Below are 144,179 nucleotides of genomic sequence, written 5' to 3' on the forward strand. Positions count from 1 at the left end.
GAGCGGCTCTGCCCCCGTCGGTCCGACCCCCAGCTACCGGGGAGCGCCCCCCGCTCAGCCCGACCCCCGAGCACATCCCGCCAGGCTGGCAGCAGCTCCGCGCCCGCTCCGGGACAAGGAGGAGCGTCCCCAAAGGGCCCCCGCACCCCGGGACTGCAGCCACTGGGGCTCGCACCCACGCATAGCCCCGGGCAGCCGCCCCCTCCTCCCACGAGCAACTTCCCGCTTAACGGGGAGCAACCAAAAGGCACCAACTTCTGGTCCGGCCGCAGCCCGGCGCCGAGCAACTGCGCGCCGGCGGGGCCCCCCGCGGATCGTAAGGGCTGCGTCTCTCCCCCGCGGCCAGCGCCCCGCTGCAGGCACCGGCTGGGGGCGGGGGCGAGGAGGCTCTTTCCACCCACCCCGCTGCGGTCGGTCCTCACACCCGCCGGGGCCGCTCGGTGCAGTCGCTCCCCCCACCCCCAGCAGCCCATTGTTCCCCGGGCGGCTCTCACCGTGCGCGGCGTTGGGGCTGCTCGGCTCCCGCTCGCTAGGCTCCCTCTGGCTGGCGCAGGAGGAGTCGGGCTGGGCCGCCGAAGGTCCGAGCCATTAAAGGCTCCGCGGGGAGGCGGCGGGGGCAGGGCAGCAGGGGGGCAGCTGAATCAGGGGCGCCATGTCCGCCTGGCTGGCTCGGCGCTGAGAGGGCGAGGGCGGCGGCGGCGGCCGGGCGCGGGGGAGAGGGAGGGACCGGAGCTCCGCTGCCTCCTACGGACCGGGGGAAGCGGGAACTAGACGCCGCTCGCTGCTGCCGCTACCCCTCCCCTAAACCTGCCCCCTCCCGGAGGGGGAAGTGGAGAGAGGGAGCCGCCAGCTGGAGGAGGAGGCGGCCGAGAGCCCCCTCCAGCGTTCAGCAGCAGCACGCCCTGCCTGCCACCGCCGCTCCTCTCCGCCCCTGGCGCGGCAGCCCGGAGCCCTCAGCGCCCGGTGGCAGGGAGGGGGCAGTTACCTCTTGCCGCCCAGAGAGGCGGCGGCGCCTGCCGGCTATTGGCGGGCTCAGCTGGTTCCTGAGCAGCTGGACGCTCTAAGGTCCAAAGTGTCCGTCTCCTCTCAGCCCTCCCCGGGCATCCAAGGGGGTGGGGAAGGCTCCCGGCTCCGTGCCAACGTTGGCTCTGTGCCCCCACCTGCCCTGGAGAAGAAGGTAGCGGAGAAGAGGTTAAATGGGGATTAACTCCAGGGCCGCGGTAACAAAGAGCCCGTCGCACGGGAGAGGCGGTGTGAATGGAAGGGCTGGGGCGGGTAACAAAGCAGGTTTCCAAGCCATCCCCTGCCTGCAAGGAAAGCACTTTTTGAGGGAGACAGGGGTTGGTCCGTGAGTAAGGGCACGGGGGTTGATTGTCAATGAGCCATCTCTGAACATATTTAGCTCCTTTAGAAGAATATCTATTTAGGTACCTGCGGGTTTGAGCGTTTGCCTTTTCAGATTGTTGACCTAGACTAGCTCCAAAAGTCGGGGCACCAATATGTAAGGGCTAGTGCTCGAAGTAGGAGATCCAGAGTTTAGACCCCAGGCCCATCTGCTCAGAAGAGGGGTTGAGGGTTGCTAAGTCAGAAGTTGCCCGTTGCATGGAGTGGGGCGGGGCAGGGGAACTATCCTCCAGAGCAAACCCTACAGCCTGTTAAAAATAGATACTCCAATTCCTGGTGACTCCCCAAATACATTGTTTCAATAGATCCATGCAAATCTAGGAACCCATTAAAAGCACTAGCTTTTAACACTAAAAGAAGGCCACACACTTCAATGCATGAACAGATAAATGCCAAATTTATCAAGAGGCATGGCCCCACTCCATCATTCCCTAAATGCCTGTCCGGATTAGTCAGAGGCTTCAAAGAAACAGAAGAGGATGGATGTAGGGGTAATATACTCACATTTTCCATTTGCTGGTAAGTAACCTACTTTTTCTCCCTCATTAAATAACTTAAACAGATCACTAATTCTATAGACCTAACAAGTAGTAACAATCTAGACTTAAAAGGGGACTAAGAGCGCTCCCAAAGAGGCCCCCAGTCTAGCTACTGACTTGTGAGGGGAATGTTAGTACAAGTATGTGTAACTATTATGCATATTTTAGAAAGGGAGTAAATACACAAAAGATTCCTATCCCTGGCAGAAAGGGCTGTTAAGGCTAGCTGCCTGCAAATAGTAGTTCTTAATATAGAGAACACAATCCATTTAGATGGCCTCTGCCCTGAGGTGGATTTCATAGATTCCAAGGCCGGAAGTCTGACCTCTTATCTACCACCGGCCATTTACTTTCCCAAAATAATTCCTAGAGCATGTATTTTAGAGAAAAATCCAACCTTGATTTAAAAATTGTCAATGATGGAGAATCCATCATGACCTTTGGTAAATTGTTCCAATGGTTAATTAATCTCATCCTTAGATTGCTCTTATCAGTGACCTGTCCTCTTCATTATTTACCACTCCCCCAGTTTGTGTGCAATCTGCAAACTTTTATCAGGGATCATTTTATCTTTTCTTCTAAATCAGCGTTTCTCAAACTGGGATCCGTGAGGGTACTCCAGGGGATCTGAGAGTCATGTCTGAGGCCGCCGGCCCCGCTGATCGACTCCTCCTCTTCCCTCCCAGCACCTCCTGCACACTGCTGAACAGCTGTTCTGCGGTGTGCAGGAGGCACTGGGAGGGAGGAGGAGGAGCGGGGATGGGGCATGCACAGGGGAGGGGTGGAAAGAGGTGGGATGGGGGTGGGTCAGGGGCATAGCCTGGGTGAGCCATGGCCAACCCACTTAGCATCCAGGCCCAGCCCTGCTCTGGCCCTGGTGCTTGCTCCACTCCACCCACCTGTCCGGCACTCCTGCCAGGGAGTGGGGTCGGGGCATGCTCCGCTCTGCCTTGCCTGACGCTCCTTCTGGGGCCGGGCAGGAGCAGCGGGGCAAGCCCCCGTGTCCTGACCCCACTCCCACGGTGGAGCGCTGGTGGGTGGAGTGGAGCAAGCCCCTACACCCCAGCTGGAGCACCAGGCAGGAGGGCGGAATGGGGCAAGCTCCTGCATCCTGACCCCACTCCCAGGCTGGAGCGCTGGTGGGGTGGGTGGAACGGACCAAGCCCCCATGCTCCCACCCCACACCCCAGGAGGAGCGCTGGGCGGAGAGGGTGGGGGCACAGGCACACCCATTTTTCCTGGGCCCTGAGTTGCCCCAGTGGCTAATCTGTCACTGGGAGAAGGGCAGCCAGCGGCAGTAGAGGAGGTCTTCAAAAAAGGTGGGCCCAGCGCCTGGGGCACCTGGGCCTGGCCTGGGGCGGTGGGACCTGGAAGGGAGCCGTGCGCGCTGGAGAGTAGCATCTCCTCCTGGAGCTAGGTGCGTGCCCAGGGAGACAGGGAGCCCCTGGCTAAACGTCCATCCATCACCCCCCGCAAGGCCGGCTGCAGGGGATGGGGGCCCCCCAGCCCCCCATAATTGCCTGCCCACCAGAAGTCAGGGCCCACCCAATATCCCATGCTGGCTGTGCCATTGGGATGGGGCCTTAGAGGAGTGGGAGGAGGGCCTGGGGCTAAGCAGGGGACTTGGGGGTCCATAAAATTTTTTAAATCAAAATGGGGGTCCTTGGCTTGCTAAAGTTTGAGAACCGCTGTTCTAAATCATTAATGTAAATGTCCTTGGAACCTCTCATTGTTCCACCCATAGACTCCATTTCCACATGTCAGACTTGCAGCTGCTCCAGCGATAACAGTCTGAATCATAGCCCCAAGATCTAACAGTTAGGGACAGAAGGCTGGGTGAAAGCTGGGTACAACTCACTATCTGTCAAGCCTAGGATGGCCATCATATAATTAGAGCACCATTTAGATTTCATTCAGTGCTTTTTAGGCTATTCTGCCGTCCCTGGAAGATGCAGAGGAGTCAGCAGGGAGACATTGCAGTTAGGCTCAAGGAAGTTCTAACACCCCTCTAAAAAACTGGCCACGAGGAAGATGGAGCTGAGAGGGAGATCACTGCTCACGACTCCTCAAATTTTGACCAGAAAAAAGCCCCTCAGGCAGATGTGAAGGCAAGAGCTGTAAAACCCACTGACCGCACACTGCTGCAGAGACAGAGAAACTAGAAGCCAGCAGGAGCTGAGGGGGTGTGGCCAGACTCTGCAGTTCCAAAATTCAAATCCACCTCCATGAGCTGCAGAAAGAGGAGAGCATCAAGACATCAAACCTAGACATCAAGAATTGTGGGAAACTGTGTGCAAAAAGCATCATGTCAGACAAGTGGGTCCACACCACAGTAATGGAGAGATTTATCCAAATCACTTTCTTCCCTTTTCCCCATCCTTCTTCAGGGACCCATCTCATGAGACCATATTATTTCAAGAAGTACAGTCTCTTGTGGAAGTGGGAGCATGTGACAGTTTTTACCCCTATGTTCAACCCCTTTTAGAGGATTATGATGAAACTTGTACAAAATATGCCTTGTGAGGTGTCATGTGAAAACTCATGATTTGCTGATAATTATTTTCTTGGTAAAATGTGTGACAACATTGTATGTAATAAAATTATAAACATTCCACTGTGTGATATTACTGAGACATGTTCCAACATGTCCTGGTGAGCAGTCACAAACCAGTTCCCCGGAGACAAAAAGCTAGCCAACGCCTCAGCCAGGTGTCAATGAGATCAAATGGACCATCACCTGATTAAGTGGATACACTCCAGCAGGAGAAAAGGTGTGAGCAAAAAACCAAAAATCTACATTTTGACAGAAGTAACTTGAGATTCCTGTTCACCCAGACTTCATTTCCTGAACCTCAACTGGAAATGATTCTTGTGCAAGAGAAATGACTGTAAGGGGACAGAGCAGATGTCCCAAACAATCTCTCCCTTTCTCTATACCAATGGCATTAACACCACCTGAAGAAGAAAGGAAGCAGCATTGAACTGGAGGAAGACCCTGACAAAGAGTCAGCCAGTAAGACTGTTGGAAATTGTGGTGAGACAGCCTTTTGCTTTGAATTCACTTATGTATTAATTGTGTTTTGCCTTTTATTTCTTTGTAACCAAGTGTGACTTTTATGCCCATTACTTGTAATCAATTAAAATCTATCTTTCTATAGTTAATACATTTGTTTTATCTAAACCAACATGTTTGGATTGAAATGTTTGGGGAACTCCACTTGGGGCCTCCCTTTTTCCAGTCCCTCTGGAAGGCTCACAATTCTCCAATTGTTTCTCCTTGATCTTTCCTCAAGATTAACAACTTTCTCCTGCAGTGCTTCAATAATCCTTTCCTGTTGCTCTGAGATTATATTATTTTCTCAAGACTAAACATGCCTAGTTTTTTTAGCCTTTCCTCATAGGTAAAGTTTTCTAAACCTTTTATCATTTTTGTTGCTCTCCAATTTGTCCCCATCTTTTCTAAAGTATGGCACCTAGAAATAGACATAGTACTCCATCTGAGGCCTCACCAGTGCCGAGTAGAGCAGGACAATTACCGCCCCTGTTAAAACACCCCAGAATGATATTAGCCTTTTTGCAACTGTATCGCATTGTTGACTCATTGAATTTGCAGTTCAATATCCACCTTAGATCTTTTTCAGTAGTACTACCTCCTAGGCACTTATTCACATTTTGTAGTTGTACATTTGATTTTTCCTTCCTAAGTAAAATACTTTGCTTTTGTCTTTATGAAATTTCATCTTGTTGATTTTGACCAATTCTTCAAATTGTCAATGTTTTTGAATTCTCTGAATTCTAATCCTGTCCTTCACAGTGCTTGCAACCCCTCCAAGCTTGGTGTCAACTGGAAATTTTATAAACATCCTCTCCACTTCAAGTCATTGTGAAAATATTGAATAGTACCAGACCCAGGACTGACCCTTGTGGGACCCCATTAGATAAGCCTTCTCAGTTTGACAGCAAAGAAATGGTGGTCCTTCAAGATGTGATGCAGATGTGTATTCCAAGTAGGTGTGTGCATGCACCAGAAATTTTTACCTAGCAGTGCCCATAGCCACTTCCTGGCTATATAAGGTGGGGCCACTCTGATCCCCCTCAGTTCTTTCACACCAAACATCCAGAGGAAGGCTCCGACACACAGGATAGAGGGTGGGTCATAAACTACACGTCTGCATCACATCTCAAAGAATCAGTTACAGTAGGTAACCATTTATTCTTCGAGTAGATGTAGATGTGTATTCCAAGTAGGTTACTACCGAGCAGTACCCCTATCTAGAGGCGGAGCTCAGAGTCTACCTGAGTAAGGATCGCACACCACTCTTGCAACATTAGCATCTGCTCTGGAAGAAGCAGTGATTGTGTAATGGTCCATAAATGCATGTACGGATGACCACGTGGCTTCCCTACAAGATGTCCAATATGGAAATATCAGTGAGGAATGCCACCAAGATAGCCTGTGCTGTTGTCAAATGTGGCCGTATCTGCTGAGGAGACTTAGCCAACCCTATCATATGCAGCCTTAATTCAAGACATTATCCATCTAGAGATGTTCTGCGCAAAGACTGCTTGACCCTTCATGCAGTCCACATGAGATATGAACAGGAGAGGTGAAGCACAAAACTATTCAGTCCTGTTCAGATAGAAGGCCAGACAGCATCTAATCTCTAGCATATGGAGGTGTTGCTCCTCCAGGTAGGAATGCAGCTTGGGAAAAAATAAAGGCAAATATACTGCCTGGTTCAAATGAAACAGAGACCACCTTGGGTACAAACTTTGGGTGTGGCAACAGGAAAGGACTATTAAAGGCTGTCCAACAGATCCTACATAACGGTAGGAAGCCTTCCACTAGAATGGCCTACTTGGCTAAGTGGAAAAGGTTTTCCATATAGTCCTTGGCCCCATGGGACCCATTCAGCGGAGGCTTCCATCCAGGAAGCCTTGGAGTATCTGTTACAACTTCAGGAATCAGGATTAGCATTTAGTTCCCTGAGAGTGCACTTGGCAGTAATATTGGCGTTTCATCCACCTTTCCAAGGAAAATTGGTTTCTGCAATGCCATGGTGACAAGATTTCTGAAAGGACTTCTCTGCCTGCATCCTCCAGTCCAAGAGCCATGTACAGTAGAACCTTAGAGTTACAGACACCTCGGGAATGGAGGTTGTTCATAACTCTGAACAAGCCGTTATAGGATGCTTCTCAAGGCGGACTGCTTGGAGCGGGGCCTCAGAGCTCTTCAGTGGCTGACCAGCTAATGGGGGTGGGGACAGGCAGCTGGTTCTAGCCCCTTGGCTGCAAGAGTGATGACTGAGGCACCCTGGGACACCACAGTATCAGTGGGCACACAGTGCAGGCTGTGGCCCTTTAAAACTGAGCTGCTGCTCCAGAGCGCAGTGTGCAGGCAGGAGCTCGGGGTCCGAGTCCAGGAGCTTACACTCCAGGCTAGGTTTCAGTAGCATCTCGGGAAGTTTCTTTCCCCGGGCTCTGAGCTTGCAAGCTTGTTCACCTCCCAGCCAGGGGGGAGGGAGGAGGAAAACAGCATTCACCGACCTCCTACTGTAAATGACTGTCCCGCGCTGTGGCAAGTGGAGGGAAGGGGTGGGGACAGGCAACCCAGAAGCGCCAACTTTAAGATGCAATACAGGCACAGTACTTGCTGGTTTGTTTGTTTTTGTCTCCGCTGCTGCCTGATAGCTTACTTCCAGTTCCCATGGTGTCTGAGTGTCACTTTCAGTACAGTAGAACCTCAAAGATATGAGCATCAGAGTTACGGACTGACTGGTCAGTCTCCTACTATGAAGTAAAGATATTTCCTGTGACTCAGTAGAATGGCCACGTGGAAGTAGGTGTCTTGAAGGTCCAGACACAGTCCAGTCATTCTGAGACAAAACAAGGTGGAAAGCAGATAAGAATGACCATGCAGAACCTCACGTATTCAATGAACTCCTTGAGTCTGCAGAAGTAGAGTATGGGCCTCATCCCACCCTTGGATTTCGATATCAGGAAATACCAGGAGTAGAACGCATGAACTCAGTGTTTTTGCAGAATCTCCACCACCACTCCCATCACGAGCAGAGAGCTGACCTGCTCGATAAGAAATATCTCGTGAGAGAGATCTGTGAAGAGGGACAGGAAGGGGGAGTAGAAAGGGGCGTGGAGAGGAACTGGATGATATAGCCCAATCTGACAGTGTCTAGGACCCAGCTGTTAGACGATATCAAGACCCAGGCATTTGTAAAAGCCTGTCCCTGAAAGAACAGGGGGATGACAAGGGAGGAAGGAGGACAACTGGAAAAGTGCTCTGGACCGAGTCAAAATGGGCACTCAGTGGATGCCAAAGGAGTGCAGTGTGACTGGGCCCTGAGCTCGAGTGCTTCCTCTTGTGAGACTTATCCCTCTTCCTAGGGTAGTCTCGGTGTCTTGGGGGAAAGGGTTGCACAAAGGGGTCTGTGACCTGTATGGCTGCTGTTGCTATAGTCTGTAATGGCATTTCTGCGTAGGTGGAGTATACACCCCCCCGAGACCTTAAAATAGCCCTCAAGTCCTTAAAGGAACACAGGGTTTCAGCATTCTTGTCCGAAAGCAAGGTTTGGCCACTGAACAGCAAGTCCTCAATGGCTTACTAGACCTCCAGCACGATTCCCGAGTTCTGGAGCCAGGAAGCCCTCATAGTAAATTGCCGAGGCCATGGCTCTGGCTGAAGTGACCGCTGCAACAAGGGCAGATGGCAGAGATGTTTTAGCCACTAAGCAACCCTCTGCAACCAATGCCTGAAACTCATCCCGGGAAGCCTTGGGCAACTGTTCCTCAAATTTGGCCATAGTGGACTAATTCAGGAAGTCATATTTGGCCAGCAGGCATGGTCAGCATGTGAAACCCCCGTTCAGGGAGGCTAGACCCCTGCTCTGACTCTTCTGCCCGAGGTCCTGCCTGCTGGAGCCAGAGGAAGCCCAATTGGCCTAACCAAGCTGCCCTGGCCAGCCCCAGCCCCAGCCCCACCCAAGCTGCCTGGGGCCACCCACCCTAGGCCCTGCCCCAAGCCTGCCTGCCCCAAGCCTCGGGGCCACCTGTCCAAGCCACCCACCCAAGGCGCCCTGAGCCCCAGCCCACGCCACCTCAAGCTGTAGCACGCGCCACCCCGATCCCCTGCCGGCTTTGGGGGAGAGATGGAGTGATGGTGGGAAGAGGAGCAGCGTGGGTCACGGGGGAAGAGCAGGATGCGGGAGCGGGGCCTTGGGGTGGAGCATGGGCAGGGTCATGGCATGGGTTTTGGGAGGCTTAGCCTCCCCTGGCCTGTTATACCTGCCACCCATGCGAGCAGGACTTGCTGGTTCACAATTATCATCTGTAGCGATGATGTGTATATCTTTCTGCCTAGAAGGTCCAGGCACTTCCAATCTCGGTCCTTGGAGGAGGACTTGAACCTGCCCTGATGGGCCCTGTCATTTACCACTGTGACCACTAGGGAGTTGAGGGCTGGGTGGGAATAAAATCCTTCATATCCCAGTACAGGCACAAAATAGCGTTTCCTCAAGTGCTTGGCCACCGGCAGTACCAAAGTACTCAAGGAGCAACTCATTAATCAGGAGGGCCGCTGGCCCAGGGACAAAGGGCTGGAGAATGTCCATGAGTTTATGAGTATTCTCCTGGAGAAACTCTGCCTGAATACCCAGGAATGAGGCCACCAGACATAAAAGGTCTTGATATGCCTTGAAGTCTCTGGGACGAACTAGGCAACACCACATCGTCTGGGGATGAGGACAAGGCTGTTGGTTGAGGCAGCATCTCCAGCTAGGGAAACTCTGGTGACTCCACAGGAAGGGGAACTGCAGGCACCTGGACTTGTGGCTGGTCCACAGCCACCAATGCCGCATGAGCAGTCAATCTCGCACTTGACTTGGACGACGAGCGAGACCTCCAGGAACAAGCGGCTTCCCAATGAAAGCAAGGCAGCCACCGGTATGGATAAGGCATTGGTGGCCAGTAGGGTCAACCACCAGGCCAGGGACCTCCATCCCAGCCTCAGGGTGCATATGCCAACTTTGGTAGCAGTGTTGGTACACTGGTGGCCTCCAGATGCCCTAAGGTGAAGTGGAGTGGGAGGACAAGGAGCTCAACTCTGAAGCAGGAGTCCTGGGACCTTGGAGACATGTGAGGGGCAACTCCAGAGGTAACCAACAGGCAATCTGACTCATCCCGAGCCCAGAATGAGATCAGGATCGGCACCCCCAATGTCATCAGCACTACCAGTACTGAAAAGATTGGTGCCACAGGCAAGGTCGGTCCTGGTGCAAATGAGGGTACTGGAGCACCCATGTGCTTCAACATGGAGGGCGGTTTCAACCTCCATGGAACCATCTGCAGCCGAGGAAGGGCCTTGTACCAAAGAACTTTGTCCTGTCTCAGGAACCATGTCCATACTAACCCAGGAAGGGGTGTTTCATGGTGCGGTGCCAAGACTTTGGCAATACACTCCAACTGAGGGGTCATCACAAGGCGCCAGCCTCACAAAGTCTTGGACCAGTGGTGAGGATGGAACCGAAAGGCAGAGTAGGTCCGCTGAAGCCTGGTACGCTGACGCCACTGACACTGTCAGTACTGGCATTGCTTCCATTGATACCGGATGCCTGGAGGCTGGAACCAGAGTCGACGGTATGGGGTGTCTGCCCTCCCTATCCTGTACCAAGGGAAGGTCAGAGGCACCCATGCCAGTCCACGCTCTTCATAGGGGAGACAGAAGAGTTGCCCCGGGACCTGGAGCACTCCTTATTGGTCTTATATGACCTCTTCTTTGGCACCGATGATGTAGAATGACTCCCGCACCTTTTCAGAGAGGCCCCTGCCCTGGAACTGAAGCTTAGCACTCTCTGAGCCAGATAGCGATCTGTGGCCTGAAGAAAGCCTCCGTACCAGGTCAGGCTTCATGACCTACTGAAGCAGGTGTTGCTTAAGGCGAAAGTCCCGTGCCACCTGAGTCCTCTTCTTGAATGATCTACAAATCGAACAGCTCTCCTTAAAGTGGGCTTTGCGAAGGCAGAGCAAGCACCGCATGTGGGGGTCATTGTTAGGAATTAGCACTCCACACGAAGGGCAATGCTTGAACTCTGGTGGGGGCATCACCGGGGAGCACAACCACTGACACTATACTATATACTATAACTTTTAACTAATACTACTGACTAACTATTAACTATGTACAATAAAAACCTAGGCTAAGAGATAAATTGCAAGGTTGTGAAGCAGCAATCACACAGAGCTCCGACTCCAGCAGACAGGCGTTGAGAAGGAACTGAGAGTACTTGGGGTGGTGCCACCTCATATAGCCAAGAGCGGGGCTACAGGCATGAGGTGCGAGCACCACCCCTCTACAGGTACTGCTTGGCAAAAGTCTTCAGCTCTGGCATGCGGAGAGTGCACATACCTACTTGGAATACACATCTGCATCAACTCCAAGAACCACCCTTAGATTTTCTTCCCTTTGGACCTTACTCTGAGTTTGTAAAATCTGCTTTTTTTAAGTCCCTTATCCTTATTCTGCTGGTTTTACTCCTTCCTTTCCATAGTATCATGAAATGTATCATTTAATGAACACTTTCACCCAAATTGCCTTCCAACTTCAGATCTGCTACCAATTCTTTCCTGTTGGTCAGAATCAAGTCTAAAATTAACCGTCCCCTCATTATTTCCTCTACCTTCTGAAACAAAAAGTTTTCCAATACATTTTAAGAACTTATTGGAAATGTTGTGTTTTGACATTTTCCAACAGATGTGTGGGTAGTTAAACTCCCCCTTACTACCAGGTCTTCTGTTTTGGATATTTCTGTTATTTGTTCTAGAAATGGCTGATCCATCTCCTTTTCCTGGTTTTATGATCTATAGTAGACCCCCTACTATGACATCACCCCTATTTTTTTTAACCCCTTATCTTTGCCCAGAGACTTTCAACTGAGTATGCATTATTCATAGTTTAATAAAATTCGCAATGTGCTAGGCACTGTTTACAAGGGAGGATTAATTTGAATAACCAATTTTAAAATCACGATTTAAATCAAGCAGGAAATCTTGATTTAAAAATCAGATTTTAATCATGTTTTGCAATTGTACTTTAGGTATTTTCCTAAAGACATGTAGATTTGTATTAGTTGGTAACCATTAAACATGTTGCTTTGCAACTAAATGTAGCCTTTAAATGAAATTTGGTGCTTCTTTGTGGTAAACAGGATATACTACATCTATATACATTTCTTTAAGCAATTATATAGCTTAACATACAAATGTAAAAATTAAGAATCCGAATAAATGTATGATCTTAGAAAATAATGAATGATGAATTTCTTATTTACTAGATTAATTTTTACAAGTATTTTAGTGATTTAAATTTTACAAGTGATTTCCATTCTAGTTTAATGGAAATTTGAATTCAATCAAAAATGCACAAAACCAGCATTTTTATTAGTTAAATAAAACTACCTTAAATGTGCTGGATACCCAAGAAAAAAAAAATGTAGCAAAACATTTTGCATTTAAAATTGAACTGATTTATTGAACAGAGAAAGTATTATCTCTAGTTAGTGAAGTGAATTGATTGTTCCAGGTCACCATGTCCTTCAAGATACTAGAATTACATCCTCTTACACCTAGTTTTGTTCTTATGTTGGAAGAGAAAAACAAGCTCTCGAAGGCCTTGTCTACACTATGCGGCTAAATTGGCGCAGCTGCTATCAATGCCGCAGTGTCAATTTAGCGGGTCTGGTGAAGAAGCGATAAGTTGATGGGAGAGCGCTCTCTGGTCAACTTACTTAATCCACCTCAATGAGAGGTGGAAGGTATGTTGACGGGAGAGCATCTCTCATCAACATAGAGAGGTGTAACTACCGCTTTAAGTCAATGCACGTTACGTCAACTTAAATTATGTAACTTACGTAACTTAACTAGTGGAACTTACATCCACTTGTAGCATTTGTATAGACTAGACATTAGTCTACTCCTAATTGCTTTCTTAACTTAGAATGAACTAGTCATTGCACTGAACTACTTGAACGAACAAACAGACTTCCAGAGGAGGCTAACTGCTGTCAAAAGCTGGCTTAGCACTTCAACAAACTCTGGTTCCAGGTACTTCGGCAGTGACTCCCCCAAGTTCAGTAGTTGGACTTTCTTTAAAAAAAAAGAACCCTTTGGCGGCAAGCATGTACTGCTTAATATTGATTTTTTATTTAATCTAAATGATTTTAATAGATTATAGTAAATTTAGGCCTTAACACACATTGTCAATTTCAAATTTAATTTTAAATAGGTTTATTTTTAAAAGTAAACCTGTATTTAAATAAAATCTGATTGCAATCAAGAAATCCAATTTAAATTACAAAATTGTTTGTATTTGGAAAAAACGGACTTTTACCCACTTTGCTATCAACACACAAATGTTTTCTCCTGTAGCCAGTTGCTCTCTCAAACATATGCCATGAAAACTAGTGAAATGACAAGATGCACATCAGGGGGTACTGTACTACAAATAATTTCACATAACACTAAATCAGGATCAGGGCCATACTGTGCTAGGCACTGTACAAACAGTAAGAGACAGTCCATGCTCAAAAGAGTTTACAATCTAGACAAGACAGATAAAGGGTGGAGGTTGGAAAGATTTAACAGAAGCAGAATCATTAGGATAATATGTGAAAGATACCATGTTAGTTCCTTGATGCCTTTAAGATTATAGGTCAGGCTGCCTGCCCTGGCCCCATGCAGCTCCTGGAAGCGGCTGGCACCACATCCTTGCTGCCCCTGGAGAAGAGGGGGGCAGAGGGCTCCACCGCGCGCTGCCCTCGCCTGCAGGCATCGCCCCCCCCCCCCCGCAGCTCCCATTGGCCGGGAATGCAGAACCGCGGCCAACGGGAGCTTCGGGGGTGGTACCCGCAGGCGAGGACAGCGAGTGGTGGAGCCACCTGCCCCACCCCACCCCCAGGAGCCACTGCCGGACATGCTTGCAACTTCCAGGAGCGGCGTGCGTCCAGAACAGGCAGGGAGCCTACCTTAGCCCCGCTGCACACTGCTGCCACCCCAGAAACACTCAAGGTAAGTGGCGCCAGGCCGGAGCCCGCACCCCGAATCCCTCCTGCACCCCAACCCCCTGCCCTGAGCCCCCACTGCACCCTGCACCCCAACCACCTGCTCTGAGCCCCTTCCTGCACACCACACCCCCTCCCACACCCCAACCCCGTGCCCCAGTCCTACATTCATGGTCCTGCATACAATTTCCCCACCCAGATGTGGCCCTCGGGCCAAAAAATTTGCCCACCCCTGCCTTAAAACCTCTCTCCAAGTTCATACCCACCACTAAGGTGCACATCCTTAACTTCCTCCCTCATTCGGAGGAAGATGGGAGTCCACATGAGCATTGACAACAGCATGGAGCGTAGGAATCATAGAAGATTGGGGTTGGAAAAGACCTCAGGAGGTCATCTAGTCCAACCCCCTGCTCAAAGCAGGACCAACCCCAACTAAATCATCCCAGCCAGGGCTTTGTCAAGACAAAAACCTCTAAGGATGGAGATTCCACTACTTCCCTAGGTAACCAATTCCAGTGTTTTACTATCCTTCTAGTAAAATAGTTTTCCCTAATATCCAACCTAGACCTCCCTCACTGCAACTTGAGAACATTGCTTCTTGTTTTGTCATCTGCCACCACTGAGAACAGCCGAGCTCCATCCTCTTTGGAACCCCCCTTCAGGTAGTTGAAGGCTGCTATCAAATCCCACCTTGCTCTTCTCTTCTGCAGACTAAATAAGCCCAGTTCCCTCAGCCTCTCCTCATAAGTCATGTGCACCAGCCCCCTAATTTTCATTGCCCTTCGCTGGACTCTCTCCAATTTGTCCACATCCTTTCTGTAGTGGGGGGCCCTAAACTGGACACAATACTACAGATGTGGCCTCACCAATGCCGAATAGAGGGGAATAATCACTTTCCTTGATCTGCTGGCAGTGCTCCTACTAATGCAACCCAATATACCATTAACCTTCTTGGCAACAAGGACACACTGCTGACTCATATCCAGATTCTCGTCCATTGTAATCCCCAGGTCCTTTTCCGCAGAACTGCCGCTTAGCCAGTCAGTCCCCGGCCTGTAGCAGTGCATGGGATTCTTCCGTCCTAAGTGTAGGACTCTGCACTTGTCCTTGTTGAACCCTAGCAGATTTCTTTTAGCCCAATCCTCCAATTTGTCTAGGTCACTTTGGACCCTGTCCCTACCTTCCAGCGTAGCTACCTCTCCTCCCAGCTTAGTGTCATCCACAAAGTTGCTGAAGGTGCAGTCTATGCTATCACCCAGATCATTAAGGAAGATGTTGAACAAAACTGGCCCCAGGACCGACCCCTGGGGCACTCAGCTTGATACCGGCTGCCAACTAGACATTGAGCCGTTGATCACTACCCGTTGAGTATAGCCAGCTTTCTATCCACCTTATAGTCCATTCATCCAATCCATACTTCTTTAACTTGCTGGCAAGAATACTGTGGGAGACCATATCAAAAGCTTTGCTAACATGATATATCATGTCCACCGCTTTCCCCATATCCACAGAGCCAGTTCTCTCATCATAGAAGGCAATCAGGTTGGTCAAGCATGACTTGCCCTTGGTGAATCCATGTTGATTGTTCCTGATCACCTTCCTCTCCTCCAAGTGCTTCAAAATGGATTCCTTGAGGAACTGCTCTATGATTTTTCCAAGGACTGAGGTGAGGCTGACCGGTCTGTAGTGCCCTGGATTCTCCTTCTTCCCTTTTTTAAAGATGGGCATATTTGCCTTTTTCCAATCATCCAGGACCTCCCCCAATCACCACGAGTTTTCAGAGATAATGGCCAATGGCTCTGCAATCAAAACAGCCAACTCCCTCAGCACCCTCGGATGCATTAGATCTGAACCCATGGACTTGTGCATGTCCATCTTTAATAAATAGTCCTTAACCTAGGAGCTGGTCCCCATAGAAGTGGTTACTTCACTTACTCCTCAGACTAGCTGTTGAGCAGAAAATCCAAAATGACAATTCCTTTTTTATCCAATAGATAACAAACGAGTCAGTACTTAAAACTAGATGGCACTCCAGCTAGGATGGTGGAATTTGGAATTCATGCAAGGCAATTTGAGGCGGTTTCCCAAGGAGCTTCATTAGTATCTTCTCTTCTTGGCCCCTTGGGCTTTGTCTAGACTAGGAAAAGAGGACAAGCTTTGGTTGGGCTAAAATAGATATAAAATAGGCTACTTCTCCTAGTGTAGTTGCAGGGTACTCCATTTAGTTTGATTCAACAATTTAACTTGGCCTACTAAAAAAGTTGAGCTAAAGGTATTAGGAAACCCTGATCTAAACTTGGCCTTTTCCCTAGTCAAGATAAGGCCTTTATGAGGCTGATCTGTACCAAGCAGTCTGTACCTTGATAGAAGCAGAGAGTAAATCCAATATTATAGCAGATGCATTAATTCAGGTCACAAATTGTTACTTGCAGAATTTACACTTGTTCTTTTTGTGCCTATGTCTAATCAATACAACCCATTTTTCTGCTACTTTTCTGTAATAATTCTCCTTGTGCTTTTCTGTAAGTATCCTTTGAAAGATGTTCACTACCCTGCACAGGCACCTCTGAAGCAGACAAAAGCTAACTTAGCCCTGGTGTAAAAAAGGTTTCTCATAGGCAGTTTCGGAAAATGGGACAAATGTTTCCTTCATTCAGACTTCTACCTTTTCCATTCTGAATGGAGACAAGCCAGGACTGAACTAGCAAGCTTTTTAAATACAAGTGACAAGTCTAATGTTCAATTGTATTATCTCCATCTACTGGCCAGAAGGAACTATACTTGTCTAGCAGAGAAGTAAAATGTAACCATCTGAAACTTTCCAGAATATCCATGCTCTGTCTTGGAACGAGCATTGCTAGTTTAATCTTGACTAAGGCAAGTTTATTATTTTGCTTATTTCAGAGATATTAGCTTCCCAACAGGTGGTTTTGCATTTTAATTATTTTTAAGAACTTCATTGCCATTTCAAAAAAGATAAAACATTGATATGGGATATTTGGTTCACAATGAACTTGTGAAAATGGATGGTTTTAATTATGGTAATTCAGACAAGTGTCGATACTGCTGAAATATTCCCCATTTGAAGTTTTTAATACTCATGTGTATCACTTTTATTCAAAGTTTTGTTGAGAATTTCATAAAGAAAGTTTTAAAATTGGTATACGAACTGAATAGTGAACTGTTATGTTAACTCTATTACAGCATGTAACATCACACAGCATACTGGCTTTAGGTGAAATTTTGTGAAGAATGCACTAAGGTGGCCAGTATTAAAACATTTCAGTCACTGGTTAGAAAAAGTACATATTTTAAAAAGGGACATTAAAGAGAAGGGATTTAGTACTTTCCACCCCCCCCCCCCTCTTGTCTGCAAAGGAATCTGGTCATTGCATTAGACAAGCAGCTAGATTGCAGGTACACCAGATCAGCATGAGGTGGCACTTCATAGCTGAACTAGCCCGTCGCCAATTACAGTAGCCTCAGGGCAGCTTTGATTTGTACCAGTGGATAGGGATTCCCCAAGGAGCCACTCTTCCAGCTGGCATCATACTCACCTACGCCAGAGGAGCCAAGAGGGGCTTCCGCAAAGGAAATCAATCCTCAGCTGCGGCCTCAAGGCACCTTTGAGCACCCTTGCACTGGTGGGTGCCACACAAACAGGATTTTAGATGGGCCAGAGATCTGGCCCAAGCAGTGTGTCAACTGAGTATTGTTAAATTTCAGCATCAAATGTTAAACAAAATAAGCTAAACTATTATATAAAATAGTCACAAACATCCACATTCACCAGATGCCTAAATGTTTTTAAGTTAAGTATGTTACCAATGCTGAACTGGAAAGTTACTTTGATTAGTGCTAAGATTTGGTGATGAGGAAATAGATTTGGAATTCCGATAAATCCAAAAGTTCAGACAAATGGATGTAAGTGAAAGATGGGGGTGGGGTGGGGAAAAAACCTTGGGGAAAAAACTGTTTGGCCATCTTTAATTTTAGTATTTGTGGTGGTTTTCTTAATCCAAAGGTAATTTCAAAACATCAGTAATCAGGGCTTTGGAGCGGAGCCCGGAGCTGGAGCGCGGAGCAGGTCGGGAGCAGTGGAGCTGCAGGTTTTTGCCTGGAGCTGGAGTGGAACCGGAGCACAGCTCCAAAGCCCTGGAAAAATGACTGACATTAGTAAATCCTAACATTACAAATTAGTGAAGCACAGCAGATCCAGAAGATTACTTTTCCTTGGAAATACAGCTACCTTACAAAATGTTACATGCTGTTTAACAATAGTAAGCTACTTGTAATGCCTTTACATGTTGTCATTTTATGTCCCTATATTTATCACTTTGCAATAAGAACTTTAATTTTTATATACTAAAATATAACAATACTTTGTCAGTATTCTTCCATTTTTTACATTTGTAGCCAAGCTTTCTGCCTTATCTGTCCATACAAAAAGAAATTGTCAGATTAGTGTAAGTACATATGGCTCTAAATTTTGTAGACTAAAAGTTCACATTCACTTATCTAGATCAATGTGTTACATTTTAGAGATTTGACACTACCACTAATGGGAGTTACAAGAATGCCTTTACAGGTGTACATTTACTGAATGAATCAAACCTCTTATCTAATAAAATGGAGAATGTTACCTCAGTCTTTCTGATCTACCCCCACCCTCAAACTTTGGGGCTGCACCTCTTCCAGTATATACAGAAGGTAGCTCAGTTTTGCTCATGTTGCATCTGCCTGGTGTGTGCTTCCAAAGCTGTATACAAACACTGGATGAGTAGTAACCAAATAGACAATAGGAAGGGAGCGGGTAGGCTTTCAACATCTAAGTTCTGACGAAGTGACACACAAGCATTGGCAGCATGGGAGATAAAAATTCCACAGGCCTCCTTTTTCCAGCCCCTCTGGGAGACCCACAATTCTCAGACTGTTTCTTCTTCATTTTCCATCAAGATTATTATTCGTTATTTAATTATACACCTCTACCTCGATATAACGCTGTCCTCGGGAGCCAAAAAATCTTACCGCGTTATAGGTGAAACCGCGTTATATTGAACTTGCTTTGATCCACCGGAGTGCGCAGCCCCGCCTCCCCGGAGCACTGTTTTACCGCATTACCGTATATAGATTCTGAAGACAAATGTATTGAGTGGGACAGACAAGAGAAGTCAGTCTCAGAAAGGAAACTGACTTTTTTCCATTGTTGATTGTGAAACATTCCCAAATCTGAAACATAGCAAGCAATAAAGAGAGATTAGTAGAGTTATCCAAAAATGCTACTGCTGGGGATTAGCAGTCAAGCCTCTGGTGTTTATTTTTAAAATTATTGCATGATCAAATGGCAGGTACTGTAGATTTTCTTGGTAGTAGCTGATGTCCTTTCTGCTCAAGAGTCTGCTCTGGAATTTTTTTTCTTCCCCCAGCTCTTTAGGCTTTGGGTAAAACAAAGCAATTATTTTCAAGTAGAAGGAAAAGCTGGCCATGGTAATAAGTGTCTCTGGAGTATGAAGTACCACCTTAGTCAGTAAGGTACAAACAGTGATTTCAGAGCCTCATCTTGCTTATTGTGATTGGGCTCAGGAAGAATATTTTATGGAGAAGAAATACAGGGAAATTGATTCTATCTATGCAAATTGGATGGATCGTGAGAGTTTGTAGCAATGTAGGCAAGTTTCATGTTCACTGTTAGTTTGGACTAATTTTTCCCTAAGGAACCTTGATATCACTAGCTGATTTTCCAAATATTTGGAAGAGGCTGTATTTGATATTGGTTAGCATCAAAACTGAGATGCAAGAGTGGGAATCCTTCGGCCTAGCCCCAGCTGTAAGAAATCCAGAAGAGCAGGACTGCCTCTCTCCTTAGGGCGGACCTTTTTATTTTGACATCAGCAGGAGAATCTTGTCCATACTCTTACATAGGCCAAAAGGGTAGAATGCCTGTGGGAGGCTACATACTGCTTTGGAAAAGTATGCCAACTTGGTTAGGGCTTACTGCTCAATAGCTGTGAGGTTCAGCTAACTTGAGTAGGGATCCTGCAGGCAAAGATGGATTTAGTCTGTGGCAGCCCTATAGGTCTGATTATCACCATGCTCTTGAGCAATTTGGGTGACCTGAATGATGGAAGGATTTTTGATAAGCAATTTAGTCATCTGTGAAGCAGAATCTGTTCCCAGTGATCTGTCTTCCCTAGTGAGCTTTCACTGGATACAAATAGGCCAAGCTGAGGTAGCCTAGCTCACAGGATATTAATGGAAAACTTGGTTCAAGAGCCACTATGCATTGTCTTTTGATACTCAGCCACTCCTGTTTGTGATCAGTCTCTTATGTGGATCATCTGATGGAGGCCGGATAAGCTGCTGCTTTTTGTATTCCCTTGCTGGTTTATGTATGCCACAGTTGTTCTGTTGTGACTGGATAAGGAAGTGCTCCTTCCTCAGGAGATTCTGGAAGTCAGAAAGGCAAGACTGACTGCTCTTATCTCTAGCATGTTGCTCTGGACCTTGACCATGTCCACTACATATTGTGGAGCTCAAGTACAACTCGCCATCCTGAAAAACTGGAATTCACAGTCAGTACCTTGGTGTCCAGACCCTGTCATTACATGGGCTTCCTGCTTCTGCCACTTAAGGGTCTGAAATAATTTTAGATGACTTGACTTCACTTCCCTTGTATTTTGCACTGGGAATAATTCCAGGTGTACAAAAAAAGTCTTATTTATCTGTGGTCTCCATGCATTACATCACAAGAACAAGATTTGCAGGGGGGAAATGGATGAATTATACTTGGTAACTGACATTTGTTACGTTTCCTGCTTTGGGAATACTGAGCTTGGAGAAGACAATTTTTGGGGGGGTTCTAGGATTCTCAAATTCCAGGACTGAACTGAATTTTTTCCACTTTGAGAGTTTCCTGCTCCTCCCTAAAGACTTCACCCAAGGAATAGGAAGGAATATTAAGGAGATAGTTACCAAGACAAAATTTAAGTATATGGGAGGAGAATGAGCAGCTTTTCACTTCTGAAGTGATATGGGAAAAGGGTTGCAGGGATTTTGATGTCCTTGTGGCCAAATCAAGCTGATGTCAGGTGGATGTGGCAGCTACCACATGTTTTCTAGCCTAATCCCCTGGCCCTGACAAAATGAGGGTCAACAACCTGAAAGCAATTGCAGCAGAGCTCCCCTTGTGTGACTTCTGAGGTCTTTTTACTCTGCTTGGCCTGCTCTGCTATCATAGGGAGGGGGAAAGGAAAGAAAGAAAGGAGCGCGGGAGTAAACATTCCCCGACACTCAAAATTTGGTCCCTTATTTATGGGTAAAAAAGGTTTTATTCACTCCTGCTTGAAAAGTCAGCTTTAAAGTTAGTATGGCAATAGCCTGGGAACAAGTACTTAACCACTGCTTTTTGCACTTCCAGAAAAAGAATGTAGCTTGAGGACAAAAGGGTTATGTTCCAAACCTGGACTCTCACGGACAACGGTGAAATGCATCCAATATTTGACAAGAGATTTAGCTCAAATGTCTGAGATTGTGGGAAGAGGTGAGAATCTAGAAATGAATAAATGCTGAACACACACCAAAGACCAAACCGACATAACCAAAGAGACTATTTTTGTAGCCAGATATTTGTACTTTTGAGACAAATAATCAGATTTACTAAGAGAGACAAGGCGAGCGAGATAATATTTTATCGGACCAACTTCTCATGGAGAGAGAGAGAGAGAGAGACGCTTTTGAGCCACACAGAGCTTTTATTCAGATCTCAGTGTGACTTGAAAGCTCATCTCTCTCACCAACAGAAGTTGGTGCAATAAAAGAGATTACCTCACCTACCTTGCCTCTCTAACATCCTGGGACTGACATGGCTACAACTACACTGGATACAGATTTACTGAAATACTTTCCACAGCAATGGGTGCAAATCCCCACATGTCCATTTTCCAGTGTGGACTCCTTGAAAATAACTGGAGCTGTACTCAAATGAAAAAAATTTAATGAGGAAAATTGGGATCACCACAAACTATATACTCAACAGAAAAATAGAATAGGATTCTGATAAAATTACTGGTTACAAACTACATATTCTATCTGTCCTTAGGCAGATCTGCACACTTAGCAGTACCATAGTTATTCATTTGTATTTTCAAAAAAATCATTGACTTCTCAGTCAGGATTGAAATGACAAACTTTGCCATGAAAATAGAGCTACTTTAAACATTGATTTTGGGTAGAATTTTCTTACACAGGTACAACAGGTTATATTTTGATGTATAGTTGTGTTTTAACAGTTTGAGGGCTTATTCAGAATAGAAATTGATTTTATAATTAAGGTTAAGATTTTGGCACAAGGATTTTTATTAAAATTCCTGGGCAGGACACTGGCAACAAACAATAAATCATGGAAGCCGGAGCCCTGCCGCTGCGGGGGACTGACTGCCCGAGCCAGAGCTGAAGCTGAAAGTCATGGAAGTCTGTTAAAGTCTCAAAATCTGTGACAAAATCGTATCCTTATTTATAATATATAGGACAGCTTTTTTCCTCTCTCGTTAAGCATCAAACTTGTACTCTTCCATTTCACTTAATGAATTTACACAGTACGTTGTAAGAGACTTAGTGAAAAGTCTTTAATTCTTAGCTTAGCTTTCTGGTCTAAGCAGAAGTTTAATATTTATATAAAAATGTTAGTACAAACTGCAAAGTGTTCACATTGAAGTTTAAATTAGAAATAAGATTTTAGAAAAACTGTATATCTGAAACAGTAAGCCATGTATTGCTAGTATGAGATGAATCAATAAAACATTCATACACGAATTTTCTCCTTTCAGGATAGGCTACCAATTATATCTCCACAAATGTAACTGCATGTATTTAATTTAATATTACTGAAAGTTTGCTTGGCTATCACAGACCTGTTGTACATCCGCAACTGGAACAATATTAGCCAACTTTTCATAAATTACAAATATGCAATTGGATCTGAAAATGAAACAGCTTATGGTAAAGATATGTAAACTCACTGTACCCAAGGCTCATGTCACTAAATTTGAATTCTACACAGTATGTAGTTCTTTGAATCAGAAAAAAGTTGAATGGTTAAAATCCAAGAAACAAGAAAGCATGAAGTGTGAGTTTGAAATTTTCTGTACAATTTGTCTAACATCTTAAAATTATGACTTGTAACATTTGTTCTTGTATCTTTTCATAGGAGGAAATTGAATGAATAAGAACCACACAGCACTGAACTTTTACACAAGCTTCTTATTGTATTTGAATGTCATTTATTGAGGAGTGAATGAGATACTGCCAGACATGCCAAAGACACTTCACATTCAAGGGCTGGAAGCTGAACAGCTTTTCTCATTGAGTCACTAAACAAGCCTTTTTTGGAAAACAGTGACATCAATGAGGTCTTCATGCTTGATATTAGTCTTCAATTTTTCATCTTTTGATCTAGTGGTTTGCTGGGTAGAAGGGCACTTTCTACCCTAAAAAAGACTCACTCCAATTAATACAATTAACACTAGATGTATAGAAATGTTATCTGCTATAATGTACATTACTGCGGAATAACTGGTCTTAAAGCTGTTTTTTAATTCTTTATATCTAATGAGAAAATTCAACTTGTCTCCTTTTCACCATCATACAGGTGGCTTATACCATTAGAAAAATACTCTTCAGTGCTATTGTAGGGTTTACAGGGAGCTTCTTCAGTGTTGTGGGAGAGAAATTGATTTAAACACCACTCTGAAAGAGTGCTTCTTCGTGCTGCCACTGCCTGTAGATTGCAAAAGAATGGCCTACACGCTCTACAGTTCTTTTTTGCTCAAAAACAAAACAAAGAAACCTAAACAATAGGGTAAATGTTTATTTGGAGTTAGTTTTCTTGCAGATGATAATTAAGGCCCTTCAAGCAGAGTTCAGGAGCTCCTGTATAGCTGCCTGTTGGTCTGCATTGAGCTGTGATATGCATTCTGTCCATAGTCCTCCAGAGGTCTGGAAAACAAATGAAAAATAAAGGTATCTTTACTGAATATAGACTTAGAAATTATACGTCAGCCATTTATTTTCATTAGTCTTTCAAAGTCAACATCCATTGAGCCTATATACTTTAGGAGAGGGATGGGCAACTTACAGGTAAATAGTAGAGGAGCCACAAAAAGCACAAAAACCCTTTGGTAAGTGAGAGGTGTGTGGGGGGAGGGGGGGAGAAGATGTAGATGTAGGGTCTCTACCGCCAGGGGTAGTGGGAGGCCCTAGAGGGAGTTTGGGAGGGAGCCTGGCCTGCACTCACCCTGCCATGACTACTTCTGTCTCACTGTGCTGGATCTGGCTCCCCACTTGGCCCCAATGGCTCTCGCTGCAGCATCACAGGACACGTGTACTGTCCCACCCCACCTCCTTCCTGCCCCAAGCTGGACTGTGGCAGGCAAAATAAAATGATCTGGCAGGCTGGATGTGACCCCCCTCCGCCCCCAATTGCCCATCCCTGCTCTAGGTTATGCCAAAGAGAACAGACAAAGTCCTTGCCCACACTCAAACTTGCATCAGCTTAACAAAAGCTTTTTAAAAAAATGATTTAGTTAAACTGGTGCAAGTCTGCATGTAGACAAGGCCTAAGTAATTGGTTTGAAATTCCTAGCGACTCCCTAGAATTAAAAAAGTACAAATCACAGCAGGCTAGATGCAGCCCTTCATTTTTCTAAAGGTAAGTAGCATGACAATTTGTTCTCTTTTGAATAGGGCTATAAACAGGTTATTACTCTGCCTGACCATGGATAAATCACATGGTACTTTCAGAAGAGCAACAGTATCCTTAGCCATAATTTTTCATCTCCACACTGGTGTGTAGCACACTATTTTGCTTGTCACCACGAAGGTGATTTATTTTAATGGTACCAAATATATTTTGAAGGTATTATAATCCTTCCAAATAAAGGCACTCAAATAAGCGGGAAATATTTATTCAGCACAGCAGTCAGAGGTTTTGGAGCAGGGACTAAACTTGTCTCAGTATGGCAAAGGAGGTCAAGCTGATATTTATTGCAGATAACTGGTTTACATCTCTACAGCGACTTTTGATATTTATTTAAAATCTCATTTAATGTGCTTAAACAAGCTGTCAAAGTTAACAGATTTACATTTGATATATTTTAACATCAGTTCTACATTGAAGGTCTTAATTTAGTCTTTTCACACCATATTTAAAAAAAAAAGGATCCATTGGGTCCAATGACAAAGAAATGTAAAGACATGGTTTACTGTGAGATTCAGTGTTCTAAAGACAATCTAACAAATAAATACAGGCCTTTATTTTATTAGTTTTGGTACAATATTAGGTATTTTCCATAGGCAATGAGATTCTGACATTTAAGTTCTGCAGTACTCCCAGATAAAGGGGAAGTTTTTAATTTTAACATTGCCATTCTCAATCAGATATCGTTGCCTCAAGCAGCCTACATGTCCCTCTTACTCCTGGGAGAATTCTGCGCCACTGCACAATGCGAAAGTTGCACAGAATTAATGTTCTGCACACAATTTCCTTTTTCCCCCCCCTCACAGAATTGGTGTTGCAGAGCTGCCGGCTGCCACTAGGGGCCACTGGACCCAGCAGAGCCCAGCTCACAAATAGAATACACTGCTGGGGGAAGAGGGACGGAGATGAAGAGTTCCCAGCAGCTGCAGTTCCTGGCATACCCAGAAGGAAGGAGGCAGTGTGCAGGAAATTCCATAAAAGCCCAGGACCCAGCATCAGGCTGTTTTCTCCCTCTGGATCCCTGGGCTCTGGGTGTGTGTGTGTGTGTGTGGGCTGCTGGGGGGGAGGGTGGGGCAAGTGACTGGGCTCTGTGGGGGGACAGGTGCAGGTATCTGGCCCTGCAGCTAGGCTCTTGGGAGAGAGGGGCTGTGGGGTGTCTAGGTCATGGGGGCCCTGTGACTGGGCTCTGGAGGCATGTGAATGTCTGGCCCTGTGGCTGGTCTCTGGGGGATGAGGGTGTCTGGCCTGGCAGCTGGGCTCTGGAGGGCAAGGGGGGGTGGGTGTCTGGCCTCACAGCTGGGCTCAGGTGCAGGGAAGGGGCAGAGACTGAGGAACTGGGTTGTTGTAGGAGTTTCTTTAACTCTACTCCTGTGGGAATTTTCTTTATCATCTGTATTGTTACAGGAATACTTCCTGACAGGTATTTTGAAATAAATTACCAAAATAATTGAAAGTGGCATGAATATATAGTGTTATTTTGACAAATAAAATATGCAAAACGTTAAAATATTGTGCACAGAATTTTTTTTTTTTTTGGGATGCAGAATTCCCCTGGGAGTAACCAAGGTTCATGCTGTTCATTGCTCCTCCACCAGTTTCCACAGGGGGGTAGCTAGCAACTTTGCAAGTTTACTTAGAGATGCAATTTCTTGATAAAGTAGGGCCACTTTATTTCCCCATAATTCTGAAGGTGGAAGAACTGCCTTCCATTCAAAGCCTTGCTTCATCAATCAGTTGTATTATACTAAAAAGTTCATCTTTGCCATCTGAGGATGGGCTGGACCAGGCTATTGGCATAGAATAATTAAGATTTATGGCTGGGAGTGATGGCAGAGACTTAAGTAATTTAATGTGATTTTAATTTGAATTTTATATTTTGTACAGGTCAACCAGAGTTTGAAGGAGGTGCTTCTATTATCTAAAAAACCTAAATAAATACATTTCAGTACTGCCCTCCTATTACCCCCATCTGATAGCACTACTTAATTTGTAGGTTTTGCTTTTTTTTTTTTTTTTTTTTTTTTTTTTAAATGCCCTTACACAAGCAGTTTCCATTGAAACCCACAATGCAGTCAATGACATTGTATAGTAGAGGTAGCAGACAGCTCAGCTCAACTCAGTCTCCTCCAATATAGAATTTACAAGATTCTTCTTGAATGAGCCTGTGTACCCTTGTCCTGTAGCTGCCCAACTTCTGGGTCATTTTAATATATTTTGCATGAAATCCAAAAGTTTACATTTAGAAATTAAGAAGTGTAGTTCAAATCTGAGAAAAGGTAAAGGAAACTAAAGGGAATTATGTAAAAGGTAAACCATGCAATTGTTCCAAGTGTTTACATTTTTTGTGAACGCTTCAAAAAATTATATGGGTCATAAAAAGAGAGACACCCTCTAGTTCAAGTACCTTACATAGTGTTATCAAGATTAATCTGGATTGCTGCACTGAATTTGCATAATCTAATATATTAGGAATCCATTTGGAATATTTCTTCTTGGATGAACACTGGTTGCAGCATCATGTTTATTACAGAGAATAGATTCTGAACACTAGTTTTACAATTCCTGCATCTCACAGAGCAAACTAGAACGATTCCCTTTACAACAAAATAAATTTGCATTCACCTGCACTTGACGAACAACATTAGCCAACCGTTTAGTACATGGATCTTCATGTTTAATTGCTTCATGAATTTCACCATCCGCAATTATACTGAATATTCTGGGAAGATTAGAGTTGTTGTGACCAAGGACAATTGGGTTGTTACTGATGGAGATCAAAAAAGTATACATGTTACAAAATATGCCAGTGTTAGCATTCTAATTAAAAAGATAAATGTAGATTTGTGTATGTAAGTTAACTGCTTTTCAAGACATTCCTGATTTTTAGAACTGCACATTCATATCTGAAGTTATTCAGCATCATTAAATGCATCCTGTTCTAGAAGGAAATTCTATTTTTGTAATTTTAAGATCTGGCTAATTTGAACATTCCTTATTTATAAAGCTACACTTTATCAGAAAAGTTATGTGCCTTAGATAGGCTTCAGCAAAGCAAGCCAGCCCACTGTGTGTTGGAAGTTTAATACTGTTATGTTGGGAAAGTCCATACAGCAGGGACTGGAGCACTGTGGTAGTGAAGGCTTTGTATATTTTAAACAACTGATTTACTCCCTCCCTCCCAGAACTGATGTAAAGTGGTACTGACTGGCTCCAAAGGGAGAGCCAACCATTCCTCCTCTAGAGTGAGGAATGCCATAATACAAGGACTTTGAAATATGAAAAGGGTTAGTGCTAGTCAATCAAAGGAGTTGAGAAGATTAAAGGGAGTTATGTAAAAGTCAGGGAGAATAAGACAGACCCAAATGGTACTGAAGGCAGCTGACAGGTCTAACAGTATCAGCGTGGGCACCCAATTATCCATCACCAGGATATCTACCAATGCCACCAGTACCATTTCGGTTTCAAACCCTGGTTTATACGAAGCATCATGAGATTTGACCCTTGTAGATACTCCGTGAGTTCCCATCACAATCTGCTCTATGATTGTAAACCAAAAATGAAAGATCTAATCATAGGGCTGGAAGGGACCTCGAGTCCAGCCCCCTGCCTTGAGGAAGAACAAGCCCCCTACACTTAGGCAGGACCAAATAAGCCTAGGCCATCCCTGGCAGGTTTGTCCAACATGTTCTTAAAAACCTCCAATAACGGGGGTACTACAATCACCCTTGGAAGCCTTTTTCAGTGCTTAACTATCCTTTAGTTAGAAAGTTTTTCCTAATCTCCAACCTAAATTTCCATTGCTGCAGATTAAACCCGTAACTTCTTGTCCTACCTTCAGTGGATATGGAAAACAATTGATCACCATCCTCTTTATAACAGCCCTTAGCATATTTAAAGACTGTTCTCAGGGCCCCCCATAGTCTTCTTTTCTCAATACTATACATGCCCAGCCCTTTTCTTTTTAAAAACTTTTCCTTATAGGTCTGGTTTTCTAAACTTTTCATCATTTTTGTTGCTCTCCTCTGGACTCTCTCAAATTGTCCACATCTTTCCTAAAGTGTGACACCCAGAACTCAACACTCTACTCCAACTGAGGCCTCACCAGTGCCGAGTCAAGTGGGACAATTACCTCCACCATCTTACTTACAAACATACCTCTTAATAGACCCCAGAATATCAGCCTTTTTCACAACTGAATCACACTGTTGACTCGTATTAAATTTGTGATCCACTATAACCGATTCTTTTCAGCAGTACTACCACCTTGCCAGTTAATTCCCCATTTTGTAGTTGTGCATTTGATTTTTCCTTAAGTACAGTATTTTGCTCTTGTCTTTATTTAATTTCATCTTGTTGATTTCAGACCAATTCTTCAATTTATCAATGTTCTTTTGAATTCTAATCCTGTCCTCCAAAGTGCTTGCAATCCCTCCCAGCTTGGTGTCATCGGCAAATTTTATAAATATAACCTCCCCTTCAAGTCATTAATGAAAATATTGACTAGTACTGGACCCAGGACTGACCCCTGCAGGACCCCACTAGATATGCTCCCCTCCCCCCCCCCCCCCCCCCCCGGCAGTGTGATACCAAACCACTGATAATACTCTGAGTGCAGTCTTTCAATCAGTTATCTAGTAAATTCATCTAGAGTGCATTTCCCTAGTTTGCTTATGAGAATGTCACAATGGACTGTATTGAAAGCCTTACTAAAATTCAAGATACATCATGTCTACTGCTTCCCCACCCCCATCCTGTAGGCCAGTGTTTCTCAACCTTTTTGATACCAGGGACTGGCTTACTGCCTTCCTAGACTGTGCCAGGGAGACCTCAGGGACTAGCACTGGTCCATGGACCAGTCGTTGAGAAACACTGCTTCTAGGCCATTAACCTCGTAAAAGAATTAAGTGGATTTGGTATGGCTTATCCCCTAGATGCTTACAAACTGATTGTTGAATATTTGTTTCAGTATCTTTCTAGGTATTAAGTTAGGCTGACTGGTCTATAATTCTGTGGGTCCTCTTTGTTCCCCTTTTTTAAATTATAGGTACTATATATTTGCCCTTCTCCAATTCTCTGGGACTTAAACTGCCCTCTGGGACCTCACCCACCCTCCATGAGTTCTCAAAGATAACTGCTAACAGTTCTGAGATTGTTGCAGCTAGTTCCTTAAGTACCCTAAATGAATTTCATCAGCCCCTGCCAACTTGATTACATTGAATTTACCTAACTTATCTCTGCCATTCCAGAGATGCTAAATTAATTCTTTGCATCACTCCACTGCAGAGGAATGTAAGGGAGATTCCCACAACTAGGCCATTCTTTTTAAGTGACAAATTTGAGGAACTGTCCCAGACTGAGGTATCAATAGAGGTGATTTTGGAACAATTTGATAAGTTAAACAGTAATAAGTCAGCAGAACCAGATGGTATTCACCCAAGAGTTCTCAAGGATATCAAATATGAAATTGTAGAACTACTGACTATGGTATGTAACCTATCGCTTAAGGTCACCCTATGTACCAGATAACTGGAGGACAGATCATGTAACCAATTTTTATAAAAGACTCCAGAGGTGATCCTGGCAATTACAGGCTGGTAAGCCTGACTTCAGTATCAGGCAAACTGGCTGAAGCTATAGTAAAGGAAAGAATTATCAGGCACATAGATGAATACAACATGTTGGGGAAGAGTCAACATGGCTTTTGTAAAAGGAAGTCATGCCTCACCGATCTATTAGAATTCTCAGAATGTCAACAAGAGGTGGATAAAGGTGATTCAGTGCATATAGTGTACTTGGACTTTCTGAAAGCCTTTGACTAGGTCCCACACTAAAGGCTCTTAAGTAAAGTAAGCAGTCATGAGATAAGAGGTATGGTTCTCTCATGGATCAGTAATTAGTTAAAACATAAGAAACGAAAGGGCAGGAAAGAGGAAATAATGGAAATAAGGTAAATAGCAGGGGCCTCAAGAATCTGTACTGGGACCAGTACTGTTCAACATTCATAAGTGATCTGGAAAATGGAGTGAACAGTGAGGTGGCAAAATTTGAAAACTACACAAAATTCCTCAAGATAATTAAATCCAAAACTGACTGCAAAAAGCTACCAAGGGATTGCCTAAAACTAAAAAAATGGAGCAACAAAATTGCAGATGAAATTCAATGTTGATAAATTCAAAGTAACACACATTGGAAAACAATCCTGATGATACATTCAAAATGGAGTCTAAATTACCATATATACTCGTTCATAAGCAGAATATTTTTGGTAAAAAAGTGACGCATCAAAGAGCGGGGGTTGGCTTATAAACGGGTCTACACCAAAATTTGATGATTTTAAAAACTCTAGGGAATCACTGAATATCTAATACACTGTCGTTTTGTTTACCTGGAGCGTCTGCAGGCATGGAGCCCCTTGGCTCTCTGTGGCCGCGGTTCGCCGTTCCCAGCCAATAGGAGCTGCGGAAAGTGGCGCGCCATTGGCTGGGAACGGCAAACCACGGACACTGGGAGCTGAGGGGCTCCGTGCCTGTGAACGCTCCAGGTAAACAAAATGTCCAGGCCTGCTAGCGGCTTACCCTAACGGGCCAGGAGCCAAAGTTGGCCAACCCCTGAAATATAGGGTCGGCTTATGAAAGAGTCATACAGTTTTTGCTATTTTTACCATCTTGGGGGGTGTGGGGGTCGGCTTATAAATGAACAGGCTAATGAACGAGTATATATGGTAGTTATTTACCCTCAAGTTAGAGCTTGAAGTCACTGTGGATAGTTCTCTAAAAATATCTGTTCAATGTGCAGTGGCAGTCAAAAAAGCTAACAATTTTAGGAACTCTTAGGAAAGGGATAGACTATAACACAGGAAACAAAGCTGCTATATAAATCCATGGTATGTTCACATCTTGACTACTGCGTGCAGTTCCAGTTGTCCCATCTCAAAAACAATATATTAGAATCACAAAAAGTACAGAGAAGGCCAACAAAAATGATTAGGGGTATGGAACAGCTTCCATCTGAGGAGAGATGAAAAAGACTGGAACTGTTCAGCTTGGAAAAGAGATGACTAAGGGGGGATATGATAGAGGTCTATATAATCATGAATGGTGGGGAGAAAGTGAATAGGGAAGGGAGAAAAGGGAAGAGTTATATATCCCTTCACATAACATAAGAATCAAGCGTCACCCAATGAAATTAATAGGCAGCAGATTTAAAACAAACATAAGGAAGTACTTCTTCAAGTAACGCACAGTCAACTAGTTGAACTCATTACCAGAGGAGGTTGTGAAGGCCAAATGTGTAACTGGGTTCAAAAAAGAATTAGGTAAGTTTGTGGAGGATAAGTCCATCAATGCCTACTAGCCAAGATGGTCAGGGACAACCCCATGCTCCAGGTGTTCCTAAACCACTAACTGCCATAAGCGGAGACTGGACAACAGGGGATGGATCATGTGATAATTGCTCTGTTCTGTTCATTTCCTCTCAAGCACCTGGCACTGGCCACTGTTGGAAGACAGGATACCAAGCTAGATAGCCATTAGTCTGACCCACTATGTTCTTATGTTCTTAAATATTCTTTAACCCCTTCTTTCCCTATTTTGGCTTGTGTTCCTTCCATCTTAATATTAATTGTGTTGAGTATCTGGTCACTATTAACCTTTTTAGTGAAGAATGAAGCAAAACAGCATTAAACACATCAGCTTCCAGATGTCATCAGTTATTAGCTCTCCTTCCCTGCTATGCAGAGAACTACACTTTCCTTCATTCTTCTCTTGCTCCTAATGTATTTAAAGCATCTCTTCTTATTGCCTTTAAGGTGTAACTCATTGTATGCTTATCCTTTCTTTGTCCCTACATGCTTATGCTATTCTTTTGTTCTCCTCAGCAATTTGTCCATGCTTCCACTTTTTGTAGGATTCCATTTTGTTTTGATTAAGGTGGAGAATTCAGGTACCAAGTTTTTAACTATATCAGAAGTTGGGAGATTTATCAGTGATAGATGATAAACGATTTCTTGATTGCAAACCTTACACTGATCAGCATGAGGTTGAAGGTCTCTGTGTTTTCCCAGTTTTGTGACAGAATAAAGTAGTCAACAGCTGAATGCATGGATTGTGGGCTGCCTAGCGATCTTTGAAAAGAAGTCTACATATCACCCAATGGTCAAAACTTTCCAGAAGATTCTGGGCTTTCATACAGTTTATAAGCACTTCCAAGACTGGATATCTATATTGAGAACACTGGAAGGAGAGAGAACCTATTTAAGTAGTATTAAAATTCACTGTAGGACTTCACTGATTGCCAATACTTCAGAACTGCACTAAGGGAGACACCACCACTGTACTCTAAAACTGGACTATTTGCATTGTTTCACTGTTTACTTCTTACATAGCTGCTCCAGGAACACCTAAAAGATCCCGCAGCTGCCCAACCCCTTCCCATTTTATCATGGATATTTTTAGTAAAAGTCAGGGATAGGTCACCGGCTTCCATGAATTTTTCTTTATTGCCTGTGACCTGTCCGTGACTTTTACTAAAAATATCCATGACAAAAATCTTAGCCTTACTAATGGAATATGAAAGAATGACGTTAATTTTCATGTTCCAGATAAGGTGTATACATCTGCTAGAGAAATAAAAATGAGTATAAGTCCCACTATTAGAGAACGTGTACAAGAAAAATAAGCAGACTACAAGTATGCTTATTTTATGCATTATATCAAGGTACATTTTCACCTTACCTCTCAATTAGGTCACACAGGTAATTGAAAGTATGAACAGCTTCTTCTTTGTCTTCATGTAGTGGAAGCCATGATAACCAGTGTGGCAGGACTTCCTCAACATTTACACAATCAGGTTTGAACTTCATGATCTTCCCTACAGCTGAAATACAGTTCTCTGTTGCATTGACGTTCTCTTTGGTTTTGGCATCTGGTGACTGAATAACTCTCACCAGCAATGGAAGCGCCTCTGTAAAAATGCAAAATTAGGAAAAAACCTCATGTATAACCAAGTTAAATGCTTGCACTTGAGCAACAATAGTGTTTCACACTAGGGCACTAAACCTCTTGCAGACACACAACTTCAAATATGGGTAGTTTAAAAAAATGAGTCAAATGCAGTTTCAAATAATTCATCTGTTTAAGTCTCCCCGCTTCTTTTGTGGCTTTCCAATCTTTACATTTTAAAGAGGATTTCTTCCCCGCTGCCTTGTTGCTGTGTGAAAGGCATAAAAAAATGTACTGACTATGTAAAAAGCACACAATTGATTGACTATTCAAGGGAAGCAATGAAACTGTCAGCTGCCAAACATACGAAGTTAACCTGAACAGTAATAAAACATTGTCTATAGCCCTTCAGTTGTGGTAATGTTACTTGTAATGGGTAGAAATTTTTTAGCTATATGCATTTTTAAATTTACAGTCTCAAAATGGCTTAGTAAAAGTACACAAATGGCAAAGTTCGATTAGATCATCATTTCTCAAATGGGAGTCCTCGAGAGTACTCCAATAGGTCCGCGGGCCCTGCCGATTAACTCCTCCTCCACCCTCCCAGTGCCTCCTGCATGCCACTGAACAGCTGTTCCCAACATGCAGGAGGCACTGGCATGGGGCGAGCTCGGGGGAGGGGCGGAAAGAGGCAGGGAAGAGGAGGGACGTGAGTGGAGCGGAGCTGGGAAGAAGCGGGGTGGGGGTAAGGGCCTTGGTGGAAGAACTGGAGCGGGGGCTGAGCAGGGGGCTTGGAGGTCCCCGAAAAATTTTAAATCAAAATGGGGGTCCTCGGGTTGCTAAACTTTGAGAACCACTCAACTAGATTAAAAACCTGATGACTCAGAATACATACTGAGCAAGAGAATATATGTATTTGTTATGTGTATGCATATGCACATGTTACATATATGCACTTCCTAAAATAGGCAATAAAAAGAGTTCAGAAGGGCCAAATTATCCTGTCTGCTAAATCCATTTTACACCACTCAGATGACAAGCAGAAATAAACTCGCCTGAAAAGGCTAGAGAAGGTGGTTACTTACTTTGTACAGTAACTAGCATTCAAAATGTTTTGTCCCTATGGAGGCTCCATTTCAGGATGTGCATGTGCCCATGCATGCTTGATTGGAGATGTAATCAGCAGTGCCTGAGGGTCCGCACTTGTGTACTACACATCCTCATGCTCCAGTGTAAGGGTATATAGGGAAAAGCAGACCCACTGCAGCTCCAATTCCTTCTCAACTACGAAGTCCAAAAGAATGACTGAAGCAGAGGGCAAGGAGGGCAGACAGTAGTTTGTCCCTGTGGGTGCTCCACCTGAAGTCCAATTACTGTAATTACAACCTAATTAAACCTGTCCCTTGATCAGTTATCCCTGTGGTGCTCCACTGCAGGAGATTCTCGAGCAGTACATCAATTATGGAGGAGGCTGCTCAGGAGGTGGATTCAGTATGGAACATAGAACAGTCACCAAAAGTTACGCCGGCTCTGGAAGCATGCAAAACAGCATAGTGCTGGAAAAACATATGCATTGATGACCAGGTTGCAGCTTTGCAAATATCCAAGATGAACACCTTCTTCAGTAAGGCTACAGAGGTAGACTGGGCTTTGGTGGAATAAGCAATCACTAGGACAATGATGTACCTCTGAGGCATTGTAACAGGTTAATAAGCATCCCAACACCAACTTAAACAGCCTTTGGGAGGAGATTGGGTCCTCTTTCATTCATTCTGTGACAGTGATGAAAAGTCTAGGAGAAGCCCTGAAGGGCTTAGTCCTGTCAAGGTAAAAAGGTGGAGCTCTTCTTATGTCTAGTATATGGAGATTAGCTTCTTCTCTCAAAGAGTGAGGGCTGGGACAAGACACTGGTAGATGAGTGTCCTGATTAACATGGAACTCTGAAGATTACCTTAGGTAGGAAAGGAGGATAGGAATGTAATGTCACCATGTCATGATGAATACCATGTACAGTATGTCAGCCATAAGGGCCCACAGCTCTCCTAGCCAAGGTGATGGCTATAGGAAAGATCTCAAAAGATAAATGTGACTAGAATGGCCTCTTGTGGGATTCCACTTGCCCCAAGCTGTAAAGTCTTGAAAGTGGAATGGAACTCCCACACAGACTTTTTGTCCCCAACACCTGTTGAGAGAAGTTGAGGACCATCTGGGGTATTGATACCCAACTGGATAAACTGTTTACTCCATGTGTAAACTGCTCTTAACCAGGCTTGAAGACAATGGGAGTGCAGTCTTGCCAACAGTGTTACAACAGGGTACAGGCTGCTATGTGGCCCAGGAGTTGAAGGCAAGCCTTTTGCTGTGGTGTGCAGGCTCCGTTACATTGTAAAAACAAGACTGGACTTTGTAACGAACCTGCCTGGGGGAAAGCATGCTCTGGAGGTAATGGAGTCCAGAGTGGCCCCTATGAAGTCTATTTGTTTTGTGTGTTTCAGCGTAGACTCTTCTCCATCGAGGCAGAGACCCAAAGAGTGGAACAGTGATAGGGCCTTGCCGGTTGCTGACTGTACCTTCAGAAACAAGGGATCCTTCAGAAAGCCAGTCATCCAGACAGGAAAAGACAAATATCCCCATCTGATGGCAATGGGCTACAATAGCTAAGAGAACTTGGATAAAGGCCCTTAAGGTGGTGGAAAGGCCAAAAAGGTAGGACACAGTATTGGTAGTGGTCCCTGCCAAACTTAAAACAAAGGAAACACCTGCGTGAGGGGTACATATAGGAAAATAAGCATCCTGAAGATCAAGGGAGACAAATCAATCTCCCAGATCCAGAGGGAATTATTACTGAGAGTTACCATTCTGAAACGCTGCGAGAGGATGAAGGTTTTCAATGTCCTGTCTCCAACATCCATTCTTCTTGGGGACTAAGAAGTACTCCTTTTCTGATGAAGTCCAATGGAACAGGTTTGATCACCCCCATAGTTAGAAGGGATTGTATTGTCTGTTTTAGGACAGCCCCATAAGAAGCGTACCTGAAGTGGGATGGAAAGGGAGGATGGGGAAGAGGGAGTTGAACTGAATGGAACAGCCCACTGAAAACACCTCCAGGATCCATCTGTCAGAGGTGATAAGTTCTCAGGCAGGCAGGAAATGGGAAAGGAGCACCATAGGGGTGTTGAGGGGGGATTGGTATAGCATATGATCTGGAATGGGAGACAGGTCATGACTCTTGACCAACTGGTCAAAACAACTGTTTTGAGAAAGTCACTGACTTATGTAACTGGAGGATAGCCCTTTCTTAGAGAATCTGGGCTTCTTTCTGAGAGGTTCCACAAGTCTCATGGGCTATAGTGGACTGGGCAAGCCTGTGGAGCTGCCTTTCCAGCATACTGAATTTTCTTTTTGCTGCAGGTATGTAGACATTGAGGGATTGCAATGATGCCCAGCAGTCTTTTTGTGAATGGAGGGACCTGTCTGCAACATTAGTAAACAGCTTAAGACCCAGAAGGGAAGGTTCTCCAGTGTTTTGTACTTTTTGGAGTAGGTTGGAGGATTGGAACCAAAAACTCAACACATGACTATAGCAGTAGCTATATAGTGTGTAGCTGCATTGGCAGCATTGAGTGAGGCCTTGGCAATCTGGCTTTCTGTGATGGGGGTTTGAAACTACTCCTCCTAGTCCTGTGGCAGAAGTTCAATAAAATGCAAGAACTTAGAATATTTTGGGAAATCATATTTTGCCATCAGGGCTTGGTAGCTGGCTACTCTGAATTGCAAAGTAGCAGAGGAGTAACTCTTCCAGCTAAAAGGGTCTAGCCCTCTCAGCTCCTTGTCAGACGTCATTGATCTAGACAATGGTGTTGTATGTTCCTTTTGTTAACAGCATCAACAACCAAATAGTTGGGGGTTCAGTGGGAGAAAGTACTTTGAGCCCTCGGGGGTGAATATAGTATCTTTTCATCAGCCCTCTTACAAGTGGGTGGTATGGTAGCTGGAGTTTACCACACCACATGGGCTGGTGACATCAGTGTTGTTGATGGGCAAGGTGATTTTGCCTTGGAGAATGTCCTGAAAGAAATGCTGAAGTTCCTGTATCTCTTCTAGCAAGATTTGTAAGGCCTCTGCAATACTTTTAATAAATTCCTGGAAGGCCCTGAAATCATCTGCATTGGAAGGCAGTGGGAAGGGGAGATAATTGCATCTAGTGAGGAGAAGGATCTGTGGGAAGGAGGTGTTGGCCACTTCTGCACCTGGCTCCTGCTCCTCTGGAGAATCCCCCTGTGGGATAAGACCTGGTGTTGGTGGTTGCTGTTCCCTAATGTGCTCTCTTACATGAGAGTATCCTTTAAAACTGCTCACTTTAGGAGGCCCACAGTTTCCAATAAGTCCACTGTGGTTAGATGTAAGGAAAAGGGGGTAGTACTCCAAGATCGTTCCTGCCAGTGTTACCAAATGCATCTCCTGCTGGGAGCGTCTTCCTCAGGATATGCCCCAAAAGAGGAAAGGTAGAACTGGAAGTTGGAGGAACCCTGAAGCGATACCTAACAATCAGTGCAAGTACCATCAGAAGGGCAAGGTGTTGGTACCAGTGGTCGTGTTGGTACTGGGAGCCAGTGAGGGACCAATAACCTGAGAAGGGATTCAGACTCTTCCGAGAACCAAACATCTTCATGGGAGAGGAACCTAGATGGTACCATGGATCTGGATAGTGTTCCTCGGGAGTCAGCACATTGGGAGGTACCAGAGACTGTACTGAAGACTTGGGCACCTAGGTGTTAAAGAAGTTCTTGTGCTTCAGAGGCACTGAATCCAGTACCGATGATACTCCTGTTAGTTGCTGGCTGGCTGGTTTCTCGGTACTCAGAGAACTCTTTTGAACCTGTGCTGGGATCTCTGTACCAGAGGAGGATAGAAGATACAGTACTCATACCAGGATGTGAGGTATCTTTAGATGGAGTTTGAGAAGGTGACTTCCCCCTCCTTTTGTTTTTTGTTCTGGAGAATAGGGTCTTTTTTTGGTGGTCTGGAAGACTCTGAAGGGCCCCCATGGTCACTGTGGTGCTCTGAGTAGCTGAAACCGATGTACCAGGGAAGGATGGGGGGCGGGCGCACCTCAGATCCTGCCGATCTCAAAGAAGGTTTTATAAGGCGTTTTACTCTAGCCTCCTCAGCTTAAATCTGCCTTTGAATGCAGTGCAGATCTTACATTTGGAAGGGACATTGAGTCTCTCCAAGACAGCAGAGGCAGCTAGAATGCCTGTTGCTGCAGGAGAAAGACCTGTGGGCAAGTCTGACAGTGCTTGAAGCCTGGAGTCTTGGGCATAACTGGTTAGGAAAGGCTGCAGATGGAGGGCTATGCTGAATGAGTTTCCTAACAAGTTATGTTGAATGATAAGCCCAAGTTGTGGGAAAAAGGGAGAGAAGGGACACCCCCCACCCCAAGCACAAATTGTGCTTAATAAATAAGAAAATACTAAAGTAAAGAACAAATAAGAAAAAAATTAGCAAGTTACCCACATAGCTAAGTGGACACCCAACGCTCCATCTTGAGCCACAAGCAGTTGAGCAGGAATCGGGAGTGGCAGTGGGTCCACTTTTCCCTATATACCCTTCCTTCAGAGTACAAGAATGTGTAGGGTGAAGGAGCAGACCTATGGATGCTGCTGACAAAATCTCCCACAAAAGCACATGAGCAAATGCACGTCCTGAACTGGAGCACCCATAAGGACAATTAGTCGAAGAATGAACAGTCGTCTTCAGTAACTGTTCACATGAATTCCACTTCTGGTGCACATGCACCCCAAGCATATGACAAATTGTTTTTAGCTACCAGTGTCTGTTGGGACTGTGCCTGCATCTTGGATGTTTGCATGGCCCCCCACCACAGAGCATAAAAACGGAGCAGGCCCAACAATTCCTCAGTTCCATTGCCAGTAGTACAGCATACTGTAGCTATAGCATTCTGTAGAAGCAGGTAAGCAGGGTGAGTTGTGGAATCCATCTGGACAACACATCTTGAAGAGCCAGTTACTGAAGACCATCAAACGTTACTTCCAAGTGATTTTCAGCATGGATTCTTCTTCTGGTGACTAGCAAGCAGTTACCTCAGAATTATGAGGTGGGTCTGGGAGTCCTATTTAAACAAAAATTGTAGCACTGCTCTACCAAAAAGGACATCTGATCTTGAAGCATCAACTAAGAAACAGTGCTAGATAAAAGTGTGGACTGATCCTCTTTAGCCATCTTGCAAATTTCTGAAATAGGAATGCTTAAGGAGGTTGCCTGATCCCTGATGGAATAGGCTTTAACCTGCCTGGGTGGATTTAACTTAGCTACCACATTCTAAAACCAGTTAGATACTTACGTAGACAACCTTTGGGTGGAAAAAGCTTGACCCTTAATACTGTCTGCAAAGGCTACAGTCTGGGGGAGCTCCTGAAGAGTCTTGTGCTATCCAGATCATATGAAAGAGCCCAGACTACATCCATAGTGTGCAATTTAGCGTCCCCCCAAAGCAGGTCTTGGGAAAGAAAAATCAGTTGATTCATCTTCCAGTTAAGTGAAAATTGGAAACAATCTTAGGCTGCACCCCAAGTTCCTTCCAAAGAGTCACCTTAACTTTATGGAACACTGTAGAAGGTAGATCAGCCATAAGGCCCTGAATTTCCCCTATCCTATGAGCTGATGTTATTTGTAAGCTGTCATGGGATAAGAGGGAAGGTCCTCTCATGGATTGGTAACTGGTTAAAAGATAGCAAACAAAGGGTAGGAATAAATGGTCAGTTTTCAGAATGGAGAGGTAAATAGTGGTATCCCCCGGGGTCTATACTGGGACCAGTCCATTACAACGTATTCATAAATGATCTGGAAAAAGGGGTAAACAAAAGGGGCAAAATTTGCAGATATAAAACTACAAGATAGGTAAGGTCCAGGCAGACTGAAGAGCTACAAAAGGATCTCTGAAAACTGGGTGCCTGGGCAACAAAGTGGCAGATGAAATTCAATGTTGATAAATGAAAAGTAATCAACATTGAAAAACAATCCCAACTACACATATAAAATGATGGGGGTGTAAATTAGCGGTTACCACTCAAGAAAGATCTTGGGAGTCATTGTGGATAGTTCTCTGAAAACAATCACTCAATGTGCAACAGCAGTCAAAAAAAGCAAACAATGTTGGGAATCATTAAGAAAAGAATAGATAAAACAGAAAATATACCGCCTCTATACAAATCCATGGTACGCCCACATCTGGAATACTGCATGCAGACGTGGTCGCCCCATCTCAAAAAGATATATTGGAATTGGAAAAGGTTCAGAAAAGGGCAACAAAAATTAGTAGGGGTATGGAATGGCTTCTGTATGAGGAGAGATAAATAAGACTGGGACTTTTCAGCTTGGAAAAGAGACTTCTAGGGGGGGATATGATAGAGGTCTATAAAATCATGACTGGTATGGAGAAAGTAAATTATTTACTCCTCCTCATAACACAAGAACTAAGGGTCACCAAATGAAATTAATAAGCAGCAAGTTTAAACAAACTAAAGGAAGTATTTTTTCACTCAACGCAGTCAGTCTGTGGAACAGTTTGCCAGAGAATGTTGTGCAGGCCAAGACTATAAAAGGGTTCAAAAAAGAACTAAAGTTCATGGAGGATAGATCCATCAACGGCTATCAGCCAGGATGGGAAGGGATGGTGTCCCTAGCCTCTGCCAGAAGCTGGGAATGGGCGACAGGGGATGGATCACTTGATTACCTGTTCTGTTCATTCCCTCTGAGGCACCTGGCATTGGCCACTTTTGGAAGATGGGATCCTGGGCTAGATGGACCTTTGGTCTGACCCAATATGGCCGCTCTTATGATCATTTATACTAAAGATGCAGCATTCACAGACAGGAAGTAAAAAGGTAAAGCTGCTAAGGGCTCAAAAGGGGGTCCAAGCACAGCCCCAGACAATCTGCTAGCCAAAAAGAATGTGAGCTGACATGTATGGGATGCATGCACAAGAAGTAGAAGCCATGGGGACAATCACTCAAAGAACTTCACCAGCACAAATGAAGCCAACATAATTGTCTTCTGCGCCACATGCCCCATGCCTATTTCCCTTCCCAGCAGAGGAAGTATGGAAGAGGCAAGAAGGCGTAGCCAATTGGTTAGTTTTATCATCCATTTATCATTGTACTTAGTGTTATGGTCCACTCATATAGATTCATAGATTCTAGGACTGGAAGGGACCTCGAGAGGTCATCGAGTCCAGTCCCCTGCCCTTATGGCAGGACCAAATACTGTCTAGACCATCCCTGATAGACATTTATCTAACCTACTCTTAAATATCTCCAGAGATGGAGATTCCACAACCTCCCTAGGCAATTTATTCCAGTGTTTAACCACCCTGACAGTTAGGAACTTTTTCCTAATGTCCAACCTAAACCTCCCTTGCTGCAGTTTAAGCCCATTGCTTCTTGTTCTATCCTTAGAGGCCAAGATGAACAAGTTTTCTCCCTCCTCCTTATGACACCCTTTTAGATACCTGAAAACTGCTATCATGTCCCCTCTCAGTCTTCTCTTTTCCAAACTAAACAAACCCAATTCTTTCAGCCTTCCTTCATAGGTCATTTTCTCTAGACCTTTAATCATTCTTGTTGCTCTTCTCTGGACCCTCTCCAATTTCTCCACCTCTTTCTTGAAACACGATACCCAGAACTGGACACACTACTCCAGTTGAGGCCTAACCAGCGCAGAGTAGAGCGGAAGAATTACTTCTCGTGTCTTGCTCACAACACAACTGTTAATGCATCCCAGAATCATGTTTGGTTTTTTTGCAACAGCATCACACTGTTGACTCATACTTAGCTTGTGGTCCACTATAACCAGTGGTGAGCTGGAACCAATTCGCACCGGTTCGCACAAACTGGTTGTTAAATTTTGAAGCAGTTTTAGAACCCGCTTCCCTGCGAGGGGGCGCTGCGGCTTTGATGGGCTCCGGCCGGGAAGTGATGTAATTCCTCCTCCGGCTGCCAGGGGCGCTGTGCTGCAGAAGCCATGTGGGCTGCCACCTGGCCCTGTTGCTGCTGCTCCCCTGACCCCTGGGGCTCCCGCTGCTGCCTGGTGGGTCCCCAGCTGCTCTACTGGGCCTGGGCTGCGTCCTGCTGCTCGGGCTGCTCCGAGCCGCTCTCCCTGTGAGTACCCGCCACCCTGCCCGCAGCCAGCCTCTGCCCCGTCTCCAGCCAACCCCTGCCGCACCCCCCTGCCCGAAGCCAGCCAGCCCCACACACCCCCACCCTGCGGCCCTGCCCGAAGCCAGCCAGCCCCACACACCCCCACCCTGCCTGCAGCTAGCCCTTACCTCCAGCCAGCCCCGCACCCCCTGCCCTGCCCGCAGCCAGCCCCGCACCCCCTGCCCTGCCCGCAGCCAGCCCCGCACCCCCTGCCCTGCCCGCAGCCAGCCCCGCACCCCCTGCCCTGCCCGCAGCCAGCCCCGCACCCCCTGCCTCCAGCTAGCCCTGCCCCACGTCCCTGTCTGCAGCCAGCCCCATGTCCACTGATGCCCTGCAGTTCCCAGGACAGTAACCCTGCACACCTGCTTCAATGAGGGGGGCAGGGAGCAGCTGGGACCCACACATGTGCACACCCTAGGGTGACCAGACAGCAAGCGTGAAAAACCAGGACGGGGTGTGGGGTAACAGGAGCCTATATAAGAAAAAGACCCAAAAATCAGGACTGTCCCTATAAAATCGGGACATCTGGTCACCCTAGCACACCCCCAGGGAGTGGCAGGGACCCACACATGTGAAACGGAGCTCATTTCTAGTTCAGGCCCATCTTTTTAAAAAAGAACTTTAGGTAGGGTTAACATGCATCCGTATTTTCCTGGACATGTCAGGCTTTTTGGTTCTTAAATCACCGTCCGGGAGGACTTTTTTAAATTTAAAAATTCCTCCCAGGAAAATATGGACATATGGTAACCCTATTGGTACAAAAAAAAAAAAAAAAAAAAAAATACATACTGTGGCACATCCCTTAAAATCAGAACTTTTTATAGGGAACCGGTTGTTAAGATTTTGGCAGCTCATCACTGACTATAACCCCTAGATCCCTTTCTGCCATACTCCTTCCTAGACAGTCTCTTCCTATTCTGTATGTGTGAAACTGATTTTTTCTTCCTAAGTGGAGCATTTTGCATTTGTCTTTGTTAAACTTCATCCTGTTTACCTCAGACCATTTCTCCAATTTGTCCAGATCATTTTGAATTATGACCCTATCCTCCAAAGCAGTTGCAATCCCTCCCAGTTTGGTATCATCTGCAAACTTAATAAGCATACTTTCTATGCCAATATCTAAGTCGTTGATGAAGATGTTGAACAGAGTCGGTCCCAAAACAGACCCCTGTGGAACCCCACTTGTTTTACCTTTCCAGCAGGATTGGGAACCATTAATAACTACTCTCTGGGTACGGTTATCCAGCCAGTTATGCACCCACCTTATAGTAGCCCCATCTAAGTTGTATTTGCCTAATTTATTGATAAGAGTATCATGCGAGACCGTGTCAAATGCCTTACTAAAGTCTAGGTATACCGCATCCACCGCTTCTCCCTGATCCACAAGACTCGTTATCCTATCAAAGAAAGCTATCAGATTGGTTTGACATGATTTGTTCTTTACAAATCCATGCTGGCTATTCCCTATCACCTTACCACCTTCCAAGGTTTGCAGATGATTTCCTTAATTACTTGCTCCATTATCTTCCCTGGCACAGAAGTTAAACTAACCGGTCTGTAGTTTCCTGGGTTGTTTTTATTTCCCTTTTTATAGATGGGCACTATATTTGCCCCTTTTCCAGTCTTCTGGAATCTCTTCTGTCTCCCATAATTTTCCAAAGATAATAGCTAGAGGCTCAGATTCCTCCTCTATTAGTTCCTTGAGCATTCTAGCGTAGCTAAGGGGGGAGCGGGGCAGCGGCCGCTCTCCCACTGAGCGCAAGTGGCACCTTTTCAATTTCTTGGCGCCTTTTTAATTTTTACTCACCCGGCGGCGCTTTTACTGACGGGGTGGCGCTCTGGGTCTTCGGCGGCGGGTCCTTCACTCGCTCCGGGTGTGTTCGGCGGCACCAAAGGACTTGCCGCAGAAATGCTGCCAAAGACCTGAGGAGTGAGTGAAGGACCTGCCGCTGAACTGCCACCGAAGATCCGGAGCGCTGCCCCGTCAGTAAAAGCGCCACCGGAAGAGTAAAAGCACTGCAGTGGGTGGCGCCTTTTTTGGTGATCGCTCCCCCTGTTCGCTACAACTGGCTACGCCACTGATTCTAGGATGCATTTCATCAGGCCCAGGTGACTTGCAGGCATCTAACTTTTCTAAGTGATTTTTAACTTGTTCTTTTTTTATTTTATCTTCTAAACCTACCCCCCTCCCTTCCCATTAGCATTCACTATATTAGGCACTCCTTCAGACTTCTCGGTGAAGACCGAAACAAAGAAGTCATTAAGCATCTCTGCCATTTCCAAGTTTCCTGTTACTGTTTCTCCCTCCTCACTGAGCAGTGGGCCTACCCTGTCCTTGGTCTTCCTCTTGCTTCTAATGTATTGATAAAAAGTCTTCTTGTTTCCCTTTATTCCTGTAGCTAGTTTGAGCTCATTTTGTGCCTTTGCCTTTCTAATCTTGCCCCTGCATTCCTGTGTTGTTTGCCTAAATTCATCCTTTGTAATTTGTCCTAATTTCCATTTTTTATGACGACTCCTTTTTATTTTTAGGCCATGCAAGATCTCGTGGTTAAGCCAAGGTGGTCTTTTGCCACATTTTCTATCTTTCCTACCCAGTGGAACACCTTGCTTTTGGGCCCTTAATAGTGTCCCTTTGAAAAACTGCCAACTCTCCTCAGTTGTTTTTCCCCTCAGTCTTGATTCCCATGGGACCTTACCTATCAGCTCTCTGAGCTTACCGAAATCCGCCTTCCTGAAATCCATTGCTATTTCATATATAATCAATGTACGTAAAATAGATGCAAGAACAAGACTGACAAGTATTTAGGAATGATGATTGTGTATTAGGTATATAAGTACAGCACGGCTGGGATGCAAGGCCTAGAGTCTGAGGCCTGTAAGATTTTAGCTTAAGCCTATGGCCTGGTATGGCTAAGAATGCTTGACATGAGAGGGTGACCTAGGAATGACCCTATGCCAGTAAGGTTACAAGATTACTGTAAAAGATGTGCCAACAGGTGATGTTACAGAAAAATAGACTGCAATGGACAACAACTGTCCAAGACCACAAGATACCCGATCATCATGGAACATCCTGCTCTAACCTCAGGTTACTATGGACACATGTTGTGCATAGATGCGAATAAGAATAAGGGGAAACTAAGAAACAAACTATGAAAAACAGGCCATCCCAATATTCATGGGGTGGGGAAGTACAGATAAGGAAAAGAGCATATGCATAAGGTATTAGGTGTGGTCAGAACAACAATATAAGAGGTTTCCTGGTTGGGTAAAAGTAGGAAGACCCCAAGGGGAGGAATACCCATGGAAGACCTCATTGTTAGGACCACAGCAGGAACCACCTTTCTCTCAATGACCACCCCTTGAGATCCACCCAACTCTATGAAGTCTTTGGGTATTGAGACTGGATATGGCATTGGCCAGTGCATGGACACTCTCAGGAAATGTAAATGGGTATGCGACACCAACAAAATTTACTTATAACTGTGTTTGTGCTTACTGTCCTCATTCTTCGTGTGTTCCTAGAGCCTCCAAATCTCTAATTAATTAATTAATTAATTTTTAAATTTTTTTTTAATTAATTAATGGAGATATCCCATCTCCTAGAACTGGAAGGGACCTTGAAAGGTCATCGAGTCCAGCCCCCTGCCTTCACTAGCAGGACCAAGTACTGATTTTGCCCCAGATCCCCAAGTGGCCCCCTCAAGGATTGAACTCACAACCCTGGGTTTAGTAGGCCAATGCTCAAACCACTGAGCTATCCCTCCCCCCACTGAGCTATCCCTCCTCTACCCTATCTTTAAACTGTAGCAACAGGAGTTGGACTAACTAATTTACCACCGAACTATCAATTCATAATAAAGGCTACAGAGGTATGTATTGGAGTGGAAACCTGCTATGCCAAACATTCCACTAGTGTAAATGCAGAGTTTGAGGAATATCTTTAACTTACACCAGGGCTAGGTAGTACTGAATTAGGGCGATGCAACAGGTTCCTTACCCCCACCCACTGTGTCTGAACAGAGTTCCGATTGAGTGGAGAATCTAGCCCAATATGTATTTCAGAGCACTGTGGCTATCTGAAATGTGTGATGTTACTGGAAAATCTGAAGCCCAAAAAATTAACATTTGAGTTCTGAGAACAAAATAGTCTTAAATTTATGACTAGGGTAATTCAGGGGTCAGTAACCTCTAGCATGCGGCTCACCAGGGTAAGCCCCCTGGTGGGCCGGGCCAGTTTGTTTACCTGCCGCCTCCGCAGGTTCGGCCGCTCACGGCTCCCACTGGCCGCGGTTCGCCGCTCCAGGCCAATGGGGGCTGCGGGAAGTGGCGCGGGCCGAGGGTTGTGCCCGCCGTGGCTTCCCGCCGCCCCCATTAGTCTAGAGCGGCGAACCGCGGCCAGTGGGAGCCGCAATCGGCCGATCCTGCGGAGGCGGCAGGTAAACAAACTGGCCCGGCCCGCCAGGGGGCTTACCCTGGCGAGTTGCATGCCACAGGTTGCCGACCCCTGGGGTAATTCATATCTATAATTTTAGAGAAAAATAGCACCTTAAGCAATTAAATTAGAATATCTAAACTTCTACAAATCCCTCAGAAGTGCCCACACTTGCTTCTGGAATCAGTCCCTATTATAACAAAGCAGCTAGTGAAATCTGTGGACAATGGATACAAGATTCAATATTTAAAATCCTTAGAAACTAAATGGACAACCCTTTTAGCACTACAGGGACTAGCCTGCTGTTTGTTAGTGGTTCATGTTACATTATTACAGTTTGAATTAAAGCTTTGTGCCTACTCTAAATTGATCAGTTCTTCAGTCTAGAAATATTGCTCCCAATCAGTTGTGTATAAATAGTAATATAGGTCTAAATATAGCTTTCTAGCCAACTTCTTCAAATATTTGAAGGTACTAAATGTCACATGTTCATATTTGGGTCACAAATATTTAAGGGGAGGTGACACTTTTTAATCTCGTGTCCCATTTCTGTTCAATATCCCTAATGCACATGCCCAATAGTCACGAAGTGTCAGCTTTGTGTGGCCTTAGACTGGACATTAACCCTTCCTACCAATACTTTCCCCAGAGCCACAGTGTATTCCCCATTTATTTTATTCTAATAGTCACCAATAAAAATGGAATTTTTTGGACACATTGATCCTTACAAGTAGTTATCCCATAGGAGAATGAATGCATTTTTAGACGACAGGCAAATCTTAAATTCAGGAAAGGGTTTAGTGTTTGGCAATGAATATTAAAAAGTTAACTTTCTTTGGGCAGGCCCATATTTTTACCATTTATAGGAGTTATTAATTTAATGTAGAGTGGATGAACAGCACTGTTTGCATATATTCACTAAACCTAGAAAAGATTCTCACTTTGAATACCTCTCTTCAGTAAAGTCCACCTCAAACCAAGTTATACCCAGCAGTCATGGCTTCATCTTTAAGCCTGTTCACATTAGAATGTGAAATTAACATTCCATTAAAGTGCATGCAGAGGTTCAGCTCTCTCATGGTGCGACTGTTTCAATCTACTACCGCAGACTCTCCAAAACAGAACTACACTATTATGAAAAAGGCTGCGAGTTTGTCACAAAGGTCACGGATTCCATGACTTTCTGTGACTTTTGCAGTGGCTGGTGCACCTGGCTCAGGGACAGCTCAGGCAGCCCCTGCGCCAGGCACACCAGCCGCTGCAGTCTCGGGCCCCCACAGCAAAGTTTGGGTGCAGGAGGGGGTTGGGGCACCGAACAGGGTGAGGCAGGCAGGCTCTGGGCGACATACCTGGGGGCCTACCCGGAAGTGGCGACATCCCCTTCGCTCAGCTGCTAGGTGGAGAGTGCTGGCTTGGCAGCTCCCATTGGCTGGGAACTGCAGCCAATGGGAGCTGCAGGGGTAGTGCCTGCAGGAGGAGGCAGCGTGCAGAGCTACCTGCCCATGCCTCCACCTAGCAGCTGAGTGAGGGGGATGTTGCTGCTTCCGGGAAGCCCCCCAGGTAAGTGCCACCCAGAGCCTGCCTCACCTCATCCGGTGCCCCAACCCCTTCCCACATCCAAACTCTGTTGCTGCTGGGGGAGAGGCACGGAGCTAGGTAGGGAGCCTGCGGCCCTGCCAACCCCCACGCAGCACCAGCGGGGGTCCCAGGCCGCGTGTTGCCACCCACTCCCCACCCCCCCTGCCAAAGGAGCCAGGCCGCCCTCCCCCAGCACCCATGGGGCCCCCAGGTAGCCCCCTCCCCCCAAGTTTTATTCATTGGTATTTTTAGTAAAAGTCATGGACAGGTCACAGGCCATAAATTTTTGTTTACTGTCCATGACTTTTACTAAAATACCCGTGACTAAAAGGTAGCCTTATTTATGAACACGTGCTGATTTTAGAACCGAAACTCAGTGACCTATCTGGGCCACAGACTTACATACAGTGGTACCTTTTAAGAGTATATCATTCTGGCTTGCTTTGGGACTTGCTTCTCCCCTCACCATTTGTGACGAACTGGGACTGTTCGTAATGTGGTCTTTGAATGCTGAGTGGGGAGTGTTGGCTGGGAAGGCAGGGGAGCTTGGCTAGGACGGTCTGCATTGGGGGATGGGAGACTGGCCTTGAGGGAAGCTACCTGAGCATGTAACATGAGAACCCAGGAAGGGGTTAGAGGCCAGGTGACACCTTTGCCCGGGAAACTGAACAAAGGCTGTGGGAGGGGTGGCTGAAGGGAGAGTTTCAGGAGCTGGCTGGTGATATGGCTGGGAGGCAGACGGGGCTCTGACCTCCCAAGGGGGCTGGGGTGCCCTGGGACCCCAAGATGGACCTAACTGAGGGGGGTCCTGTTGTCTGTGCCTGCAAGACCTGCCTTGGACTGTATTCCTGTCATCTAAACAAACCTTCTGCTTTACTGGCTGGCTGAGAGTCATGGTGAATCGCAGGAAGCCGGGGGTGCAGGGCCTTGTGTCCCCCCACACTCCGTGACACCATTCTACAATCATTTTCAGTTGCTGATTTCATAGTTTGCCTCCAGATTTGTTCCCTGCAGCCTATTTTCCTTGTTCCCCTCCTACCCTATTCATCTTGGATTTCCAGTCCTTGAGTCTTTTTCCTCTCCATAACACAACCACCCTGCCATTTATCAGGGTCTCCCAGATTCCAATCTTTGGTCTACTCTTGGGCCCAAAATGTCCAAACCAAAACCAGGTGCTGCAGCTGCATAATCTGTTGTGGAGTCTGACAAATCTCTACATGCAATTCCAAAGCCACAACAGGAACAATGTCTGGACCAAACAGTAGAGAAATATTTATTACAAAGAGAAGAGCTGAAAACATGAATTTCTAAATACTATAGCAAAATCTATGGAAATACTAAATCCTTGGGAATCCACAGATTCTTATGCAAACAATTTTCATTATGCCTAGTTACAGAATGATTTTTCCATTGCAGCATACTTATTAATTTTAAAATTAATTGTATTTAATACATCTTGAAATACCTAACAATTAGTGTTTGTGAACCATACAGTAAAATCAAATGAAGTAAAAATAAAAAAAGAGCCAATCTACTCAAATATACTAGGCCAACTCAAACTGAAGGGAAAGCCAAATATCTGCAGGGGTGATGTGACTGATTGCCAAAAAGGATCAGTTTCCAAATACTGTACAAAGAACAAGGATAAAAGATTAATAAAAATTTAAAGTCCAAGATATGGAAATACTATTGATTTTCAGCAAGCATTATTCATTAAAGGCAGCCAAAAGGAACCTTTGGCAGAAAGTTCCAAAACTAAGGAACCAAACTAAGACCAAGGAGGTTCTGCGCCCAACTCACTCCTAACTGATTCTTGGATCACAACAAAGGTCATCTGACAGATTCACATTATATCTTTCTTCCACCTATAACAATTTTCTAATACTTGAAATTAGACAGAATGCAGTTTATAGGCACTTTATCATTACTACTTCTCCCTGAAGGCTATAGGATGGAGAATTTCATTAACAATGATGTAAATTATACAGTAATTGACAGTTGATAAGTGGAGTCTATATGCAAAATATCTTCTGGCCCATTCCTATTGAAATATTCAGAGCCAATTGTCATTTGGCCATACTACATTATTTTTGTTATCTAAACCAATGAATTATCAGATTTCATTTAAGTGTCTTGTCTAAGAACAGATATCTGAAGAAGCTGATGATATATGAAACACAAAACACACTATCCCTATACTACAGCACCACTTTCTCCATACTAGAGCACCTTAAAAATTAACCTAACTGGCTCTGGTGTGAAGAGCACCAGAAGCTAGTATTTATTGGTTATGATTGTTTCAGTTGTAGCTCAACCTTCTAAATTCAAAATGCAGCTAGAGTTAGAGAGTAGAAATTCAGAAAAAAGCACCTGTGATAAGTATAAATTATTAAAACTGCTCTAAGTCACAAATGTTAGATTCCTCTGCTTCACATATGAGGAAAGTGCAGGTTACTTCAATCATATTTAAGGCCCCCTCCTTATTACATGTTTCTGTACAATTTCTTCAGACATACAAAGCAGAGGGCTCAATCTTGCTTTTAGACATATGTAGTTGCATCCATCTTTTATAAAATCAGTTATTGTGTACAAGTCAGTTTTTTATTGAATACACACTTGTGCTTATTTAAGAGCAAAATGTTGCTTAGTGAATGCGTTCTTTTACACTTTTCAATACAAATGTGTGTTGCAAACAAAAATGTGACAAGCAGGATATGACCACAAATCTGGATAGCTTAGGTCACCTCTTCTCTCTCCTCCCGCCCTTTTTTTCTTAAATACTGGTCACCACCCTCCCCGAAACACTCACTGGCATTTTATTCCATTACCGGAGATAAGAGAATATGATCATTCATTAACATGGAGTTATTTCCTGGCAGAATCTCATGGTTAGCATAAGTATTACAATCTCTGGAGTTAGTTTTACAGGAATAGAAAGAAATGCATGAATATACATACCTGTGCAAAAAGGACGATAGCTCTCCCCACCAAACTGTGCCATAACTCCAACACCATAAGCAGCTGCTTGCCTAACCTCTGGGCTGTTGTCACATATTGACTGTAGCATTGGCCTCAGGAAGTATTCAGCATATTTGAATGAGGATGGGCTGCAGTGCTCTACGATGTCATCAAAAATGCATAACCCCCACTGTCTGTCTGGCCATGGCCTATGTGGACACTACATAAAAAAAAAAAATTTTCTAAGCCATCCCAGAATGTAACTGTTAATCAACTGCCATGATGCATACAAAAAGATGAATGATTATATCAAAATGAAATGTTCATAATTGCGGAATTTAAGCTCCATTTAAAGTGCTACATGGGTTGACCTGAATTTAATCTTTACAGAGGAATTTGTTCCTCTAATGACACGGATTGCAACACCACAAAGACAAAATCAAAAGGTAACTTTTGCTGTTTGAGGAGAGCAGTTAGACCAGTGGTCTCCAACCTTTTTATGCCCAAGATCACTTTTTGAATCGAAGGGCAACCCAGGATCTACCCCGCCCCTTCCCCAAAGCCCCGCCTCACACACTCCGCCCCACCCCCCCGTCGCTTGTTCTCCCCCACCCTCACTCACTTTCACAGGGGTGGGGTAGGAGGTTGGGGTTTGGGAGGGGGTGCTGGCTCTGGACTGGGGGGTTTTGCAGTGTGAGGGGGGCTCTGGGCTGAGCCTGGGGCAGGGGTGCAGGAAGGGGTGAGGGGTGCAAGCTCTAGGATGGAGTTTGGGTGCAGGAGTGGGCTCCAGGCTGGGGCACAGCGTTGGGGTGCTGGCTCTGGAAGGGGGCTTGGGGTGCAAGAGGGAGTTCAGGGTGCAGGAGGGGGCATGGGGTGCTGGCTCCAGGAGGGGGCTTAGGACTGGGACTTGGTGCAGCCTCCCTCGGGGCAGCACTTACCTCCGGCAGCTCCCGGTCGGTGGAGGGCACAGCTAGGCTAAGACAGGCTCCCTGCCTACCCCGGCAGCACACCACTCCCGGAAGGGGCCAACATGCAGGGAGGGGGGGGAAGAGGGCAGGGGCACATGGCTCACGCTCTGCCCCTTTCTGCAAGCACCGCCCCCGCAGCCAGGAGAGCTGCGGGGGCGGTGTTTGCAGGCAGGAGCAGCGTGCAGAGGGAGATCCCTGCCCCCAGCCTGCACTGGCTGCTTCCGGGAGCAGCATGGGGCCAGGGTAGGGAGTCGGCTTTAGTGGCAGCCACCGGAGATCATGATCGACTGGGAGATCCTCTAGGATTGACCAGTTGATCGCCATCAATCAGTTGTTGACCACTGAGTTAGACTAATAAATGAAATCAGAGGACTATATGTTGAATATAGAAATTTTATACCCCCTCATCTCATGCCTAACTATTCCCACTAACCCCCCTTCTCATCCTTTTTTGGGTCTTGTTCCATTAAAGTTCCTTCTACCTGGTGCACTTCCTCTTTCAAATCTCTCTCAAATACTTTTGTGAAGCCCATCAGCAATAATTTATGACAGAAGGGTTAGTAAAAAAGAAACAAATGCACTGCTGTGTGATAAAGCACCAGGTGACAAATTTGTTTGATTGTATTTGTCTAGACCGGGGTCGGCAACCTACGGCACGCGTGCCAAACATGGCACGCGAACCGATTTTGAATGGCACGCGGCTGCCTGCTGCGGTTCCGACCCCCAGCCGCACTCAGCCCCCCCACCCACCGCTCTCCCCTGCTGGGGCAGGAGGCAGAAGTTTCATCCTGCAGCAGCCAAGCTCCCCCGCTTCTTCCCCCAGCCGTGGTGCAGCCTGCTTTCCTGCCCCTCCTCCTCTCCTTCCCTGCGCCGGCCCTTGCAAAGGGAGTGGGGAGGAGTGGCAGCGTGCTCGCTGCTCCGCAAAAGCTCTGCGGCCCCGCTCTCCCGGCCGGAGCTTCAGCCGGCGCGCGGCAGCCCCGCAGCCCCTTGCTAAAGCTGGCCCTGGGTAAAGGAGGCAGAGAAGAGGTAGGGACGGGGCCTTGGGACAGGGGGTGGAACAGGACATATCCCTTTCAGCACCCTGCCATGAGACGCTCAGGGCAGAGGGCAGGGGGCTGGGAGCACCCCCACGAGCCGAGCACTCCAGCCTTCTGTCCTGCACCTCCACACACACCCCAGCCCTCTGCCCTGACCCACCGCACCCCCAGCCTTCTGCCCTGCACCCGCCCACACCCCCAGCCCTCTGCCCTGACCTCTGAAGCCCCCCAAACCCCCAGCCTTCTGCCCTGCACCCCCACACACCCCCAGCCCTCTGCCCTGACCTCTGAAGCCCCCGACACTGCCAGCCTTCTGCCCTGCACCTCCACACACCCCCAGCCCTCTGCCCTGACCTCAAGCCCCCACACCCACCCTTCTGGGGGTGTGGGGGGCTTCAGAGGTCAGGCCCCACTCAGCCCGCTGCCGGCCTAGGTGAACAGAACGCCAGGCTGGCAGCGAGCTGAGCAGGCTGGTGGCATAAGATCAGCATTTTAATTTAATTTTAAATGAAGCTTCTTAAATATTTTGAAAACCTTGTTTACTTTACATACAACAATAGTTTAGTTATATAATACATAGACTTATAGAGAGAGACCTTCTAAAAAACGTTAAAATGTATTACCGGCACGCAAAACCTTAAATTAAAGTAAATAAATGAAGACTCGGCACACCGCTTCTGAAAGGTTGCCTACCCCTGGTCTAGACTATAAATTTCTTGGGGGAGAGTATGCCTATGTTTTGTACAAGGCACTCAGTGCTCTAAAAATAATTTGCCATGCCAGCATGAGATCTTATCCATGTACCATAACAAATCAGATTTAAATGGAAAGAATCCAAGATACTTACAATTAAATTGACAATTAGTGGTAGTAGTTGTTCAAACCATAGCAACACTTTCTCCTGGTAGCTGCTGAATATTGAGTGCAAGATATCTGACACTTTAGTCAGAATATAAACATCACTGTCATCCTAAGAAGAAAAAATAGCAATATCATTAGTATCCTTTCTGATCAGCAATCTCTCAGAAGATAGAAACCATATGGGGATAGCTCCGTGGTTTGAGCATTGGCCTGCTAAACCCAGGGTTGTGAGTTCAATCCTTGAGGGGGCCACTTAGGGATCTGGGGCAAAATCAGTACTTGGTCCTGCTAGTGAAGGCAGGGGGCTGGACTCGACCTTTCAAGGTCCCTTCCAGTTCTAGGAGATAAATAAATAAATTAATGGAGATATCCTATTATTTATTTATATCAAATATTAAGACTTCTGAATTTTGAACCAAAGCAATTTAAATTAGACACTTTCTGATAACTAGACAAATAATTCAGAAAGATTTATACCACTATGCAGTGTCTATGCTGCAGGGCTACTTCACCTTAGTTCCCAACTATGTTACATCAGAAGGGTTTGTTTCAGAAGTGAGAGAGGAACAATGCACTATCAGAAGTGGAAAAATACAGAACATTTTACTATGACATCACTTCTGCACTGCCATGATGTAACCAAAGTCCAAAATAAACTTTGGTATGCACATTAACTCACCCATGTTACTTTAAAAAATATTATTTTTAAAATCACTGAAATAAAGGTACAACGGGAATTATAAGGAGAGGTTACTTACCTTGTACAGTAATTGAAGTTCTTGGAGATGTGCCCCACTAAGGAGGCTCTGCTTCAGGACATGTGTGTACCCATGAACTCTTGACTGGAATTTTTCTAGTGTTCATACATATTCTCTAGATATGCTTGTGCTCGGATATAAGGGGATGAGACCCTCAGCTGCTCCAGTTCCTTCTCAATCACGAAAGTCCAGTGAGAAGACTGATGTAGAAGGGAAGGAGGGCAGGTAGTGGAGGTCCCATAGGAACATCTCAAAGAACTCCACTTTCTGTACCATGTAAATTACCTCTCCAAGTAGTGTCTGTATGGATGTTCCACTTCAAGAGATTCCCAAGCAGTACCCTCAATTACAGAGGAGATGGATTCAGTATAAACCATAAAACAGCGTCACCAAAAGTTGTATCAGCTCTGGAAGCAGACATGAGAGCACAGTGCTGAGAAAACATGTGCACTGAAGACTAGAAGGACTGCCCTGCAGAGGTCTGAGATAGGTAGGTTTTTCAGAAAGGTCACAGGTAGGCTGAGCCCTGGTGGAGTGGGCAATCACGCTAGGAGGGGAAGAGGTTTCATAAATAGATTAAGAAGCATCCCAAAACCCATTCAGACAGTGTTTGGGTGGAGATTTGGTGCCCGATCATTAGTTCTGCGATTGAGAGAAAAAGCCATGGGGAAGTCCTGAAGCGCTTAGTTCTGTTGAGGTAAAAGATGACAGAGCTCTTCTTACATCTAGTGTATACAGGCTCAGTTCCCTCAAAGAGTGAGATTTGGGATAAAATACCAGGAAGTGAATCTCCTGATTAATGTGGAAACCTAAAGAAACTTAAGGTAGGAAGCGAGAGTGTGGACACCGCTTAGCAACAGAATACAGCGTGTGGTGGATCAACCATCAGGAATCCCAGCTCCTCTAACCCACCCGGCCGAGGTAGCTGCTGTAAAGAACACAGTTTGGAGGGCCAAATGGAGGAAATAGCTCCCCATAGGTTCAAATGGGGGTTTCCTCAGCACATTAAGGACTAAGTTGAGGTCCCATGGTGGAATAGATTTCTTAACAAGAGGAAAAGTGTAGAACAGGCCCCTAATGAACCTCGTTGTGGTTAGGTGGATAAAGAATAAAAATCCCTCAATGGGTGTGGGTGTGCGTGTGGGAGAGAGAGAAGCTGATAGCAACCACATGAACTTAAACTGAACTCAGCAATAATTGTGAGATTTTTAAATTTAGCAGGTAATTGCAAGTACATCAGACAAGATTCAAGAGGAGGTATAGATCAGGGGCTGCACCAAGCCTGACAGTTTCCACTTCTGTAGACAAATTTTCCTTTATAGTGGGTTTTCTATTATTAAGTACTCTTTGTATCTCTAGGGCGAAGTTTTGTTCTACACCAAAGAATCATCTAATAGCCATGTCTTGAGGTGAAGCACTGAGAGGTTGGGGCAGGAGATGGATCTTGACTCTTGAGTGAGAAGATCCACTGTCAGGAGAAGGGGATCCTCTGTCAAGACATATGAACCAACTCTGTGAACCATACCTGTATCTTGGCCATGATGATGTTAGAAGGATGGCTTCTGTTTCAACTTATTCAGGACCTTGAGCAGTAATGGCTTTGGGGGCAAGCGTATAGCAATACATGAGGCCAAAGGATGACTACAGTGTCACATCGAATTGGGGCTTTGCCTTCCCCTCAAACAGTCGTCTGCACATCGCTTGGGATGCTGATACAAAGAGATTTATCTCCAGATGACCCATGGACATCTTTCAGAATACCGCATTGTTTAGCTCCCACTTGTGATAGCGGTTGAAATGCCTGCTGAGGGAATCTGCCACTATTCTGAAGTCCTGGTAGCGAAACAGAGATCTGTAGGTGGTGTGATATGGATTCAGCACCGAAGGGCTGGAATCTTGCTCCTCCTTGACGACTGATATAATACACTACTGCTTTGCTATCCAGAATTATTCTGATCGGGTGCCCTTGATGTTGAGTAGAAGAGTAATGGACCTCTTTGAGCTCTAATATGTTGATATGCAGGATCACCTTCTGCAGGTTCCATTTGCAGAGCTGTGAAGTCATGAAGTGCATAACCCAGCCCAGCAGGAAGGCACCTGTAGTGATGATCCTTGTGGGTGGGAGGCTGTGAGAACATAACTCCCATGCATACTTTTGGGGGAATCTTTTCACCAATTAAGAGAATGAAGGACCTCTGAAGTATGGACACAGTCTTGAGTAGACTGCTTTTTTGGAGGGTGTCGATAGTTCTCAGCCAGGCTTGAAGACACAGAGTGTAGTCTTGCTAAGTGGCAGAGGTGGATTAAGGTTTCCTGGGGTCCTGGGCCAGAGCAAGTGTGTTTGGGGGTTGAGGGGGGTCGGTCCACCCCACCCCTTCCACCTTCAGTCCCATACCTGTTCTGCCCCTTCTCCGGGGCCCATACCTGTTGACCCACAGTCCCCCCCCTGTTGACCCACAGTCCCCCCGTTGTACGCCCCCCGCCACAGCAACTCTCCACAACCCATTTGCTCCTTTCCGCACCCTCCTCCCCCCACTGCAGCCCCAAGAACAGAGCAGGGAGTAAGAGCTCCTCCAGTCCCAAGACCGCAGCGAGGGTCCAGGTGCTGGGGCTTCCCCTGCGCTTCTGTGGGGGACCAGGTCGGAGCACTAGGGCTTCTCCTGCCCTGCCTGCCCCACTGCTTCTGCCAGGGAGCGCTGGGGGCTTCTGCTGCCCAGCAGCGGATTTTTCTCTGGGGCCCCTGGGCACAGGCCAGTGGCTAATCTGCCACTGCTAAGTGGATCACAAACGTACAGGCTGCCATATGGCCCAGCAATTGAAGGCAAGCCCTTGCTGTGGTTTGTGGGTTCTGTTGTACACCTCTACCCAGATATAATGCGACCTGATATAACACGAATTCGGATATAACTCGGTAAAGCAGTGCTCCGGGGGGATGGGGCTGCGCACTCCGGTGGATCAAAGCAAGTTCGATAGAATGCGGTTTCACTTATAACACGGTAAGATTTTTTGGCTCCCGAGGACAGCGTTATATCGAGGTAGAGCTGTATTGTCAAAATGAGGCTGGACATCATGGCGGCATTGAGTGAAGTTTTGAAAAACGCTTGTGACTGTCTGGCCTTCCATTAGGAGGGCTTGAAATTGTTCCCCCTGTAGCATGTGTTCAATAAAAGATGTACTCTTTGAATAACTTGTAAAATCATATTTTGCCATCAGGGCTTGGTAATTGGCTATTCTGAATTGCAAAGAGGCCAAGGAGTAGCTTTTACGATCCAGAATGTCCAGCCATTTTAGCTCGTCAGATAGTGTTGAACAGGACCAATTGTGCCTATTTTGTTCGTTAATGGCCTCAACCACCAGGGGGTTAGGTATAGGATGGGAGAAAAGAATTCTCCAAGCCTCTGGGCAGTATATAATGTGTGTCAGCTCATTTATACATGTGTGGCAAATTCTAGCTACCATGCCACCTCATACAGGCTGGGGCTAGCAGAGCATCATTGATGGGCAAAGTGATTTTGCTCCGAGATATATGTAGAATGTTCTTGTATCTCCTCAAACAGAATGTGTAAGTTCTTTGCTATTTGTTTTATAAGGTCTTGAAAGGCCTTGAAATTATCAGCATAAGATGGTGAGGGAGACATAACAGTCTCATCTAGTGAGGAAGAGGATTTGTGGGAAGGCGGTATTTCTGCTTCTCCAGCCAGCTCTTGCTCCTCTAAGTTCCTCCTATGGAGCAGGACCTGAGGATGTCAGTAGTTGTTCTTGGCATGCCCTCTTACAAGAAGGGACCCTGTAGAGCTGACCACCATAAGGGGCCCTTGGGTTCCAATAAGCCAACTCTCATGGGGCATAAGGAAAGAGGGCAAGACCCCAAAGTTGCTGAGTGTAATTTCTTCCTTGGGGTGCACCTTAAGGGAGGGAGGCTAGAACAGAAAGGTGGAGGAGCCTTGGACACCTCTGAATCAAATGAAGTGCCCGCCGCAGTGACCATCGGAGGGGCAAGTGGTACTGGTACCAGCAGTTTGTCAAGTCAGTACTGGGGACTGGAAAGGGTCTGGTTACTGCATCTGGAGGCCAAGACTCAATTGGGCAGCAAGACTGTATTGGAGGATAGGGGTACCAGCTGAAAGTCCCTCTCAGTACCCTCAAATTCTGTGAGGCCATTGACCGTGTTGGTACCAGAGGATGAGTTACTGTGAATGGCAGGACTGGAGGGTAAGTGGACTCCAGAAGATAAGTTGGTACCAGCGAGAACTCTTTCAGTATCCCTCAGTAAAAGCAATTTGAGTTCTTCCAGGATCTGAAGGTCCTCATGGAAAAGGAGCAAGGATGGCACCAGAGAATCTGGAGAATGACCCTTGGAACTCAGTATATATATAAGCTGATTCTGCTTGGCGATTTTAACGCAAGAGTCGGATGCGATGCCGCAGCCTGGGAAGGAGTCATCGGGAAAAATGGAGTGGGAAAGTGCAACAGCAATGGCCTGTTACTGCTGAAAACTTGTGCAGCACATGGCCTTCTGATCAGCAATACGGTCTTCCGCCTTCCTACCCGCAACAGGACTTCGTGGATGCATCCCCGTTCCAAGCACTGGCATTTGATCGATTATGTCATCATCAGGAGAAGGGACAGACAAGATGTCAGGGTTACAAAAGCGATGTGTGGCGCTGACTGTTGGACGGATCATAGGCTCATAGTATCCAAAATGAAGCTCCGTATCATGCCGAAGAGACGACCGCAAGGCTGTAAGACTCTCAAAAGGATCAATGTGTCAAAGCTGAAGAACAGCCGCATCACTGAAAATCTAGCGGAAGACCTAGAGAATGAGCTTGCTGATCTTCGTATTGAGGATGACGCTGAGAAAGACTGGGAGCGATTCCGCAACGCTGTCCATACAGCTGCATCGAAGGTATTGGGGCCCTCCACATGCAGGCGGCAAGACTGGTTTGATGAAAATGATGCAGAAATCCAGGCCTTACTTGCTGAGAAGCACCGCCTGCATCGTGCATATCAAAACGATCCATCCTCGGCGGCAAAGAAGACCGCCTTTATCAACGTTCGCAGAACAGTACAGAACCGATTGCGCAAAATGCGGGACTTGTGGCTGAGCGCCAAAGCAGATGAAATACAGGCATATGCAGACAGGAACGACTTTAAGCAGTTTTATGAAGCCCTTAACACACTCTATGGTCCACAGTCTTCTGGGAGCTTTCCCCTCCTGAACTCTGATGGTACTGTGCTCCTTACAGAGAAGACGCAGATTCTCCAGAGATGGGCTGAACACTTTGAAGCAATTCTCAATCGCCCCTCAGTCATCAATGATGAGGCCATTGACAAGATGCCCCAAGTTGCAGTCAATGACTCCATGGATGCTTCACCAGAAGAGGACGAAGTGAAGAAAGCTATCAATCAGCTGTCAAGTGGCAAAGCCCCAGGGTCAGATGCCATACCAGCAGAGGTGTACAAAGTCGGTGGACCCGTGCTGCTACGGAAATTCACTGAGCTGTTTCAGTCCTTCTGGGGGCAGGGAACCATTCCACAGGAATTTAGAGACGCATCCATCTTGCACCTCTATAAGAGAAAGGGCAATTGCCAGGTATGCGACAATCACCGTGGAATCTCGCTGCTTTCTACAGCGGGGAAAGTTCTTGCACGGGTTCTGTTGAACCGATTGATTACTCACCTGGAGAAGGGCTTACTGCCAGAATCACAGTGTGGCTTCCGCAAAGGTCGTGGGACTATTGACATGATCTTTGCTGTGCGTCAGCTACAGGAGAAATGTCAAGAGCAGAATCGTGAACTCTACACAACTTTTGTGGACCTCACGAAAGCATTTGACTCTGTCAGTCGCCAGGGCCTGTGGAGGATCATGTCGAAATTTGGCTGTCCAGACAGATTTATACGAATGGTACGTCAATTTCATCACGGTATGATGGCTCGTGTCCTGGATGACGGTGAAACATCTGAGGCCTTCCCAGTCACCAACGGCGTCAAGCAAGGGTGTGTTTTAGCACCCACTTTGTTCAGCAGGATATTCTCTGCCACTCTGACTGATGCCTTTCAACACTGCTCTGAAGGAGTAGGCCTGAAGTATAGAACTGATGGGAAATTATTCAATCTGAGGCGACTGCGTGCCATCACCAAGGTGAAGGAAACTGTACTTCGAGACTTTCTCTTTGCTGATGATTGTGCTCTGAATGCTAGTACTGAGCCAGAAATGCAAGCCAGTATGGACAAGTTTTCAACTGCATGCAATAACTTCGGTCTCACTATTAACATCAAGACGACTGAGGTCATGCACCAGCCAGCTCCCCACGCTCCGTACTCAGAACCGTCCATCACTGTAAATGGACAGAGACTTCAGACAGTGGACCACTTCACGCACCTGGGCAGTATTCTTTCCCGAGCAGTGTCAATCGATGATGAAGTAAACTGCAGAATTGCTAAAGCCAGCTCTGCATTTGGCCGATTGCGCTTCAATGTTTGGGAACGTCGAGGGATCAGCCTACCAACGAAGCTGAAGGTCTACCAAGCAGTGGTGCTTCCAACTCTGCTGTACGCCTGCGAGACGTGGACTGTCTATCAGAGTCATGCACGAAGGCTCAATCACTTCCACATTTCCTGTCTGCGAAAGCTTCTAAAAATCAGATGGCAGGACAAAGTACCCGATACTGATGTCCTTACTAGAGCCAGTCTGCCGTCAGTTCACACATTGCTGATGAGAGCCCAGACCAGGTGGGCCGGACATGTTGTGAGAATGTCAGATGAACGCATTCCTAAACAGCTCTTCTACGGAGAACTCACTCAGGGAAAGCGCTCCCATGGAGGTCAAAAGAAGCGATTCAAGGACACGCTGAAGACCTCCTTGAAGTCCTTCGAGATCAACACCGCCACATGGGAAACCTTCGCACTGAACCGTTCAGCATGGCACAGCCTCATTCACACAGGCAGTAATACCTCTGAGGCAAGGCGTATTGCTGAGGCTGAAAAAAAGCGTGAGCTGCGCAAGTCCAGAGCTGCTCATACATCATCGACAGTGCCATTACATGTTTGCCCGACGTGTGACAGGACGTTCCACGCCCGAATCGGACTGATCAGTCATCTTCGGACGCACAAAGCCTGGTCATCAAAAGAATGAGTTGTTGAGGTCTTCATCGATAACGATGGACGAACATCATATAGTGTGGTACAGGAGAGGGTACTGAAGTGCAATCCATATTCCCATCTCAGCTGGGTACATAAGACTGTATCAACAACAGTTTCAGCTCCGCTTTAAAATCCATTTGCTTTGAAGGTACGGAGTTCAGTGCTGACACCACTCTAGATTGTTTACCAATGGCTTCTCAGTATGCAATGTGGTCTTTTTAGCTGATGCTGCAGTCTTGTGACCAGAGTGGGTAAGAGCCTCACCAATTCCTGAGTCTGTCTTCATGTCCTGGCACAGATCAAGACTTTTCCTTGCTCTTATCCTGCTCTGTAAAATGGGGTCTTTTTTTTTTTTTTTTTTTTTGGAGTTTGGATGGTTCTGAAGGACCCCAGGGTTTGCTTACCATAGCAACTGTGATGCACCAGGCCGCTCTGAACAACCAAATCCAATGTATAAGGTGGTGGTTTGGACCCCAGGGTCTCAGAGAATGCTCCATCAACAGGAGTTTTAGTCTGATCTCCAACTTTTTTGATCCGCTTTTAACTCCTGAGTAGATCGTACATTTGGCGGGGACACGAGTCTCTCCCAGGCAGTGGAGACATATTGAATGCCTGTCACTGCAAGGAAAAGGCCTATGGCAGGCCTGGTAGAGTTTGAAGCCTGGGATCTTGGGCATAACTCAGGGGTTCTCAAACTGTGGGTCAGGAACCCATTTTAATGGGGTCACCAGGGCTGGTGTTAGACTTACTGGGGCCCAGGCCAAAGCCCAAGGGCTTCAGCCCTGGGCAGGCGGCCTAAAGTTACATGTCCCCTGCCCATGGCAGAAGCCCCTGAGCTTCAGCTCTGGCCCCCTAGCCCAGGGCAGTGGGGCTCGGGCTCCAGTCCCCGCTCCTGGAGTCATGTAGTAATTTTTGTTGTCAGAAGGTCATGATGCAATGAAGTTTGAGAACCGCTGGCATAACTCATTACTTGTGGCTGTGGATTGAGGGCTGAGAGAATGAAAATATCCCAGATTGGGCAAATAAAAGAAGGAAAGGTGGAATTCCACAAAAGCACAAAGCTGTGTTAAATAAACAAATTCAAAAAAATATATAAAATAAAAGAATGACAGAATGAACAAACAATAAGAGCAGCAAGTCACTGGCTAGCTACAGCTAACAGTGCACTGCTCTGTCTCAAGCCACAGGCAACTGAGAAACAACTGGAGCAGCGGCAGATCTGTCCCACCCATTCACCAGAGACCAAAGATATCTATGATGCAGGTGTGGACCCAGGGATCAAAAGCGTATGGGCACGCACACATCCTGAAGTGGAGTAACCATAGGGACACTATTCAAAGAAAAAGTTAATGCGCTTAGTAAGATTACTCTATTTAAGTCATTCCTCTCATGACAAGTTCATGGGAACAATTTTACGCCAGGTTATTTTTCTTGGTAAAAAGAAAAGTGTTCTATACATTTTGAAATGACAAGGTGTATAGCAGTAACTCTTAGTAAACGTAACTCACATTTGCTTTCCAATGAATTTCAGTAGCTATGAAAATATAGCAAGGCTGAATGTTAAAATATTTCCCTTACAGATTTCGTACATCACAGAATGATTATGTACAGTAACTGATTTTTCTCAAAATAACTATGTATGTCCATCCATATTCTTGGGAGAAATGCATCCCTGGCACAGGATTTTGGAAACTTCTATCAAGTACTGTCTAATGAGACCACTTGCATCCCATTGTTTAGTTGTGAGAATTTAAGAGAGGGCATGGACCCCAACCACTCTCAGTTCCTTCAATTAACTGAATAGCCCGAACAAGAGAGACTAGTTGGAATGGGCTGAGGTGTGTGGATCCATATGGACATTTTCCAAAAATCATTCGTTAGGGTAAGACACCACTTTTTCGCCTTCAAGAACTGCTCATATGGCTCCCCAGTTCTGGAAATTAACAAGCAGTTATGACCTTCCAGGTGGTGTGTGAGAAATTAGTAGCTGAAGTCACTGCAGGACTGCTCTCAAACTGGGCACAGATCTAGGAGGACAAATTGAGGAAATAAGGCTTTCATAAATGTGTCTGGAGCGCAAAGTAGGAATAATGCATTTTTTTAATATAGCCATTGTAAAGGCGCATTTTGGAAACATTTAAAACTGATGTGCCCCTAAGCTCAAAACAGTGGATCTATGAGCATTACTATGATTAATTAATTGGTCCTGTGGTAACATCTCTGATCCCCAATCCTGCACCAGGATCTTACTATGCTAGGCACTGTAGAAACAGAACAAAGACTATATTCATACACTGGAGGGAGAATGCAGAACAAGCTTTGTAACCACAAGATGAATTAAAATTCATGATCCACGCTTTGAAAAGGTGAAAAGCTGAACTGGCAGCTAAATGAACAGTGAACTCAATGAAAGTTTTGACTATTAAGTACTCAAAAATCAGAAAGGATGGAGGACCACATCTAGTCCATTCTTTTCTAAGAAAGTAGAATCTTTCCACGACTTCATTCAAAGAAAAGTTTGCCATGTAGAATGTTTCCTGCTTTCCAATATAATCTTTTGGACTCCTCTGCAGAGTTCCCAATCTAGTGCCCAAATAACCCAGAAGCTAAACCAGAGGCGGGCAAACTTTTTGGCCTGAAGGCTGCGTCAGGTTTCTAAAATTGTATGGAGGACCAGTTAGCGGAGGCTGTGCCTCCACAAACAGCCAGGCGTGGCCCGGCCCCTATCCAACCCCCCACTTTTCCCGCTCCACTGTCAGCGCCCGGAGCCCCCGCCCCTGACTGCCTCCCACCACCTCCTCCTCTCATTCCTGACTGCGCCCCCCCCCGGGACCCCGGGACCCCTGCCCCCATTCAACCCCTGTTCCCCCTGACCACCCTGACCCCTATCCACAATCCCGCCCCCCTGACCACCACCCCAAACTCTCCTACCCAACCCCCCCTGCTCCCTGCCCCCCTTACTGTGCTGCCTGGAGCACTGGTGGCTGGCAGCGCTACAGTCGTGCCATCCAGAGCACCAGGAGGGGCAGCCGCGCCGCCCGGCTGGAGCCAGCCACGCCACCGCGCAGCACTGAGCACCGGGTCAGGCCTGGGCTCTGCAGCTGCGCTGCTCGGCAAGAGCTTGCAGCCCCACCACCCAGAGCATTGCGCCGGTGGCGCAGCGAGCTGAGGCTGCGGGGGAGGGGGAACAGCAGGGGAGGGGCCGCGGCTAGCCTCCCAGGGCAGGAACTCAGGAGCCAGGCAGGAGGGTCCCACCGGCCGGATATGGCCCGCGGACGGTAGTTTTCCCACCTCTGAGCTAAACTGTTAGCTTGAAATGGAAATGCAGGTGGAAAATCTTACTCTGATAGCGAAGTGATCTGGTAGATTGGGATGCATAACTTGTGGTTCCAATATGTACCAATACACTTTTTCTGCTTCTTCATCCAGCTAGAGACCAATGTCCTGGTACTGAGAAAGTCCTAGTACTGAGAAACAGACAGTCAGGACTCTTAGCCCTGCTTATCAGGACTTGGCACTGGAGGGACTTTAGTACCGGAGGGACTTTAGTACCAACCTTCATGCTCTCCTTTGAACATGGAGAGTTTTGGGAATTACAGCACTGCCTCTGTCAGGCCTTAAGCAGCCATCTTCAGTGAGTAGGTCTAAGTCAAAGGCCCTTTAAAATGTCAACTGTTCTGGGTGTTAGATACAGGGCTTGGTTGACTAAACCCTAGGAGCTTCCTCCATCAGAAATAGTTAGAAGTTTCCTTCCCAGTACTTTCAGGTTCTACAGTCTCCACCCAGGGACTGATGACAGCTAACCATCATCAGCAACACATATGATGACACTGAAGGAGGCAAATGGCTTGCAGCCTGCCTGACCTTGAGTCATGCTGTTGCTTGGGTTAGCAACACCACACAGGCCCAAAAGGCACGAAGATGAAAAGGCAGGACAACTGGGCTGAACCTTTGACAATACTTGGAATAGAACAACGATTGAAAAAGTATTAAAAAGCAATCCTATTTAGAAGAGAAAAGCTCTTCAAAAGAGGAAATAAGTAAGGAAAAGCTCTGCTCTAAACCTGTTCCATCAGCAGTTAGGATATATCTTCAAGTTCCAGCACATGGTGTAGCACCAATGGACAATGCTTGTTAGATACTTCTGAGGAAACATATCAAAGATGCACTTCTCCAATACTGGGGATCCATATGGGCAAGTCTCAAAGGATTTGGTGTTGTTTATTTCAATTCAGCAGCATGTCACTGTGGTGTAATGTCTGTCTCCACATAGCTGCTGCTCTGTGGAATTTGAAAGTGTCTAAAAAAAAAATTTTTTTTTTTTTTTAAACAAACTCAAAAAAAGAAATAACTTACTTCATCTTGTAATGACTCTTCAACTTGTTCATCATAGTCTTCATCTTGTCTTTTCACTAAATTAAAAGGAATAAGTGCAAACTATAAGGTTTAGATGTTTTCTCTAGGACCCACTCCTGCAAAAGTGCAGGAACAGTTGATAAAAATGCTGTAATAGATAAAAGAGGACCCCAGAAACAGTTGCAGGGTGAAGCACTCAGGACCTTCTGTCAGAGTGCCTGAAGGAGACATTGGGAAAGTAAGGAAAATGCACTGAACAGGTTAGGAGTAAATATGTGAGGGAGCATGGGAGAAGGGCAACCTTGGCCTGGGAAAAGCGAATAGACCAGAAAAGCAGGGAAAAGGGATACCAAAAACAGTCATTGCTGTAGGATTGGGAGGTTGTCACAGATTTAAGACCAGAAGGGACAATTCTGATCTAGTCCAGTGTTTCTCAAACTGGGGTCACCACTTGTTCAGACAAAGCCCCTGGCGGGCCAGTTTGTTTACCTGCCCCGTAAACAAACCGGCCCGGCCCGCTAGGGACTTTCCCTACACAAGCGGCAACCCCAGTTTGAGAAACACTGATCTAGTCTGACTGTCTTAGAATTTCACCTAGTGATTTCTACATCAACTTCTGATTGAGCTACAACATTTTTTGGAAAAGATTTCAAATGGAGAATACATCCTTTGGTAAGGTGTTTCAAAGGTCAATAACTAGTTACAGTTTGCACCTCATTTCTAGTCTGAATGTATCTAGTTTCAGCTTACTGCTGCTGGATCTCAAGGTGAGGTAACTCAGGAGAGGATAACTGAACAAGCAGTCAATACGAGATGTTTAGAATCTTTGCTTTTGAGAGCTTTTAGTGCAAATTATAAAACTTATTCTAATACACAGAAGGTGGCACTAACTTACCCTGTCTTAACTCTTGATTTTTAAAGTGCTCTTCTAGTTTTCCTTTCAATATTCCTCCAAGTTCTTCAAAATGTTCATTGTTAAGGCATCCATCTCCCATTACCTCGATGCACTAGTGAAATACAGTATGTTCAAAATAGAAGTTTTTAACATTAAACACTACTCAAATAGTGGCAGTGAAATTTTAACATGTTGAAAACACTGACTAGAGCTATACTTCAGATTACCACTGACAAAATAGCAAACTTTTTTAAAAAGAATTTTCATATTAATTCTAGGCTTATAAAATTAAGGAACTGACATTTTACAGGTTAGATCCATATTATAAGTAAAATTGTTTAGTGTTTTTTCTAGACTTTTGTTTGATATTCAGTATTAATGTTTTTAAACAAATGTTATCTATGCAAGTGAAAAATTGTGTTCCCTAATCCAGAAAAAACTACATTTATAAGATTCAATAGACATTTTCAATAATTAGCTATGAAAATTAGTCACATTAAACTAAGCTAACAAAATATATAGTCAAATGATAGGTAACTGTTGGAAAAATCTCCTGTATTAGTAATTTAAACTTATGGCAAGCACTAAATTTCCTTGACACTAAAAACAAACATACAAGTTTTCAATAATAATGATAATGGTATAAACAGTTCTATGAAGAAAAAAGATCACCTTTGCAAATGAATGCATTATTTCTGAAAGTACATCTGAATCAGGTTCTGTCCCTATAGCTTTGATAAGCGCATCACACATGAAATGCCACATCTGTGTGAGATACTCTGGCCCACGAACTCTAGCACAGTCAAGAAGAAGAGGCATAGATTCTGCTGCTGCCACACGAACACGTTTGATTATTAAGGAAATACTGGATAATTGAGATCAAACTGAAGTACTTTTATGACATGAGCATCAGGAAACATACTACAAAAAAGGTACTAAATTCCCATCTTAAACTATGACCAGTCACCCCAAGCTGAAACATACTCATTTTCATAACTACCCAGACATTTAATCAAAGAGACTGGATGTAAAAAAGTTATGTTTGCTATATAAAAGTTTTAAAGATTTACAATGTAAACTAAGGTTGAAGAAGAGCTATCTAAGCATTTCCTTGGCTTCTTGATTCATGCTGCAACTAACATTTACATTTACTTATTTAATTTTCTTTTAAAGAACCAAAAAAGCCTTATTTGCCAAAGGAACTGGACTAGCTTAGCAAGATAGGCATAAAAAATATTTGTCATGTTAAGTGACTCTGCTGGTACCTGTACTATTTACCTGACAGGCACCAAAGTATTGGACAAATACATAAATTTAAATATAGCACATTTTTGCCAAAGCTAACAGCATCCTTTAATGGTGCAATTTGAATAAAGCTATGATCTAGAAGCACAACAACATATGCTAAATATTGAGGTTGTAAAAACTGTCCTTGCCCATTGTGGCAAGACTAGTAAACAGCTACCAAAATAATACTTCAGCGTTGTTTTGGACATTTCCCCACCCTATTTACTACTTCCTCACGCTCTGAGTTATGTTATGGAGGCTTTTAATCAGATAAGAGCTGAAGGCAGACATTTAGGGATAGTCAGTGCTGCTTTTTAGTTGGACGAACTAGATGCAGAGGCGAGTGCATACTGTAAGATTAGAAAGTTAAGACCCAAACTCTAATTTGCATATGCACTCAAACTAGACGCCCAAGCCAATGGACAAAGAATTTAAAGAATTGGTCAAAGTAGTATTTATTGCTGGACTGACACCTTGTTTGCAATGGATCAGGTTGGAGAAATTTAAACTCCCGATTTATACAATACTGAAAGTGAGGTTAGCTATAGACAGACACCTTCCCGATACTAGAATAAAACACTGTTGAACTTACTTTCTCCATATTCATGGAAAGATGACTAGCATAGCTGAAGTTTTGAGTTTTTCAGAAGTAAAACTGCTAGTTAATCTCTATTGTTTTTATATGAAAAAGGATATCATCATGGAAATAGAATTTCAACAAAGGAACCATCAGTTTTACAACTTGCTCTGTGTACTCCACAAATCCTTCTTTTAATTCCTTAGCATAGCAAACCTGAAACAAAAAAGGTAATTTTAACGTTATCAGCACTAGGTAAAAGCATTACTACTAAAATGTTTAAATTATGAAATGTTCAAGGAGGATAGTAGACAACCAGAGTAAGGTCAGAGTTAATGGAAAAGCCACGTTAGAATGCATTTATTTACCACTTTACCATATTATCTGGAAAGAGCCAGATGGCAGAGTATATTTTTTCACTAGTGGCTGAATATCTTAGACTAAATGTGTATACTTTATGATACATAAGACAGAAAATTCTTTTTATAGGGCTCCTTTTGCTGACATCTGAACATTTGTCCCAAGGCTTAATTTTTATAAAAGTTAACAGAACTTAAGACCAATAGAAAAAAGTTTCCGTATTTTTAAGTCATCTGCAGAGTCTGAAACCTAAACTGCAGCAATATGAACCTAAAAATGAAAACTACTTAAATTTGAATGCGAGCAGTAAGTTGAGGATGAATGAGTTATCTTTGGCCACAAAAAAGTTTGCCCAACCACACCCTAGTACTGCAAGAATAAAATACTTGTATATATGGGATTCAGATTTAATCATTATTGACTTTTAACTATTAATTTAATTCCATAGAAAACCTAGCAAGAAGTAGCTGACCAAGATTTCCCATTACTCACCAGCATCTGGCATGCAGTTGCTTTTTCTTCAAGGCCTGCAGTTTTAATTCCAAAACTTTGCTGGTCTCCTAGGTTTACAAATTCCCAACCATCATCATCACTCATATTCTCCATATCTTGGGCTGTTGTAGAAAAAAAAAAAAAAAAAAAAAAGTTCTACAAATGCTGCCAAATCTTTTATTTCAAAGATTTTTCAAAATAAAGTAATCGTTATAACCTACTGTCTAGTAGAGCAACTTCAGGCTTAATTGACGCAGTCTTCATTAAAGGCCCCATGACGACAGGAAGGTACTGCTGAAATTCTTTTCCAAGGATTTTGCACATTCTAGCCCATGCAGAGATCATGTAAGATATCTGTGAGAGCAGTTTTAAAACTCACATTAGCACACTCATCATTACCCTTTTCAATGTGTATTAAAACAAAACGGGAGGAAACGCACCGCAGTATATAACAAGTGGTTAAAAATGTATCGTGGTCAGATTATTGGATCACAATTACCGAGGATAGAGACAAAGACAAGGAAATACTATACATTTTGACCCTTCCCTCAAGGTGCTACAGTTGAACATCCATTGCCTAAGAGCCACAAAGCACTCTGTTTTTGAAAACATTGCCTCCTGCCACAACATTGATGTGATCTGCTGTTAGGAAACCCATGTTAATTCCTTTATTGCCAGTCAGCTATAATATCTGGTTTCAATCTCAAATTACAGCCTTCATGAAAAAACATGGTTGAGCCACTTATGTAGGACCCAACTTACCAATGTGTAGTCTACCATCTACATCTGACTACTATGACATCATAAGGCTCAACAACTTTAAAGTGGCTGTGTACCAACCCCCTAATAATTACGCCCTACTGTATCATCACTCTAGCATCCACCTATCTATGCTAGAGACTAAACAGCAACCACACAACTTGGAGCAATACAGAATCTGATCCAAGAGGGACAGACTTTACAAATTGGATCTCTCTCAATTAACTACATCTTCATAACCCTAACCAACCAGCCAAATTTTCACTCTACCTGCTGGAATGAAGGCTGCTCCCCCGACCTCAGTTACAGACTGCCCTCTACTAGCCACCTTCAGGGTCTTTAGAAATTCCCCCCACAGCTACATTGCCCCATCTTCATCCAAAGAGGGGTTACCATACCCATATTGACTATTTGTCCAAGGCTATGTTGGAACTAAAGAAAGGCAGACTGGAGTAATTACACTAAGCTCATTGACCAATATACAGTCTATCACGTATAACATCTCAATAGATCAAGCTTCCTCAAAGTTTACCAAAGCCATCTTTGAGGCTGCCTCCAAGACCATCCCACATGGCTGCCAAAAAGCCTATATAGCATGTCTGACAAAGAACGTGCAGACCTACTTAAACAGTTAACTGACCAATATCACTAGAGCAGACAAACAAAATTTGAGAGGTCAATAAAAGAAAAAAGTGGCACCACTACAAGGACTCTCCTCAGTTGAACCAAGACAAAAACTTCCAGACATTCTCTAGGAAAGAAATAAGAAAGGCACTAAAATAAATGAACACATGGAAAGCCTTCAGCTTTTGAAAATGTATCACCAGAACTACAACATGGGAAGAAAAGCCAACACTGCCTGTCCAGCTTCATGTCCCATGTCATATAGGAGAACGATACTTGAGATACGACAAAAAGCTACGGTGACAACTTTACCAAAGCCAGGTAAAGCCCACTCTTCAGCAGCCAGCTATCATCCAATATCACTCAAGCTGTAGCTATAAACTCTTGGAGTGGATGATGCTTTAGAGAATTATGCCTATGACAGAACAACTTTTGAGTGATGATTCCAACCAAATGGAAGCACTTGGACCAAATGCTAGCACTCACTATGTACAGTGAGAATGGATTTCAAGAGCAGAAAAGTGGAGCTGTCCTTTTTTACCTTACAGCAGCCTATGACACCATCTGGCACACTGGTTTGCTGTACAAAGTGTCAAGAGTGCTTCCTAGATGGGTTGTCATGGCAACTGAGCTGATGGCCTGAGGTAGACATTTTCAGGTAGCTCTGGGCCACAAAACCCAGCACCTGGAGATTACAGAAGAATGGACTCCCAAGAGGCTTGGTGCTGGCACCAACTTTATTTAATGTACCCATCAATGACCTACTAAATACCATCTCCAGGTGGTTTATGGGCATTGATCTTGATCATGGAAATGAAAACCAAGTACATCAAAGACCATGTTAACATGCTTCCATTTACGGCATGCTCAGAGCCAACCTGAGCTTAAACATCTTTTTGAATGGTCAGTGATTGGCATGTGATCCAAAGCCAGTGTATCTAGAGGTCACCCAAGATCTCACACACACACCCCAACCAAAGTAGCTCAAAACATCAAGAGCAAAAACTTAAACTGGTAGGGTCTATCTGGGGATCTAGTATGCTAACACTGCATAATTTGGGGCTCACTCCCTGCTATTCAGCTGGAGAACATTGTGCCCCAGTTTGGTTAAATTCTGCACACACTAAATTAACAGAAAAGAGCTTAATCGTTCCATGAGAATTGTTACAAGCACATTGAAGCCAACAAACATTTTGTATGTTACCAGTCCTAGTCAATATTTATCCTCCTGACAACCAGCATCAGAATGCAGCCAACAAACTGATCACCAAGGTACAGCAAATGCCACTTGACACTGTTCAGGAATATCTGGGATGCACCCTGCCACCAACTGTGCAACAGAAATCCTATCTGGACAGTGCTGCACACACTCCATTGAGATCAGCTCACTGAATCTGACAGAATGGAAGAAAGACTGTCACTACCAGGAACTCCCACATAACCATGCTGTATGAAGAGCTACCTGATTTTGGGCCTCCATACCACCTCTGGAGCCAAGCTTACAAGGGTCAGGTGTTGCATGGTTCACTGTGCCAAGAAAGCTTATGCTTGGGGCATCCAAGACAGTCCACTGTGCATCTGTGGAGGATGCTGTATAAATGCTGGATAGTTGCTTTTTTCATGTTGGATTCCAGGGAGGTCTTCCCAAGATGAACACTGACTCAAAGGCCAATGATTGGCTCAAGGACACAGCTATTTTGTTTGTTTTAAACCTGGTCTTGCCCATACACAATTGCTATGTTTTATCTATATATTGCCAAACTGCACAAAATGCAGCTCAAAGCAAAGAAAAATCAATTTTACCTTTAAGTGGTTCTATAAAGACATAGCTGTTATACATCACCACACATGAATCTGTACCCTCAGCAAAGCATTGACTAGGAAATCCTTTATCTTCAAGCTTCCAATCTGCTGGCTCTAGTACAGAGCAGTGCCCACAGAGTGGAACCACTTTGGCCCTCAGGGTCTCCAATATTAAGTTTCTTTCAAAGAAAATTATGTAATTTGCAAAGTTAAGATTTACTGAAGCGTCAACTCCAAAAAAGGTACATGAGTAGTGATCTACTGTATGTGTGTTTCAAGGGAACTAATTTTCAGATACACTTATGAAGAGACAAGATCCAGAAAAAAACAAAAAACAAAAAAACCGCGAAACACAGAACATGTAACTAGGTAATAGAGTGTAGCAGACCATAAAAAACAGAGGTACAGAATGACTCAAGGAAATTAATCAAGTTTTGCACTGAACAGTAGTGTTTTTATGATCTAGGAAGAACGAACAAGAGGGCATCTCAAATAGATGGGGTTTAAATATAACATTTTATTAATCCAATGTCTATGAGCTGCAAAAAACCCCCACCAAAAACAGCTTACCTTCAATATACTGCTGGAAAGTAAAAATAATCTTTTAACCCTCACTGACAAGTGAAGACAGATAGTTTACATGGGGGCACAGAGGTATACAAAAGCTATGATGGGACCCTTCTCTTCAACTGGCATGGCCTTTTAGGGAATATTTTGAAGAGCTGAACCTTTATCTTTGCTAGAACATCTGTGCAAATCCCCTGCCATCTCCTGTCTTGACTACTTTAACTTCCTCTTGTCCCTGTAATACCAATATTGCTCCGCTCTAATCCACCCTGAAATGATTCTTCTCAGCAAGGCACGCTTCCGAGGTGATAGAGACCGCTATAAAACAGCTAATAAGGTCAAACCAAAAAACTTGACCTGCCAGAGACTGTTTTGGACCCTTTTGCCCTCTTCAACTGTTTATCTAGTGTGGGTATACCAGTTTTGCTCATGCAAACTATTTTTTTTTAAAAGAGTAAAATTTTAGTTTGGATTTCTCTGTCCCAATGTTCAAAGAGAACTGACACTGCCAAACAGAAACGTATCCAGAAAAGTCTTAAACAGTATGGCAGGAAAGCAACGGACCCAACGAACTTACACAGAGTAAGGGTCCACAGACTGAAAGCAGCTGTGACAGAACTCTCCTTGTATCTCCCAAAGGTCTCTTCACAAATGGAGCCCCTCTGTTTGCTTCGATTGGCAAGCTCAGCCATAGGGAGAGGGGCAATAAATGGATGAAGTAGGTCAGAGGGTAGCCAAAAGGATAGGGTGGGGAAAAGATTTTGCTAGCTGCCGTCTCAAAATCATCCTTTAAAGCTAGGGCTACAATAGATAAGATAGGGTTGAACTGCTGCTCGCACTGCCATAGGCAGAAAATCTGGTACGAGGGTGAAAGAAATTAAGACCAGAACCTCATGGAGAATTCTGAACTGCCTCTAGTATTTTTGAGAAGAGGCACTGATACAACATATCTCGGCCTGGGAGGTCAGAAACCAGTACAGTAAATATGAAAATGTTATTTATTACAAATATCCTCAGACAGAGGGAGAAGATATTTTCTTCCTGACAAGTTTTAGTAATAATGGTGCTGTTGAAAAAATGCAGCACAATAGAGCTAAATTTTATTCTACCTTGTGCATCAACAAGTTAGTCTGCTATGGTCAAACTACAATATTACTGGTGTAGAAGTAATATGAAAAATGACCACTTGGGTTTTCAGATCTCAAGTAGAATTTGCAGTATTACCAGTTAGAAAAAAACAACAAATGATACAGGTTGAGCAATTTGATATGGAAGTTAAATACAAATCTTAATTCATTTGAGGTCATTTTCACAGTAAAACCACAATAAAATAGTAACTATTCACTATAAGAATATAGTTAATGGATCCAGTGCTAAAGAGACTATCCATTACAGAGACTCATATGCTGAAGTCTGATGCTGGCACTCCATGTACCATTTCCCTCCATTTCCTGCATTGCAAGTCAGGTTTCTTAAGTTCCTCGATTCTCAAATCCTTTCATTCTAAGGAATTTCACTTTTCAACCACCTCTACACTATGCAGATCCCATGCATTGTAGTAGACTTAGGAGAGTGGTTCTGTGGCAAAAAGATCTGAACAGCTAATTTTTTTAAGAAGCAGTTACACACTTATGTTGCATGTGACACTTCAGAAATTTTCTATAAAAAAGGCAAGAGGATAAAAGGACATTAAATATTAGGCATCAACAGATATTTGTTACAAGTGAGCATCTTCTGACATACCTGGGGGTCATCATCTTCCAGATCACTGAAGTCTGTCTGCGTCTTCAGCAACAGCTGCATCACATCGGATGCATCCTGCATAAACTAGAAATAAAATACACCCACATGTGAAGTTTCATATCAAACAGCGCTTATTTCAAGTTGAAGCACATAAGTTATTCATTGTTTTTAGAAGAATTTAACTTAAAAGTAAAAATTCCTACAACAGTATAAGACAGCAATATTTTCTTGAGTAATCTTCCACTGAAGATGTGAACCTTAGCTATGGTCAAGCTCTAAGGCAGTGGTTCTCAGCCAATCAGCACACAGCTGCGGCCCACGTGATATTCTCAAGGCCGTAACTAGGGTAGGGCAGGAGGGGTACTTGCCCCACGTGCAGAGACAGTGGGGGGGCCGCATGCAAAAATGGGTGTCACAGGATTAGACACAGCATCAGCCCTGCCGGCAGGATCAGGCCCAGTGGCATCAGGCCACCCCCAGCAGGATCAGGGTCAGCAGCATCAGCAGGAGGCCAGAGTGCTCAGCGCCTCCCCCACCCCACAGGATTATGGGTCCCGTGACTCCGACTGGAGCAGGCTCCCCGGCACTAGGACTGCAGTAGCAGGTGGGCAGGGCGGGCTGCTCAGCTGAGGTAGGAGACCAGCGGGCACGGGGAGGAGTGCATGGGGGACAGACTAGGTGGGGGGGACTGGTGGCATTCCCTGGATGGGGGGGGCTAAATATTGGGGCACAGTCCATGGATAGAGTGGGGCGAGTGCTAGGAGGCAGGACTTGGGGGGGGTCTGGGTGCTGGGGGCAGTTGCTCGGTGCCAGGAGGCAGTCCCTAGGTGAGGGTCTGGGTACATAGGAGGGCAGTCCCTGAGTGGGGCCGGTCTGCCCTGCACATGCAACCCTGTCTTTGCCGGGCAAGCATGTGTGCCCGCCCAGGGTTTTGGGGATTGGAGGGGTGTGTGTGTGTGTGTGTGGGGGGGGGGGAAATAAGACAGTCCCTGGCTGAGGGGACCCCTGCACCAGGAAGGGCTTCCCATCTTTGTAGGCAGGCACTGCAGCCATGGTCTCCAGGTGCTCGGCTCAGCCACACTGCCAGCAGCAGCACAGAAGTGAAGGTGGCAATACTCCATGCCATGCCATCCTTCCAGTAAATTCATTAATTTTAACAATTAATGTTTTGACTTATTTTGCTAATTTAAAATGTTCTTGGTAGATATTTGCCAGTGTTGAAATGAAAGGTACTATATCAATTTGAATTGTACTGTTGTCATATAACAAATACTATTTTTTTTTAGATGTACATGTACTATATATAGTGTGGATGCGGTCCACATAACACAGAGCTGCATATGCAGCCCACAATGGTAAATAGGTTGAGAACCAATGCTCTAAAGCAGGGATCGGCAACCTTTGGCACGCGGCTCGCCATGGTAAGCACCCTGGTGGGCCGGGCCGGTTTTACCTGCCGCATCCGCAGGTTGGGCCGATCGTGGCTCCCATTGGCCGCGGTTTGCCGCTCCAGGCCAATGGGGGCTGTGGGAAGCGGCACGGGCCGAGGGATGTGCTGGCCGCCGCTTCTCACCGCCCCCCATTGGCCTAGAGCAGCAAACCGCGGCCAGTGGGAGCCGCGATCCGCCCAACCTGCAGACACAGCAGGTAAACAAACCGGCCTGGCCCGCCAGGGTGCTTACTCTGGCAAGCCGCCTGCCAAAGGTTGCTGATCCCTGCTCTAACAAAGCTAGAAGGAGAAGCCAACTGCAGAGAGCACATTGGATTGGGAGGCATGAGACTCAAGTTCTATTACAAATCACCATATGGCCTTAGACGAATTAATCTGTACCTCTCTTTTCTTGCAGATGGGGATAGTATTTATGCCCCTTTATGAAGTGGATTGAGAACGAAGATAAAAAGCACTTATAATTCTAATTTTTAGTATTTATACAGAAAGACACAGGGAGTCAAACTTCCTAGGAGTGTTTTTCCTGTCTATTCTGATTTCACTCCAGAATCAGGAGACGCTAGCAGCACTAGCTAGTAAACATTCTGAATCATGTCAGACATCTTGAGTGCAGAGAATATACACACAACCTACAGCACATTCTATCCTTATACTGAACTCATCACCATACTATCTGAGCAACTTCTAGTAGTACTTTAAGCAACATGACTACATGTCATGTTTGTGTTCTCAGCCGCTCCCCACATTATCCACCCAATTCAAGGAATACAATATAATTGCAGTTATCTGAAAATCCTTGTTATTTAAATCCAGTTTCCCCCATATAGCCCTGTTAGTTAACAGCACTTCCGTTTATCCAAATGCCCAGATATCCAAAAATTTCAGCTGTCCCTTAGGCCATTTGAATAAATAGGAGTGTACTGTATAATATTCCTACACTCCTTCCCATCCCCCGCCCCATAATTCATTGCTGCAACTTCACTGTCAGTTTCATCTGGGTTCTTACATAAAGAATCATAGCAAACTGCAAACCAGTTCTGGTGGCACTACTAGAAGCACATGGAAAGCTAGGAAAGTTAATGTTTTCAGATACTTGCTTTAAAAAGCAAACAACAAACTAAGCTTCATATGCCAATATTTAAATTAAAGGTATTTAATAAGGGCCAGGGAACAGGAAGAGAAAATGTGATTTGCTCCCTTTTCCCCAAGGTTACAAAGCCTTCTTTCTTATCTTCCTTTTAGAACCCTGGATTTATGCAATAGGTAAAGCTCCAACCACACATCAGGCCATGTCAGACAAAGCTGCCCATCCATAAGAATCAGGGTCTAACATTATGGAGAATATATCATACTTCTGAATCTAGCAAAGACTAAATTACAAGGTAGTAATCTTTGAAATACAGAACAAAACCAACATGAGGCACAGAACTAAAACCATTCAAATGAAGCCAGCTGAAATATTTATTTACCTCCCCAGTTAAAGGAACTTGGAAGTATGACAGACAGCAACAAATCTGAAGGTTGAGCAGTCAGTGAAGGAAATGCAACATACTATTATGTGGAAAGGCTTTAAAAAAAAATAGATTCTCTGACTCGACAGTTAACAGTATACATCTTAAAGACTTACCTTTTCCTTACCAACGGCAAGGCCAATTAGGCTGATGCATTCAATAGTTTTTCCTCTTAAAAGTCTAAGTTCCTTCTGTACAGCATTCTCAACAATGTGTTTTAGAGAGGGCATAAATAAGTCATAGTAGGGAACAAATTTCTCCTCTGCTGTATCTGCAACTGATGCAATGGAAGTCACAACTTGTTCCAAAACCAGCTTAGTGCCTTTCTGTATTAACTTTGGGATTAAAAAAAAAAAAAAAGAGAAAGAAATATGGTTTGTCTCTAAAACTTACACCACTTACAATTTTCAATTAAATTTTGTCCCATCCCCAAATGTGGCTTTTGTACAGATTATAATTCTGATAAAATATTGTTATAGTCTACATATCACTATTTACAATGTTCGGTTTTTGATACTGATGGGTACTGAATGCAAATTTCATATCAGCTGTTTTACAAGAGTCAAATAATTACTGTAGGATAATAAATGGGTTTTGCAAACTTGACAGAAGACTTTAGCAAAGCAATTAAAAAAAAAAAGACACCCCAAAATCATTAAGCATATTATACCTCCTGCAATTTAATCACCATGGTGGAATGAAGATGCTTCACTAGATTATCCAGATAGGGAATAAGCAGTGATTTTGGACAATCTTCAGTAAAGTTAATGAGTGCAGCAGCTGCATGAGCCTGAACACGCTGGTTGCCTTGATCTTCCATGGTTTGCAGAAGAGCTGCAATTACCTACAACAGAATAGTTTATGTTCAAAACAAGTTTCCCAATGGAACAAAAATTTATCTTGGATTGTGTATTACTTGCCTTCTCATGGAATTTCTTTTGGAAACCAGGGGCAAAGTCTGTAGCCATTTGTCCAACTGCATTACAGGCTGCGTATCTCACTCTTGGATGCTGAAATAACATTCCCCTCAAATAGTAAGTGTTTATAAAAGCAGAAGTTAAATGACAAATTTTGACCAATCAACTGCATTAAACTTACAGGATCCTGGAGGAAAAGTAAAACGAAGTTAACTATCTCATTTAGAATTCCCTCCATCTGTTGATGACAACCTTCTCCAATAGCTGACAGAGCCATCAAACCAGCATGCCTGTATTTCCAATCAGCTGTGTAAGACGACATTACATGGAAAATAAGGTATCCATTTTGGAAAATAAGAATAGGGAAAGACAGGAATACAGAAGGTCTCATTTTAAAATTGTAAAAGAACATGTCTGGATATTTAATCTATGTATGTCAAAACTGCTCCCTCCCAACCCCTGCATGTACCCAGACATCCTTTTCTTCTGGCTAATTTGAGGAAATGGGGGACAAACCCTTCTGCCCAAAACTGAACACAGAAATTCTAAGCTATTGATACCTCATCCCTAGTGCTACTGTCTGGAAATAGTTAAATAAGTCAACTAGGAATGTTTCAGGAAAAGACATCTTCCATTTTGCTACCAGTGATTTCCATACTCTTGTGCTTGCCCCTCTTCTTCAGTGTTTGAAAAAAAGAAAAAAATCTAGGTAAGAGCACTGAACATTCCAATTTAAAGACTAACAAAGAATTCCCCCCCTCCCGCCCCTCCTCCCACACACCAACTTTCTAATGTCGTCATGTAGCCTATTCAATCCTACTAATACGTTTATCAAAGGATTGGCCAATTTTTTAAAAAAATTGAAGCCTAAGGTTAAATATGGATTTAGGAATTTAACTTTCACTCTTTTAAAAATGTTTGGCCTATTAGCCTGACTGACACCTGACCTCTATCTCTCCTTAACAACTTTCCTTTAGCGTGGAGAATTGCATTAGCAATACCCTTTTGCCCACAATGATCTTCCTTGTACCACAACAAAGAGGGTTTGAAAATAAAACATACAAGGAAAGATACAGCCAAATCTGTCAAATATCCTTCTCTCTTTCCCTGCTTTGCTGTGGGAAGAAGGTAGACAGACTCCTCCTCACACCAAAAGTCAAGAATTTTGAATTAGTGATATCAGGTCTCCACTGCTACAACTTGTAAAGGGCACTTCGGCTCTTACTACCATGATCCCTAATGCTACTCACACACATCTGCTGAATTATGAGGTAGTTTGGGATCGTATGAAGGTCAGTTTTTGCTACTAACTGTAAAGTAGCGTACCATATACTCCACAGTACTATGTAGCACCAGAGAAAAGAGCTGCCTGCAGCTCTCCCACCCCAAATAAATTAGTCAAGTAAAAAATGTTTAATTACTTCAACATCTGGCCTTTTTTTTTTTTTTTTTTTTTAAACCACTGTACTCTGGTCTGACATATTATAGTGAGGTAAAGTGGACTATCCACTCCCACTACTCCACTGTTTCATAAACCCCAGTAGTCTAGATGGCTGATCTTTCTTCTGTACTATAGAAAATCTAAAGGATAATGTAAATATAGTAATTGTGTACTACCAACCCACCACTCACAGGACTGCCCTAAACAGTCACAACATAAAAGTTTCCAACTCCTGCAAACTTAACCAATACACCACCACCATGGATTGGCATCTGAGTTGCAGCTTGCTTCATTATAAGCGAAAGATAGTCTGATTTGCATCACACAGCTAGGCTAGAAAGTGCCAGTTCTGATAGTGGATGCTGGGAAGCAGCAGTTACAGTGCTTCTATTTTTGCTGCTGCTCAAGTTCACTGCTTTTTCCTAATTCATTAAGATCACATTGTAGGTCTTCCTTCCAACTCGCTGCTATTAGTATGCATGCCTGCATGCATTCATTCATGTGATGTCAGGAGAGATGATACCTAAGCCTGTTGGGGCTCACATTCTGGCATCCCACCCCCTGAGGAGAAAACTTACAACCTTTAATTTATGTAAGGAAGGTTTGAGAGAAAAGACTGGAATTTTATCTCTAAAAAATGAGAAACAAAAATTCTTTGTAGTTCATCTTTAACAGTTGATTAAATAAGGTATTGTTTTTGAAGTTTTAATATCAGAAAACCTTGCTGTCTCTCCTCTATTCCCTACCTGCAAATAAGAGCCCTCCCCTCCTATTAGCCTACCAATGCCACTTCACCAAATATTGCAGCAGGTTCTCCTTCCCAGCAGAGCACGCGCCTCATGTGCCTCACCTGTCACTATCGCTCAACCCAGATTGCTGCATCCCTGCTTAATGGAAGGATCAGGGCATACTGACTAACAAGTCAGGTGAGAATGAGTGCTTCCAACTCTTATGAGACCCAGCCCCCAAACTCCAAGGGGCTACATAAAGACTCTAGGTACCTGCCACTTCTGAAGGTAGTGAACACCAAAGGATTAATCAGTTTCCAAAGTATCCAAGTAGTTTTCTACAATGAATAACTCGTTTCAGAAATTGAACAGCACAAGAAGGCTGCTAGTGGTTTGGGACTTGGATCACATTCATAGAAAACATAGAATATCAGGGTTGGAAGGGACCTCAGGAGGTCATCTAGTCCAACCCCCTGCTCAAAGCAGGACCAATCCCCAGACAGATTTTTGTCCCAGATCCCTAAATGGCCCCCTCAAGGATTGAGCTTGCAACCCTGGGTTTAGCAGGCCAATGCTCAAACCACATCTAGTGTTGCACACTATGGCTGTACACCTTGATGTGGAGTGTTACCTACTGAGACTAAAACGTTTGTTATCGGGGTGGAAAAACCAAGAATGGCTTTCAGATGTGTTCTGACTGGTGTTAATGTTATTAAAGTAGGAGAGGATACCCAGAGATCTGGGCCTTCTTCAACCCATATACCTCGCTGTCCAAATCAAATTCAGCATGCCTTCTAAGGTGCAATATACCCAAATGTGCAAAATATGATTAATGAGCAATCCAGTTGCACAATCAAACATTATGGATACTTAGAACTGAGAAGAAGATAGATGGCTGGCCAGGGTGTATGGGGGATCCATACTACTATAAGGTGGATCAGTATGTCAAAACCCAACTTGTCCACCATAGTGGTTACTACTGTATTTCAGTGTGTGATTCGTTCTTATCCATGTATGAGCTCTGCACCTTAATGTGTTTTCAAAAAAAATCAGTGTGATTTTAATGCTTGCGAAAAAAGTAGGATTGAGACGCCTGCAGACTAGAGTCCTGTAAAGTTAGAGGATTGGAAGAGGCAGTTTACACTGCCTCACAATGCCTTAGCAAGATGCCCGAACTCTAAACTGGAGGGACTGTCTCTAAAAAAGATAAAAGAGAAGTCAGTATCCAAAATAACCTTTGGTGTTGTCTGCAAAGGATGCCAGAAGTGTCAATTACCAATTGTGACAATCTGTAGCACTTTTATCTAGTCAAACTCATCCTCATTGTTCTACTGAATTAGTGGGAAATGTCATACTGCTCATATGCAGTGGGTATTTCTAAAACTCAGAAGTCCCATATAAATCAAAATTCTTCAATGTAACAGACATTTCCCCTCATTTATAACTAAATCCAGAGAAAGTCTGACGTTTTAAAGGGAAGCTGTTGGAGTTACTTCACTACTTTTAATAAAATAGTTCCTCTATGCTTGACCACCGAAAGCGGAACACATTCATCACATTAGATGAATTTCAAAAATCTATTTTGGATAAAAAATAAATTAAATTACAAGTCTATCTACAATATCAACAGTTTTATATGCACCTATTAATAATACAAAAGGATAATTAACAGAAAGCGCTACGTAGCTGAACAAGCCTTTACAAAAATAATTATACAAGCTAAGACTCTAAAACAATGCATCAAGTTACTTACGATTCTGGAGCATTTGCATAATATGTTCTTTAATCATAGGCAGAACAAGTTTCCCTCCAAGGCCACATGCCATTCTGTCCAATGCACTCTCACCAGCAACTGCATTGCTAAAGTTAATGTTTAAAAAAAAGTCATGATTAATTCAAAGTCTAGGGTAAAAAGTCAACAGGTCCAACAGTTCATTCAAAAAGTGTATGAGGAAATGCACTTTTTCCATCTCTGAATGTGAATGATCCCTGCAAGCAAATAAGTTTGAATGCTGAAAGATATAAATGCTTATATTTGGAGTCTTTCAGTTATAAAGAAACATTTATTTACACCCAAAGCTAGTTATTCAATGAGATATATATATCTATACCTATATCTATATATAGATATAAATAAACAAACTGCTACGTCTGCTCACCCTCCCCTTTAGCATTGTTCCTGTCCAAGAATAAACTGCTTCTGATCCTTTTCCTTCCGACATCAGTAATGTAATTCTAGACCTCTAAATTAATTATTTTCTGCCAGTTGTGGTGCCAACTTATATCACAAGGCTTCTATTTTCACTTCCACTATCTGTAAAAAGGAGAAATGTGTATGCTGCTGCTGGTAGTGGTGGACAAGCAGAGTGTGGGACTGCAGGATGCAAACAAGCTGCCTCCCCATCTTGCAAACACCCAGGTCATCTGTATGCTATGGGGTTTCTTTTAATTGAGATAGCTGGTTTGTCAAATACCTGTCAAAATCATCATCTTCAAGCTCATCTGCATTTGCCCAATCTTCATCTTCTTCTAAGTCAACCATCATTGCTAACATCTGAGGAACTAAATACAAAATGAAAACCAGACAGTCATCCCAAATAAATTACAGTACACTAAAGTAACATTTAATCTATAGCGCTGAATGAGTTTAGGAGAGGACATTCTTCAGAACATTTTGCTTCATATGCAGTAAAAATAATGGAATAGAAATTAGGAATACCCTTTCATTACCAAAAATAAATTACAACCAAGTTCTTCTGAAGAATTTTAATTTGCAAAGGTCAAGATTACATTGATAAAGTAAAGGCTGCCAAAATCCATTTGAAAGGTTTAGAAATATTTGACAAACCTGGCATTAGAGTTAAGATGTGCTTGGACTGATTTATGGAAGCTTTGACAAGGAATCCTCCAAATTTTGGCTGATAAAAAAGTCTGATGACTGACTACAGAAGACCATTTCCCTGTTTTCCTGCCCTCCATGAGCAGCTCTGGGTGCACAGACAGTATACCTGGCATAGATGAAAACTTAAAAAAAGCTATTGACTGAAATATGGCAAACAGACCAGTAAGTAATTCTCAATGGCTGTACATATTTAGATGTACACAGGCCTAATCTTCATCTTGACAACCTGATCACCGGTTTTGGATCCCAGGTGTGTAGCCCTTCTGTTCTGCCTTGTCTTCTTTTTGCACAAACAAGATATAAGCCCTTTAGAAATGGGCTTTTCCCACCAAAAGTACCTTGGAACTTTCAGAAGAGCTCAAGATATGAAGAACCTTGGACACTTAATCCATCAATTGTCAACTTGCCCATCCCTGCGTTTGAAAAATGAAAGTTTACTCTGTAAATATGGAACCTTAGCTTCTAAATAGCTACACCCTCATCACCACAGTATCTGAGTGTCTTCCATTAAACAACATGACTAACTTCTGTCACTTGTTGTTCTGCCTCTCAGGATAATTGTGTGTGCAGTGTAATGTTTGGTAGGGTTTTTATTTGTTTTTACACTATGTACATGTGGCTATATGTTTATATTAAAGGCGGCAAGAAATTGCCTTGCAATTTGAATAAGAGGTAGTACGTCTGTGAGGACTTCTGCCCTAAGGGCTATCAAACTGCGGGACCCAGAGGAACCTGCGGGGGTGGGGCGCAGTGGGGCCCAGGCCAGCCCCAATAGGGGGCAGGGAGGGAGCACCACTCACACCTTCCCTGCCCCCAGCTCTGCTCCACCCTGGCTCCTGGCCCTCCTCCCAGTCTCGGCTCTTTTCCCCGCCTAGGGCCAAGGCTGGGGCAGGAGCGGAGCCGCACCTGGCCGAGGGCCCAGCTGTCAGCCCCCACTGCAGCCTCCGGCCTCCCGGCTGTGTCTCCCCCCAAGCCCCAGTGGAGCAGGAACAGGGGTGGGGGGGCACAACCCCTCAAAAGTTTGGAGACCACTGACTTAGGGTATTAGTTAAAGTCTTAGACCCACTGCTGAGAAAGCTCTCTTGCATTGACGAACATCACTCATAGTAAAAAGTTCAATTGTGCCCAAGGAGCAGTTTTCAGCCATAGTCCTCATCCTGGAGCTTTATGCCACTTTTTAGAAAGGCTGGGCCCAGGTCATTGCATGCCTTGAAGATAAGGACCATGACCTTAAACTTTACTTTATATTGTATGGAAGCCAGCATAGAACACACAAAACTTGTTTCATGTGCTCACAGTAGCCTGTGTTCCTGAGGAGGCATGCTGTGGCATTCCATACTTGCTAGTGTTTTGTAAGGCTGATGGCTTTATACCAAAGTATATACTGCATTGCTGTGGTCCACAGGAGGTGGTGATGCAGGAGTGTACGCCAAGGCCAGGTCAACATCCACCAGGATGGGACAGTCTCCTAGCCAACTGTTTTACAAGAGAAGTTGACTTGACATAACTCGCAGTCATCTTGTGTACTTAGCCCCATGGGCTGGAAGCAAGGACACCACGTAGGATTAATTCAGCCTTGCTTAGGCAGACAAGACAGCTGCACAAACTGCAGAGTGTTACTAACAGGATATTTACAGTGAAAGGACAGAAAACAGACCTAGATTTGGGTATCTGCATTTGTAAATTTCTTGCTGAAGTTGCTTGGCTGATAAGTAGAATAATGAATTATTATTCGCAGATGCTAGGGAGATTGTTAACCTATTATGAGTTATGTGCTTGGTCTAAAGAGAACCTATAAGAAGTTTAGTTAAAGAGTGTACTTTGGAGAAGCTTGGGAGAAGTCGGAGAAGATTTCTACGAGCTAGGAGACGGACACCTAACTCCCCAGTGGCTAGGAGAAAGATTGGGCACTGGAAACTTGTTGCTGCAACTTGATACCACCTCAGGCTTTGGGTAACTATAATCTGAGGTGCTTCTAATCTAGATTATTGCTAGTTTTGATGTGTGCTTTATACTCAATAAAAACAAGGATTGTTGGGTGGAAGCACTCGTGTGTACCAATAATTTAATCAGACAGAGGTGCTGAGTCCCCCACTGACTTATTTCCTGACACTGCCTGGAAAACAGATTAGTTACCACAGCTTTGGGTTCCGATAACCCCGGGTAACAAATAGAGATGGCAGAAAGCATTACTTGCTGATGATGCTGTGAGAGAACTTGGCAAAGAACCCAGGAGCATTCAGACTATGTACTGAGTTAACCAATTGTGGATCTGTACAGTAAGCCAGAAGAAATTGCACTGTGTCTGCAAAATTCTCAAAGTGCTTTAGTCCGCCCACCAAGATAACCTCTTGCATACCCAACCAAAGTTTGAATGTGACGGACTATCAGAAGCCTACGTGTGAAGGCACTAAGAATAAGCTGCTTCAAAGGATTATACCTGAGATGATAGGCTTTTCAAGCACACATGTGCATGACTTGTAAGCATACATATGCAGTAGCGGGGAGGCTCTTATACACCACTGTTCAAATCCAGTTAAAATCAGAATCTCAACCACACATTGTCACTGGCACCAAGACTCAGATTCCAAAAGCCTGGAAGAGTACAAATGACTCTAGCGAATGGTTTAAAACATTTAAGCCTACTGAGAATAGTAACATTTAATATAAAGGACTCCTGAAAAACACCTCTATAAAAGACTTGCTTTTCATGCACACTATGTAGAAGTCTTTGACCGCCACAGTTTTGTTCTTCTAGATATATAGGTAAAGATAGCCAATCCTAATTTTTTACCGTCTTCCTAGATGATTAACATCTCTTAAAAACAGTTACGAGCATAAAGCAGTGCTTTTCGAACTTGCAGGAGAATGAAATAGCAAGTTGCCTTTATGTAATTTCCAGGGACTTAGCATATGGTGCACCAAAGTCTATTCAACTACCACTGTGTGGAAGAAGAAAAAAAAAAAAAAAAAAAAATCTTTCAGAGAGCATGACTTGTTTATTTCAATGCTCTGTCTGCTCACAAAAGAATCTGACAGGTGGAGCAAAATGCATTTAGTTATCCATATAAAAACAGTACTCTGTTGTTGGGTTGTCCAGCCAAGAAAGTTATTTTTAGTGTCCAAAAGTGTGTGCCATGCTTTAGAGAGGCATAGTGCCTACCTTGGAGAGTTTACAATCTAGATTTTAATCAGTATTTTGGATTGAAACTTAACCCCATATTTAAGCGTCTGAATACACTGCTTGATTCTCAAAGATGCAGCATAACCACAACTCCCATTAACATTAACTGGGAACCAGGGGCCCTTAGCACTTGGAAAAATGAGGCCACTTAGGTGCCTAAACAGAAACTGTGAATTTAGGACTTTAATAGTTCGGTGTCCATAGTTGGGTTTGTATAGTGCGAAAGTTTGGACTGCATCTAGTGACTGCTAAGTAAAAACACATCAAATGCTTTCCCCCAATATCACTTTCCCTGTAAGCATTTGCTGTGGCTGCTATAGAAGTGTTATGCAGCTGCAGACTGGAGGCGTTCACAAAATCATGAGCGAGAAGGCAAAACAGCTCAAAGTTGCCAAGAAGTGGCCTTCACCAAGAGTTTTGGGAAACTGATTTAGGGGCTTGCAGATGCAACACTGAAAGTCTAGTGAGGTTATTGTGCTAGTTAACACGTAGGACATTGGTTTAACATTTTAAAAATGAGGCAAGTTATTTAATAGATAACAGGAGCATTTTACTTACTAGCTTGTGCAACAATGTTGGTATGTCTTCTCAGCATAGCAGCAGCAGTTTCTGATAGCGTCACTATTACTTCCAGGGCCAGTTGACGTTGCATGTTATTGAGATTGGTGTCTCCACACAACTGCCAGGATTAAAGATTAAAGCTGAATGGTTAGACCAGAAGTTTAACAAATGAAAATTTGCTCTTTGTAATTTCCAGATTTACCTTCAGGCTTAGTTGTAATGTTGGTTCTAAGTGTGGACGTAAATATTTCGGAACAGTATCTGCAATCTCTACAAGGGATTTTAGAACGGAGTCATCATTTTGGTAACAGGAGTCATTTACAGCCTATAAGAAAATTAGGATGAAATTAAAATATTTGCTTTTTACTGATGCTACAAAAACACTAGATTCTGCAAAAACATTAATTCAGGCGGTTTCCTGGAGTTAAAGATTATGGGGTCTATTTCTTTTATGTGTGACTAGCTCCCGCTGGTGTTAATATAAGCAGAGCCAACACGATGGGGGGGGGACACAGAGACTTAACTTCATAAAATCAGACCATAACAGTAAGTCAGCAGTGCTCAAATGGTAAAAATTGCATTTTAGCAGTTTAACAGGTATAACTCCCAAAAAGCATGTCTAATACTTCATACATCTTACTCACTAACTAGTAACTGAAGGTAATCCACAAGGAAAAAAACAAATTCATGCTCATTTTGTTTCTCTGTTTAAACTTTAAAACTGCATTTATACAACAAACACCTTAGAAATACCAGGCATATCAAGTTTATTCTTCCTTGCTTTTACTGGAGAATCTCAAACTACAATGGGACTCTTGTTAGCCCTCAACTGAAGGGCATGGGAATGGAAAATGTATTCATTTTTTGTAAAGATATCCTAACCAACCAGCAACTGTCTAAAGCTGTATGTTAAAAATTTAAAGTTAACTAAAACTTCCTTGCCTTTTAATTGGTTAGACAGTGTTCTCTTGATCCTGTAGTATCAAAATCCCCCTAGTTCTTCAGTCATGTTTAGGGCCTTGCAGGAAAAATAGGGTAATATGATCTGAATTTCTAAGGTAAACACAAGTCTTTTGCTCTTTTTATCGTAAAAAAGGCACTTTTGTTCCTTTGGCAGTCACCTCTTATCAGTATAATAGATATTTATTTGTATCACTATTAACCAGATTTTGTTCTTTATCACGCAAGTATAGTTTAAAGCAAACAAGTTACAAATTGTATTTAGTTCTTCAATATATATAATACAATATTGCTTTTCAACATAATTAGGATCTCAACGGTTTAATTTCCATCATGGAAGATACTGCTTAGTCAAGACAGGTCATCCTTAGTTAGTACGCTCCACCCGTCTGACCCTGGCATTTGTATAATGTACACAGATTTTTCTTCATTTTTAAGTGATTAAGTCCTACTTGTCCATCCATTGCAAGTTTGAGTAGCTGTACAGCAAAAAGTCAATATTTTCAAACCTGGTATCTGAAGTCACATGCCCAAATTCATATTCTACATTAAATATAAATGGCCTAGTTAATTTTCAGAAGTACTGAGCACCCAAATCACTGAAGTCAGTTGGAGGTGCAGGTGCCTCGTTTCCTTTGAAAGTCAGGGTTCTTGTATTTAGCAGCTCATCTGTGAAATAAGGAACTGAACTTTAGATATCAAGGCTTGAAAAAAGTCTGGTTTAAAGGCCTGACTGGTCATCCAGAATGTGTCACTGGTGTTCAAAGCCAAGCTTTCATCATGGTTGTAACAACATTTCATATCCTTCCCACTAGCCAATCAGTAGAATGAACTTCAACAGCCGCAGAATTCTTTTCCAACTGCCTCCAAAGGTCATCCACAACTATCCCAACACTTCTCATCTGCTATTTATAACCAGGGATCTACATATTCTGTTTACCATAGCCATAGAATCCATCCTTACCACAAAACTGTGGACTAGAATGAGTTTTCAATTACAAATATGTAGCCATCCCTTAAGGTTGCAAAGGAAATCTTGAAATCATGAACCACATCCAATCAATATAGTGTTTACTGAATCTTGAGAAGGCCTCAAATTGAAGCTCTGAGGGGTAAACTGCACATATGCATCCAAATAGGCTGTTTGCCATCTTTAGTTTTCAGACCTATCTGTGCCTATATTAACTATTTTACTGCTTAACATTTTAGTATGAACAGGATGATTATCCCACAATTCCTTCTTGCTTCTTTCTAGCTGCCAAAAGCCCTAAATTGTATCATACTCAGCTACTAAAACAATTATGTTGTCAAAACAAAATTTGTCAGGAGACTGAAATTCTTGAGAGTAAAAAACTGATTTCAGTATCAAACAAACAGGTGTTCCTGTATTCATTTCCACAGTTAAAACACACTCAATTTTTCATTTAAATGAAGCTGCTACAGAATTTCTAGTCTGCTGCAGAAGGTAGGAATCTTGGCAGAAAATTTAGGTTCAGCTTATCAGAGTAAAGGAGGCTATGTTTATAGCTTCCACTGCCTCCAGCAACAAGCCATCCTCCTGACCCTAGTAACAAAGGTTACCTTAATGTTCTTATCCTACTCTGAACTCACTATGGCTGCTACAAACACTGTACCAAACAAACATGCTATTACCTGCTTCCTTTTATAAAACCATCTGTACCACACTACCTGCCCAAGTAGAGCTCAATCTACTCCACTTAGCTTTTCCCAAAACTATATACCCTTTAACTCCAACTCTTGCACAGCTTTATCCCTTTCAAAACAAACGTAAGTCAGCTTGAATCATAGGTGAGTTTCCACTCTGATCCTCTAGAGCCAGAAGGGACCAAAAGAACATTTGGTTTGACCTGTATATCACAGGCCATTGAATTTTACCCAGTTAATCCTGTATTGAGCCCCACAGCTTCTGTTTGACTAAAGCATATCTTCTAGAAAGGCATCCAGTCTTGATTTAAGACTTCAAAGACATAGAATCCACCATTTCCCTTCATATTTTGTTCTAATGGCTAATTTCTTTCACTGTTAACTGACATTTCTAATTTGAATTTGTCTGGCTTCAGCTTCCAGCCATTGGCTCTTGTTATGCCTTTCTCTGCTAGGTTAAAGAGCTCTTTAATACCTGGTATTTTCTCTCAGCAAAGGTTTTTCATATACAAATCAAGTCCTCTCTCAAGCTTATTGATAAACTAAACAGATTGAGCTCCTTAAGTCTCACTAAGAAATTTTTTGCCCCCAAGCCATTTTTGTGGCTCTTTTCTGAACCCTCTCCAATTCTTCAACATCCTTTTAAAAATATGGACATCAGAACTTAATACAGTATTCCAGTATCAATCTCACCAGTGCCAGAAAGATAAAATCATTTCCCTACTCCAACTCACTACTCCCCTATTTATACATCCAAGGATTACATTAGCCTTTTTGCCACAACCTTGCATTAGAAGCTCATGTTCAGTTGCTTTTCTGCTATGACCCCTAAATCTTTTCCAGAGTCACTGCTTTCTAGGATACACTCCCACTCCTTGTTCCTACATGTATGACCCTGCACTTGGCTACATTAAATATTTTGTATGAATTGGCCAACCTTGCCAAGTGATCTAGATCGCTCTGTATGACTGACTTATCCTCATTTATCACTCAATCTGTGAGCGATCAGCAAATGTTATTGGCAGCGATTTCATATTTTCTTCCAGATAATTGAAAGACTCAAACAGTATTGGTCCTAGAACCAATTCCTGCAACATTCCACAAGGAACACACCCATTTGATGACAATTCCTATTGGCAATTAGTTTGAGATGGTCCATTAGCAATTCATTTAGCGTATACTTTGATGTTGCATAGTTCTAGGGTTTTTTTAAAATCAGAATGTTCCACAATACTAAGCAAAACAGCTTACAAAAAAGTCTATATAGTAACCAAACTTGTAATCTCATCAAAAAATGAAATCAGGTTTGACAAACCTATTTCTCATAAATTCATGTTGATTAGCATTTATTATATTCTCAACATTTACTTCTTTGTTCACTGAATACCAGGTCAGTTTTCATTATTTTGCCTGGGATTGATGTTAGACTAACGGCCCTATGACTATCTAGGTTATCGTGCCTGCCCTTTCTGAATAACAGCACACAACATTAGTACTTTGCCTGTCTTCCAGAATTTCCTAGATTTCCAAGATTTATTAAAAGTGATCACTGAGCCAGAGATCTCTCCAGCCAACTCTGAGTAATCTTGCATGCAAGTTATTTGAACCGCCTGATTTAAAAATATTTATCCTTAGCAGATGTTTAACATCCTGCTTTACTATTTACAATTTCATAATCTTGCGTTTTCTTATAATATACGATTGAGCATAGTTCTTTTTTAAAGATGGACACCAGCAAAGACTCTACAATAAACTAATTTCATTCATTTTTACAGCTCAAATGTTACCATAACATTTAAGATATCGACCACATTAAAATAAACTATGATTTTCCATAGAAATTTAGTTATAAAGATAAAGTGTTTTATCTTAATAAATAGGGTCTATTTGTGTTACAATAGCAACCAACATGTATTTGAGGGTGGGCAAACAATGAAAGTCTCTGTGACAAAGAGCTTACAGTTTCAGGCTATGTCGACATTACAGCTTATGTCGGCATAATTTATGTCGCTCGGGGTGACTAATTCAACCCTGAGCGATGTCAGTTACACTGACATAACCACCGGTGTGGACAACGCTACGTCGGCAGCTTCTCCTGCCTACATAGCTACCTCTACTCGCGGAGGTGGTTTTATTATGCCAACGGGAGAACTCTCTCCCATCTGCATAGAATGTCTTCACTAGACGCGCTACATCAGTGTGGCTGCACCGCTGCAGTGCTGTGTGTAGACGTGCCTTAAGTGAACAACAACAACAAAGATTGGGAAGAGGAAACGATTTGGCACATATGATCAATGTGGAACACACAAGAATTCACAAGCCACTAAGGAGTTTACAAATCAATGGCTTGTGCTCACGTTAAGCAAATATAGGTGACAGTTATAAGACACCTTCTGTGTGGTTTCTTACCTGCAAGATTCCAGGTAGCAAGTCTGCAAAATGTTTCAGAAGAGGAAGATTGTGCTCATTAGCAAGTACAAATGCAGCTGCAGCCCTTGCAGACAGCATCCTAACCTAGAGGGAAGGGGGGAGGAAAAAGGCTGTTTCAGGCTAAGATTAGAGTTTGTAATGGTATAGACACATTTGAGTGCTTTCATATTTGATATGGTTTTTAAACTAGCTGCAAATATGTCACACCAGAGCCACTGTAGGAAAGGCTACATTTTAGATTCACTTTTAGTTTGCAAATATAATAAACTTTTCTAAGTGGATGGGTTTTTCACTAAGGGCTTCAATAATCTCATTCATCAGAAATCTTGCCACAAACGATCTCTTTCCTTCATTACTGTATTATTTGATCATCTTTACAACACCCCTGTGAGGTAGTATTATTCACCATTTTTACAGAGGGAGAACTCAAAGACAAAGGGTAAAATTTTTAAAACCAAGTAAGTGACTTAGTAGGCTAAGTCCCATTTTAAAAGTGACATAGGCATTTAAGAGGTAAGTCTGAAGGAAAGTGAATCTGACTTACTTCCAACATGACTTAGGCACTTTTGAAAATGTTACCCTTCTGGGACTTGCTCAGGGTCAGAAAGGAAATTTATGGCAGAGCAGGGAACTGAACCCCAGTCCACAGAGTCCTAAACTAGCACCCTAATTATGGTATCATTCTCCCCTCTTATGATTCTATAGAAGGAGAACACGTGTATTACCGTTGGATGCTCCTGATCTTGCATACATTGAACCAACATCCGCTTAATGACCTCTAAATAGTGTTGTTGTTGATTCCCAAAAATCCCAGGAAAGTTCCTAAAGATGACGAAGAATACCTGCATTAACCCATTTTAGATAGGTTTAAGACCTTAACAGACTGCAAATGAAGTGTTAAGATGCACTTAAAATCAGTAACAAATACCCTACCCTCTTTTCTCAGTGTCAAGTAAAATGCCATATATCAGAATATTAACAGGATGCATAATCAGTTGTAAACTATTACAGTTTCTCCTATCTTGCATTTCTTACAAGCATTGATTTAGCTAAAAACCCAAGTGCACTAACTGAGGTCCAGAAGCATACCAAAAAATATGCAGAGCAGCCTCACGCAGTCCCACATTCTGAGAGCTGACGGAATCAAATAAGAACTTCAGACCTTCTGGCCACTGGTTATTGCCATCCTCATCTAGAAAAAAAGTCAAAGTTTACAGGGAAAATAAATTTTAGGGTGGTTTAAGTTTCAAATACAACTTACAGCAGTTAATATATTAGGATATCAGTTGTGCAAAGCCTTTGCACGCTCTTCTGGCATTCAACTAAATCAGAACTGCGAGCAGAATTTAAGTTAGTTGAAATTAAGAGCAGCATTTCAACAGGAGCAAACTGGTGCATATTCAGACTTAGTAAAAAAAAACAGTACATTTAAAAGTCATTACTTTTTTTCAAATAAAATTCCAAACAAAATTAAATCGCATATGTATAAAGGCCATAGCATAAAATATTCCAGGAATGTAAGAAAGGTTAAAAAAAGGAGATGAGAATCTGACAAGCAAAAACCACCAAGGTACAGAGATCAGCATTTACTCTTATGAAAAAACATTCACATATAAGAAGAACTAATTCAATAAAGTCTCTGGTGCACAACTGTAAGAATCAAGGAAGTGAAACTTAAGAAAACCCTACCAAATCCCAATTATGTTTCCTTAACTGTGCCATCTGAAGTTGCCTCTACATGGATAACTAGGGCCCTACCAAATTCATGGTCCATTCTAATCAATTTCACACCCATATGATTTCACGTTTTCAGATGTTTACATCTGAAATTTCAGAGTTCTGTAACCGTGGGAGTCCTGACCCAAAAAGGGGTTGGGGTTGGGGGGTCCACAAAACTGTTATAGGGAGGTTGCCACCCTATCTTCTGTGCTGCTTTCAGAGCTGGGCTCTAAAGGCAGCAGCCATGGAACTTCCTGGAGATGGGTCTAATCCCCTGTTCTGCTGCGAGCACCCCAGCCAGGGGCTCCAAGCTGCTAGTCCGGGCTGGGGAGGGACAGGACTTGCTCTTCCACTGCACGGCCACTCTCAGAGGTGAGATCAGATCCACCTCCAAATACTTCCCCCTGCTACAGGAAGTTCTGCATCTGGGCAACAGCCCTGGAGCTTCCTGCAGGGGGGTAGCTGGAGGTGAATCTGATCTCCCCCCAAAAGTGGCTACACAGGGGAAGAGCAAGTCCTGTCCTTCCCCATCCTGGGAACTATTTCCTGGTGCCCAGGGAACGTTAGGAGCTCCCAGCTCGGGCATACCCAGCCCTGCTCCTCCTCCAATCCTCCAATAGCTAGATTTCATGGGGGAGGGCTTATTTCACGGTCCGTGACATGTTTTTCATGGCCGTGAACTTGGTAGGACCCTATAGATAACAGAGCAACACAGTACAAACTCAGATCATTATGTTTTGTTTTAAAGCTGCAATATTTAATATTTAACCATTTTACTTACACTTCTGTCTAGACTTGCTTTTTTAAAAAAGTTAGCTACTGTACTTTGAAATTCTACTTGAGATTAGGAAGCAAAATACAACGCAGATATTTACATATAGGTATGTACATATAGGTAGTGACCATTGCATATACATAACATACCTATTAAATTCCTGGCCAGCTCAGCAACAATGTCACAGATTTTTTTCCTCATACTAGACTGTGTTTCCATCTGAATAATCAACAGCAGTTCACTTTTGATGGCAGTTTGAACATCTGGTGAAAGAGCTGGATAGACTTCCTCAAACGCAGAGGACAACAGGCGTCGTAGAAGGACAGCTGCCATTTGTCTAGCCTATTGCAAAAAGATATTGTATATATTACTATGTTTTCCTTGGAAGAAGTCTCATAAGCAAGATATTAGTTCTACTCCTACGAAATGTTACACTTTTATACACAACAATCAGTTTGATAAGCCATTTAATCAAATTATTTACTTGGAAAGAGGATAAGGTGCGTACATAGTTTAGATGAACATTTTTCGAAAGTAAAAACGATTTCATCAATCCTTTCTAAAATGCAGCACTGTCTTTTCACACAGATTTTAGGAGGTTTTTCTAAACTAAAACAGATGTGTCCTAACCTCCCCAAAAAGGTGATTTTGCATGATGTATCTCAGCAAATTTTGTACTCTTTTCCCATAAGAACATATTAATTTTGATATTCAGATCCAAACATCCCACTCATTTGAACTCCAATATTCTTCCCCCCAAAAATCTTTAGCCATTTTCTTAACTTTAAGCACATGCTTAAATCTCATTGAGTGAGCTCAATCAAAAGCCTATATAACTTCAGGGTCACTGTAAAATGTGAGCAAAAACGACAATAGAAGACAAGTGCTAGTGTATGCAGAGGAATACAAGTTCTGTTAAATGAAAGGAGCTTTGATTATGTTTAGTAACACAGTAGCTGACTATTCTGTAAAGCAGTGGTTATCAATCTGTGTTCTGCGGACTCCTGGGGGTCCACAGACGACGTCTAAGGGGTCTGCGAAAGGTTGTCATTACCATAGAACAGTGGTTTTCAACCTGTGGTATTTAAAATTTCCAAAGGGGTCCACAACTCCATTTGAAATTTTTTTAGGGATCCGCAAATGAAAAAACTACTGCTGTAAAGCAATCTCAGTTATCCCAAGGAGTGATGAAGGAACTGTGAACTTATTAAAGTTTGTTCACAGATGGCAGGTTTACCCCACAAAACATCAGCACAAGTAGAAATTTATCAATTTTATTAAGAAGATACCCAGATCAATGGTTGCAGCAGGGTTCTTTTTCTGCTCTTTCTGGTTTGGGGAAGCAGATAAATTTATTTTTCCTTAATATGTATTTTTCAATTATGCAAAAGTACATCAGGATGGATAATTTATATTTTTTATAAATAAAAAATATTAAAATATCTGATTTTGGTGTAGAAAGAAGAAAAATTATAAGTGATATCTAGATAAGATGGGAAGGGGAAAAAGGGAGGCAGATATCAATCAAGGCAAAGGGCAGAAGTCTCCTTAAAGCCTACTAGAGAATTCATTGTGCATATTTAATCAGTGAGGTGCTCAAATATTATGGTGATGAGAGAATCATACAAATACATTGGAAAGTCCAGTCAATTGGTAATAATGATAAATTAAATACCTATTTGACCATGGTCAAATGTTGCAAACATTCCAGCAAGAATACCCTGATGGGGGCACTGGTCTATCTTTTTGATTGCATCCTGGCGCCACCTTTTACCAAGTCTACTTAAATGTTTTGATCACTCATTTTACTAGATGCTAACGGCACCTGCTGGGAACTAACTGAAATTGGAGCATCTTGATTGGCTAGAATCTTCCAAAACAAACATTATATGGATGTATATCTTTATTTTTGTAACAGGCCATCAGTATACATGGTAGTTTACAAAGCACATTAAACAAGTTAAAATACACGGTCCCTGTCCTGAAGATCTTATAATCTGAACTGAATAGACAAAGATAAAGAAATTAACTCAACACAGTCATAGGAATAGTGTCGACACGGGGGGGGGGGGGGAGGAGGGGGAAATGGGAGGAGGAAGGGACACACTAGGCACTCTGGGATAGAATTACTTTGACTTGGATCTGTGCACTGCAGTGTGGATGCCAGAGCCCTAGGCTTGAGCATGGGTCAGAAAATCCTTAACCTACGGTTAGAATGCAGTGTAGACACTCTCAAGCCCAGGGTTCCCTGACCCAGGTCAGCTGTCTTGAGTCTCACTAACCTTAGGCTTACATTGCTGTGTAGACATACCCTATGTGATCTGGGAGTCCAGAGTTTCCTAGGACGCAGGGGAAACATGCCCAAAAATATTGATTGGCTACTGGTTGAACTACAAGGGATACTTCATAATCCAGAAAGCATTCCAGCAATAGAGACATTATAATGGCATAATAAATTACACAAAGTCAGGAAAGCTAAAATCATTTGTATGGAAATTTTACTAGACATGGAAAAACTGTTAAAGCTAACCGTAAGTGTTCCGCTCTGAGTACATGATACCTTGATAAAACGGAGAAACTTGAACTCTTATGAGGTGTCCACCTACTGCCAAAGACAGATACTGCAGTCAAACAGCAAGAAAGGGAAACCTAGTCTGCAGCAGAATTTTCTTCAGTGCATTCTCCTACTTCATCTTCAGAGGTAGCATCATGAACGATGTCTTCTGAAGAAGATAGTGACAAAAAGCAAAGCTAATCCCATTTCTTCATCTTCTAATAAGAACTTTGCTACTTCATCTGCTTCAGCATTGAAAACTACCACCCAGTGGAAAATTCTTCAGATGTTCATCAAATTGATATTAAAAAGTTTTTTGGTCCCATCACCAGAAAAACAAACTTGAACATATGTTTGCTAGAGGTATTTATATTTGCAGTACACCATTTCATATATAGTTGAAACTCTCTGTATGCTAAAATTTTTTCAATTTACAAAGCATCGAGTAGGAAGTGGCTTGCAGGAAGTCTTCTGAATGCCAAAATGCGCAGTGTGAAAAAGTTAGTGCTCTTCTTGAGTAAGCTCCTCACGTCTCTAGTATGGATGGAGCAACATTCACTACATCATGTTAACTCCACATCCAGTGTTTTACTCACTCCAATGCACAACTGAGCTTCACCACACAGCCCAATATATTGCTGACCAGTTTAAAAATATAACAAGAGTTGGAAGGATTAGATTTTTATCAATGTGAGTAAACGTTGATTTCACCGAACACATCAATGAAAAATATTTCCATTGATAATAATCAACATCTACAGATAGGCAAAGAAAGAAAAATGCTGCTTAAGAATTTAGAGACAGTCATTAAATTATTGCCTCACCTGCCCATAATTTCCCACAACTGCAAACATTTAAATTGATTAAAAAATATTTTTAAAAAGTGTTTAAACCCAAAATTTCATACAACTGTGAAACTGAAAATGGATAAAAATACTGAAAAATCAAGATCAATATTATCCAAAGTTTATAAAAAACAAAATTGAATTCTGCCAAGATAATGAATGACTTGGATCCCTGGAAGGTTATTTTGGTTGTGACTAACAATGCCACTGACATCAAAGCTTCTTGGGCATTGTAGATTGAGTATCCACGCCTTGCGTTACGGATTTGCTGCCCATACGATGCAGCTTTTCATTGGTTATGTTGCAGATCTGAAAATTTTCTCATTACATGTAAAAAGTGAAAAGCATTGCCAATTTTTCCAAAAAACAAATGAGTGCCGCAGCCATTTCTGAGCAACATTTAATACAGCACTTGCTGTATCATACTTGAGGGGCATCTTCTATTAAATGAATCAAAAATCTTCAAATATGCAAGAAGATTTCAGTCAGCCACTGCTAAAGAAAGGGCGGCTAGGTGTTACCCCAGAGTAATCTGCACTGACATTCTTGTCAATCTTTCGGATGCACAACTCAAAATTCACTTCATTGCTTGAACCCGTAGCACAGTCCATTCAGAATATGAAATGATAGTTCTGCATTGTCTGATGCAAAGAACAAGCTCCTGAACATGAAGAAACATCTGTGAGGATACTGAACGAAGTCCACTCACAAAAGCTGAAAACAGATAGACGAAATAAGATCACAGATAATCCAGTGATCACTCTGGCACAAATGCGGTCTATCTTCTTGATCCACGCTTCCAGGGCCAAGACCTTGCTGATAATGACTGATTCAGCATATGACTTCATTGCAGCTGTTGCATATTTTCCAAGGATATACAAACGAACAAACAATTCTGACAGAAGCAGCAAATTATAAAACAAGCAGCAGCCCATTAAGTAATAAGACAACGTGGAGTGCTGTCTCAGGAGTTGAATCAAAACAGTTTGCTCCTTGACGGTGAAAAAGGTTGTGTCCCTGCACTGTAGCTACAGTGGCATAAGTTATTTTAGTCCTTCTGTGCGCTACTGCACATGCAAAAAAAATTGGATGGTTTGGGGAATCATACTTTCAAAACCTAGAAATAAACTGGAAGCTGGCAACAGTGTTTCAGGACTAAAGGCAAGCTGGGTGAGGTAATATCTTTTATTGGACCTACTTTTGCTGATGAGTGAAGCTTTCAAGATACACAGAGCTCTTCTCCAGGTCTGGGAAAGGTTCTAGGAGTATCACAGCTAAATACAAGACTGAACAGATAGTTTAGCATAAGCAATTAGCATGTATTCTAAGGGAACGTTCAAGGTGAAGTGACCGGTAACACCCCTGCAGTCATAGGACAAAAAAAGGGGCTTAGTTGGTTAGATTGTTGTAAGAAGCCATAAATCCACTTGTGGCATTCCATACCTCAAAGCAGCACCCTGGAACCCCCATATTCAAGCCATCATATAGTTATGATATATTTCATACGAAGTATGCCATGTAAGATACCATATGAAAGGTCATGATCTGATGAAGCCCATTGTTCTGCCCAAATATGTATATCATTAGTGTGTATCAAGTTACGGTATTTTGCTGCATGGTTGTTACTGAAATAGGCTGCAAGATCGTTAGGGACATACAAAAAAGGCAAACCGCTCCCAGAGCGGTTCTCAATGACCATTAATCAGCAGGGGAGTTGTAATAAATGGATTTACAATTCAATGATAGTTGCAGAAGACCAGGGGGACTGCTCAACCCAGTCACTCAACAAAACCCGCCAGGACACGTCTGGGCAAGTGTCTTCTAGGTACATGAACTAAGGATATAAAATAGGGAACAAAGCAACATTCCTTTGCCTTTCTCCTCCCCAACCTATGCGGGAAGCAACAAGAACCGTGAAAAGACAAAAACTTCATCTGAGGAGATTGATCCAGGCTTCTTGGAGAAGTCTGTGTATTAAGAACTGTAACATCCGGGGGGTTCAAAAACTGCTTGCTCTAAATACTACCTAATCTAATAAGTTTTAAGATTTAGACTATGTACGTACTTTTTTCTTCTTTGGCAATTATCTGACCTTTTATGCCTACCACTTATAATCACTTACAATCTATCTTTCTGTAGTTAATAAATTTGTTTTATATTTTACCTAAAACTGTGGTTTGGTTGAAGTTCGTGGGAAATCTCAGCTCAGGTACAAAGGCTGGTACATGTCCTCTCCACATTGAGGGAGAAGCGGACTGGGTAATAAACTTACGCTGGTCAGGCTTCTGACCAGGGAAAGACGACATAGTCCGCGGAGTGCCATGCTAGGGAGCCGGGGGGGAATTGGCAAGTGCCTTTCTCGGTGTTTCATGAGTGCTTTGGGAGCATTCATGCAATCTAACTGGGTGTGGGGCTCCACATGCTCGTGTTGAGTGATAGCAGCACCTGTAGGAGTTTGCTGCTTGTCACTAACAAAGCATTGTGAGAGAGCCCAGGCTGGAGAGTTAAGGGAGCACAGCGGTACCCCAGTGCCAGGTTGTACCCCAGGGATCCCATCACACCAGTGTCTTTATTTAATGCCATGATTTTTAGTGTCATGCAAGGTTATGAATTTAAGCTGCCAGGCTTGTCTTTTGAAAGTGTTGTGTAGGGTTCCTTTGGGGATGAGGACTGATAGGGTAGATATAGAGAGATCACTTTCAACTTGTCTCTCTAATATCCTTGGACTGACAAAGTTACAATACCACTGTACATATCAAGACTAGATTAAGATTAGAAAAGAAAACGACAGATGAAGAGTTGACTGAATATGCATCAAATGGAGGAGATTCTAATAAAGATATTGATGATAATGTAAAGCAAGATAATTTAAGGGTTGCTCTGCTGCCCACCTAGCATAAGTGCATTTAAAAATGACTCTTATAGTTGCTCTGTGTTTTATTTCTGTTTAGGTTTTTTCCCCCCCCCTAACTGTTCAGCCTTAAATAAAGTTCACATGTAAATACTAAACTAACATTGCTTAAAAAAGGTAATAATTCTTTCACTTTTTAGAAAGTAATTTCACTGTGCTTTACATTTTTCTCAATTGAAATAACTCAGTTGAGTAATTTGTTTTTTGTAATTAGGCATAAGTATCTAAAGCTAAACCTATTGGAGATAATAAAGTTTTTTTCCCCTTACTGTTGTTCTAATAAATTAGTTCTTTAAAATCCTTTACTATTACTGACACAAGACATTGTTTGACCAATATTTGACGGGTCAACTGACTAATTGTTTTCAAACTGGTCAAGTGTCCAACCCTACAAATACATAACGCAAAGATAAATTAATAAAGAAAGATAAAGCCAATATAAATATCTAGCTCATAACTCTTTTCACAAAGTAGATCTCAAACCTCCTTTATAAAGATATAAACATTTTAAAGATGGGGAAACTGAGGCGTAAGGTCACACCACCAGGCCAGTGGCAGAACCAGGAACAGAATCCAGGTCTCCCAAGTCCCAGTCTAGTGCTTTGCCCCACACTGCTTCAGAAATAAGCTACTATGTTGATGGGTGCTAGAGACACTCCTAAAATAGAATTAATGAGTTACTACATTGCTCATTCATGCATGCAACTAGACAGGACCCAATTTGGATTCACAGACATCATCCACATTCATTGGGGAATCTGACAAGAATTTCAGGGAGGTGTATATTTCATAACTCAATCCATGTTCTGTAAAGGAAAACATCCACAAATCCATAACTGGATCAAACAAAATCCTGCCATGGATCCTGCCTGTTGATCCAGTATTCTAAGATTACAATATCCCTAGTTGCTGAAACCAGTAATCCAAGATCTGTTAGTCAACAGAGTGCACAATGAGGAGGATTTATGAAATATTCATCCCCTTTAAAAAAAGAAAGAGTGATTACTAGTACCAGCAGGATCAAAGATGAAACTAAAGAGGAAGCTGGCACAAGCACGCACAGGGAAAAAGGGGGAGGAAGAAGGTGGGCCTGAATGTTCTAAATAACAAATGGGGGCAGGACCCCCCTAAACATTTTAATTTTTTTCTTTAAAATGTCAGCATACTATTTAAAGGGCTTCACAGTAATTTTTAAAATATCTGTCAATTAAAAATCTAACTGAGTTGCCTCACTTTTAAATGGACCCTATTTCTCATTCTATTGTTCTTTAACTGTTTTCAACCATCATTTGTTTTTTTAAAAACAAATTACTTTTTGTAGTTAAGCAAAAGTTATATGTACCCTCAACTCTACACTAAAATTTGATAAATAGCTACCTTAGAAGATACTAAACATGGATTCAAAATAATCAGGACATTATACATAGCTTTGAAGATCTAAAGGACTAACATTAGCTAATGAATGTTCACAGCATCCCTTAGAGAGTGGAAGTATTATTCTTATTTTACAGGTGGGGCAAAGTGCTGTTACTCACCCAAAGGCCACAAGGTTGGTCAGCAGCAGGACTCTGGAGTTCCTGAAAACCCCAGACCACCCTGATTCTTGCCAATTTATCTTTTATTAAATTAGAGATTTGAAAAGCAATAAAATAATACTTTGTGGAGAATGTAATCAAGTGGGACTTTATAAGCATAAGTTTAGACAAATAACATGAAAGCTGCTCAATCTGCAGAAGTTCTCTAATTATATATACAAATATGGCATCTAGAGCCCAAGATAACTTTCTGAAGGAAAAGATTGCAAAGTACCTCATTTTCCCTGACAGATATAAATACATAAAAGAGGATTCCATAATTTTCTGAAATTAGAAGACATCTCTGAAGCACAAGGCTTTACGCATCTCTGATCTTGGACAAGAAGTAAGCATTCTTAGCGTTATGCAGCTAGCAACCAGCAATAATAGATTCAGACTCATAAGACGCTTAATTCTTGTCCAAGATCAGAGGTGCTTAATATTGAGAGAGCTTGTAAAAGGAGGAAGGTGTTCTGGCATCTGGGAGATTAGCAGTATCATTAAATACGTCAAGTCTTTAAGCTGTAAGGGAAAAATGTGATGTATATAAAGGGGATCATTGCCTGACTAGGATAACACTGCTGCGCTCATGTTTTTCTCCAATATTTATAGAGGAATTCTAAATGATATCAAACATCTTTTTATGATTCAGGAACAACTTTCCAATTAAAGCTCTATATTGAAAAATTAAATAATCTTTTAATTTCTAAAATGATTTTGAGTTTTCTGATGTTAAGTTAGTGGTTCTCCACTTTACATGTCCAGGTATCAAAGGATAAGTACTTCTTGTAAGATTGATTACTTCTGAACTGCAGGATATTCTGCAATGTGTAGACACTCCCAAACAAAGGGAGTACCTGAGAGAAAGACTTTGTAAACTTTTTTACGTTCTAGTACACAAGCCAACTTCATTTAGTGTTTGATAGTTACACAAACTCAAGTTCTAAACTAATGCCAGTCTTTCTGATCAATTATAGAACTATTTTTCCCCAGTAGAGCACAAAATATATGTGAATAGTTAACACTTTAAAAACACCTTTCCCTCATGGTCAGCTACTTTAAAGTAGTCAAACAGAACTTAAGCAGTCTTTCCAAGCAATTCACTTTTTGTCTCAAACGTTAGAAATTTCAGCCCAAGGGTTACCTCATTCTAAGGCCCTGTTTTTAAGTGTAATTTGTCAACCATAGATATAGGTGACCCTACTGTAATATGCACATATACGTTCATGTAATAAATATTGTGGATAAGCTTTTCTAGAAAAAAGGACCATTTGTTATTTCAGCGGAGATAATGAACACACAGGAAGCAAGGCAGGTACAGGCAGTCATTGTAAATCCCCAAAACAGAATTAGTAATTAGGAAACTTAAAAAGACAATGTATAACAAATCCACTGATACATATATACAATGAACTACATATGAATGAAATTTAAACCCAGCTCTTTCTAAATGTGCTGAATTCAGGATGACTCACTATAAAAAAAATAAAAACACCAGATTTGTCACTCGGTCACTCATCCCTGCAATCAAACAGCTCTCACACACACCTCCTTCTCCAAACCCTTACCTCCCCGCCCAGTAACCTTCTGAACACTTTGCAGAATGATTCTTAACACAAACCTCCTCAGCAGCAGCAGCATTCCTGATGGCTTGTAAAAGGAATGTGATCTTGGACTGGCCTGGGATAGTCTCATATGTTTCCTACACAAAGAAAAGAGTAGAGGTTACTACCAGCAAGTTACTGCTGGAAAACATACAAAAGGCATTAACATTAAGAACCTTAATTGCTCCAGTTGGAGAATCCATTGCAAATTATTAAATAAAAGGATAGTGCATCATATACATAAAATTAAGTTGACAAAGTACATTGTGACAAATGTAATAAATATTTGGACTATTTTGTAAAATTAAAAAAGGCTTGGCAATATGAAATCTTACCTCCTAAGAGCTGGAAGGAAATTGCCTTACAATACAATCTTTCTGAAAGTGTATATCTCTAACTCAGGCCTGTAATGAAGATTTATTTCAAAGACCTAAATTAAGACTGGGACCAAATATACGAAGCTTTTGTAGACAGAAGAATAATGTGACCCAAGTGTGAATTTTCAATTGATATTTCAGATGTGTGAGCAAGTTTTATTTGTAAGAATGCACTTCATCTTTGTAGTAAGATTTTTCAGAAAGGCCTGGTCTACACTGGGGGGGTGTCGATGTAAGATGCGCAACTTCAGCTACGGGAATACTGTAGTTGAAGTTGACATATCTTATTCCGACTTACCTCGCGTCTTCATGGCGCGGGATCGACGGCCGCGGCTCCCCCGTCAACTCCGCTACCGCCGCTCGCTCCAGTGGAGTTCCGGAGTCGACGGGGAGCGTGTTCGGGGATCGATATCGCATCTTAATGGGACGCGATATATCGATCCCCAATAAATCGATCACTACCTGCCGATACGGCGGGTAGTCTGGACGTACCCGAAAAGTTAACAAGTAATCCCTTTAAAATATTTTACCCATTTTCCCCACTCAAATTCTAACAAAGTTCACACATATAAACTTTTAGATGACTTCTGCACAAAATACAAACCTGTTCTCATCAACCCCATTCCCAACAAATCTATCTGTGACTCCTCTCCATAACTACAGTCCAATCTCTTGTCCCTTCACTCTAAACCAGTGGTTCTCAAATTTTTTGTATTAGTAACCCCTTTCACACAGCAAGCCTCAGAGTGCCATCTCCCTTATAAATTAAAAACACAGCATTTAAATAAATGTTCAATATAAAAAATAAGTTGATAACCCTATTTCAAATGAATTTACCTTTTCTCACCACTTTTAAATTAAGACTAAAACACATTTTTTATTAAATTGTTATAAGCAGAAACTTTTTTTTTTTTTTTTTTTTTTTTAAAGAATTACTGTTTAATACTGGGGGAGCTCGAGAAGAAACTGTCATCACTTTTCACAACAGACTTAGCACCCCATTGCCACTCTTACTTACTTCTATGCTGCTGCTGGAAGTGGTGGTGCCTTCAGAGTTGGGCAACTACCCCCCCCCCCATTTGTACTTTGAACTCCTACTGACTTCCCCCTTTCTACAGTAGAACCTCAGAATTATGAACACCTCGGGAACAGAGGTTGGTTGTAACTCTGAAACGTTCATAACTCTGAACAAAATATGGTTTCTTTCAAAAGTTTACAACTGAACATTGACTTAATACAGCTTTGAAACTTTACTATGCAGAAGAAAAATGCTGCTTTTCCTCTTTTTTTAGTAGTTTACTTTTAACACAGTACTATATTTGCTATTTTTTGTCTCTGCTGCTACCTGATCGTATACTTCTGGTTCCAAATGAAGGGTGTGGTTGACTGGTCAGTTTGGAATTCTGGTTCTACAGAAGTTCTACTGTACTACATTAGGTTCAAGCTTCTTGTCCTCACTTTAATGGCCTTTAAATAACACTATCCCTGCCCTCTTTTTGATTCTTCATACATCTCCCACCCACCCCCATCTCACCAGTGCACCAACCTCCACCTCCCATTTGCCCACTTCACCTACAACCATCTGCATATTTTCTTTCACACCACCCCTTATATATGCAATGCCCTCCTTGAACTAAAGTGTAAGACCAGTACAAAATCCTTCTCCTTCAAATCTCCCATTTCTACTGTGCTGCTCTAAAAATGCTGCCAACTAAAAACAGGGAGGAAGGTCATGGGAAAAAGAAATCTTTAAATTACTATTGTTTTACTCTTCACATTACTTGTTCATTTAGACTGTGAGCTTTTTATTATTCTATAATCCACATTTGCTGCCTACCCTCCACATCCCAATCATTGGAATATTCCAATGACAATCTTAGATGCAGCAAGACAAATAAGTTAGCAGACTTGTCAAATGTAAACTAGAGAGATCCAAATTCTAAGGAAGGAAATATTATGGAGTTTGGTTTGCAGTCAATGAACATAACTGTCCACTATTCTTTGAGACTGGATGAAAGAAGGGAAGGAACTAGTTTTTAGCAAGATGGTTTGAGTCAATTGCATAAGTGTTGCAAAGTATTATAATAGTATGTTATCAGTTTGGGACAGTTACATTTTTCCTGAAATTTTGAATTAAGTAAGTTTTTAAACCATACACGCTATTCAGAAGACTAACATAGTACCAAGCACCTGGATTTTGCTGTACAACTAATCTCAAGCAGTCCTCGTGCCCTCTTTAAAGGTTCCAGTTTGATTTAAGAGTTTAGTTCTAACAGCTATTACTACTCAGTAGTAACACAGAAGAAAGTCATTAATGACAGGGAAAGTGACTGCACAGATTATATGGGGGGAAGAATAGCTCAGTGGTTTGAGCATTGGCCTGCTAAACCCAGGGTTGTGAGTTCAATCCTTGAGGGGGCCACTTAGGGAACTGGGGTAAAAAAATTTGTCTGGGGATTGGTCTTGCTTTGAGCAGGGGGTTGGACTAGATGACCTCCTGAGGTCTCTTTCAACCCTGATATTCTATGATTACTAAATTTTGCATGCTAGTAACTACAAACATGCTAAACATAAGCTTGGTGCATTAAAATGTACTTTTTATTTGTAACAATTTTCTAAATATTTATAACACTAACCAATTAATCCTCAACATTCCTTTGAGATAATTATTCCCATTTGTACACAGAATGGTGGCATAAAGTTCTCAAGTGACTTGCCTGAGCCACAAAGCAAGTCCGCGGCAAAGCTGGTACTAGTACTCAAAAGTTCTAGTTATTCATGATACATCATATACCAATAAGTGTGCAGTCGTGTATTTTATGAAATAGATTTAATAAGAAGCTTTTGATATAGTCTTTTTTCAGAGTTTACTAGGTTTGCACATTAGCTAAACGGTACCATTCTACACTAATTTCAAGCCACTGACTACTTGATATTAGTGCAACAAACTTGTAACACCGTATGTAATCACACTTTATTTACAAAGGCTGAAGGTATCTAGGCTGGCTAAATTCTGGAACAATGAATTCTAAGAGAGCAGTCATAAGAGATTCAACAAGCAACTAAGCACTAGTTCCTGCATTTATTTGAAAGGGCTGTCCTTCATAGGTTCTGGAATTTAAGAACAATGATCTGGGGCTCAAGAACAAAAAGGATTTGTGTACCTGTGTCCAAGCTATAAAGACAAATTAAGGATTTGCATTTTCCAGGGTAATATTATGGTCATATAAGCACATAACTAATTGATATTAATGAGAGTTCTGTACAGAGCAAGAATACACTTGCTCTATACTTTTTCCTGGAATATGCTTAATGTCACTTAAAAATCTACCTATTAGAATTAATCAAAATCTTGACCTTAAAAGTAAGCTAGCTAGAATATGCAAACCAGAAACATCGTTCACTGGAGTAAAATCAAATCATACTACTCAATGTATTTTCACAGTTACCTGAACTCTTAGTAACCAGTTAGGTTTGCCAACAGTAGATAAATTTGTAACTGTTTGAACTAAAACTAAATGTTGCAAGGCTGAGATGATCATTTTAGGACAGAAATAAATTATGGGTAAGTTTATTAGGAAAAAAAATTCTAAAAAATTCACAAGAGAAACATTACTCATTCCCAAGCAAAAGCATATTTGGAGAGAGTATTTTTGGACACAAGTTGATTTTTGAGACAGTACAGATTAAGTCATTTAAAATGTATAAAATCAACTCTGAGAAGAGAAATTTGTTTTAGGAACAAGAAACTAAATACCCATTATCCAACTATTTCCATTATGTCTAGACTAAATAGAGAAACCAAACATCAAGTTCAATGTACCTAAATAAAAAAGTACAGGGTATTACTCTGTTTGTACTGTATTTGAATATAAAAGCAACACAGTGTTCAACAGTTTGGTATAGTCAGTCACATCAAATAAGTATTTTTGTTTTGATTGACTACACATGTATCAACTGCACATTTGTCAATTCCCACATTAAGTCAAAGCAAACTTTTCACAAAGTAAACTATACAAACCAACAATTTTATTTATCCCTTTCTAAGAAGGACTTATTTTATAATTGTTATTATACAATTTCCCACCATCTTTTAATGTGACTAATACATTGTGCAACAAATATACCTTCTCAATTCTTTTTAAACCTAATTAGTGCACAAGTGTAATTTTGCTATACTTTTGGGCATCAAAATGGGAAAATCAAGTCCCACAATTATGTCTTTGAAATCTATATTTTACCACTACATTCCAGAATGTGGGAGCATCATTTGCTGCTTTACTGTAAATCTGGTGGCGTTGCTATCTACAAACAGTTTTCAACTTAATGAGCTCTTAATATGTATGAACAGAAGAAAAAAAATCATAGACTGAGTTTTCTTTTTGGTATGTGGGAAAAAACACAATTATTCCTTATGAAAGAATGTGCTGAACTCTGCTGACCGCTAAAGTAATGTAAGAGATGAAAGACCCAGCACAGCCATCCAATGGGAATTCATGGTCTAAACCAGACGCTGGTATTTAATTCAATAGAAGAGAGATTTCCCATTAGGTTGACAATAGTGACTCTTAAGTACTATGGGGGGGGAGAGAATTAGCCGAGTTTACGAATTACAAAGCATTTTTGCTGAAGTGACACGTGAAAAGTTTTGTCTGATAACGTTCACTATGTAGAAAATGCTTCGCTAAGGAGAACATCACTTAGATGCTACTGGCCCTCCACAGACGACCAATTCTAAAGAGAGGCAAGATGATTACACCGCAAGAGGGGACCCGAGAAGTTAAGCAAGACTCTCACAGGGGTTTCTCCTCAGAACAGAGAGATCCGCGCACTGGGGGACAGCAGCCGAAGTAAAGACAAGACCCGGCCGCCGGAAGAGCTCCTGGGTGCAAAGCCCTGGATGGGGCGAGCTGAGTGAATCGCTCCTATTTGCATCGCTCAGCCCGGGCAGAGCCCGGGCCTCATCCTAGCGCACAGCCCCTCGCGGCGCTTCACCGTGTCAGTAGTTACCGCTAACTCCCCCCCAACACGCACCCTCCCTCCAAACCTCCCCGCCGCCCCCCTCCACGGGCAGGTCACGGACGCGGGGCTGGGCCGGTACCCGCTCTCGCTGCCTAGCCACGCCGAGGGAGCTGCCCCGCCTCGTATCTGGGGCAGACTCCGGCAGCCGCGGAGCTGAGCAGCCCGGGCAGAGGGTGACCGCCAGGGACACCAACCGCGGAGGCCCCTGGCCCTGCGAGGCCTGAGGGGGAGCAGCGCGGCCACACACACGCCGGGGGCTGAGGCGGCGGCACCACAGGCCCCGGGGAGGGGGAAGGGGGGCAGACCCTCGGACAGTTGCCATTTGAACCCGCCCCCGAACTAACGGCCGAAACGGCCACCGCGGTCAGAGCGGACCAGCCGCGTCCGCGAGTCACCGCTCCAGCTACTGCTCACACGTGGGGCTGGGCCAGCCCCGCTACCTGCTCCCCTCCGGCGGCTCCGGGAGGCTGACAGGCCGGCGCGGGCGTCCCTCACCTCGGCCTGTTTGCGGACCGTATTGTCCGGGCTCAGCAGGTTGCCCAGGAGGAGATAGAACTGCTGCTGCTCCTGCTCCGCCGCCATTGCTGCGAGAGGGAAAGAGAGACAGAGACCGGCCGGGCAGGGCAGGAGGGGAGGGGGAGCCGGCCGCGCACCCACTAAAAGAAGGCGGAGCTGCCACAGCCGCGCTCTTGTCCGAGCTTCTCTCACAGCCCGTCCCCCACCGCCCCGCTCCAGAGCGCCCATTGGTTCTAGACCGAAGCGGCTTCCTCTCTGATTGGTCCGTGGCCTATATCGAGCTGCTGATTGGGGGAAACCTACCACCCTCTGGTCCGTCTCCTCTTTTGTAATTGGGCTGCTACGGACGAGGCGAGAAGAGTAGTCATTGGCGGAAGCCTCTGACAGCCCCGTTGTGATTGGTCAATTGTGTGGTTGCGTAGTGGAGGGAGGGAGAATAGAGCGTGTAAGCGCTTAATGGGCGAAGGAGGGAGGAGAGGGAAAGCGCGGGAGATGTAGCGCGCCTCCCCCTGTTGTACCACCGCCCTCACTCCAGTGAGGTGCTGACCCCGCCCCCTCCTCTTGGCCTGGGCAGATCTCCGCTGCTGGTCTCTGCCCGTCCTCAGGGATGATGGGTGGCCGGGGAGCGGGGGGGACCCCTAAGGAACGGCCCTCCCTTCCCAACCTCCCGGGAGAGGGGTGGCAGCATCTCTGCCTCCGCAGTGACACCAGGGGTCACATAACCCCCCCTTCCTACCCCTCCCACATGTCTCTGCCCCCCATGACAGGGGGTCACACAACCCCACGACCCTACCAGTGTTCCCTCTAATTTTTTATGTCCATGTGTGGAATGAATTTTGTTATGTGCACCATCACCTTCATGTTGGTGCACATAACAAAATTCATGTGGCGGGGTGGGACCGAGGGGTTTGGAGTGTGGGAGGGGGCTCAGGGCTGGGGCAGAGGGTAGGGGTGTGGGGGGGTGAGGGCTCTGGCACGGGGCCAGGAATGAGGGGTTCAGGGTGTAGGAGGTGGCTCAGGGTTGTGGCAGAGGGTTGGGTGCAGAGGATGAGGGCTCCAGCTAGGGGTGAAGGATCTGGGGTGGGGCCGGGGGCATGAAAGGTTCGGGAGGGGGCTTGGGCAGAGGATTGGGTGCAGGCTCTGGGGTGGGGCCAGGGATGAGGGTTTTGGGGTGCAGGCTGCCCCAGGGCTGTGGTGGGGAGAGAGGACTCCCCGCAGCCCTCTCCTGCCACAGCAGCTTGGGGCCAGGGGAGAGGCACCTCTCCCAGTGGCGGCAGCTCTGGCCAGGCTGGGCTGGGCCGAGGGAGGGGCTCCTCTCCCCAGTAGCTCCAGCAGGCCTCACTCAGGAGGGGCTCCTCTCCCCTGGCAGCAGCAAGTCCAGGGCAGGTCTGCGCTGGGGCCGGCAGGGAGAGGTGCCTCTCCCTGCCGCAGCCCTGAGCCCCTGGCGGGGTTTAATAGGCATCTGCGTGGCCGTGCGACTTAGAGGAAACTTAGGTCCCTACCCCCACATTGACTGGGGATCACACAGCTCTGCATCCCTTCCCCTTCCAGTGAGTGGGGGGTCACCAGCCCCATGACCTAACACCCCCAGTGACACCAATTGGGGGTCACACAGCCCTGTGGCCTGTGACAATGACTGGGGATCACACAGCACCATGTCCTAACCCCCACCATGTGACAGTGACTGGGGGTTACACCGCCCTGAATCCCTACCCTTCCCACAGTGACTGAATGGGGGGTCATAGCTCTACCCACCTAGTGACTAAGTGGGGGGTCAAACAGCACTGTTTCCCTGTCCCCTCTCAGTGACAGTGAACAGGGAGGGTCACACATCCCCATGTCCATGCCCTCTCCCAGTGACAGTGACTGGAGGGTCACATGGCCCTATGTCCCTGTCCCCTCTCAATAGTCACTGGCAATCTGTGACCCCTTGGCAAAGGTTCCCCTGTTCTTTGTAAACAGCTCTCACCTCAGACCTGACAAACTCATTACACCAAACATATCTTGCAGGATATTTATCCATAAGTGATGTCATGTGAGGTACTTACAGTAAGTTGGTAAATTGTCAAGACACATAATCATTTTGAGAGGTATGTATGGGTAATATTTAAGGAATAAATTAATGTATTTATGTTGAAAGTAGGCTTTATGGATGTGGAGTAGAAATTAGTCACCAGGATGTGATGTACCCATTCACGCAAGAGGGAGGTAATGCCAGCTCAACTGACTAGCTTTGGTCCCGCCCATAACTATCACTAGAAAACCATCAGAGGCACCTCCAAACAATCAAAATCTCTTGGACATGAAAAAGGAGCATTACAACAGACAGAGCTTTGTTTTGTCAGTGAAGAAAAACAAAAGGCTGTTTTCAGTAGAACCGAAAAGGAAGCAGCATTCTGGAATCATTAATTGAGGAAACCCCTTGGTGAGCAAGGGTGCTTTCATGAACATTTGGATCCTGATTCTTGTGAAACCAGACAACTCTGCAAAAGACAGAACTACTTTATTATAGATGAAAGGGAACTATTGATAAATGTGGATCCACGTTTGCGTTTTATGGTTTTGTTTTGTGTAACCAGTTGTTTTCATCACTCTCTCTCATTTCTAGTTAACTCTTTATCTTTCTTAAATAAACCTACTTGTATTTTATTATACATGCTCACAAGTACTGTGTGGTTTACAAGAATGGTGGTTTAAGGTAAAACTGGCAAATTGGGATACAGTGCACCTCTGTGTGCAGAGGCTTTGAAATTTCTTTGAGTAGCTAGTGGCAAGGGCTGGATATAGGGTGACCAGGTGTCCGGTTTTCGACCACAACACCTGGTCGAATAGGGACCTTGGCAGCTCCTGTCAGCACCGCTGACCGGGCCATTAAAAGTCCAGTCGGCGGTGCTGCTCGACTAAGGTAGGCTAGTCCCTACCTGTTCTGAAACCACGCTGCACCCCGGAAGCAGCCAGCAGCAGGTCTGGCTCCTAGGTGGGGGGGTGCCACCGGGCTCCGTGTGCTGCCTCCACCCCAAGCATCGGCTCTGCACTGCCATTGGCTGGGAACCATTCAATGGGAGCTGGGGGGACAGTGCCTGCGGACGAGAGCAACATGCAGAGCCGCCTGCCAGGGCCGTCCATAGCTATTTTGGTGCGCTACGCAACCCCCCCCCCCGTGGGGGGGCTGTGTGGGGCCCCGCCCCAGGCCTCTGCGGGGGGGAGGGGGGGGCTGGCCCCAGGCCTCCATGGGGGATGGGGGGGAGGGAGGCTGGCCACTTCCTGTGGGAAGTGAGTTTTTTTGCACATGGGTAAGGACGGCCCTGCCACCTGAGCTCCTCTCCCTAGGAGCCGAACCTGCTGCTGGCCGCTTCCAGGGCACAGCGCGGTCCGCGTTGCCAGGACAGTCAGTAAGCCTGCCTTAGCACCCCCTGCTGCACCGCTGACCGGGAGCCGCCGGAGATAAGCCCGTGCCCCAATCCGCTGCCTCAGCCCTGAGCCCCTCCAAACCCAGGGCCCCCTCCCACACCCTGAACCCCTCATCCCCAGCCTCACCCCAGAGCCAGCACTCCCAGCCCAGACCCCTCACCTCCTCCCACACCCCAATCCCCTGCCTCAACCTGCAGACCCCTCCCACATTCCGAATCCCCGGCCCCACCCCCCAGCCCCCTTCTGCACCCCAAACCCCTCATCCCCAGCCCCACCCAGAGCCTGCACCCCCAGCCAGAGCCCTCACCCCCCCTGCACCCCAACTCCCTGTCCCAGCCCGAAGCCCCCTCCCGCACCCTGAACCCCTCATTTCTGGCCCCACCCTGGAGCCTGCATCCCCATTTAGAGCCCTCACCCCCTCCCACACTCCAACCCCCTGCCCCAGCCCAGTGAAAGTGGTGAGGGTGGGGAAGAGCGAGCCACCGGGGGAGGGCGAATGTAGTGAGCAGGAGGCGGGGCCTCGGGAAAGTGGTGGGGCTAGGGTGTTCGGTTTTGTGCCAATAGAAAGTTGGCAACCCTCGCTGGATATCATTAATACCATGTCTCCCACATAACTTTCACAAAATCTTCCAAAAAATTAATAGCGAGAGTAAAAATATTTAATTGAAAGACACTCAGGAAAGTCTTCCACTCTTTGAAAGGCTGTGACACACACTTTACATGGGTGCAGTACATCTACACTAGAAGTTTGCACTGATGTAACTACACTGGACTAGATTCACAAGAGGGACTTAGGTGCCTAAATCCAACATTGAGGTGTCACTGGCATTCATAACACCACTGCCCAGCTGCCGCTTAACTCTCTGGGTACCTTCTGCCTGTGGGCATGCACAAAACTGCCTATGTTCTGACACCACCAAGCTCTTTGGCATGTAACTCACACCTAAGCACAGGCAGGACTCACAAACTGTGCATTCCCCCACCTGTCTCACCTTCAGCGTCTAATCCAGTAGGCATGCTCAGAAGTCAGAACCTAAGTTTAGGCTCAGCATTGCCACATCTAAATCTCCCTGTGAATCTAACACAAAGTCTGTATGATCAGCCTGGCTCCTGAAAGGCTACCTGGGGACTATGTCTCCATCTGGGACAATTTCAAATAAGTGAGATTTTTAAATGTCTCATAACATACACATCAAATGTCCTCCACCCCCAGGATATAAGACTAACTTGAACGCCTTAAAACTCTTTCAAAATGAAAGAATATCCCTCAACTGAGCGAGGCTTGCAAGGTCTGATTTATTTATTTGGCATCCCTCTATGTTTGGGTATCTTTTGACAAGTTACATGGAAAGTTAGAGATTCACAACGTCCACACATTAGTCCTGATCTTATTATCTGGTTTCTGTTAGTCACCTGCTATCCTTTTTCTTTCAAACCTGAAATATAAAATGCATTTGTTTTTGAATGAGCAAACTGGTCATGGGATACACAGACGTAGATTAGGACAGAAATAATACAAAGAGATTAGAAACAAAGATAAAAAACCATAAAAGGAGAGTTATTTTGGAAAAATATAAAATAGCACACCTGGAAAAAAGTAATCTGAAACACAAATGTTCTGTGGGAATGGTAAATTTGGGAAGCGGTATTATTGAAAGACACTTACAGATTATACTGTTAGCAAATCTGTATTATATGACAGCAAAAATGACCAATGCAGTTTTGGGTTGCGTACACAGAGCCATCACATCTTGGAGTAGGCAGGTGATTTTTACCATTAAGATACTGGCAATCTGGAAGCAGTTCAGAGAATGGTAACAAACATAAGGCCAGATTGTATTCTCATGTCATATATATGTAGGACAGCTTCATTATCGTCAGTGAAAATTGTGCATGCTTATCAGAGGAAAGAATTTGGCCTGCAATTAGGGGACTGGAGGGATGCATTTACAAGGGAGGATTAAAAGAGATCAGCAACAATTAAGACGGCAGATAAGAATTTACCAGATTGTATAAGAACCAAAAACCTTACAGTGGAGAATTATACAGTGTATTACAAGTGACTAAAACTAGGATGATATATAGAAAGGGAAATATTTGACTTGATGTTTTGAAGAATTGCACTGAATGCGGCAGGGGACCTGTGGAAAAAAATAGTAGGTGAGCATGTAGTTAAAAGACTTTATCATAATGCATACACATACAGTAACTCCTCACTTAACATTGTAGTTCTGTTCCTGAAAAATGCAACTTTAAGTGAAACGATGTTAAACAAATCCAATTTTCCCATAAGATTTAATGTAAATGCGGTTAGGTTCCAAGGAAATTTTTTTGGGGCAGACAAAAGGCATTATATACTGTACAGTACTGTACTGTACTGTGGTTGGGAAATGCCCCGGCTTACCTTACACAGGCACAGCCCGCTGCAGGCAAGGACGCTAGGAAGCAGCAGCAGCAGCTTCCCTGGAGAAGAACAGGGGCTGACTTTGCCGGGGGATGCTCCAGGCCCGCCTCTTCCCGTCCCCGCTCCACTCCAGGCCCACCTCTTCCCACCCCCACTCCACCTCCTCTCCGGAGCACACCGCATCCCTGTTCCTTTCCCTCCCGCCAAAGAAAGTCCTAAGCGCCGCCAAACAGGAGGAGGAGGCAGAGAAGAGGAACTTGTGCAATGCTTCCTTGTAAAGTCATTGCTCTTCCACAAAATCTTACAAGCAGTGGACAGAGCAGGCCGCCAAATGACCTTATAAGGGAGCATTGCACAACTTTAAACGAGCATGTTCCCTAATTGAGCAGCGACATAATTGTGAAACAATGTTAAGCGGGAAGATGTTAAGTGAGGAGTTACTGTAAATTGCAGTTGCACAGGTAACCTTAATTTTGGCATTTCTAAACTTTGGAGTGCTTGACTTTGCAACCTTAATAATGTTCTTTAGTTTGTTAGTGTTTAATTACCTAGTTAAAAATATAACTGAAAAAACAGAAATTAGAGTATGTGGTATCATATTGGCACCCACCTTGGTCATCAGCAGGGTTGGAACCTTTAGTTTTCTGTCATTTGAAGGAACAGAGTGAACTGGTAACAATAGTATGTTGTCATCTTCTATGTGGACCAACATTAGAGGTGTATGGGACACCTTCTTACTGGGTTTCACAGATATATGCTGATAGCAGAGGGATGGTGAGACTTAGGAATCTTGCATTCCATTTCAGGCTATTGAGGGGAGTGTGCTCTAGTGGGCACATACTATTCTGTCCCTTCCCTACTAGCTTGACTCCTGCACAACCTTGACTCCTGCACTGTCCTCTCCAACCTGTCCCTGTTCAATCCTATCTCTTCCCCACTCCTGACTCCTTGCCCCAGTCCCATTCCCTCTCCCACACACTACCAGTCCCATTCTCCACTTCTCAGGCCTCTCATCTCAGTCCCAGTCTTTTTACCCAGCTATTCCTAATCCCCACCCCCAGCTCCTTGTCCAGCCAGTCCCAGTTCCCTACCTTCTGGCTCCTTTTCCAATGGGTCTATCTCCCCACCTCTGCCCCAGTGCCCTCACATCCACTTTCCTTGTCCCCACTGATTTCCAGCCCCAGCCTCCCTTCCCCAGCTCCTTCTCCAGTCTCAGTGTCCTCACCCTTATCTCCTTGTCCCTGTCTCTTTGACCAGATAGTCCCAGTTCTTACCCACATACTGGTTCCTCATCTGATCTGCCTCCCCTCCCCATCACCTCTTTCCCCCTGACCCTCTGATTCCCAGTCCCAGTTTCCACCCTCTGATTTTTCATCAGATCTTACCCTTCCCCCCACACACATTGGATCCAAGTCCCTCCCCTGTTTCCTTCCCTAGCTCCTCGTTGTAGTTTCCTAGGCCTGCCAGACTCAGTCTCCCCTGCTGGCTGTCAGTCCCAGTCTCCTCATCCAGACACTCAGTCTCCCCCCAGTTCATTTCTGCCCGCAGCTCTCAGTCCCAGTCTTGTTGCCCAGAGAGTCCCAGTCTTCCCACATCCCAGCTCCCAGTGTCCTTCTCCCCCAACCCTGCCAGCCTCCAGTCCCAGTTCCTTCCCACAGAACCATGTCCCAATCTATTTTCCCCGCCCCAGTCCAGTTCCTGTCCCACCTACATTCAAATCAGACAGCTTCCTCCTTCATGCTGCTTGGTCCCAGAAGTAGGGTCACAAAGAGCACAGGAGATACAAACACCCTGTTCTCAATTCCAGTACTGAACAAACTCCATTCAGCCCCCAGCAGCAATTGCAAGGAAAATCCTGCTAAACCTAGGGCTGAAGCATACACAGGATGCCGGGAATCTTTGGGGAATTTAGCTGCAAAGCTCTAGCAGGTCTCTACTGAGCACCTGTGAACTACAATTTGTCTTATAACTTGGTGAAATTTGGTTGGATTTTCATGGAGATGGCCAAGGCACATCTGACACAAAGGTCACACCATACTACATATCAGGTCCCTGCTCCAAAGTATGGGAGTGCTAGAGCTTCTCAAATAAAAGGTTGCCAGAATTTTTTTAACATGGGCAAAACAATGTATTTTTCTCTAGTCTTGTTCTCAGAAATAGCTAAACTATCTTTGCTGAAATTTCCAGGGGAAAAAAAAAGTCTAAGGTAGACACGTGGCATGGAAAGCTTCAGTCCAAATGGTTAGAGTTTGATAAAGATATAAGCAACTGAAAACAGGATGTTATAACGGGAAGTGTCAGGCAACGTTAATAATAGGTGGTATTACCAGTCCCACCTTTAATATGCTATAATTAACTTCTAATTAGTTATGTTCTTAATTAGTTCATCTCCTATCATTAATTCTGCCACCTTTCACTTATTAAATTCCATTCTTGTTCATGGTTCTTAGGGTCTGTTAGATGGTGAATACTGAGCAGGGATGGCAGGTTTGTATAATTTTTGGTGGTGTCCAGAATGGGTCCAAATCCTGCCCCCCATCCACCTGCCTTGTAAGCCGATATATATTTTTTTAAATAATGTAAAAATGTGAGGGCTCTGGGGTGGGGCTGGGGATGAGGGGTTTCGGGTGTGAGAGGGGCTCAGGCAGAGGGTTGGGGTGCAGGGGTGAGGCCAGGGATGAGGGGTTCACAGTGCAGGAGTGGGCTCAGGGCTGGGGCAGAGGGTTGGGGTTGCAGGGGGGTGAGGGCTCTGGCTGGGAGTGTGGGCTCTGGGGTGGGGCAGGGCCAGGGATGAGGAGTTTGTGGTGCAGGCAGGCTGCCCCCGGTTGGGGCCAGAGAGGAGGACTCCCCCCCAGCCCTCCCCCAGATGGCAGCAGCGAGCTCCAGGAGAGGGGTCCCCTCTCCCCCCTCACCGGCAGCACACTCACCTCACATCACTGTCACTGCACGTGCTCCTAGGGCCCCTCTCAGGAGGTCCAGGAAGCCCCCTCACTTCCCCTGTGGTCGGTGCAGGGGGGGGGACACTGCCATCACATGTGCACCTCCTCCTCTGCTGCTGCCCCTCACTGTAGCCTCACTGGGGGTGGGGGATGGGACTGCCCCTTGCCCAGCGTGGGGTAGGAGTGGTGACTGCCGGTGGGGGGGTCCCCTGTGCTGGTGGAGGGTCCCGCCGGAAAAGGGAAGGGTCTGTCCATCCGAGGCGGAAGGGCAAGGTCAGGGTCAGCCTGCCCTGGCACTAGTGGTTGGGGGGCGCTAGGCCCCTTCTGCAGCAGTTGATGCCAGGAGCCGGCAGAGCGCAGCACAGCGTGGAGCTGCAGGGGGCAGCTGCCCAGGGAGCAGGCAGGGACGTTTCGGGGAGGCGCGCGGGGGCGGCAGGTGGGGCTGGGGGAGAGACCTGGCCCAGAACATTGGTGGAGCCGGGTCCCTGTGCCCTGAATTTTGCTGGAGCACGGGGCCCATGGGCCCATATAACTCACCGTCCCTGATATGGAGTGGGATTGGCTCCAATCACTGTTCCTTCACTATTTTTTCTTAGAGGTTGAAGCTTGTTTTGCCTTTACCAGGACAGGTCTGAGGTTCAAACAGTCTAATTAAAACACGAATTTTTTTTATAATAAAAGAGTGAAACTGACATTAACATTAAAGAAACAGTGTGTAGGACATATTGAGCTCTGCATAGTTTCAGACTAATCTTATTAGGTTCAATTTAGGTTTAGATGCAGTGAAATTACAAAAAATAGCTATTTTACTTGTGTAGAAAGCACTTTCTTTTTTTCCTAGGCCCTTTAAGCCTCCCTCCCTCTAACTTCTCATGATTCTCTTTGGCCAAACAAGTGTCACAGATGCCATATCTGGTTCAGGTGTTTTAAGTCTTCCCCCCCTCTTAGATCCCAGTCTCTTGGAGGAGAGCTGGCTGTATTTTAAAGAATCCTTATTGAGGTTGCAGGAACAAACCATCCCGATGTCTAGAAAGAATAGTAAATATGGCAGGCAACCAGCTTGGCTTAACAGTGAAATGCTTGCTGGTCTTAAACACAAAAAAGAAGCTTACAAGAAGTGGAAGATTGGACAAATGACTAGGGAGGAGTATAAAAATATTGCTAAGGCATGCAAGAGTGAAATCAGGAAGGCCAAATCACACTTGGAGTTGCAGCTAGCAAGAGATGTTAAGAGTAACAAGAAGGTATGTTAGCAACAAGAAGGTCAAGGAAAGTGTGAGGGAGGCAACCTAGTGACAGGATGTGGAAAAAGCGAATGTACTCAATGCTTTTTTGCCTCTGTCTTCACGAACAAGGTTAGTTCCCAGACTACTGCACTGGGCAGCACAGCATGGGGAGGAGGTGACCAGCCCTCTGTGGAGAAAGAAGTGGTTCAGGACTATTTAAAAAAGCAGGACGAGCACAAGTCCATGGGGCCAGATGCACTGCATCTGAGGGTGCTAAAGGAATTGGTGGATGTGATTACAGAGCTATTGGCCATTATCTTTGAAAACTCATGGCGATCGGGGGAGGTCCCGGATGACTGGAAAAAGGCTAATGTAGTGCCCATCTTTAAAAAAGGGAAGAAGGAGGATCCGGGGAACTACAGGTCAGTCAGCCTCACCTCAGTCCCTGGAAAAATCATGGAGCAGGTCCTCAAGGAATCACAGTGGACGAGAAGCTGGATATGAGTCAACAGTGTGCCCTTGTTGCCAAGAAGGCTAACGGCATTTTGGACTGTATAAGTAGGGGCATTGCCAGCAGATCAAGGGACGTGATCATTCCCCTCTATTCGACATTGGTGAGGCCTCATCTGGAGTACTGTGTCCAGTTTTCGGCCCCACACTACAAGAAGGATGTGGAAAAATCGGAGCGTCCAGCGGAGGGCAACAAAAATGATTAGGGGGCTGGAGCACACGATTTACGAGGAGAGGCTGAGGGAACTGGGATTGTTTAGTCTGCAGAAGAGAAGAATGAGGGGGGATTTGATAGCTGCTTTCAACTACCTGAAAGGGGGTTCCAAAGAGGATGGAACTCGGCTGTTCTCAGTGGTACCAGATGACAGAACAAGGAGTAATGGTCTCAAGTTGCAGTGGGGGAGGTTTAGGTTGGATATTAGGAAACACTATTTCACTAGGAGGATGGTGAAGCACTGGAATGGGTTACCTAGGGAGGTGGTGGAATCTCCTTCCTTAGAGATTTTTAAGGTCAGGCTTGACAAAGCCCTGGCTGGGATGATTTAGTTGGGGATTGGTCGTGCTTTGAGCAGGGGGTTGGACTAGATGACCTCCTGAGGTCCCTTCCAACCCTAATATTCTATGATTCTATGATTCTTGGAGTGATTATTTTTTTCATTGAAAATGTGACTCAATTCATGGTCATATCAGGCAAACTGGTGGAGTTCACATCAGCATTTTTACAATGTATTGTTTTGATCAGGTTTACCATTTGTGTAATAGTCTCTGCTCTCTGTACAATGAGTTTTGTATCTTCTAATAACCTTCCACCCGCACCCCCCCCCCAAAGGTGTTTCAACATCTCAACATCGTCTCTCAAAAAATAGCATTCCAAATACCCCTTTGTTCTGGTCTACACCTTTGTTAGCCTAAGGATCAAGGAGTCTGGATCTAAGTTTGCATGTCAACTGACCCCAATTAGAGGTGTTAGAGTCAAACTCAGTGGGTTTTTAAAGCAACTGGTTTTAAAATGTTGTATAGTCTTCTCTTACCGGTATTTCTGCTCTATATCACATACAAGTTATTGATCAGTGCATCACACCTACTTTCTATGTAATATCAATAAATATAACATATACAAACTAATTACCATACACTTGTTTATAATTAGCTTACTACTTATGATTAATTATCATTAACATTAGTTAGTAAAATTTATGCTTTGAGGGAAAAAACCCTAGCAAACAATATAATTTATTGTTTTTTTGCTTGTAGTACAAAGAATTCCTTCCACTAGTGAGGAGTGGATGGTGTAACATAATGAGAAGGCAAACAGTATTAAACCCCGATAATATAATCTTTTGCTAGAGGATAAGATGCCAGAGGAGTTTTGTTGTGGAGCTTTCTCACAGTTGTACTATGACTACAATGAGAGAAAGAAGAAACAATTGATGGATTACCAAACAAAGTAAGGTAAGGAAAAGTTGATAAAGCAACTGCTGACTGTGTAGATCAGGGGCGGGCAAACTTTTTGGCCTGAGGGCTGCATCGGGTTTCCAAAATTGTATGGAGGGCCAGTTAGCGGAGGCTGTGCCTTCCCAAACAGCCAGGCGTGGCTTGTTCCCGCCCCCTATCTGACCCCTCCTGCTTCTCGCCGCCTGACGGTCCCCCCCGGGACTCCTGCCCCATCCAACCCCCCCTGTTCCCTGTCCCCTGACAACTCCCGGAACCCCCTGACTGCCCCCTGCCACCCCATCCAACCCCTCCTCTCATTCCTGACTGCCCCCCCTGGGACCCCTGCCCCATCCAACCACCCCTTCTCCCTGACCGCCCCCAGAACACCTGCCCCTGACTGCCCCCCACCGCCCCATCCAACCCCTCCTCTCATTCCTCACTGTCCCCTGGGGACCCCTGCCCCATCCAACCACCCCTTCTCCCTGTCCCCTGATCACCCCCAGAACCTCTGCCCCTAGGGTGACCAGACAGCAAATGTGAAAAATCAGGACAGGGGGTGGGGGTAATAGGAGCCTATATAAGAAAAAGACCCAAACATTGGAACTGTTCCTATAAAATCAGGACATCTGGTCACCTACTTGCCCCTGACTGCCCTCGCCGCCCCATCCAACCCCCCCTCTCCTTCCTGACTGCCCCCCCACAACCCCAGCATTGTTGCTCTGCTGTATGTAGATGCTGGGCGCAGATCCCAAGTACTGGAAGGTCAGATTGGGAATATATACACTGAGGTCAGGTTTACACTAAAAACTTTTGCTCATATACCAGTGTTGGTTAGGGTTGTGATTTTTGTGATATTTCTATATCAGCAAAAGCCCTTGTGTAGATGCAGTCATACTGGTATAAAAATGCTTCTGTTGTTATAGCTTATTTCACTCAGGGAACTGGTACAGCTATCCTGGCAAAAGCACTTTTTTTTGCCAGTATATGCTGCATATACACACTAGGAGAGTTTGCAAGCAAATAGCTCTACTGTAGACTATACTTCAGATTGTGGAAGAATAGCCCCCAATGATTTTAAAGGTTAAACTCTAGTGTTGTTCTATTGTTTTCTAAAGCATTAAAACCTGGAGGCAAGTGGAATTGTTGGAATTATTGGATGCCTTTCAAAGGACAATGATATGACCTACATTTGCAGAGATGACAAAGAGTTTGTAAATCCTCAGATACACAATGACTAATACTCAAAGCCTGTTTGGCAAGTCTTGAGGGGGAACTCTGGTTTTGTTTTGAAAGAAACTGGATTTTCCACAAGTTTACCAGTAGGTGGCATTTTTGGAGCAGTCAAAAGTGTTATTTGACCTGTAACAGTCAGGCAGTAGCCTGATTTCATACAGCCAATGCTTAACAGTGATGGTGTGGCAAATACTATGGATAATTTTAGTTCAAATAATAATGGTTCACATTTTCAAGGATTTTATGGCATATTTCTTTTTTAACTTGATGATATCTTCATTACAGCTATTGACAAAGATAATTATATGAAAAATTTGGAAGCCATCTACCAAAAGTTCCAGCTTCAGTATTCGCTGTGGAAAGCTGCTATGGAGGGAGAAAATTTTAAAAAATGAAGGTTTGAGGCATACAGTCCAAGGAATGCAGAGAGCCCTCTGTGCTCTCATATATGAATGTGTTTTATTGTTGTTTTTTAGTGATTTCATATTGACGTACCACTTGTACAAGTGTATTATTTCTGCACTGTGCAGACAATAGGCATGCTGTGTGGGGAAAAAAATCCTTGTATTTTGCTGGAGCAATGGTTGAAAGCAAATCCAGGCTCTAAGTGGAGATGGACAAAAGTTTTTCCAACAAAACTTATTAAAGCCAAAAAGGCAGCAAGCAGATTTGGCAACTCTTGCCAAACTGTTTCAGTTTAAAAAAATCCTAAATAATAATAATAATAGTTCAAAAATGTTTTATTTTTCAATTTAAAAAATTTTGTTTAGAAATTCTTTAATTTTTATTTAAAAAGTTAATAAATGCTCAAAACTGAGGTAAACAAGTAAATTAATGAATATAAAACATAACAATTCAAACAAGAATTTCACTATTCCAGTGTGCTGGGAATGTGAAAAAGTATGTAAAGTACAGATTAAATTTAAACTATGAAATGATCAAGACATGATTTAATATATTCATGATACCTATAAAATTGTTAGTCATTCATCTATCTTAAAATAAATAGCAAAGATAATACATTGAATTATTATAGTAACTTGACTCCAAGGATCTCAAAATGCTTCACAAACATTTAAAAAAATAGATTTCCAACACCCCTGTGAGGTAGGTATTATCTCTATTTTGCAATTGAGGAAACTGAAACACACTAAGGCTAAATCACAAAATATCAGAACTTAAATAGAATGTTGATCTCCTGTCCTGGTATCCTGTTCCTCAAACACCAGCCCATACCTTTAGTTTTGAAAGAAGTTAAGTTCTCTTTTAACGCCCCTACCATCTTCTTCTATTTTGTCAGAATAGCTGTGTGACGCATCCTCAGTTGTGACCCACCAAGGCATGGTTACAGGCTGTTATTTCTGAAGAGTCCTAACGTCTAATAACTCCTCCCTGTTCTTAGTCACTAGCATGGGCGGCAGATGAAGCTTCCCCTTGGGGATTCTAGCCCCCTTCCCCACCTCTTCCAGCTGAGGCCCCACCCCCACTCACTGCTCTCAGCCCCCCGCTTTGGCCCCAGCTGGAATGGGGTGGGGGCTGAGGGCTCGGCCCCTCTCCCATATTGCCCTGGCCGGAGTGCAGGGAGGGTAGGGGGACTGAGAGCTCGGCCCTAGCTGGGGCCACGGAGCAGCTCTCTGTCCTCGGAGTCCAGAGCAACCAGGATGGATTTGATTTAAATCATGCTTTAAATCACTAGTCAGGAAGGCTTGATTTAAACATGGATTTCTACATAAAAGTGCATTCTTGTTGGTTGTTATAACCAGGGCAGGCTTTAGGCTGATTCCCCCGATTCCCTGGAATCGGGCCCCGCGCCTGCGCCTAAGAGGGCCCCGCGCCCTAAAGAAGAGCGCCTAACTTAGGTGCCTTTTTAATTTTTTTACTCACCTGGCGGCGGTCCGGGTCTTCGGCGGCACGTTGACTGTGGGTCTTTCACTCACTCCAGGTCTTTGGCGGCAGGTCCTTCAGTGCCGTGGAAGACCCTGAGCGAGTGAAGGACCCGCCGCCGAACTCCTGGACCGCCGCCGGGTATTCGAATTGGGCTCCGCACTTCCTAAAGCCGGCCTTGGTTAGAACTTTAATACATATTCTTCACAACTCAGAGATAGATGTAGGTTTCATTTTTAGAAGGTACACACTACACACTATACATTTTTAAAGTGATTTATTTTGAAAACTTTTCAGATTAGTTTTACAGCTACATCAGAAAATGAATGATTGTTTGGTTATTTCATTTACCAAAGGTAATTGAAGCAAATATTTATGAAGTCATTGGGAGGTGAACTATCTCCAATTCAACCGGTTAATCATTAATATTTGGAGGATTTTCTTGCTATGCTGTATTAGGAGAAAACATCACCAGACAGGCAGTTAAATTGTTTTATTTAAGTAAAACAACAACGTTATGTATTCTGGCTTTTTTTCTTCAACAGCAAACATATAATATTTTAACAAAACAAGCATATGAATTTTTGAATTTAGTTAAAAACATTCAAGTTTTTTTAAAATCAGGTTTGTTTTTGTTAAAATTGTTTTTAACTAAAATAGTTAAATGAAATTAAAAAAAAAAATTAAATTGACTATGTCAGCCGGGTCGACATGAGGAATTTAAAATATTGGCTTCTGCAGGTAACTCAGTCGTCTTCACCTTCATTTTCCTGTTTGTTCATAATCTGGAAAAGAAAAATAAGCTTTTTCAGGTCCCAAACGATTTCTCAATTTGGAATGAATTAGTCCAAAGGAAGAAAATATTCTTTCTACACCGGCAGAAGAAGCTACTGCTGTTAAAAGAGAGATTATCATTTCAACAGTCTCTGAGTCCAAGTGCTTAAGTGACTTCCACCACTTCACTGGTTTGACTTTCTTTAAAACAGCATCAGCAAACATATATTTCTTGAATAACATAAGAACATAAGAACGGCCGTACCGGGTCAGACCAAAGGTCCATCTAGCCCAGTATCCTGTCTACCGACAGTGGCCAATGCCAGGTGCCCCAGAGGGAGTGGACCTAACAGGCAATGATCAAGTGATCTCTCTCCTGCCATCCATCTCCATCCTCTGACAAACAGAGGCTAGGGACACCATTCCTTACCCATCCTGGCTAATAGCCATTAATGGACTTAACCACCATGAATTTATCCAGTTCTCTTTTAAACGCTGTTATAGTCCTAGCCTTCACAACCTCCTCAGGTAAGGAGTTCCACAAGTTGACTGTGCGCTGCGTGAAGAAGAACTTCCTTGTATTTGTTTTAAACCTGCTGCCTATTAATTTCATTTGGTGACCCCTAGTTCTTGTATTATGGGAATAAGTAAATAACTTTTCCTTATCCACTTTCTCCACATCACTCATGATTTTATATACCTCTATCATATCCCCCCTTAGTCTCCTCTTTTCCAAGCTGAAAAGTCCTAGCCTCTTTATTCTCTCCTCATATGGGACCCGTTCCAAACCCCTAATCATTTTAGTTGCCCTTTTCTGAACCTTTTCTAGTGCCAGTATATCTTTTTTGAGATGAGGAGACCACATCTGTACGCAGTATTCGAGATGTGGGCGTACCATCGATTTATATAAGGGCAATAATATATTCTCAGTCTTATTCTCTATCCCCTTTTTAATGATCCCTAACATCCTGTTTGCTTTTTTGACCGCCTCTGCACACTGCATGGACATCTTCAGAGAACTATCCACGATGACTCCAAGATCTTTTTCCTGACTCGTTGTAGCTAAATTAGCTCCCATCATATTGTATGTATAGTTGGGGTTATTTTTTCCAATGTGCATTACTTTACATTTATCCACATTAAATTTCATTTGCCATTTTGTTGCCCAATCACTTAGTTTTGTGAGATCTTTTTGAAGTTTGTCACAGTCTGCTTTGGTCTTAACTATCTTGAGCAGTTTAGTATCATCTGCAAACTTTGCCACCTCACTGTTTACCCCTTTCTCCAGATCATTTATAAATAAGTTGAATAGGATTGGTCCGAGGACTGACCCTTGTGGAACACCACTAGTTACCCCTTTCCATTCTGAGAATTTACCATTAATTCCTACCCTTTGTTCCCGGTCTTTTAACCAGTTCTCAATCCATGAAAGGACCTTCCCTTTTATCCCATGACAGCTTAATTTACGTAAGAGCCTTTGGTGAGGGACCTTGTCAAAGGCTTTCTGGAAATCTAAGTACACTATGTCCACTGGATCCCCCTTGTCCACATGTTTGTTGGCCCCTTCAAAGAACTCTAATAGATTAGTAAGACACGATTTCCCTTTACAGAAACCATGTTGACTATTGCTCAACAGTTATGTTTTTCTATGTGCCTGACAATTTTATTCTTAACTATTGTTTCGACTAATTTGCCCGGTACCGACGTTAGACTTACCGGTCTGTAATTGCCGGGATCACCTCTAGAGCCCTTTTTAAATATTGGCGTTACATTAGCTAACTTCCAGTCATTGGGTACAGAAGCCGATTTAAAGGACAGGTTACAAACCTTAGTTAATAGTTCCGCAACTTCACATTTGAGTTCTTTCAGAACTCTTGGGTGAATGCCATCTGGTCCCGGTGACTTGTTAATGTTAAGTTTATCAATTAATTCCAAAACCTCCTCTAGTGACACTTCAATCTGTGACAGTTCCTCAGATTTGTAACCTACAAAAGCTGGCTCAGGTTTGGGAATCTCCCTAATATCCTCAGCCGTGAAGACTGAAGCAAAGAATCCATTTAGTTTCTCCGCAATGACTTTATCGTCTTTAAGTGCTCCTTTTGTATCTCGATCATCAAGGGGCCCCACTGGTTGTTTAGCAGGCTTCCTGCTTCTGATGTACTTAAAAAACATTTTGTTATTACCTTTGGAGTTTTTGGCTAGCCATTCTTCAAACTCCTCTTTGGCTTTTCTTATTATATTTTTGCACTTAATTTGGCAGCGTTTATGCTCCTTTCTATTTGCCTCACTAGGATTTGACTTCCACTTTTTAAAGGAAGTCTTTTTATCTCTCACTGCTTCTTTTACAGCCACGGTGGCTCTTTTTTAGTTCTTTTACTGTGTTTCTTAATTTGGGGTATACATTGAAGTTGGGCCTCTATTATGGTGTCTTTAAAAAGCGCCCATGCAGCTTGCAGGGATTTCACTTTAGTCACTGTACTTTTTAACTTCTGCTTAACTAACCCCCTCATTTTTGCATAGTTCCCCCTTTTGAAATTAAATGCCACAGTGTTGGGCTGTTGAGATGTTCTTCCCACCACAGGGATGTTGAATGCTATTGTATTATGGTCACTATTTCCAAGCGGTCCTGCTATAGTTACCTCTTGGACCAGCTCCTGCGCTCCACTCTGGACTAAATCTAGAGTTGCCTCTTCCCTTGTGGGTTCCCGTACCAGCTGCTCCATGAAGCAGTCATTTAAAGTATTGAGAAATTTTATCTCTGCATTTCGTCCTGAAGTGAAATGTTCCCAGTCAATATGGGGATAATTGAAATCCCCCACTATTATTGGGTTCTTAATTTTGATAGCCTCTCTAATTTCCCTTAGCATTTCATCATCACTATCACTGTCCTGGTCAGGTGGTCTATAATAGATCCCTAATGTTATATTCTTATTAGAGCATGAAATTTCTATCCATAGAGATTCTATGGAACATGTGGATTCACTTAAGATTTTTACTTCATTTGATTCTACATTTTCTTTCACATATAGTGCCACTCCCCCCCTGCACGACCTGTTCTGTCCTTCCGATATATTTTGTACCCCGGAATGATTGTGTCCCATTGATTGCTCTCAGTCCACCAGGTTTCTGTGATGCCTATTATATCAATATCCTCCTTTAACACGAGGCACTCTAGTTCACCCATCTTATTATTTAGACTTCTAGCATTTGTGTACAAGCACTTTAAAAAATTGTCACTGTTTATTTGTCTGCCCTTTTCTGATGTGTTAGATTCTTTTTTATGTGAATGTTTCTCATCTGATCTGGCCCTTACATTATCCTCCTCCATCCTCTGCTCCTGACTATAACCTGGAGATTCTCTATCATTAGACTGTCCCCTAAGAGAAGTCTCTGTCCGATCCACATGCTCCTCTGCAGCAGTCGGCTTTCCCCCATTTCCTAGTTTAAAAACTGCTCTACAACCTTTTTAATGTTTAGTGCCAGCAGTCTGGTTCCACTTTGGTTTAGGTGGAGCCCATCCTTCCTGTATAGGCTCCTCCCATCCCAAAAGTTTCCCCAGTTCCTAATGAATGTAAACCCCTCCTCTCTACACCATCGTCTCATCCACGCATTGAGACTCTGAAGCTCTGCCTGCCTACCTGGCCCTGTGCATGGAACTGGGAACATTTCTGAGAATGTCACCATAGAGGTCCTGGATTTCAGTCTCTTCCCTAGCAGCCTAAATTTGGCCTCCAGGACATCTAACCTACCCGTCCCTATGTCATTGGTACCTACATGTACCACGACCACCAGCTCCTCCCCAGCACTACACATAAGTCTGTCTAGATGCCTCAAGAGATCCGCAACCTTCACACCAGGCAGGCAAGTCACCATGCGGTTCTCCCGGTCATCACAAAGATTCACCCTTAGCTCTGAAGTTTATTATAGTTGGCATTATGGAGGGATGATTGCTGGATGTCCATGTCATAGCCAACTCCTCTTCATCAGCAGTTAAGGTTTGACCCTGGTACCGAGTATTGAGAATATTTGCAAGAAAATGAGCTGGAGATAGTGCTTGTCTCATTTGTTTTTTTAATGCTTGTAATTTAACTCTGTCATTGCATATTTCTCTTTTTTAAGGTCTCACTCAGTTCCTTCTAAATTTCAGCAGCATCAGCAATAAAGCAGCTATTTCCCTGCATTTTGTTCAAGGCTACAGAAATAGGCTTCAGGATACTCAACATGTGTTCAACATTTCTCTTAAGCCGAATGTTGAGAACTTTGGCTATGACAGGGCCATCTATTTTTTCAAGATTTTGTTCACAAACTGTCATCAGATGAGGCCAGTTCTTGATATAGTGCTCAAAACAATCCACTACTGAGTTCCATCACACGTCTTGTGGGAGAGCTAGCGCCTCCCACTTTTTTCAGAGCAGCTGCAATTTCAACAACGTTAGCCTTATTTCTGGAACACTGAAGGCTTTGGCTAGGAGGTACATCAAATGAGCACTGCAACCATATGTTATTAGCTTGGGACTCTCTTCACTCTCTACTAAATAATTTCTTCTCATCTTGGATACATTTGCAGCATTGTCTGTGACCAAGCTGCGTACTAGATATTTGAATCTTTTTTCACAGTTTGTTATAGCTTTTACTGCTACTTCTTGTAAGTATTCTGCTGTATATGCATTTCCTGATGTATCTATTGTTTCTGTAAGGAAGACATCCCCTTCTTCTGTTGTCACAGAAGCACATACAACAGGATCATTGTGGACATTGCTCCACCCATCAAGACTCAGGTTAACAATTTTACCCTCTAAACCAGTGGTTCCCAAACGTGTTCCGCCGCTTGTGCAGGGAAAGCCCCTGGTGGGCCGGGCCGGTTTGTTTACCTGCCGTATCTGCAGGTTTGGCCAATCGCGGCTCCCAGTGGCCGCGGTTCGCTGCTCCAGGCCAATGGGAGCTGCTGGAAGCAGCGGCCAGTACGTCCCTCGGCGCTCCCATTGGCCTGGAGCAGCGAACCGCGGCTACTGGGAGCCGCGATCGGGCGAAGCTGCGGATGCGGCAGGTAAACAAACCGGCCCAGCCCGCCAGGGGCTTTCCCTGCACAAGTGGCGGAACAAGTTTGGGAACCACTGCTCTAGACCTTTTGCACACTGTTCAATTTCTCTTTCATACACTTTATCCAGCAATTTGCCTGCAACATCTGCTCTGTTGGGTGGACTGTATCCTGGTCTTAATGACTGAACCATGTTAGTGAAGTGTGGGTTTTCAATCATACGGAAAGGAGAGTTTGTTGCATAAACAAACCGGGCAATTTTTTCATCAATTACCTTTTTTTGTAATCTGCTGGTTCTTATCACAAATTTATCTATGGTTGTTTCTGGATGATGGAGATTTTTTTTTCTTTTTGCTACAGGTGATATACTGTGGCTATGTGACATACATGATGTGACTGAAACACTATCATTGGCAGATAACTCTGAAACTGTAGAAAATGATGGTGATCTTGAAGGTGGATAGTCTTCAGAATCCTGCATGTTGAGGATGGATTCTCCTAAACAAAATAAGTCAATGCAAGTTATTTAATTATTATTACCATACTGCTCATTTTGTATTACTCATTGCATTCACTGACACTCAGTACTACTTTAAAGATGAAATTGTAAAAGGAAGATCTGCCTATTTCAGCTATTTATTTTTTTATCACAACTGCATCTAAATGATAGTACCATAAAGTAACAACTATATTTTTTGCTCAAACATGAGAATTCAAGAATAGTCCAGAAGGACGACAGGCAGTCCTTAAGAAAGAAGTATGAAATAAAAAAAAGTTTACCAACCTGAAGATCCTGCATGTTCAGACATGTTCCCTTCATCATCTTCAACGCAGCTTCCTCCTCAGAAGGAACACTTCTCATGATGTTGTTTTATTTGGGCAACCAGGCCTTACATTTCTTTGTTGTGCTGTTTGCATATTGTGCGCATGCCTGTCTTACCCCCAGGTAGAGGAACTTCATTAAAATATTCCCAAACTGGGTCTCTTTTACGGCCTGCTGCCATGATAGGTTTTCCCTTGTAGTGAGAGAATGGTATGGTAGATCTCAAATCAATGAAGGCTACACTCAGAAAGACCTCAAGACTTCTGGAATATGCTGCTCAAACAGTTTCACTTTTGTTTCTACTGCCTGTCCCTCCCTTCTCACATTTATCTCCAGACTTCTCCTTGTCCAGATCTATTCCACCCCCAACGATCTTCTATTCATTGAACTTTTTGAAACTTTGCACTTTTAGAGAGAGGTAAGGGATTGACTCGGTGTACACAGATTTACAGCAGGACAATAGGGTTGAGGCCTGTTATTTCTAACCTCTATATATTATTTATTTAAAAATATTTTTGCTATTAACAAGCATGTTATCTCTGGAGACACAAATCCACAGTTTGAGAACTGCAAAACTAAACATCTCTGATGGTATCTTCTAGACTGAGTCCCATTGGGTAGATAGAAAGATTAACCTACATAATCTATACAGAAGCCCCTGGAACCCCATAAGATTGGGTCCCTAATCCAGGAACTATTATAAATCATTTACAAAACTTTTCTTAAACATTACATGAATATATTGTCTCATACTATAGAATTAGAATTTATAATCCCTATTCCATGATGAGATATCTTTGAGCTATAATGTATCTTAATTAAAACTATCTTTAGATAGTTTTTTTCCCCTCAAAAAGCATGTTATCCAAAAAATCCATTTTTTTATTTAAAAAAACCCAACAAAACATTGATTTTTATTCACCCTGAGAGCAACTCCCCAAGTTCCGCCCACGGCCCCTTCCATGGCACCACCCCGTTGTGCCGCTTCCCCTGCAGCTATGCCCCTGTTCTGTCCACCGCCCCATCCCTGTTCCACCCCCACTCTGCCTATTCCCCCTTAGGCCCCACCCCCGTTCACTCCTCTTTCCCCCCTCCCACAGCCCCGAGACTGGAAAAGCTCTGTGCTCCCGCTGAGGCACGAGGCTCAGGTGCGGGGCTGGGGCTGAGGGGTTTGGAGTGTGGGAGAGGGCTCTGGCAGAGAGTTTGGGTGTGGGAGGGGGCTCAGGGCTGGGATAGTGGGTTGGGGTGTGGGAGGGGGTGAGGGGTGTGGGCTCTGGGAGGGAGTTAGGGTGCAGGAGGGGGTTCCAACTTGGGGCAGGTGGTTGGGATGTAGGAGGGGGTTTGGGGCGTGGGCTCCGGGCGGTGCTTACTTCAGGCGGCTCCTGGAAGCGGCTGGCATGTCTGGCTCCTAGGCGGAGGCGCAGCCAGGTGGCTCTGTGCACTGCCCCCATCTGCAGGCGCTGTCCCCGCAGCTCTCATTGGCTGCGGTTCCTAGCCAATGGGAGCTGTGGAGCTGGCGCTCAGTGTGGGGGCAGCGCATGGAGCCCCCATGGCCATGCTTCCACCTAGGAGCCGGAGGGAAATGACAGCCACTTATGGGAGCCACACAGAGCCAGGGAAGGCAGGGAGCCTGCCTTAGTCCCACTGCGCCACCGACCGGACTTTTAATGGCCCAGTCAGCAGTGTTGACCGGAGAGCCAGGATCCCTTTTCGACCAGGCATTCCAGTCGAAATCCAGACACCTGGCAACCCTACTTGGCAGTGAACTTTAAGACTGTCCAGGTTTGTTTGTTCTAGCCACTGAGGGAGTGGCTCAGCCAGAGCAGTGGAGTTAAGGACAGCCTGGGATGGCATGGAAGACTGTGATAGTACCTTGGAAGAGGAGGACTCTTGTGACTTGGCTGGAGGGCTAAACCCTCTCCCCCTTCTTAAGCTAGTCAAGCTACTATTGTGCTCACCAAATACATGCAAAAGCCTCTGTGCCTGGTGCTCCACGTGCTTCTCTGGTGTCTCCCTTTGTCTCTGCTTTCAGCTGCAAACACAGGAGTTAACTTCAAAATGACTGCAGTTTTCTTCTCATTCAGCATCTCTGACACCATGCAATGACCTTGGGGTTCATTAAATAACAAACTGGTGAATGAGAAAGGCATAAAACTTTAATAAAACAAACTGGAGATCTTCTGTAGTAAGTTGCTGAACATAGCCATTTGGTGTTCCCAACCTCTGCCTCCAGAGCACATCTCCAAATTCCTATGTTCATAATATTGTCCATTATGAGGGAGCGTCTCTAAATTATAATCTTCTACAAACATATCTCTACAAGATGTATTGACTGGACACCAAAAGTCTGGTTACTGTGGGCGGAGGGGGAGAGGGGAGTGGTAGCCTTTTGCCCTGGCCTGAAGAGGCAGCTCCTGTGGAAGCACAAATGCACCAGCTCAGGCGGCCCCTTTGAGGTTTTCAGGGTTGTGGCGGAGGACAGAGTGCGGGGGCCCATGGTGAGCAGAGTAAGGGGCTCCCAACAGGCAAGGAATATTCCCCAGGAGGGAAGGAACATGAGCTGGCCTGCCAGCCAGCGCTTCCCCCAGCCGTGCTCTCAGGCAGCTCCAGGGCGGGGAGGGCTCCAGCATGTGGGAAGGGGGGCAGTTAGCACAGAGGGAGTCTGGAAGCTGCCTTGAAGGAGGGCCACGTCCTAGCTTGCCAGCGGGGCTGCCTGGCTGCTCCCATGAGGCCACAACACTCTTTTGACCTGCACTCCCAGGCGGCCTGCTGGAGCTGGGGTTTTCAAGTCCCTTCACACTGCCTACGCTGGAGTTGACAAGGAGAGCAGCGAGTGATGGGGGGTAGGGGACAAAGAGGAGCAAACAAGGGTGGGACCTTGGGGGAAGTGGCAGAGGAGGGGGGGTCCGGTTTTCAGAAATTAGAAATTTGGCAACCCTGTATGAAGATGAAGCATGGCAGCTCCTGAGGAGCAAGAGAGGGACTGCAGGACGACAAAGTGAGACAATGGGCTGAGGAATAGCAAGAAGAGGGAGCCAGGCTGAAAGAACTAATCCCAGAACAGCCAGGAGGAGGTGCCTCCAATGGTGAGTAGAGGGACCTGTAACAACCAGCTGTACTGTAATAGTTGCTGTGACTGCTAATTGGTGCCTTGACATTAAAGGCATCAGCCAATTAATGTAGTTCCTCATATGCAAGTGGGCCGGAACCTTTGTAGAAGAAGTGTGTGGGGGCCAAGGTCAAAGTCCCCCCTCCCTCTCTGTGGCTGGCTGCTCCAGTGGTGAGCCAGCTGCCATCTCTTCTGGTGCCACAGCAGCCCCGGTGGGTGAAAGGTGTAATTGCACGGCCTCCCTGGCAGAATCTATTATTCTGCAGGGGGGGGGAAATCTGCGGGGGACATGAATTCTGTGCTTATGTTTATTTTGTTAAAGTGGTTTCTTTTGTTAACCTGGTTCTGGTGCCAGTGCCCATATGGTGACTGGATGTGCTATGTATCCATTTTTCATGTTAATACAGCCAAGATGTGAACTAGGACCCTTTTCTTCTCTAGGCATTTACATGTTGTGAATGTGAGAAGATGACAGGAGAACTGTTCCAAGTGCACCTCCACATCGACAAATCACTAGGTCTTGTGCTAAGTTGATTTCATATGAAAGTATCCACTCATTTTGTTAGCCCTGGCCTTCTGGAACCACTTTTACGCTTACAATTATATTTCATTATGCACATTCCATCCTTGGCCTCTCCTGAACTACAAAATAGGTTGACTATTATAATGGTAACTTTTGCAGTGTATCTAACTGTCCATTAGAAACCAGTACTGTATCTAAGGGCTTGTTTATGCAGAGGGTGTAGTTCACACTGAGTTGACATGCACTAGTTGTTGTGCAATACATAAGCCACACTAATAGCACGTATATGTGGCAGCTGTGCCCTCTTTCAATTCACATCAGTGTGTTGATATGGTGGAGATTTGGTGCACACTAAGCATATGGCATGTCTGCCAAGTATTCCATGGTCATTTGCTTCACTGCAGAGCTGTGTGCATTGTGGGATTTTTCTTGCTGTGCATTGTGGAATGCATACCAGAAGCCAGTGGAATTCTGGGACTTAAGGTCAAACTCCAAAACTCCCATGATTCTGCTCCCTTTGTCCCATGCTTCCTTTCTTTCTAGGCAGGCTAGCGCCATTTTTGAATTGCTGTCAGCCAGCATGGATGCAACAATGCTCTGTGCCATTATGCTGTCAGATGTGTGAATATGCAGAGGCTGTTGGGGCTTTAGCTGAGGTCTTGACACTGGGTGGCTTTGGTCTTGGACTTCAACTGCTGCACCACTGCACTTGTGTGGCTATAGTAGTGGCTCCTCTAGCAGCAACAGTGGAGGGAGGAGGAGAAGGATACCATGCAACTGCTACTACACAAGCTCTTCCTAAGTGTCACAAAGTGCAGTGCCATTTCTCAGCTCAGAAAACCAGCATCAGTTGGTGGCAGAGGATTGTTCTTCAAAGCCGGGATGAGCACCAGTGGTAACAGAATTCAGGATGGTGAAGGCAACCTTTTTTTGAGATCATTGCTGAACTAGCCTCAGAGCTACAATGGCAGTGTACCAACATGCAGCGTCCCATACTTGTTGATAAGTGGGTCTCCATTGCGACCTGGAAGCTGGCCACCCCTGTCTGTTACTGGTCTGTAGCCAATCAATTTGGCATGGGGAGATCGATTGTTGTCATGCAGGCCTGTGCTGTCATGTACTGTGGCACTGGGCAATAAAGCTTGCCAATGCTCAGGAGGTTGTTGATGGCTTTGGATGCATGGGGACAATACACAACAATGCTTTCTGGGTTTGTGTCAGGGCTCAAAGTTCCCAAGTGTACCGGATGTAGGGTGTACATAATTCTGATTGTTAGAATTAAATTCTTACCAGCATCCTTTAACAAAATTCTGACCTTACCTGAAGTACTATTTGAATCATTTTGACACAGTAAACTATTTCTTTCTGTTCCTCCTCTTCTTCCATCTCTGCTGCTTCCTCCACCTCCTCCTGGAAAAATACAATACAAATAAAAGCAAGACAGAATGAAGGATATATGATTGATACTGATAATCCCTAGAAGCACAGACAAAAATTAGCATAATCCCTTCTGGCTCATTGAGATGCTTCAGCAGGAACAGCCATCTGTCCTGCTATTGAGGGTACTGGGTAGATTTCACCTCCATCCACTATGTGCTTCACCTGCATCAAACTCTGACTTTGTATCATCCAAAACCAGGAAATTAGTGATACTGAATAAAAGTGTATTGATAATCTAGTTTCACTAGCTGAATTGGTTCAAATCTTCCAGGATAGCATAAATGAAAAGCAAGGAGGGAAACAACTTTACCTCATGCTATGTTAATGGAAGAATACCAATGAAATTTGCAAGTTTACAATAATTTATAAAAGATTTTTCAATAATGACCTTACAGTCATTCCATTTTTGCAGTATCAGAAATGAAAATTAAAAATTACAAACATGTATACATTGATGACCTACCAACCCTTTAGGAACATCTCCAATCTCAGGAGTCCCACAAAATAACTCAGATAAAAAGCCTTCCAGATGGTGATAATCAGTTCATGCTATCACATACACAAGGTGATCACCAAAGAAACGTATACCTGGCTAGAAATTGGCTGCAACACATGGGGACTACAGATCAACCTGATATTTCAACCCCAAAACAGGCTAAGATTTTATTAGAGACATGAAAATCAAACACACCCCAAATTGTTGGTACCTGGACCTCACAATAAAATTAATCCTCAAAGAGCTTCAAAGTGGCTATAAATCACTAGAAGAAAAACTCCACAGGCATTCTATCCATAAAGAAACTACTAGATAGCTTTAAATACAACACTTTGATAAAACTACTGCCATTTGACCATGTACTTCGACCCATTCTACTATGTGGGAATGAAGTCTGAGGTTGAATTTTAGTATCTGCATACAACGATTGGGATCAAACCTCAACAGAAAAACTGTATCTGTAAGGAGCTCCAGCAACCATGGCTGCAGAATAGTATTTGGTCAACTTCCCCTGCTAATCCACATATAGAAAAAAGCATTTAACTTCTGATACCATCTCAACCAAAGCAGTTAACACTCCCTCCAACCCAAAAGCATTAGGAGATCACAACTATAGCCACACAAAAACATGATCAGCTCCTATATCACCACGCGCCAGACTCAACAACTCCAACCTCCTGACCAATGGAGCAAACAGCCACACACAAAACTGAAACTTTCTCAAGTTGCAACGTAAAGGAGCCTTATATGTGTGGCATTGGGAAGAAACAACAAGCTAGATTGCTACAGTTCCCTGCACAGATCTTATTACAGTGAAATGTGAAAAATTAAGGCAGACTCCCACCAAATATAGAATCAGTCTACAAACTGCAGTGGAAACTGGGAAGCTCAAAGCATGTGCTCACTAGGTTGTATAATCATTACGACAGAAGAGTTTGAAGAAAGAAATACACTTTCTACTCTAGTGTCCAAATTACAAAAAAGAGTGGAGAAAAAATATTTCCCTCAAATTATCAGGAAATATAAAATACTTTTAATCAAAAAGTGATGAAGAAACCTCCCCCCTCCTCTCCCCCAAAAAAACAACCCTCAAGCAAACCAACCAGACTGTGCCAAATCCTGGGAGAAAGAAGAAATGGCAAAGAGGGTATTACACTAGGTAGCAATCTACCACAACATCAATAACGGATACTAATGACTAATGAACAAACCTCAAACACAGTGTGAAGCCCTGTTCTGGATTGATTGTATTACCTCTGACAGACACTTAAGGATCCTGTCTCTTTTGTACACTTTAGCAATGCCTGTATATCTTGTTATGCCCATAAAATATTATTGAACTGAACTGTAGTACCTAATCTGAGTATTATTATATTTTCACAAAGTCTCTTAAAAAACCCACAGGAAAGATTTTTAAAAGAGATATGCATCTCTCTCCTTCCATCTCCACCCAGACTTTATGTATGATCCTACAAATATGAAGGTGTTTTATTTCATATCTATGGTATTGAGAATTTCTTTTTTATTTTAAAAGAACATAACTAACACAAGACTGACTTACTGTGAGGCAACTATAAAAAACAACATTCTGAAGGATTTTTTCTCACCTGTACAGAATCTAGCAAACAAAAGATGTTTTACATTTTTGGGAAAATGCAGTATATCACATGGTTTTACTCAAATACGAATCCCTAAAGAAAAAAACAAACAAACAACAAACATTTGTATTATACTCACTTTGCCATGCTATTTGTTAATAACTGTAACATCAGTAAAGTTCAATTTAAATTATATCAAAATTTGGTGAAAACCATTATAATTTCTGAAGAATTCCCAGTGGAAATTTTAGGAAACTTTTCATTAACAAAACATGCTTGATTTCAGAGAAATGTTATGATTATTGTGCTACTCATGCAATTGGTGAGTCCCACTGAAGTCAATGGAGCTCTGTGTGGACACAGAGATGCTCTGACTTGCAGAATAGAAACTTTGTTTGCTCTCTGCAGGTTAATATAAAGAAAAAACCTCTCACCCAAAGACCTTAGAAACTAACAAAAACTGATGTTAAAAATTAACAAGTCTTTCTAACAGGCTTTCAGATTTATTGTCTATATATCAACCACTTACCCTAGGTATCGCATTATTCCTTTCAACTTTAAGAAAACTTTCTAAGCTGCTCGTTGTGTTCTTTAGTTCTGCAAAAATTTCTTCTTTTGACATAAATGAAATATATCAGCTCCCAAAGATCATTTAAATCATATGCCTTCTTCTTGCTTTGTTTATCCAAATCAGGCCTTGGTGTAAACTTATTTGACATGTACACAAATAAGTTAAAGCATTCTTTGTAATTATCTCTATCCATCATCTTAATTGAGACTCCCAAATCCTTCAGTCACCATGAGCCTCTCTATTCTGACTCATTGGAAAAATTATATATACCTGAAGCTTTTATTTTCAAAGCTATTTCACTTCTGAATTTCAAGAGAAAAGTGATACTATCACTGCAGCTATCGCAGGATTTATATGAAATTAGAAATGTGACTTTCTATTTTTCTTTGGTGTAGGGTTCATTTGTCTGGATGTATTCTTAAATTTTCTTTAGAACTAGAACTTCTGAATGTTCATCACAAGGATTATTGCAAGCATAACCTCTGTAGTGGTGGGGTTCATTTAGGGGTCAGCAGGCAGGCCACGGCTCAACGGTCTCCAAAGTCATAGGGAGGAATAGGATGGGCAGTCTGAGGGCCTGGCACTCAAGTTACAGTCTGTCCTCCTCCAGGTTACCCCCAGTGGGACTAGAGGCGATGAAAGGTCAAATGGCAGACGGCTCTCATGCCTGAGAAGATGACAAAGGCCCTAATCCTGCCACATACTTTGTACAGGCAAAGCCCACAGAATAAGAACATAAGAACAGCCATACTGGGGCAGAGCAATGGTCCAATAGCCCAATATCCTCTTTTCTGACAGTGCCAGATGCTTCAGAGGGAATGAACAGAATAGGGTAATTATTGAGTGATCCATCCACTGTTGTCCAGTCCCAGCTTCTGGCAGTTGGAGGTTTAGGGACATGGGGTTGCAACCCTGACCGTCTTGGCTAATAGCCGTTGATGGACCTATCCTCCATGAACTGATCCAATTCTTTTTTGAACCCAGTTATACTTCTGGCCTTCACAATCTCCCGTGGCAATGAGTTCCACAGGTTGATTATGCATTGTGTGAAGAAGTACTTCCTATGTTTGTTTTAAATCTGCTGCCTATAAATTTTATTGGGTGACCCCTGGTTCTTGTGTTATGTGAGGGGTAAATAACACTTCCTTATTCGCTTTTCCCACACCATTCATGATTTTATAGATATGTCTATAATTCTTATAATTAGTTGTCCCTTGTCTAAGCGAATAGCCTTTTTAGTCTTTCCTCATATGGAAGCTGTTCCATACCCCTAATCATTTTTGCTGCCTTCTCTGTATCTTTTTCAATTATAATACGTCTTTTTTTGAGATGGGAGAGACAAGGTGGGTGAGGTAATGTCTTTTATTGGACTAACTTCTGTTTGTGAGAAGGACAAGCTTTCGGGATGGGGCAACCAGAACTGCATACAGTATTCAAGGTCTGGGTGTACCATGGATTTATATAGTGACATTATGATATTTTCTGTCTTATTATCTATCCCTCTTCTAAAAGCTCTTAACATTCTGTTAGCTTGTTTGACTGCCACTGCACACTGAGCAGCTGTTTTCAGAGAACCATCCACGATCACTCCAAGATCTTTTTCTTGAGTGATAACAGCTAATTTAGACGCCATCATTTTGTATTTATATTCGGGATTATGTTTTCCAATGTGCATTACTTTGCATTTATCCACATTCAATTTAATCTACCATTTTGTTGCTCCATCATTCAGCTTTGTGAGATCCCTTTGTAACTGTTCTTTACTATAGTTTCAACCAATTTGCCTGATACTGAAGTTAGGCTTACTGGCCTGTAATTGCTAAGATTATCTCTGGAGCCTTTTTAAAAAATCAGCATTACATTAGCTATCCTCCAGTCATCTGGTACAGAGGTTGACTTAAGCGATAGGTTACATACCACAGTCAGTAGTTCTGCAATTTCAATTTGATTTCCTTTAGAACTCTTGGGTAAATAACCATCTGGTCTGGTGACATATTGTTTAATTTATCAATTTGCTCCAAAGCCTCCTCTACTGACATCTCACTCTGGGACAGTTCTTCAGATTTGTCACCTAAAAAGAATTACTCAGATCTGGGAATCTCCCTCACATCCTCTGCAGTGAAGACTGATGCAAAGAATTCACTTAATTTATGTTTATGGCAACCCTGCAAAATAGTAATACCCATTTCCCAAATTTCCAGCTTCTATTCTGATAATTTTTACAATTCATATATTTCTCAATTCAAAATTCTGCAGTGCATCTTGATGATTAAAACTTTAAGCACAGCATAAAATTAATTAAATGCAATATTAAGATAAATAATAAGCAATATTATAGTGACTGCATTATTTATTGTCATATTTAATTCAGTAAATGCTTCAATTATTCAGTTCATTGAAGCTGCTGCAGAATATCAAGTCTGCTGGACCAGCTTGCTGCAGAATCTAGGTGTCTTGCTATATAATTTAAGTTGATCTTTTCACAGAGCACATAGGGCCTTGATTATAACCAGTTTTCCCCAGGTTAAGTTTCAAATGTATACATTAGCAAATTATCTTGAAAAGCACTTTAGCACAGATGGGATCATTCATAGGAGCAGTACACTGAAAGATCTTCACCCCTTAAGTCATAGCTCCTTATTTACTGTACTACCTTGAGGTTTCATCATGAAATCTCTGGTTAGTGAGGTGGATTGTAAACATTATGCTGTTAGATGAATAATTGTTAGTCTTCCTCGAATCACGTTCTTTTGGCTTTTCAGCAGATTCCATATTTTATTCAGAACATTAGAAGCTGAAATTCAATTCAGACATTAACTGCCAAAAAAAGTAACAGAAAGTATTCCTAAACAGTCATCTTAAGTATGCAGAATAGAGATGTAGACAGCAGAGCTGAGATACATGCAGAAAACATTCAGACAGGGAGTCCAGTTTTGATTTATATTTACCGGTTTTCTGTTGCTCCAGTAGGCAACCTGTTTGTTAAACAAAATGAATG

The 144,179-nt window shown here is 43.7% G+C and overlaps 1 protein-coding gene across 1 annotated transcript; it reads right to left on the reverse strand.

Moving 5' to 3' along the window:
- Positions 1 to 23,583: 23,583 nt before the first annotated feature.
- Positions 23,584 to 111,837, reverse strand: IPO5 (importin 5). Its single transcript, XM_065401488.1, has 26 exons — positions 111,748 to 111,837; positions 105,871 to 105,951; positions 96,515 to 96,707; positions 94,961 to 95,063; positions 94,597 to 94,693; positions 93,851 to 93,955; positions 89,019 to 89,141; positions 88,814 to 88,934; positions 84,644 to 84,731; positions 83,923 to 84,029; positions 80,182 to 80,306; positions 80,004 to 80,093; positions 79,754 to 79,927; positions 79,200 to 79,418; positions 76,123 to 76,206; positions 70,848 to 70,980; positions 70,627 to 70,748; positions 69,894 to 69,990; positions 68,583 to 68,755; positions 67,911 to 68,022; positions 67,016 to 67,071; positions 54,745 to 54,867; positions 51,893 to 52,112; positions 33,497 to 33,725; positions 27,387 to 27,528; positions 23,584 to 24,004 (listed from the first exon to the last, which is right to left on the reverse strand). The coding sequence occupies exons 1-26, from the start codon at positions 111,832 to 111,834 to the stop codon at positions 23,918 to 23,920; spliced, it is 3,291 nt and encodes a 1,096-aa protein (XP_065257560.1). The 5' UTR covers positions 111,835 to 111,837; the 3' UTR covers positions 23,584 to 23,917.
- Positions 111,838 to 144,179: the final 32,342 nt, after the last annotated feature.

The sequence above is a fragment of the Emys orbicularis genome, chromosome 1 (genome assembly GCF_028017835.1).
Source record: "Emys orbicularis isolate rEmyOrb1 chromosome 1, rEmyOrb1.hap1, whole genome shotgun sequence".
NCBI classification, from domain to species: Eukaryota; Metazoa; Chordata; order Testudines; family Emydidae; genus Emys; species Emys orbicularis.

Coding starts and splice junctions, on each gene's coding strand:
- IPO5 (XM_065401488.1), bottom strand. CDS start 111,834: ATGGCGGCGGAGCAGGAGCAGCAGCAGTTCTATCTCCTCCTGGGCAAC. Junction 94,694..94,960: donor GCTGCTCTGCATATTTTTTG/GTATGCTTCTGG, acceptor CGTCATCTTTAG/GAACTTTCCTGGGATTTTTG. Junction 76,207..79,199: donor TTGCCGTTGGTAAGGAAAAG/GTAAGTCTTTAA, acceptor TTTTATTTCTAG/TTTATGCAGGATGCATCCGA.